Genomic DNA, 122,156 nt, shown 5'->3' on the forward strand with positions numbered 1-122,156 from the left:
GGGGTCGGGGGGGGCTTTTGAGGGGGACAGGGGGTAGGGTTTTGAGTGGGACAGGACTGGCTTTTGAGGAGGACAGGGTTGACTTTTGAGAGGGACAGGGGTGGCTTTTGAGGGGCACAGGAGTGGCTTTTGAGGGGTCAGGGGTGGTTTTTGAGAGGGACAGAGGGGTTGCTTCAGAGGACAATGGGGGTGGCTTCTGAGGGACGTTGGGTGGTTTTTGAGAATGGGGTCTTTTGAGGGACACTGGGTGGTTTTTGAGGAGAATGGGGTGGCTTTTGAGGGACACTGGGTGGTTTTTGAGGAGAATGGGGTGGCTTGGGGGAGTTGGTGACTTTTGATGGCGACAGTGGTGGCTTTTGAGGGGGACAGAAATGTGAGGGGTTGGGGAGGTGGCTTGTGAGGGACACGGTGTGTGGCATTAGGTACGGTGCTTCTTCACAGATCACACCGGGCCTTTACCCCTACACTTAAAAAAAAAAACCACGACATAAAATAAATAATAATAACAATCACCGCAACAAAAACTCACGACGAAACCATTACAGATCCCGCACACTAACGCTGCACGCGGGTTTCCCCCCACACCCGCAGCACACAGGCCCGGGCAGGGGAGGGCGGTGGGTGCGGGTTACCACAGCGGCCCCTCCCGAACCAGCGGCGGGGACACACGACACGGACCCGTCCCTCCGCGTGTGTCCCCCCCTGTGCCGGGCCGCCCCCCACACGCGCGGCTCTGCCTCAGTTTCCCTGCGGCGGGGCGGGCTGAGGGCGGCGGCCGGGGCGCTGCGGGCGGCGCTGCCCGCGCTGGAAGGCGGTCGGTCTGTCGGTCGGTCGCTGTCGGTCGGTCGGGCGGGGATCCCCGCTCCCGTCCCCGCTCCCCCCGCCGTGCCCCCCCCGCCGCGCCGCCTCCTCGCCCCCCGCTCCCCCCGGCCCGGCCAATCGCGGCGCCGCGCACGTGACGAGCGCTCCCCGCGATGACCTCATCCCTCGGTTGTGGGATGACGTCAAATTCAAGATGGATGGAATCACGGCGGCGGCGGCGGCAGCGCGGGCTGAGCCCTGAGCGGAGGCGCCGAGGGGGGCGAGCAGGGGGGGGCGGCGGACAGGGTGAGTAGCGCCCGCGTGTCGCGCCCGTCCCGGGGGCTGCCCGCGCCGCGCGGGTCTCCCCGCGCACAAATCCGTCTTTTCCTGACGTAACTCTGAGGTGGTTTTTTTTTTTTCTCTTCTTTTTTTTTTTTTTCTCTTTCCTCCTTCTCCCCCCCCCCCTTCCTCTACCGAGCGGGGATGCGGCTGCCCCGCGCATGCGCCGGTTACGAAACTCTTCCCCCCCTCGCTGGCGGGGCGCGGCGCAGGCGCCCGGAGCGGGCGGGAGGCGCCCGCGGCCGCCGCCACATCGCCCGAGCCCCGAGGGGGAGGCGCGGGGGAAGCGCTCAGGGCGCATGAGCGCGGCCGGCAGCGATGGATGGATGGATGGATGGAAGGAAGGAAGGATGAATGGATGGAAGGAAGGAAGGCGGGGAGAGGCGGAGCGGGGGGAGCGGGAAGCGGCGCGCCGACCTCCGGCTTCCCCGGGCTGCGGCGCGTCAGGAGCCCGTTACCCGCTGCAACGGGCGTGAGGGCCGCGAGGGTCCGGCCGCCCCAGGGCGTGAGGGACCGGTGGTGCGAGGGACGCTGGGGATCGGTGTGAGAGATCCCAGGCACCGGTGGCGAGAAGGACCGGCCGCCCGAGGGGTGTGAGGGACCGGCGGCTCCAGGCGCTTCCCCCCGCTCCGATCCGAGCTGTAGAGCCCGAGGGAGGCGCCGGGAGGGCCGTGGCTCGGTGACACGGCTGCTCCGCGGTGTGTCTGGAAGGGAGAGCGCGGTTCATCTCCCCCCAGCGAGGTCCGCGCGTGTAAGTGCAGGCAGGTACCAAACCTCATCAGGGTCTGTCAGTACAGAAAGGGGACGTGTCAGAGGATGGACCGGGCTGTGCTCGGTGCTGCCCGGCAGTGGGCAGAACCTGACGCACAGAAATCCCACCTGAACATGAGAACTTTTTTGTGCAGTGACCGATCTTTGGACAGATCGTCCAGACAGGCTGTGGAGTCTCCCTCACTGGAGATATTCCAGAACCATCTGGACACAACCCTGTGCCGTGTGCTCTGGGATGACTCTGCTGGAGCAGGGAGGTGGGAGCAGATGACCCGCTGTGGTCCCTTCCAGCCTGACCCATTCCGTGGTTCTGCAAACAAAGTGTGACTTTGCTGGTCCGAGCGCTCTTGGGCTGGATTATTCATCGGCAGGATGAAGCACATTTTACAGGCAGGTGGGGAAATCCTCGGTGCTGGGCTGTGCCTGTGCAGAAAGCTGTGGAAGGTGTTTTACGTCGTCATGGCTGTCAGAGAGAACTTCACTATAATCCTCTGTAAAGTGCAAGCTGATGTTATGTTCAGATTGGATGAGGCTCGTGTAAATAAACAGGAGAAAAAGGAGTTACTATTAGACAGGAAACAATTGTGGAATGTGTGTGTGCTGAGTAAGCCCATCTGAATAATTAAATAGCAATTGCTTTAGTAGCTCTTCCTTTTTTTTGTAGTTGGACTCCCAGTGGAAGTAAGAGGTAGGTAGGCTGTACATACAAGAAGAGATTGCAATGAATTATACAATCACAGAGTTTTTTGCCAATACACTGAATATCTTGTAGTTAAATTAAAATTAATATTTTGTCCTTAGATAAATTAATGGGAAACTAGATTTTTTTAAAATGTATTTTTGTGCAGGAAGTCCTTTGATATTAAATCAGGAGTAGTAAATGCACACTACAGGTAAATCTAGTACTGTTTCATGTGTAGGTTTAGTGTTTTGTTCTGACTTTACTCAAACTGACAAAGAGCTCTGACTAAAATTTTCCACCAGCGTTATGCTGATCCTCTGGAGGGGAAGTTTGGGGCAAATTTAAGCAATTGTTTTTATAAAATTTGCTAGCAAAAACCCCAAATGATGTGGCCATCTCTTGGGTGAAAGGGGATCCAACACCCTTTCTGTCGAGTGTGTGTTTCACCCATAGGCTGTAGAGTTGCAATTTCTTAAGAATATTTTGTTTACCTGTGGAAAGTCCACCCATCCTGAGTGGATTGGGACCATTTCAAGAGCTGTCATTTACATGTTCTCAGCAGGGGCTTGCAGGGAGATGTCACAGATTAGAACCTCAGGATTCCTTGGATTCCAGGATTTCACCACTTGTGAACTTAATGTTCAAGGTGACTTATCCTTCAGCACATACTGGCATTCTTACTGGATATAAACGAGGCAGCAGTTTTTAAGTTCCCAAAGTCCTTTTTGTGCTGTTCATGCAGTGATAAATGTGAACTTTTGTGCCTCCTGTTCCTGCTGTGTAGGTTCCAAGGGCCAGAGTGATGCTCTGCCACAGCCCTCTCACACTGAGAACCCTCTGGATCACCAGAGGCTGGATGTTACTAAGAAATTTGGTTTTCTGAGCTCATGGGGGGGTTTTTTGTGTGTGATGCTAGAGGCTACTTGCACACAGAGAATTAACTGCTCTGATCATCTTCGTAGTGTTGGCTGATCACACTCTGCTCAAAATTAGTTAGGGGCAGGTCAACATTTGGATTTAAAAGGACAACTTTGCAGAAAGCCTTGAGCTTTCTCACTGTATTGAAGTTCTGTTTTGAACTTCAGCATCTGTGAAGCAGTTACTGTTAAAAACCGACCCTCTGTAGCTTTCAGGGTTTTGAAATTCTCTTCATCTGCAGAATGGTGATAACTTGAGTGTGTGACCGAGTGTGGAGTCAGAGGGGAGAGGAAGTTGGGCAGTGATCAGCACAGGGTTTGTTCTGCTCTGGGAGGGGCTGTGCTCTGAGTCACAGGCTGCAGCTGCAAGGATTTCAGCTCTCATTAAACTTTTGAGCAACTGAGCGCCTTCATTTTGAAATCTGTTTCATGGAATGAGCTGAGATCCTCAGAAAACAGCAAAAGTCATTTGCTGCAAGTGGAAAGACAGCAATATGCCCTGCATTAAAATAGGTGTTCTGTGCAGGGGGTTTTCCTTCCCAATTGTGATTTAATATTAGTCTTTGTACTGTAGTGTTTCCATTTTTTTCCCCTACTGATAATATCAAAGACATCAGTTTTCTTATTGTTTCTTTCAATCAGCAGCAAAATAAAAAGAAATTTGTTGTCTTTTCTTATTGACTACTTTATGTATTTTGCTGTTCTGCAGCAGCTCAGGCGTATTTTATGAGCAAGGAAAGAAAGTGTTGAGCAAGGCATCAATCTTCCTAAGCTCCTTCCATCTCCACCCCCATCAGTTCACCAGTCTTGCTGCCCATCACAAATAAAAGTTTTTAAATCTCCTGGTCCTGATTTGTTGAGGGGTTTTCCCTCTGAGGCGTAGTGAAACACCACATCTTTCTCATGCAAACTCTTTCCATGCAGTCTGTGATGAAAAGACATGAAAAATCCCTTGGCCAAATATATATATATATATTTAAAGTGCTGCAAAACTTTTCCTTTCATAGTAATTTGTATACAATTAAATTGCATTCTTTGGGAAAGGAAGAAAGCTCTTTTTGTCTGAGAGCATTAATCTCTTTATCCAACATTTATCCTACCTCAGTACTGAACAGTGTGAGCAACATTTAGGTTGCAATTCATTCTTATCATTCTCATCAAGTTGTGGTTACTGCAGGGACAGTTCTCACACAGAGCACAGTGAGTGTCCCCTCCACCCCCTCACAGTCTGCTCTGGACACATTTGTGAGTATCTTCAGAGTACTTCAAAAAACAGAATACTTGGGACAGTAAACATGCCTCACAAAGCCCCTTTTAGTCTACATTTAGAGCCATGGAAGGAAAAGCTGCAGAATTACAGCGATTTCTAATCACTGCCACACTCTGTCATAACCAAAAGGAATTTTTTAATTCTGTACCAAGACATAACTCTGAGTACTGTCCTTCAGCTGTTGAGGTTAAGGACCAAATTTCCTGGAATTCCAGTAAAAATATTACCATCTCCATTCTCATAAATACTTTTGGTGATGAAAGAAAAACAGTGTTCATGGAGCTGGATTTTTAAATTATTTTTTTTAACCATGTAAGACATAGCTTACCTTCAATTGCTTGTGGACTTGGAGTAAACTGAAAATCTTCCACATGCTGTACATGAGCTTGTAAATCTCTTAAGGTAAAACTCAGATAAAATTGCTGTTGTCTTTTCTCTTTCCTGTATCATCTACCCAGTTTCTTGGCTGAATGCCATTTTCTTTGGATCCCTTCAGTGGGAGGAAGATACCTGCATTCCCTGAACCATGACTTTCTTACTCAGCAATTTTTTTGGCTCTGCTCTTATATTCTGCATTTTTCAGATTAAATGTATGACCTTTCCCCCCTCATATCTCATTTTCTTAAATGTAAACACTATTCTGTTGATAGAAAAATACCTTACATGGACACGTGGCTTCTCTTTCTATCCAAAATCAACTGCTTGTAAAAAGCACCATTATAGTAATAAAAATACAGCCACAATTAGGGCTTGTCGTTTTTATTACACCAGCAAAATTAAAAGCTGTATATAGATAAGTTTTTATTGTGAATTAGGCAGGTTAATGTGTCTCATGTAGTAAAGCAGATGACTGAATATTATTCCATTTAATAAGTATATCTCAGCGTTGCCAATAAAACAAAGTCAACCTGTAGAAATAGTACAAGTGTGCACATTTGGTCAACAATTCTTCAAATTTCATGCATCTCTTACCAAAAAAATGACAAGAAATATTTCGAGGGGTGAGATTTCTGTAGGTCTTTAAATTTGATGGCTGTCAAGCCTTTCAGACTTGTCGCATCAGAGAGTTTATGTGCAGCACTACAAAGCACGTTGCTTTGTATTTTGCACATTACAAAACAAACATTTCAAGGGAATGAAAGATAGGAACACCTAGGGAAAGGTGGTTTTAAACTTCTTAATATTTCAATTTATTTTGCAGCAATTAGGCTGAGTTAGGCACCTTTTAGTCGAGGCATGGAGGCCAGGACAAATAACTTATCCCACTGTGTTTGATGTGATTTAATCGTCACTGAATGTTTCAGGAAGAACTTTGAGAGCTCCCAGGCAGGATTTCCCTGCCCTGTCCCTTCCATCCTGTCGCTGGATCTGCTCCCTGAGATCAAGATGGAATTGCACCCTGAGCTGCTGCTGGTTGTGAACCAGAATGGGAGTGACAAGAGGAGCTTTGTACTCTGATATTCTGTAGTTTGCTGCACGTCAGGGGGAGCTGTTTTAAGTCAGAACATGAACTGAGGGTATGATCTGAATGTGAAAAGTAGCCTCTAATTTCTAAGTGAATTTCATGTCTGTGTCAGGGTAACTGCTCATTATTTGCCTAGAGCATAGGGCAAAATAGACTGCAGAGTATTCTGAGAGTAGGTTTAGATTAGATATTAGAAAACTGTTCTTTACTGTGAGGGTGGTGAGGCACTGGCACAGGTTGCTCCATCTCTGGAAGCGTTCAAGGCCAGGTTGGGAGCTCTGAGCAGTCTGGTATAGTGGGAAATGTCCCTGCCCATGGCAGGGGTGTTAGGACTGGAAGATCTTTAAGGTCCCTTCCCAAACCATTCTGTGATTCCATGATTATCAAATTTCTTCTTTTTCTCTCCCTAAATTTCTGCTTTTATATATGTGAAGGATGAATAGGTAGAAATTAGTCCATCAATTTCACAGACTAGCAAGCATGTTATTTATCTGATTTTATGCCTGGCTTCATACCAGTGAGTGTCTCTGTGCTGCTGACCTATTGGAAATGAGAAACGTTTGTCTTCATGGAGAATGTTCACAGTGCTGTCTGCAGTGGGAAACAGCAGAGCAGTGAGATCTCATTTCATTAAATCCAGGAAGACAGAATCCCCAGATCTGCAGCAAGAGATTAAGTATTTAGATAGAAAAAGATTATAGAAATGCAAACAATATTCCTATATGGGTTTGCAGCTTTTATCTGCAGGTTTGGGGTGTATATAGGGGGATGTGCAAATCTGTATGTGCTATGGGAGAGTATATGTGTTGCAAAGGCTGTTGATGGGAGAAGAGACATTTTATAAACTGTTATCAAATCATAAAATCCAGCATAGGGTGCTTAAGTAGAAGCTTAAGCAGTGTAGATTCCTTTTTCATCTGGACTTGTGACAAGTAAGGGAACTTTCTACTCTTCTGGTGGCTGAAACAGCCCCAGAATTGTCAGAGCCATCAGATCCTCAGGAAAGCACTCAAATGAATGCAACACTCCTGCATTTTCCAGGGGATGCTCCAGGAAGTCACTTGTATTTTTTGGCTGAGTCTTACAATCCACATTTCTTTGCTTTCTTTAGTGGATTTGTTCCTGCCATGCTTCTTGTGTTTTCCCTGTTTAAACCCCTGTTCAGTCACTGCCTTTTCTGCGTGTTTCCTCCTCCATCCTCGTGTTTTCTACTTCCACCTGCACTTCCTCACAGCCCTGCACCTCCTTGCTGCAATATTGCATCTCATTGAGGTTTCAGAGCATCATCTTCCCACTGCCCCCAGCATGCTGTTCATGGAGCTTTAGCTGACAGTGATTTCCTTATCATAAAAATCACAAGGCAACATCAACATTTCTTAGTTGCTCTTGTGTTTGAGAGTGTAGCTGTTACACTGAAACCACACATAAATATCTGCCTGATTCTGTCTGTAAAGTTTCAGCTGTAAAGTTGGTGGCTCCGTTGTTTCTAAAGGTGAAATTTCAGATGGAGGAAGCTGATGGAAGAATTTCCTGACAAAGAATGGGCAGGTGCATGGCTTCTCTTGCTGGAACCCTGATGGCCATTTGACCTCTCAGTGACCTGATTAAGCTCCCTATCCTAGAAAATAGCGAACAGATCTAGAAGTCTGGAATTATTTTGTTTATTCATTTGTTTCCTGCTTAATTTTAAGGATCAACACACTGGGAAATCAAATGAGCAGCAGAGCTGGTAAAAGGAAGGGGAGAATATCAGGGATGGGGGAAGGAGATGTGAGAGTAAGGAAGAGAGGAGAGGAAGGGGAACTACCACTTCAAAGGGAGGTTGCTGCTGAAGATCAACAAAATGTTTGGCCTGAGATTGAGCTTTTTCACCCTTCCCTTGTGAAGAGCTTTCATGGAATTTCTTTTATTTTATAGAAGTTGTTTTGAAATAGTAGAGGCATCTTTTTCTGTCCTTGTCCAAAATATAAAATAAAAGCAATCTTATACCAAATATGGTACTTAGGCTTTTGAAATTTAGTTTTCTGAGATCAGTGGAGGGCTGTTGAAGGAGGGGATTAGAGGATTGGAACATCTCTCTTAGAAGGGAAGGCTCAGGGACCTGGGCCTGTTCAACCTGGAGAAGGCATGGCTGAGAGGGGCCCTCATAAATGTGTGTAAATATCTAAAGGAGGAGTGTCAAGAGGATGGACCAGGCTCTGTTCCATGGTGCCCAGAAATGGGACAAGAGGCGACAGGCAGAAATGATGCCCAGGAAGTTCCACCTGAACATGAGGAAGAGCTTCTTCCCTGTTCAGTGACTGAGAACTGGGACAGATTGCCCAGAGAGGGTGTGGGGTCTCCTCACTGGAGATATTCCAGCTCCATCTGGACACAGTCCTGTCCCTTGTGCTCTGGGGTGACCCTGCTTGAGCAGGGAGATTGGACCAGATGACCAAGGTGGTCCCCTCCAGCCTGACCCATTCCGTGATTCTGTGAAGTCTGACACTAAAATCTCTTCTTGGCCTCCCAAAAGTTGCTGCTGCACTGGCCCTTTCTGGCTCTGGAGTCTAAATTTAGTCACTGTTCCTCCTGAGGACCAGCAGGTGCTGTGCATGAGCACCTGCATACAGACAGTGGGAGATTTTTCTGATGTGCTCCTGCTGTTTCCATGATGTCACCTAAACATCATGGAAAAAAAAGAAGAAAACTTTGTTTCCAGTTCAGTAGTGAAGGTGGCTGGAAAAAAAAATGGTTAGAGAGAATAAAAGTATATTATCTGGAGGAAAGATCTTAGGTAACCAATCGCAAAACAATCTCCAGCTGAGAAGTAGGAGTACTCAAACACCTGGAACCAAAGCTGGTATTACAGGAGACTGCCAGAGTTGTGTCTGTACACACAGTGCCAGGGAAGGGTTTGTGTGGGGCTTTGGGGAACCAGTTCTTGTCCTCTCATGGCTGTTCCTATTGCTGCCTCTTCAGTTATGCCAATGCAATAGCTCACTATAAAAACTGACCAGCATTTGAAAAGAAATCATGTTGGAGGTTTATTTATTGTCTGTTCCGCTACGTCACGCAGGCCTGCAAATATTTGTACTGGCACGGCTGAAGGAGGAGTGACCTGCAGTGTGCAGGTAAGATGAACACAAAAGAGCAGGGATGACTTGGATCAACTTTGGTACTGAAAAGTGTTCATGTGGTGAAATTTTAACACATTGACTCTGGTATTCTTTGGGTTGATTTTTTTTTCTACTTAAGTATTTCAGGCTTTCACATGATCTGGGTAAGTGTCTTAAAACGGTTCTGGAAAACAGTTCTGGTGTGTTTCTTGCTATTGTTTGTTTAATTTCTGCTTGTTGTGTCTAAAGGCTATTAAGCTGAAAGTCAAGGGCTTGAATTAGGAAATACCAGGATTAGAGCTGCCTTTGGAGGATTGATTTGGTCCTTTGCCATTTGTGTACGTTGCAGCCTTGGTCACTGTTAAAGTGATAGAGTTACAATGCACCAGAGCTCCTGCACTGTGCTCTGAGCGTGACAGGGAGGGATGTTAATGTCTGCAGTGTTCAGTGGGATGAATTGAAGCTGTTGTAGGAATGAAGAAGGAAACTGTGGCCAGAAGGATGGGTGCCTGTTGGATTCTGCTTAGTCCTGCAGATTTTACACCACTCTCTACTGGTTATATTGCACTGCTGTGTGGGCAGAGGGACACAGGAATTACATGGCGTTTATTCTCCCAGTATTAAAAAAATAAGGGCAAAGCAGATTAAAATGAAAGATTTTAAAATATTTCAAAATATTTGACTAAAACACTCTGTGGGTTATGCAGCAGCTTCTATTGGGTGTCTCTACCCCACAGTTAAAGTTTCCTAAGCTCTGTTGATCTCCTACCTCCATTTACCTTCTGCAACTTGCATCCCAGAGGAATCACTTGAGTTTGCAAACTCACTTTCTTCCAGGTGAAGGGAAAGTGGCCCTCCTGGAGCACTTATAACTCTGTAAATGTTAATGGCTGCTCAGACCATGAAACTGGATTAGTGCCAGTCACACTCTGCCACTTCAATTGGCAAAGGAGGAGGGTAATGAACCACCAGCCTCACACCCCCACCTCCATCCTCCCAGTATTCTTAAGTAAAACACAGAAAGCAAAACAAACCAGATTGCTTTCTCAAATTAAGATTGACTGCACTGCTTTTTATAGATGGAGGTGTGGGGGAATTATGCATTATAGTTATCTAAGGTGAATTAAGGATAAATTAGTGTTTATGAAATGACACTGCTAGGCACTGAAATACTCAGTAGAGACTGATCTGGTGAGGAAACAGCATTCTGGTTTTGCTGTTGCCATGTCACTATGAACTCATTTGGTATTTTTAGGTGTAGAAATGGTACCTCACTCCTTTATGTTATCAGTGCCCTGAGACACTGCATGCAGCATCCTTTAAATCATTTCTCAATAATAGCAATTTAGACTTGGATCACTTATTTATATCCATTATTTTTAAGATTTACCATCCTCGTTTATTAACCATGGGGTTATAGCTTCACAGTATTGTTTTTTTTTTCTTTTGATAAACTTTACAGTTTTGCTTGTAAGCTGATGAACAGTGGAACCTTTTTGTTGTAATTGCATACATCATGTACAAATGAAACTAAAAAGTAGTGTCTCAAATGAGCTGTAAAAATAAGAGAGTTGCTTTTCACAGATACCTCATTGACTTGTTTACAACCACCATGGAGGTACTGTGGAGAATGTCCATGAAAAAAGTAAGATAACTGATAATGCTGATTTCTCTGTGTTCCTGTGCACAGAAATATAAATTGCAACTCCTGCCATAGAAGTTATTTGTTTAACTTAAAACCTGGTTATCTTCTTTTGTTAAGCTCTCATCAGGAGCAGTATATTGAGTTATCACGACATCCTGCAGTATGGAGTGGGCTGAGTTTTGAAGCATATGTATCATGGAGATTTCTGCACTGCAGCTTAACTTGTGCTTATTGTACTCTTGGATGCAGCCAAGGGTAACTGTTCCTCAGGTGTATGGGTTGTGGGCATAAAGTGCTCTAATGCTAAGGAATGAAATGGGGATTTCAGTTCTCTGATTGCTTTTCATCCTGAGCAAAGCAATGCAGGGATACTTCAGTGAAAACTGACATTTCCCACAAACCAGATCCTGCCAGTGCAGTTTTAAGTGACACTTACAGTTAGAAGTAGATATTAACAGCACTTATTAAGCATAAGTAAACATGATGAATTTAGATTACAGACAATAATCCTGTTTCCTTTTCCCTTCCCAGTATTAATGCCCTTTCCATCATCCTATTAAAAGTGATAACGGAACCCCCTTAATTTGTGTAGTCAGCAGGAGACTGTCACAGTTGCTTAGCCTCAGAAAGGTGAGTTGCTATAACTAAGCTTTAGATGCCTGATCCAAGAGTTTATCAATCCAGTTGTCAAGATAGATCTTCATAAAGCTGAAGCAGAAAAAGAGATGATCGAGAGTGAAATGATTGAACTGTTCCTCCCCATGGAGAGGTATATTACAGGAAGAGAACATAGCCCATCCATCTGTCCATCCATCCATCCCCCAGTTAGTTAGGTGTAATATTCTTGGTGTAAGATTAACAATTAAAATGATATTTGAAAGTGGGCAGATGAGCTAGTGTCTGTGCTGTTTTGGAGCTACCAAGTGGTGTTTTCATTGCCAAACCTTTCCTCCACACAAGCTGTTTCTTTAATTGCTGTTTGATGGTGGCTTAGCCAGTTTAAAAAGTACAGGAGACGTGTTTACTTTGTCTCTGGTAGTTCATATAAGGCAACCTACAGCTTTGTTGTTCTTTTTCAGGCACATCAGAATCATGGAGGGGCTCTTGCATTACATAAATCCAGCACATGCCATCTCCCTCCTGAGCACCCTGAACGAGGAGCGTCTCAAGGGACAGCTGTGTGACGTTGTGCTGATTGTAGGAGACCAGAAATTCCGAGCTCACAAGAATGTTCTGGCTGCCAGCAGTGAATACTTCCAGACTCTGTTCACAAATAAGGAGAATGAGTCTCAGTCAGTGTTTCAGCTCGACTTCTGTGAACCAGATGCTTTTGATAATGTGTTGAACTACATTTATTCCTCATCCTTGTTCATTGAGAAAGGCAGCCTCGCAGCTGTGCAAGAGCTGGGCTACAGTCTTGGAATATCTTTTCTTACAAACATTGTTTCCAAGAGTCCTCAAGCTCCTTTTCCTTCTTGTCCTATTAAAAAAGTACTCTATCAAGATGAAGATGAAAGTAGTTCTCAGAAGAGAAGCGTAATTGTCTGTCAGAACAGAATTGAAGCACAAGCGAAAAGCGTAAATCAAACACAACATGACTTAAGCCATACTCCTAAACCTTCACCCTCTGTGGCTGTCAAAGCCAGCAGCAGACCACAGGTAACAAAATCAACTGAAACCCTTCACAACTTATCACTGACTGAAAGGAGATGGCTGAAAGAAGGCCCTGTGAGCTATACGAAGGTTCATGAAACTTCTGGAACTGTGGAGGATCAGAGCAGAGGTGCTTTAGTGAAAAGGAACATGGTGCTGCCTCAGATGTCTTTAGTAGAGAAAGAAATGGCAAGCGGCGACCCAGGAAGCAGCGCTCAGCTTCTGAGAGGAAAAGTTGCAGAGATGTCCTTGAAAAGACCACGTCCACCAGTCTTGTCTCTGCGTGGGGCAGGGGAACCCACGTTTTTGTTGAGAGAGGCAGGAAAAGGAAGCGGTCAAGGGGAAGACAGGAATTTGCTGTACTACTCCAAGTTAGGGCTGGTAATCCCATCTAGTGGGTCTGGCCCAGAAAACCAAAGTATTGACAGAAGTGGGCCCCTTGTAAAAAGTCTCCTTCGAAGGTCACTGTCCATGGACAGCCAGGTTCCTATCTACTCACCTTCTGTTGACCTAAAACCTGCACAGGTATCCTCGTGCTCCTCACCAGGAACCAACGATTCCCAGAAGACTTTTAATGTTGCATCCCAAAAGTCGTCCTCGAAGGAGTCGTTGGAGAAGTCAGCCTTGGATGAGAAGCCGCAGGTGATACACCCACACCGCCTTAGGTCTTTCAGTGCCTCTCAGTCGCTGGATCGGGAGGTCGCTTCCCCTCTGTCGGAGGTGCGGATCAAAACTGAGCCCAGCAGTCCCCTCTCGGATCCTGCTGACATCATTCGAGTTACAGTGGGGGATGCCTCAGCATCGGCAAACAAAGACTTTGCTTTCAAAACTGAGGATGACCGTAAGGAACCAAGCAGACTTCCCGTGAAAAGGAGGTTCCAGGATGACAGGAGGCTGCCGTTCAAGAAGCTGAAGGCGGATGAGCAGGGTTCTCCTGGCTCAGAAGAGAACTTTGAGGAAGGCTTGAGCCCCACTCACCTTGATGCTGATTTCCCCGATTCTGATGTCAGTAAAGATGAATACAGCGAGATGGAAGAAGCAAGACCAAATAAAAAATTTAAATGTAAACACTGCCTTAAAATTTTCAGATCAACAGCAGGTCTTCATCGACATGTTAACATGTATCACAATCCAGAGAAGCCCTATGCTTGTGACATATGCCACAAGAGATTCCACACCAATTTCAAAGTGTGGACGCACTGCCAGACACAACATGGAATCGTGAAGAATCCCTCACCGGCTTCCAGTTCACACGCCCTTTTGGATGAAAAATTCCAAAGAAAACTGATCGATATAGTGAGGGAGAGAGAAATCAAAAAAGCTCTGATCGTGAAACTAAGACGTGGCAAGCAGAGCTTTCAGGGCCAGTCTGCTTCACAAGCACAACAAGTCATCAAAAGGAATTTAAGGTCAAGAACCAAAGGAGCCTATATTTGTACCTACTGTGGGAAAGCTTATCGTTTCCTCTCCCAGTTCAAACAGCACATAAAAATGCACCCTGGGGAGAAACCCCTTGGAGGGAACAAGGCTCCTAAGCAGAAAGATCACATTCATATTGAAAACCCAGTGGAAAACAAGGAGGTTTATCAGTGCCGTCTCTGCAACGCCAAGCTCTCCTCGCTTATTGAACAGGGAAACCACGAGCGACTCTGCAGAAACGCCACTGTCTGTCCTTACTGCAGCCTTAGGTTTTCTTCTCCAGAGCTGAAGCACGAGCATGAAAGCAAGTGTGAGTACAAGAAGCTGACTTGCCTTGAGTGTATGCGCACCTTCAAATCATCCTTCAGCATCTGGCGTCATCAGGTTGAAGTTCACAATCAGAACACAATGGCTCCATCAGAGAACTTTTCTTTGCCTCTCATGGATCACAATGGAGAAATCACCAGTTCGTCACGGCTGCCTGCGCAGTCGGAATCCAATAAAATGAACAATTTTGTTGCTGCAAAGGAGGACGGTGTGTTCAGTGATTCGTCAGAACAAATCAATTTTGATTCTGAAGACTCTTCGTGCCTGCCTGAAGACTTGAGTGTTTCCAAGCAGTTTAAAATCCAGATCAAAGAGGAGCCCGCAGATGATATAGAGGACGAGGTCACCGAAACAAGCAGGGAACCTAAGGATGTAGTCTCCAAGAAAGATCCCAGCTTGTGGCCCTGTGAAAAGTGTGGGAAGATTTTCACCTTACGCAAACAGCTGGAGCGTCACCAGGAGCTCCTGTGCTCCGTGAAGCCGTTCATTTGCCACGTGTGCAACAAGGCCTTCCGAACGAATTTCCGCCTCTGGAGCCACTTCCAGTCTCACATGTCCCAGGCCGCAGAGGAGTCCACAAACAAGGAGCCTGAGATATGTCCACCAGCTAATTCCCCATCACCCCCACCCTTACCCCCACCCCCGCCACTCCCCAAAATCCAGCCTTTGGAGCCCGACAGCCCCACGGGCTTGCCGGAGAGCTCCAGCACTACTGAGAAGCTGTTCGTGCCGCAGGAGTCGGACACGCTCTTCTACCACGCCCCGCCGCTCTCGGCAATCACCTTCAAGAGACAGTACATGTGCAAACTCTGCCACAGGACTTTCAAGACAGCGTTCAGCCTCTGGAGCCATGAACAGACACACAATTAGCTTTAACAGAACCTTTCAGAGCTGGTTTGGGAGGGGGCTGTGTTCAGGATCTCAGAGGTTTGCCACATAGACTAGAAATTTAAGAGGATCGAAATGATGATGGTGGAAAATCTGGAATTTGTGATGCTGCTTGGATTTGGAGATTAGGGAAAACTAGAACTCGGTTAGTAGGTAGAAAGCAGAGTAATTTAAAATACTGTGGTCTGGGATCTAATAGTAACAGAATAAATTTTATTTTATTTCATTTGACACTGAAATACAATTGCATCTGGATTGTATGCATGGATCTTCATCCCGTGATGTTGGTGTGTGCGTGTGTATTATATATAAAGTTATATATTAAACGAAAGAGAAACAACAATTTGGATTCTAACTGTGAGCTTATAGTAGTGAAATACTGTAACCAACGTCGTAATTTGTTTTTCAAAAAGAAACCAACACACACAAGCTCCATGTAAGGCAGTTTGGGAGGAAGTGGATGGAGTGTCTTGCTGTATTGACTTAGGTCTTAGAAACCTTTAGCAATAACAAAGAAACCTCAAGTCTGAGTAATCCTGATATTATTGGATACAAATGTTTGCTATTTTAAGGGAACATAGAATTGTTTTGTTGTTGTATGGAACTTGTGCAAATTAAAATAGAATCTAAAGTCAGCAATATTATTACTAAGATTTTATATAAGAAGTAGCAGCAAGCCTGCTTTCAGCCATTTAATTATAACTTTCTAAGGAAAATTGAGAGAGGGGGGTACTTTGCTTTATATAATGTCCCAAAGACTAATTTCCTATGGATACTTGGGTAGCTGAAGTCATTGTGTAACAGCCATCATAATGCAAATGGTACTGTTTATAACATGAACTGAGGTTGAATGGATGTCAGACAAGTTTCATAGTTTTGTTTCCACTATTTGTACAACTGTTTGTAATTTTAACTACAAAGGAATGTATAACTATTAAATCAACAAGAGAGAGCTCGTTAAGGGACAGAAGATGAGTTGTGTTTCTAAACACAAGTAATAAGCTCGGCCGTGAGTACAAAGAGATGTTTTAACAAAACCTAAAAATGTAAATATTTATATAGACACCTGTATAAATGAAGAAGTATGTATTTGAAATTTGTATTAAGCGTACATATCCAGCTCAAAGCAGAGGAGAAAATCACACTACAATCACTACATTTTATGGATACAATGCATATAGAGTAGTTCTTTCTGCCGCTTTCATATGTGACTGTGTTGCAATTTTCCAATTTGTTGAAAATTGTGGTAATAATGGGCTGCAGATATTCTGTGTGGTTCCATTACTTTACCTCAAATGGCAACTGGAGCATTTAGTGTAAGTAGGATCACACATATTTACCAGGAGCTATAGGAAGGGTCCAATTTTTTTCTTGTAAGTCAAGGAAATATTTACCCAGAAGTAGGAGGTGAACCAACAGTGAGAAATTCTTCTGCTAGAATTTAAACTTGGTGGAAGGGTGGTGGGTTAGAGTGAACATAAGTGATGCAAAGAGTGTTTATGATCCTGACCAACAACCCTGCAGGGTTGGGAGAAGGGGGTTGAAATTCCACACTGCTGAGTCAGAGCCCAGTCTGTGTCCACTGAAACCAGCACGAGTTTGGTCACCAGTTTCAGGGGCAGCAGGAGCGAGGCTTGAATTCCCTGTGTAACCATGTAACTGTTTTCTCAGTATCCCAAGTTCAAAAGGTAGAATTGCAAGCTGATGCTGAGATTCAGCAAAATCAAGCACAAGTGTAACTCCTAAGAATCTGAGGATGGGCACCCTTAGGCACACACCAGATTTTTCTCAGTGAAAGCCAAGTGTGCCACCTTTTTTTTTTCAACAGATATTTAATTATTTTTCCTCTAAGTGAAGTTTGAAAGAATTAACTCAGGATGGACCCCTGATTTTTTTTCAGCTACCAAAAAATTTGCAATGTTAATTTCAAGCCTCTTCTGCTTTGTTTTTACTACAATCTAAAATTGCTACTAGACACCTCTGAAAGTAACATGTTCTTTTTTGTCCTCTTTCAGGCAAACTGGCTGAGTGTGATTAGGCTAATTTGCTTGAGTATCAGTTAAACTCTTTCAGTGGCATTGCAGTTAAACCAAGGAACTTGCTTAATAGTGTCATTTCCAGTTACTGACTTTTTTATTCCACCTACTAAAAATTTCTTTCTTGCCAGAAACGATTTCAGAGTAAAATGGTTATTGCACTTAAACCTGGTTTTAAAAATCAGAGAAACATAAAGCCTTGCTAAGTACCCTTTATATATGTTTAAGAAATGTGTGTGTATAAAATACGAACGTGTTTTTGTAGAACGGTTCCTAAGATTTTCCCCAGTGATTCCTCTGCACAACAGCCTGAAAATTTAGCTACAGCCTTTTAAAATTCAGTGTGCTTTCTGAAGGAAGGTGGCAACCAGCTCAGCTGGGTCACAGCCATCTCCCTTCCAGCTGGGATTCTGCTCTGTGCTATGGTGAGAAATTCTACACACTTTAAATCAAAACCTTGTGCAACATCTTTGAAGAAACCCTGACCTTTTTCCTAGTGTACTAGGTATTATAAAGAATCCATAAAATATTTTTTGGTCTAAGTAGCCTCCTAAGTTTTTCTTCAGTTGCTTTGGTTTTGTGGGGGGGGGGTTAAAGTTTTGTTTTCCACTTTGAGCGTGTTCTGTGTGATTTTTTTCTTTTTTTACATTTGGTTCCTGTTATTTAGTAAAGGAATTCAGGATCTCTAAAATTTAAATATGAGATGTTTATATAGCAGTTCTGGTTTTCTATTAGCTTTTATACAGTATCTTAAAAAGCCCTTGATAGAAGTGTTTATTTTGGAGGATACGGAATAAATATGCTTCCACTTATATAACTTTAATATATGTCTTAAAATTTAAATTATGGAAAAAAATGTTAGTTGCTTGTTTATAAATAAAGGTCTTTTGAAGAGTGTCTAGTTTGGCCACAGCCAAAATAAAAGGCAAATTTATTGATACAAAAGCCTGTCTTCATCATATTTTGTTTAATTTTATAGCTGTGTATTGAAGTGACACAAAGTTAGAGGTCTTGTTAAATATGAGAAAGTGTTTTGCTTTTTTTTCTAAAATTTGTGACAGGAATGTGCAGATGTTTTAATATATAGATTAGAATCTATAATTCTGTCCTTTTTTTGCTATTTTTATAACCTATCAGATAAATCTCAGAGAACTATCCTGCTTCAGTGGGAGTGGAAACTAGTGTTGCATTTCAGGGGAGCAGTGTTGAGCCATGAAATGTATTTTGGTTTGGGACTTTTTTTCCTTTCAGGCACTGTGTTGGCAAAGCCTCTAAGCCTACTTTAAGTCCATTAAGATCAGTCTTAATATTTTTTTTGAAATTGTTCTGTCCAAGTTTATTGCTGAATTGGGACCATGACCAGCCTGGAAAGGGAGCAGTGGCAGCAGAACACGAAGCAGTAACAAAACTGTCTCCAGTTTTGGGTTATTTGGTGAGGCACAGCGAAACACCCCTGGCAGGTGATGGAGGAGATAACCTGGTGACCCCAGAGTTTGTCTGGGGTCTTTCAGAAATGAGATCTTGTGTTATCTGTCACCCCAAACAGCTGTAGGAGGCTTGGCCTGTGTTTCCTGTGTGGGCAGGAACATCCAGGAGGGGTTTTTGCCTGATGTTGTTTGTTTTCCCCCAAATTGGACGTGCGGGTTTGCTCCAGAGCTCTGCATGTTCTCTGTTGCTGTTCCAAGCTTCCAGTGTTCAAATGAGTTCCTCCCATGGGATAAGGACAGACTATGCCTAATTTCTTGGCTCTGATAGTGAGGGTGCAAATATCTGGCATGAGCCTGTGACCTGGCATGTGCCTATACTGTTCGATAAAATTGTTTACATTTTCCTACCAGAAGATTTAGATAAAATCAAAACAAGCTTAGGGGGTTGTTTTTTGTTGGAGTTTTGTTTGTTTTGGTTGGGGTTTTTTTAGTGTTGCTGTTGTTGAATCAGTGTTAAAATCTTTTTATTTTCTGTTGTTGCTGAACACGGCCTGATAGTATTTTTAATGTTATTGATTTTTGTTTATTTAAAATGACTTGTGAAAAACTGTACTGTAACTGCTCTATGAAAAGGGACACTATCAAGAGAAAGGCTGGACATATCTATATTAGAAATACTTTATAGTAATTAATATTGAAAAATTTAAAAACAAATTGAGTCATAACACTTGAGCTACTTGGGCATGAAGATCCTATTATGGGCAGCCTCAGTTGTTGTGAGGATGTCTGAAAAATGAATTCTGTGGATTGAGCTGATTTTTCACGTTGCTTTTTCTCTCACTATTCCAGAATAAAGGACTCAATCCTCTTTTTCCTTTTCCAGTCTCCCAGTGGTACACATTACCTTTTAAAACGACACAAGCTTCCCACTGTTGCAGCAGCAGCTTTACTTCAAATATGTACAGAAAACCAGAACAAACCCTTTTTGCAGTGTTAAGTGCAAAATACACATAAAGTACATCTTTTAAGGCTTATTCTTGACAGTGTCCCTTTTTAAAAAGCAGGAAAATGGGATCACTTTAAGTGCTTGGGTACAGGGGAATAGTTTCCTATAGAAATTGGAATTATCCAATATATTTTCTAGAGAGTTTTCTGGTTAGTTACACCAAATCACTTGTCATTTTAAAGGATTATAGAGGTAAAACAAGCAACTCTGGGTTTATAATCCTGTATACCTTATACATTCTATATCTGTTCAATACACCAGGATGGGTTTTTACTTTTTTTAGGACTGAGACTTAATAGCTTAAGGCAACTTTTTCTTTAATGTAATGTAAATCCATTGCTGCTTTGTACAACTTTTTCTACTGTGTGTTTTCTTTACTTAGATCTTGACTAAGAAATGTTGACGTCCAATAAACTTACACTTTGTTTCTTTTGAGTGTGCTGTGTCTTGTCCTGGAATCTCTTGGCAGAGGGTGGTGTTATTGTACAAAGCATTGTGTCTGCGGAGTAGGAAGTGATTTTGTAAGAGCATCCTATGTTCCATTTGTTGGATGTAAGTGCTAATTGTACATTACTAAAATAACGGCGGGTTGTTTGTTTTAGTAAATGCCTCACTGAACCTTTTACTGGAAAATACAGGAAAACCAACTGCTCCAGACAAGCTCTTAAAAGCTTGAACACAGCCCAAATCCTGCAATCAGTGATTTGTGGAAGGAAGTGTCTCCATCTCAGACTGGACTGAGCCAGATGTTTGAACAGGCACAGCAATGTTCTGGTGCTTTGCAGCACTCTCATCTAAAGCAGTTTTGCTGCATGAATTTCCCTCTTCAAAACCCCCTCTGTGGGAATTTGGTGCGTGGATTCCCATAAAGCAGAGAATGATTTTTTTTATTGTTTGGGAGTGGGGTTTACTCACTTGCTGTCTTCACACTGGGTGTGACCTGAATTTGAGAACACTTAGGCCAATTTTCTCAACTTCTTGGACTCCACATTTGCTGTCTTTTGCCATTTTTGCCTTGTGCAAAAACCAGTGGGTTGGTCCCACTGACCAGTTTCACCCACATTTAACAGGGTCTCAAGAGTTAATGTCCCACAGGTTTCATGCAAATCCTGCCTGGGTGTCAAAGAATGGTGTCAGTGGGACACCCCACATCCAGTGGGAGGGATAGGATTTGCACAGAGGATGTGCTGAGCACTCACCTGCACTTGTCTGAAGGACCAGCTCTGCCCACTGGATTGGATCAGGGGTTAAAAGGGCTCTCTGAGCTGGGAGGATTTGGGCCTCTCCTTGAAAACAGGGACAAAGGGCTGGTGGCCTGTCCCTCTGTGGGGTATTCCTGCCCCTCACAGGTTAGGGGAGCTGTGGGAAAGGCACAGAGAGGGTGGAGAGCTGCTCTCTGATCCATTCACAATCACAAATCCCCAAAGATTTGGCTCTCTCTTTCTCCTTTCAGATAGGAACTCCTCCAGCTCTTCCCGCATCCAGGTAATATTGACACAGTCCTCTCTCCATCACTGTTTCAGCACAGACTGACCTCTGCTAGAATGGTTCACAAAAAAATGCTCCAGAGAACAAAAAGCCTGTGTTTGACATAAAACTCAAGGAATAAAATTACTGAAAGTTACTGATAATGCCATGAGCATTGCACCTGTTTTTGTGGTTATTTTTGTTCTAATTCCAGCTGTCCCTTCTAAGACAGTTGGTCTGCAAACAAATCCAGTAATGTTTACTTTTCTGTTCATAGGATATTTCCATCTATCATGCAATATACAAACACAAGAGCATCCTTACTATTAGACCAACAGGGATAATATTTCTGTTTCCAGTCCTGAAATACTCTGGCAATAAAAATTTTCAAGGTGTTGGCTGCAATGAAGCAACACACACAATTTTTACTTCCCTTTCAATTTGCATATGTTGAAGGAATGTATTGAAAGTCGGTTTCTGCTGACAAAGAATTTGTTTTAAATTGCCTCTGCAGTTTTGAGAAACCCTTAAGAATTTATCAATGTCTTGTCAGTCCAGGATCTGGGGTGGATTCAGCTCTTCAGTGCCGTGGAGCCCTGGCTGTAGTCATCAGCTTGAGCTGACAGATGAGGGCTCAGGCTCTCACCCAGCCACTGCATCTCTCCAGTGAAGTCCACTGAGGTTAAAAACCTGCTGGGACTGCTGACATCCAGGGATGCTTCTGCTGGAAGAAGAGACCATGCCAGGGTTTGCAGGCTCTGCAGGCAGGTGGCTGAGGGAACAAAGGGCAACGAGCCAGAAGAGGTCAGGGAAAGAACGATGACAACAGCAGAAGAATGTAAGATACAGAAGAGAGCATGCTGCGACCCTGCCAAAAACAATAGCAAGAAAAATCCAGCCTCTATTTTAAGGTGACATTTGTGATTAATGTGGCTCTTTTTGGTTCCCACTTAGTCCTTTCTTCCCTAATGAATGAGGAGTTCCTGGGGTGTGACACCTCTAACCCTTTTTGGCTCACAGAAACTGCATCCATTGCTCTTGTCATCCATTAATTAATGCTATAAAGTTTATGAAACAGTTTAAAGGAAAAGAAAACCTACCCAAAAGATATTTAATAATAGTTCCTCTACAGTCTTGCACTGTGGGAAGTTTTAGTGCTCCTGGAACAGGCTTTAAAGACTGCACATCCTGAGGGCTTTCCCAGGTGTGACAACTACAGCTGTGCAATATTTGCTGCTGCTGCTTCTTTACTCATCAGTCATCTGAGCAGCCAAATGCCACAAGAAGAAAACTTTGCTTCCTTAGCTCACATTCAGGTTATTTGTTTCAGGAGAAATTTGGCAGAGGTCTGTAAAGGCATGCAAATGCATTTTTTAAAAGCATGAGCAAAAAAACCCCTGTAAAAATACCAAATTCTAAGTCTGGAGGGAATTCATAGATATTGAAATGAGATTTGAAATTGGGTATTTTTTACCATGAATTTACTACAAGGCTTAAGAGAGGGAGAATCACATAGAATCTTTGTTTTATGGAGATGATCCTATAATCTATTTTGTGCCTCTAATGCTGTGTACAGGCCTCAAGGAGGAGACAGAAACAAAAACTGCACCATCACACTCGAAGGCATCACACTGAAGGTGAAGTTCTCTCTCCATATATGCACAAGTCCTTGGATTTTCTCATCTGTCCAGCTGAACTGGAGCATTTTCGCTGTTCCTCTGGAGGAAGGCATTTTTCAAAGCCTGGTGGTTTCCTACAAAATTCCTTGGAGTGCTGCTGCTCTCAGTAAAATGAAGATGTCTTTTTCGACTAACCAAGTCCTTTCTTCTTTCTGATGTCCCACATTCCCAAAGCCTGCTTGGGAACGGTCTGAGTGTCCTCAAGCATTTGTCTGAGGGGCACACGCGTGTTTGTAGTGCCCGGGAGAAGCGCACATCCCTGAAGTTCCAGCATCAGCTCCTCTGGGGATCCTGGCGCTCTCTGGTGGAGAGAGAAGAACCGGATCCAACAGTGAAAATAAAGAAGAAGGAAAGGAAAGGAAAGGAAAGGAAAGGAAAGGAAAGGAAAGGAAAGGAAAGGAAAGGAAAGGAAAGGAAAGGAAAGGAAAGGAAAGGAAAGGAAAGGAAAGGAAAGGAAAGGAAAGGAAAGGAAAGGAAAGGAAAGGAAAGGAAAGGAAAGGAAAGGAAAGGAAAGGAAAGGAAAGGAAAGGAAAGGAAAGGAAAGGAAAGGAAAGGAAAGGAAAGGGAAAGGAAAGGAAAGGAAAGGAAAGGAAAGGAAAGGGAAAGGCAGCTTGGCGCGTTCCAAGGTATTTCACTGGAGTTTTGGTCAATATATTTTCGAAGAGTCATTATCATAGAAAAAAATAATAACCTCAAAATAATTTTCCTTTTTTTTCCCATTGCAGTGCCAAGTACATTCCAAGCAAAATGTCTGTTGTTAGCCTTTGTCTCTTTTGTGAAATTGTGACCACTCAGGAATAGATTAATTAATTACCAGATATGGAATCACTGGTTTGGGTTGGAAGGAACCTTAAAAATCATCCAGTGCCAGCCCTGCCATGGCAGGGACACCTCCCACTGTCCCAGGCTGCTCCAGCCCCAGTGTCCACCCTGGCCTTGGGCACTGCCAGGGATGCAGGGGCAGCCACAGCTGCTCTGGGCACCCTGTGCCAGGGCCTGGCTGCTCTCACAGGGAACAATTCCTTCCTAAAATCTAATCTAAACCTGCTGTCTTTCACTTTGAAGCCAGATTTGGAGAAAGAGAAAAGTGTGATCGTACAGGGAAAAGCAAAATTGTTATAATAATGATACTTATAAATTATGACATTTATAAAATTAGCGAGTGGTATATAGGTGGGCCATGGTTAATACAAACACCATGGTGCCATTATTTGTCTGTTTTCACATGTAGTTCTTTTTCTCTGTGTTCTGGTTTTGGTTTAATGCATGACCCCATGATAAGCTGCATTATTGGTGCATGAGGGGCTTCAAAAGCAAGTACAAGTATTCAGGGTGAACCAGCTTGGATCAATTCAAATAGAATTGAAACACAGCTCTGCAGCTTTGCTTTATGTCTAAAGACATAATTCAAAATTACGATTGGTCAAAATGAAACATTGTGACCCATCTGCTCTGAAATTTAGCCAATTTGTCAACAATTACATTTATAGGGCATGGTGGTTTTTTCAAGACATTTTTTGGACCGGACCTGTATTTTAATAACAAAGCTAATTTTTGATCTAATGAAACACTCAGCTCCTGGCAGCGCGTCCTCTTAAGCAATTAAGAGATGTAGGCATTTGGGCAAAGAACAACTAAATCACCTTAAATGAATTGCAGTTTTTCTACTATGAGGTCATGGTGGACACGTTACTTTTCTCCTACAGGGATTGGTGTTTGGATAGATCAGACGTCTCCTGATTTTGCAAATGAACTGAAAATAAGAACAGTTAGGTGGAGGTCTAATGATGTCATCACCTCTGAGCTTTTTTTGTATGGAGCAAGACTCCTTCATTAAGAAGAGGATGTTCTGTGGAAGACTCAAGTTTGGAGGGTTATTTCTGATCAAAAGCCAGACGTGTGCCCCACACCAGCTCCAAGTTATGGAAACTTGCTTGGTGGCACATCCCTGGTGCCAGCCAGCTCCCAAAAAGGCTTCTGGACATCCCACCTGGCCCTTGCCCCACGTCCTTGCACCCTCACACAGCTGTCACAAGGACTCACAAGTGTTAATCAGATGGGATGGGACGTGTCACATGTGCTCAGTCACACCTAGAAAGAGTCTGACCTAGAAAGAGGCTACAGAAAACAGACTGGAGAGTGCAGATGAGGGCAGGACAACATGGGGGACCAGTGTTCTGGCTTTGGCTTTGTGCCTCTCCCAGCCCCACAACTGCTGAGCAAACCCACCACAGGCAGCAGGCAGAAGGACAGGGCTGTTACCTGTCACAGTGGGAGAAAGGTTGAAATGTTGCATGTGAAAGGGGAAGTGGTCCCCTCTTCCATAAGGAATAACATGCTGAGGGATCACATTTCAGGAATGAAGATTTCCACATCTGCTTCTGCCAGCAGGGCTGTCAGTGAGGAGCGTGCAGTGCTTCCACCACCACAGGCTGAGGTTATAAAATCTCAATAAAGACGTGGTTCTGGCCACCTCACAGGTAAAGATGGCATCACACAGAGTCTTGGAATGCTGCAAAAAGCTCTGCTGGCCAAAGTGTAGTTTTGACAAACTAAGCATGTTTGACACACTGTCCTGACAAAGCACTTGTTTTCAAACCTCATGTTAGACTGCATCTGTGGCCTCTCATGAACCTTCTCTTCCTTTCATGTGTAGAAAACAGACTCTGGAGCACAGCGGCAGACAATCAGTGGGAAGAATTAGTATTGATTTTATCTCTTTGCAATGTATTTGGTTTTGTATTTTTATTTTAATTGCAGTGACTAAACATACTCTTTTTTTTAAATTGTGTTAACAGCTTTAAAAATGAAATTTATTAAATAACTATGATAAAATTAATTAACTATGAATAACTATAAGCTGTGGTGCTTATTTCTGTAACATGGGACTTGGGGTAATCACGGATCCAACACTTTCAGTGCTGGGAGTGGCGGGGGTGGCAGTGCTAATCTGAGGCGTTTGAAGGTCTCTTCCAACCTCAATGATTCTGGGACCCGGGGATTGCAGCACCTGGGCCCTTGGCCTTGCTGAACCTCATGAGGCTCTTGTGGTCCCACTTGTCAAGCTTGTCCAGGTCCCTGTGCACGGCCCCCTCCTTCTGTGGTATCCCTGCCCTGCTCAGCTTCCCATCCCCTGTAAACGTGCTGAGGGTGAGCTGGATTCACTGTCTGTGTCATTTTGGAAGCCATGCAAGAGCCCCGGGGCCAAGGACACCCCTCATCCCAGCCCCTTGCCCAGCTGGCCAAACCCCAGGTCCTCAGCGGGCATTTGGTGGCTCAGTCCTGCCCTGTCACAGACTGAGGAGGAGGGGGCCTTTGTCAGTGTGGAGGAAGAGTGGGAATCTGATGTGGATCAGGAGCTTTCCCAATGGGGAGATGTTGGGAGGTACCAAGAGGTCTCTGATGGGAAGAATCTCTTGAGCAAGAGCTCTCCCAAGGAGATGTCAGTAGCTGTGGAGAACTCTCCAGCTGGGATGAGGAGAGCAGCAGCTGTCCCAGGGAGAAGCCCTTGGCTACCAAGAATTTTCTGACTGGGAAGAACGCATGGAGCAAGGGCTGTGCCAAGGAGAAGTTGGTAACTCCCCAGAACTGTCTGACGGGGAGGACTCTGTTGGCCAAGAGCTTTCCAAAGAGGAAGACTCCGTTGGCCAAGAGTTGTCCCAAGGCAATGGTAGCAGACCCTCCGTGCAGTCCGGTCAGGAAGATGATGGTGACAAAGAGCTTGCTCAGGACAATTGGGAACACGAGAGCATTCACAGCATCCGGGTCAACGCCTTGCAGGAGAAGGATGTGGGACAAACTGAGCTTCTCAGAGCTGAGTGAAGAAGAAGAAGACAGGGAGCAAAGACGGGGAGTTTTTGCAGAAGACGGCTCCCAGTGCCTGTCCCTCAGGAGGCCTGGGTTGAGCAGGGGCAGCTGAGCCGTGCTGCCAAGTGCCGCTCTGGGCCTCGCCTCCTCCCAGGGCAGCCCAGGGGCTCTTCAGGGACTGCGGCTTCTCCCGCCTCCGAGGAGCAGCTGCCTGGGCAGGGACACAGAGCCCAGTGCCTGCCCTGCTCAGCTGCTTGTTGTGCTTTTCCCAGCAGGAGCCCAGGCCCGCGGGGAGCAGCCGGCTCCCCTCAGGAAACGCCCGCCCTGCTTCAGGCGGGCGCTGCGGGGGCTGCTCCGCGGCTCCTTCCTGAGGCCACAGCCGGACAGTGACAATGACAATGACAATGGCAATGACAATGACCATGACAATGACAATGACCATCAGTGCCCGCTGCCAGCGCCAGGCCAGGCCCTGTGGGTGGCAGCTGGCCCGGAGCCTGCCCAGAGCCTGCCCGGTGTCCTGAGGATGCCACACGGAGTTGCCTTTGCCTGGACATTCCCATCCAGGATCAGCAATCCCCGGCTGCTTTGTGTCCTCCCAAGGGCATCTCCCCAAGGCCAAAAGTCCCCGCTGTGGCCAGCCCCAAAGCAGCACCTGTGGGGGACACTTGGTGCTGAGTGGTTCAGGGGTGAATCCCAGAGAATCATCACAGTGGGAAGAGACCTTGACGGTCATGCAGTCCCACCGGCACCGCCATCGTCACCCCAAAAACCACATCCCCATGTGCCACTTCTGGATGACTCCTCAAACTTCCAGAGACAGCGACTCCAACATCGCCTCAGGCAACTTCTTCCAACACCTGATTGCTGTGTCAGGAAAAATTTGTTTTAATATTTAATCTGAACCTCCCCTGGTGGGATGCAAGGCCATTTTCTCTCATCCTGAAAGGATTACATGCTGGTCCTTTGGGATTTTGCCCATGAGGAATGGGCACACATGGGAGATGTTTCTCCAGAGACGTCACTGCAGGACTGTGATGATGATTCTTCCAAAACAGTGAACGTTGAATTAAAGAAACAGTGTAAGAAAAAAGTAAGAAAAGACCACAAATTAACAAAGAGTAAAAGTAAAGATCGCAAAGTAAGAAAAAAATACCACAAATTCCCCACTCACAAAAACCAACCCCCCCTAAAAAAAAAAAGAAAAAAAAATAGGAATAAGAGTAAGAATAAGAAGAGGATGAAGAAATAATTGTAGTAAATAAGAACAAGAAAAGGAATAAGAATAGTAAGTTGAACGAGAATTAGGAGAAGAGAGAGAAATAGTAGTAGTAATAAGAAAAACAATACTAGTAAGAACAAGAATAAAAAAAATAGTAGTAATATTAAATAAGAAGAAGATGATGCAACAGCTGTAGAAGTAAATAGTAGTATCAAATTAAAATAAAAAAAATTCACACATCTTCTAGAACCACAGAATGAAGGATAGGACCTTAAGGCCCTCTAGCTCCAAGTAATCTTCTGCTCTCTCTCTGAGACATCTTTCCTACTTCTCCACCTTTCTCCTATTGCTCCACCTCCCCTTTCTTGGTAAATAAAATCCATGTTAAATAAAATCTGTATGTTGTTATCCCATGGTCTCCTTTGCACCTTCATTCGAGCAGAGGCATCTCTTCCTCATGGGCTCATAACTCCTGCACAAGGTCCCTTCCAGCCACAAGAATTCTGGGATTCTGTCAGCTCCTCGCTTCCCTTTTCTTCTTGCCTCTGCTTTGAGCTGGAAATGTGATTGAAAATGTCCAGCAAAGAAACCTTTGTTGTCTGCTCTGGGAGCCCACACGGCTTTGGGACCTTGTCACCTGCACAGCTCCCTCGAGAGGTACGGCAGAACCAGCACCCCCAGAGCCTCGGGAATTCCCCTCTGTGTCCATGGCACACACTGCAGTGGTCTGGAATTCCAGCTTCCAGCAAGGAAAAGATGTTCCTGCCCTTTGAGGCAAAGCTCTGAAGGGGCTGAAAGCCAAGTGGATCAGGAACTTACCATGACATTGCATGACCAGCTTTTGTAACTTAATCAAGGGTTGTTTTAGCATGTGGATTCGGCAAATAAATCAGGGAAGGGTCTTTCACTGGGAGTTGCCAAGAGAGACACTGGGACACCTGCCCCATACACACTCAGAACCCCTCTACCCCCGGGAAGCTGGGTGTCCCCTCCGTGTCCCCCCTGCCCTCCGAGGTGCCGCACAGCCACTCCGAGCCCTTCTACCCCCAGCACCGGGCACCCCGAGTCCTTTTACCCTGGGCGCCCACCCTGAGCTCCTCTACCCTCGGGGGCACAGGGAGCTCACCCTGGGCCCCTTGGTACCAGGTGCCCATCCCCAGCCTCTCTATCCCCTTTCCTCCAGGGTACCCAGAGCACTTGTCATTCCCCCAGGGGCACCAGACGCTCATCCCAAGCCCCTCTTACTCCCGGGATGCCCACCCCAATCCCGTCTACCTCCTTCTGCCCCCGGGCCACCGGGGGACAAGACACGGCGGGCCGACCAACCCCCGCCAGCCCCATTCTCCGCCCGGCCACCGCCCCCACGCCGCCAGCGCTGGCCTGGAGCCCCAGCGCCGGGGCCGTGCCCGCGGCCGGGGCCGGGCCCCCTCTCCGCCGCCCCGGGGCGGGGACTGCGCCGTGGGCGGGCGGGGCAGCGCGGCGCGTCCCAGGGCAGCGGCCGTGCCTGCGCGGCGCCCGCGGCTGGAGCGAGCGCAGCGCGGGGCTGCGGCCGCCGCTCGCCGCCGGCCGCGCCTTGGAGGGCTCGGGAGCCGCGGCCCCATTATGGTCAGCCATGGCGTGGCTGCCGGGCGGGCTGGCCGAGCTGCGCTGGGGCGCGCTGGTCGCCCTCTTCGTGGTGGCGCTGGCCACGCTGGCCGTGTACCTGGTGCAGTACGCGCTGCTGGCGCTGCGGAGGGGCCGCCCGGCGCCGGCCGCCGCTGCCCCGGTGCCTCGGCGGGACGAGCTGCTGGAGGAGGGCGGCTCGGTGCTGGCCTGGGCGCTGTCGCGGGGCAGCTGGAGGCGGCAGTGGCGGCGGGCCTGGGTGGCGGCGCTCCGAGCCGAGGCGGCGGAACGGGCGGTGAGTGCCGGGATGCAGGTGATGGATGGATGGGAGGGAGGGAAGGGACGGGGAATGCCCGGCGGCGGCTCCCCCGCGACCGCCGGGATGGGGCCGGCGCCTCACGGCCGTGGAGCAGCGCGCTCCGGGCGCTCCCCGCTGCGAGGAGCGGCTGTAGGGACGGCCGGGACTTGCCGCAGGGATGTACGGGTGTGTTGGTGACCCTCGGTGTGTGTGTTTTGTGTATTTACATTTGTGTTTGGTGGCTGCTTGGCAGGGATTCCGTGAGGGAGCTGGCCAGGGGCGCGGAGTGCGAGCGGGGAAGGATGGAGAGGAAGGAAAGCCCCGACCCCCACAGCCCCTGGCAGGGGTTCTCTCCTCCGATAACATTGTTCGGGCGTGGGGAGGAGGAAACAATGGAAACTTCCTGGCCTGGGCCTGCGGCCCGTCCTTCGGCAAATAATTCCCAGAGCTGGGCTTCCCTCAGGCCCTCACACCGCGTGTGTGTGCTGGAGCTCCCGGGGCTGGCGGCCTCCCAGCCCGCCGGATGGTGGATGGCATGCTCGGGGTTTGGGCCCCCTGCCTGTCCCCCGGGTCAGGGAGGATGCACAGAACGTGGGGATTCCATCCCAGCCTGTCCTTCCTGAGAAAGGCGCAGTGTGGCATCCTGTGCGCTGGTGTGTGATGGTATGCCCGGGGAGGCGAGGAGGTGAGGTGAGGCTGTGGCAAGCTGATTTCCTTGTCCTGAGGACTGAACTCTTGTCGTGTCAGTGCAAAATGCTGAGGATAAACTCTAGGAAGTGGCATGTCCCCAGGTCTCTGAATTTGTCTGGGTATTAGACCTAAGAGGTTCCTTCTTGCTGGGGAAGAAGGAAGAGTGGGGCAACATGTGTGCGTCAAAGATAAGGAATTAAAATTAACACTTTCCAAATATCATTGTAAGTTGGGCAGCAGAAAGAAAATACTTCATCCGCCCTTTCGAATTGTACAGTGTAGTTGAGCAAAGAGTGAGTTGTGTTGAGAACTGAAGGTTGGTTTGCCCTGCACTTGGGGAAGAGAAGGGCACAGTGAGCACAGGTGCTGAAAAGAACCAGACACGAGTGGCAGCTTCCCACCCCCGAGCAGAGGGGACAGGGACATTCGCACCCTCCTGGCCAGGTGAGCCCGGCACTGCAGCGTGGCGCCGCTCCCGCTGTCAGCCTCCCAAAACAATGTCAGCAGCACCAAGCTGATGAAATCCCTGTGTGCAAAACAACCTGGGGTGATGAGGGAAGCGGGGCTGAGTGCGCCGTGTGGGTAGCAGGTGAAGAATGCAGTGCTGGTGCTTCTGAAGGTATGACCTCAGTGCCCAGAGGCTGCCTCTGCCTTGCTGTCTGTGTGAAGATGGAGTGGTTGTCATCACTGTCTGCCTCCACTGATGAGGAGGGCTGGGCAGGGGAAGGCTTCTTTCCTCACCTCTACAAGATGATATTTGGGGTTTCTTAGTTTTGGCAGAGCCCACTGCAGCCGTATTAGTGGGGCCAAACCAAACACGCTTTTTCAAACCACAGCACTGATAAATCTTTGCTGAAGAACAGCAGTTTTGCTGAACCCTCTTGCTGTTCATGGACTTGGCTCTGCACTGTGTACCTTGATATTCTACTACAGGGAAAGATGAGTTATGATTAGGCCCGTAGTTATGTCCTAAGTATATGTTTTCAGGCTCTACCCTATATTATGTAGTGAGGTGTCATGCAATTAATACATGGAAGTTGTGATGTACATTTGCAATTCCAGGAACTGGACTGGCAGTGCATTTTTATCACTTGTTTTCAAGTGATGGGTTCATCTCCTAACAATGCTTTTTTTTCTTTTTTTCCTTAGGATTCTCAGTTGCTCACGTTTGAGGAAGATGACCCAGCAGAACCACTGGAGCTAGCAGTTAAAGAAGTTACCAGCGTTGTAAAGTCAGCTGGAGAGAAGGTAAACTTTGGATTTGTTGCCTTTCAGTGTACTTTGGGTCAGGATATATTTTATTAGTGTCAGTGGAAGGTTTATTTGTCAGTAGATCTGTACCCTTGACCTGTGTTTGTCAAGGCAGGTAAGAGGCTGCCTCTCTAAAACCCTGTGCAGACTCCCTGCATTAATTCTCTTCTCTGGCACCTTGTGAGCAGAAGGTGCTCCAGGGCTTCCCCAAAATGCACAATAAAACCAGAGTTATGCCAAGTTTATAGCTACGCCCTCAATGAGCTCATGGAGCAGCCCTCTCCCCCACCTCCACAGTCCTGATGATGATGGTTTACCATCCTGTTGCTGAAGTGTGCAGTGGAAACTTCGTTGAGAAGAAAGAAATTTCTCTCCTGGGACAGGCAAATGCCTTTGTCTGCCTCTTGCTGTTTGTGTGGCTGATGACAGCTTTGCTTCCTAAGAGGGAGCTGAGTAAGGATCTGTGGAGCAGGTGCAGAGTCCTGAGGGTAAAGTCTTGACTCTGCTGGACCCTGGATTCAGTGAGGAGCAAGTGATTTCTTTCCTCCTCTACCGCAGCAGATACTGGGAAGGTGGTTCAGCGCCTGTGAAATGAAAATAAGGCAGAATGTGGCTCTTGGAACAGTAAAAATGCTTTAAAAGGGGAAAAAAAATCTGTATGTGTTTACTAGCAATGCTAGCTCCTGCATTTTTGTCCTAGTGACTGTAAGTACTGCTTACATTAGGCACCTGCATCAAATTAGCCTAATGCATTTCTTTTAGTTTTGCTTGTAATTTTGCTTTGCTCATCTGATTTAGATGCTAAGCAGCTCTACTATGATTCCTTTGAAAACTATGCATACTTATCTGCTTGATACACAACTTGGAGGCACACCCTGACTGGTGGCAGCTGGGGATTGTTAACATGTAAAAAGCTGCTTGTGTACTTATTTTCTCCCTTTAAAAAAACACAATATTTCAGTCCCTTTGGTCCCTGCCCCAGCAGTGGGGCTGGAGAGACTGGCCTTGGTAGGGCAGTGGGGTTGGCACAAGTGTTGCTCTGTGCCACTGGGAGATGCCACGATGGGAAATTGTAAGGAGAGGGCAGTGCTAGGTGTGAAAGTGATGTGCTGTGTCATGTGTGAAACCAGGACCCCAGGGAGAGCTGCTGCAAATAAAAGCTGGCAAATAACAGCACAGAAAACTGGAGTCTTGCATGCAGTGCCTGAAATGTTGCTGGAAGGGACAGGCAGGGTTGGGTTGAGCCATTCCAGCTTCTTAATCAAGTGTTGCACTGCAGACAGAAATCTGGTGTGGTTTCAAAACAGCTTAGACCAAGAGAAGCACATTTTAAAATTTATTGGAATAAAACAGGTTTACTTTCAAACATTGGGTTCTTCTGAACTGTGTCAAAACCCATTTCAATAGTCTTGTGCACAGCTGCTGGAAAAAGTTCTCTGAGTCATTCTTACTCCTTCAGTTAAGGTACAACCTGAATATTTATTTGAATTATAGGGTATAATAACCTTAGAGTGACAGTCTGGTAGCTACTTTTCCTTCTTTAAATGCAAACCTTTCTCAAAACACCTCAGGAGTTCTCTCATATGATAATTGTGTCTGATATTTCCTGAGGTAATACCAAGGCTGTTTGGTTTTATGGTTTTTTTTTTTGGTGCTTTCTTTTTTTCCCTGTCCTCTTCAAACTCTTAATGTTTGCCCGTGAAATCGAAATCTCTCTCTGCAGCTTGCCCAAACTCAAAAGTTCTGACAGAAATTGGTGTGTGCTGCAGCCATGGTTGGAATGCTGCTGATTCTCAGCTTGGCCCAGGCTGTGGTGACAGGAACAGAGCTGCTCTGTGGCTGAAGGTTACACCACACTGCCCCTTGATAAAGCCCCTATTTATGTGTTGTCTTCACTCCAATTTTGGGCCAGAGCCTAAATATATAGAATGAAGTGGCCTGTTTTCATTGTGTGGCATTGGTTGTTTTGTTTTAATAAAGTAAACGTCAGAAATGTTTTTGGTCTTAGCTTTTTCTGCCAGCCTTTCCATTAGTGCAGTCTATTTCCAGAGGACTTGAACTTGACAACAGAAACAGCAACAAAAAAGGCAATAAAAAAAGAGGATTCTCTTGCTGGGGACTTGGCAGAAAGGGATTGGATGGAGCAGGCTGTGACAGAAGTCTCCCTTCTTTTTCTGCTTCATGCCCCAAGGGAAAGGGGTAAAATTCCTCCAGAGTGCCATTCCTTTAATCTCACTGCTGCACTCCTAACTGGGACCATTCCTAGTTACATACATGTGTTTATTTCTGGTTATTTTTGGTGGGGTGAACTACCCTGACTGTGATGTACAGTTCTGTTGTCTTTTAACTCCCCATTTTGCTTCAAAAGCCATCCCAGATCTTTGCTGCTTTAATGACTGGGGTTTTTTTTACAAGCCTAGGTGGAATTATGGCCCGTGGAGATTTCTCCTTGGCTTTTTTTAGTTTTTGCACTAATATAATCCCTTCTTCTTAAAGTGTTTACTCTTCTTTCGTGGTGCTTGCTGTCAGTAGATGTATTATGAAAGGATTATATTTCCTTCCAGCTTTTGTTTAGCTTGCCTACATAAGTTGCTCCTTAAATCTCCTTTTACAATGCTGTCCTGGCTCCTGAGTCTCTCCTATGCCCCCGTTCTCAGCAGCAGCTCCAATTAAACCCATTATTTTAGAACTTGATGGCTGAAGGGCCACACAGCCCTACAGGTAAAGTCTCACAGTGCAAGGAGGCAGCTTCATTTTGTCTCTGGAATTACTCTCCTGAGGGTTTTTGGGCTCAAATCTGCCTCTCCTGTGGCTGCTTCATGCATCAAGGTCTCTGTCCCTGTGGTGCTGTCCTTTGTGTGAGCAGTAGTTGTTAATTCTTACACGCACACACAAAGTATTTTGTATTGCATTCCTCTCCTACCTTTCAAGGTGTTAAAGCTTTCCTGTGTGATGAGCTTATCTTCCTTCATGTTGCTGCTTCCCAGCTTGCTTTCCTGAGCATCCCATTTTCTTTCAGGTTTCTCCTGAGGTATTTTAGACTTTAACAGTGCGATGGGTTTGGTGCTTGAAAGAATCTTTGGTAACTTGTTTCCAGCTTTCACCTCCCTTTCAAACATCCCAGTCCACCTTAGTGGGAGAATGATGGGGTACAGGCTTAATTGTTAGTGGGGCCAGCCTACAGAAGTAAACAAGACCAGGTTATGATCTAAGCTTCAGAACTGAGTGCCTTGTCAAGGGAAGACTTCAGGGTGGAGCTTTGTTTGCTTCCCTGGAGGTGATCCTGGCTTTGGCACTGGCTCCAGCTGCTGCTGCAGATGTGTGGGGGGCTCCTCTAGGCTTGTGCCACATCTGCCAGCTTGGCACAGGGACAGGGGAGCTGTCCCTGCGAGTGAATTACTCTCCAAGCTAGTACAGCACAAACTGGCAAACCTCTCCCAGGGTTTTCTGTCCCCTCTTGGTCTCTGTGCCTTCAGCTGTGCTGTGTCTCAGGTGGTTTGGAAAGGCTTGCATGACAGTGAGGCCAAACTGGCAATTCTATTTCTATTTCTATTTTATTTCTATTTGTATTCCTCTTTTTGAAATGTAAGTACTGCTTCCTGTCTTTGCACCATTTGATGTTCATTTGAACTTCGTAGGTGGATTGAGAATTCTTCCTGTCCTGTCTCCTTGTACTCCCTGCTTGTTTATTTTATTCCCTCACTCCCCTTTTTTTCCACCTATTTGAATTTGAATGTGTTGGTCTCAAAGGAGTGGATAAATTCACATGTTCCATCAACTTCTGCTTTGTTTCTGTTGCTGACATGGAAACTCTCTCTCCTGCACTGAGTGCATCCCTAACCCTGCCTTTTCCCTGTGGTGTTTACCACCATTGGCAAAACTGAGCTTTTCACTGTATTTACAGGCAAATTCAGTTTGATCCTGGCTCCTAAAAGTCCACCCCTGCCTGTGCCTGGGTCAGCCACTGCATTTGTCATCTCCCCTTCATTTGCTCTGATCACTTGGCCAATTGTTTGGGTAAAAAGCAGCAGGGAAGAAGCTGGAGAAACCCCCTCAAGAAATGAAGGAATTGGCTCTGGTAAACAAGAGGATCATGTAATTCTTCTGAACAGCTGAGTGCTAAAGACTGTCAAAAGGCAGAAGTTTTGAGCTTGAAAAATTTTCTTGTGGTGAGGTTTTAAGCTGAGCACACAAACTGTCTGTGTGGCCTTTGACAAGATGAGTTTTCCATGCCAAAAATAAGAACCTGCTCAAAGTAGTGACACAGTGCTCCCTGTAAGACACATGGCAAATTGTGAGGGTCCTAAATCTTTTTGTGAGATTGAGGCAACTTTCACTGTGTGGCTGCCTCATGGTTAATTCTGATTTTCTTCTGAAAATGCTAAATATTTGTGTTACTTACATACTACTGAGTAACCTCAAGTAACCTGCTCTTTCTGGAAGTAAATACCAAGTGCAGTAAAACTAATTTCCTTCTAGAAAACAAAAAAAAAGGCAATCAAGGCCCTTACTGCTGGGAGTTTTACAAACATGTGGTGTGGTCAGGGCGTGGGGAAGGTGGGGGAAATGTTCCCCATCAGGGCTGTCAGAACTTCCCTCTAAAGTGGGAAGGGAAGCTCAGGGAGGGAACCTGCTGCTTCACTTGGGGAGGGGAGGGAAGAGCAAGGAAAAGGGAATGTGTAATTCACAAATTAATGGGGTGCCAGTGCCAAAACTGAAACCTCAAGGCAAGAGGACACAGTGTGTGAGGAGCCAGGGGCACCGTGGTGCTTCTTGAGGTGAAGCAGCTCCTGCTGCTGCTTCAGGAAGGAAAAAAAAAGAGATTTTGAAGCCTGTCCAGAGAAACCGTAAAGGGAAAAAGTCTGGATGTAGAGGGGGATGGCAAATCAGGGGAAGGGTTTAAATAACTCTGAGTACACAAGTTTGGATACTTGACTTTCTCAGAAGAATAGTCTTGCTCAAACCGCGGTGCTTTTTCAGTCCCCTTTGTTCCTATGGCTGTTTCTCTGGAAGAGAATTGTTTATAGGATAATTGTACTCAGAGTTTTAGATACATGTGAACAAACTGTGTCACAGCATCTGCAGCTCAGCAGAGCTGAGTGCCAGCGTTCTGCACGTGGGGAGCTGAGCCCAGGCAGGTCTGGGAGTTTTGGCCACTGCAGCTCATCCCATCGTGAGGGTGTCAGGTCAGGGGTGAAGAGGAGAGGCTGGGAACAGCAGGAATAACCCTGGCAGCAGGGGGAATAACTGTCAGCTCTGTGTGAGGAGGGATGGCAGAGCACTGAGGAGGGCCAGGGACACAAAGGTACCTGAGGAAGGGCTGGGAGCTCCTTCCATGGGAGATCCCCAGAGCACATGGAGAGGAGGGTGCCAAGGGAGATGCTGGAGGGAGAAAATACCTTGGTCTTGGTTTCTTTGTGCTGCTGCTTCACCCCACCCTATTTCTGCTAATTGAGGAGATGTGTCTTGTCCACATGCAGGATCACAAGAGAGAGCTGGGGATGGCCCCTCTGGGAGCTCAGAATCAGCTGGTCCCAGCTGCTGTGCAGGGTTTGATGTTTAAAGAGCAGTTTGTTATAAAAGTGACAGGTTTTCTAGGCTCTAAAACACAAAGGGTTGATGACAGAGGATGTCTCTGGTAAGGGGAGCAGGAGAGAGAACGAGGAATAGAAATGAAATTGGAGGAGAACTCTCTCCCTATCGGTGCAGGTTCCTCTGTTTTCTTGTGGACATCTACCCTTCCTCTTTCTCCCCTGCCAACCAGAAAGGGGTGCTTTGCCTGGCCCTCCCTCCTCCAGCTCTTTGTCTGTGAAGAGAAAATGAATTTGGGGAAGCAGGCTGGAATGAGGCAGGGGAAAAGAAGCGGAGCACGGGAAGCTTCAGTGTTTTTCTTTGTGTGCCTGCCATGGGGGAAGTGGCCTACATATTTCTGCTCATGTCTGTCAAAATCACCTGCTACACTTCTAAAGGAATGTCACTCAGCAAGGGAAGCTGCAGTTGCAATCTCTTTAATCACCTTTTCACCACTTGTGGCAGCATCGTAGATGAAAACAAAGCCGCTTTCTCTTCAAATTCTAGCCCAGAATTCTGCTTCTCTCAGTATTCTGACTCCATCATCCATCCTGCTCCCAGAACAAAGGGATTCACCTGATATAAATAAATATTTTCCATTTATAAACATGGAACCACTCCTTTTGATGATTGGATTAAAAATTCACAGGTGGCTGTACATGAATACCACTGTTTTTTTAGTAAAGGTGAGGGCAGATGAGTATAGGCCTTAGTAGATGTCATTGGCAGAATAAATTAATCAAGGAGACTAAAACTCCAAACTCCACTGGTCTGGGCTTTGAAATGAATGGTAAAAATATATATAAAAAACTGATTTAACATCTCTTGACAAAATGCAGAAAGAAAAATGAAAGTTCCACCACCTGCAGTGTCTGTTCCCATCCTTTATTTGGAATTAAACATGATTAAGAAACATTTGGCACATGAAGCTCATCTACCAACTCTCTGGCCACACTTTTATTTCTTTTAAAAACATTAACCAGCCACGTAGCTGGCAACCTTGGCTCTTGGACATCCAGAAATTCCAGATGAATGGCTGTGCATTGCATGTACAGCAAGTCCAGCTTGTTCTGAATGCATTGAACTTCCTATGGGTGTGTGGAAAAAAAACATGTGTGGATGAGAAAACACTGCATTTAGGATATGGAAGTGTCAGCAGTTTTTGCATCAGACCTGTCCTTTTTCTTTCTCTTCCCTCAAAAAAGAGGGAAGAACCTTTTCCTTTTCAAAGTCTTTAAAAGTCATCGTATCAATCCATTATTTTGAATGAAAGGAGTGATTCTGTGTTTTATCTCAGCTACAAGTAAAACAAGCAGCTGGAAGCAGCTGGGCTCTTTGCTCTTGTCAGCTATTAAAAATTCTTCATATTTTACCACAATACTGGCTGTTGGTGTTGTTTGTGTGGGATTAAGGTCAGAAATCAGTTCTGAAAGAATCTGGACCTTGGAAAGGGGGAGAGGTGAGGAAAATTCATTTGTCCACTTCTAAATTACAATTTGCAAAGACATAACCTGAAAAGGCAAATCTTACTGCTTGTGGGTGTGGTTGGGATTTTTATTTGTCATATCCACCTCCCCACCCCCCCTGCTCCTTTGTAATTAAGTCTTTCCCTTAATGGATGTACTCAGGCCCTTGATAATGCCCTGGCCATCTTTAAAATGTACCCCAGAGAGCCCAGGGAGATAAAATGTATTTAAGGAGAGACTGATAAGGATCTTCTAGGAGGTTCATGATTCCTTTGAAAGCTTTCAGCTTCAATTCCAGTGCCTCTAAGTGGAGCAGTAAGTGCACAAACACAATTTAATAGCACCATGCAGAGTTTTTGTCAGACAAACCTTGCAGGGAATTCTTTGCAGTGACCTGGTTCCCTGAGCCTGAGTCAGTGCAAGGAGCTGTGGGGACAGTAACCACAGAGGGACAGCGACAAGCAGCTCTCCTCTCCCAGCACAGCTGTTTGCAAAACAAACATGCCTCTGTGGTGTGATGAATAATTTCTGACTTCCACCCCACGGGCTTTCCTGTGCCGCCAGGAACCCGCCAGGAATTTCTGCACACTCCAGGAATTTTGCATGGCAGCTCAGTCAGTCTGCAGAGGGGAGGGAGCAAAAACCCTCCACTGTTTACAAACTCAGCATGATAACAAGTGAAATTACTGCTCGTAAAAGTGTATTGCAGTCAAGTGGCACTCAGACTTTTCTCAGACATTTGGCTTTCTCACCACAGTTCATGGCCTTTTTTTATTTGGTCAAAGGCTTGGAGAAATTCTTAAAGTCTCCTGCTCCTTCTTATCCCACTGAGAACTGGAATTACTCAGAATCCTCTGCTGTAGCAGCAAGTTTATACCGAAGTTTCACATTTGTAGGATGCCACCAAACTAACGATTGTGTGGTAAATCAGCTGTCCTGTTGTAGGCTGCTTAGCTCAGAGCAGAAGAACAAGAACAAACATCTTTGCCCTCTTGGAGCTTTTAATACATAGATCTGTGAAATGGAAAGGAGTCCTTGTCAGGCAAGGAGTTACTTCTCAATTAAGTAACAATAGAAAAGAAATTTGGGGAAATGCCATAATTTGCAGGTATTAAATTTCATGTACAGATTTGAACACCTGAACTGTGTGATTTTAGAAGAATGTGCAGGAGGTGGGAACATGAATGAAATTGCTTAGAACTTTCCCACCTGTGCAACTTAGCAAGCTTAAATTCCTTTCTTACTTTCTTTCTTGCCTTCACCAAACCTTCTGAAGACTTAATTTATTTTTCCCTTCGTTTCCCCTCATCCTTTTCCTTTCTCCAGGTGGTTTCTTGCAATGTTGTGGGAGATGCTGTTAAATTCCTCGTTGCTGTCTCAGCCCCTCCGCCCGCGGCTGCCGAAGCTCAGAAGTATTTTGTGAAGCTGTCCCCAGTCCACCTGCAGGTAAAGTCTTGAGTGCTGTTCTCTCTTCCCTTCCTTTCTTTTCCCCTCTGGGGCAAGTGGTAAATACAGAAATTAAGCTGCCTCTTCAGGAGACTGGGGATAAATAGCATGTTGGGTAGACTGCTTGAATATCTAGAACAATTCCCTTTTTTAATTGGCATGCACTCTCAAAGCTTAAGCAACTTCTGCCTCCTTAGAGTGTCACTTTGAAGTTACCTACTCAGAAACTGGTATCATTCTTCCTGTGCAGAGCCTTAGTGTGGAGATTGACCTACAATTTCCATACAGAACACCACAACACTCTACAATAACTTTTTCCTGTCCACAGCTTCAGCTCTATGTGAAAGACAAAGGAGAAGATGTCAAAGTTGAGTGGATCCTCATTAACATCAATGAAATCAACTTTGAAATCCAGCCAGCAGTGCAGGAGGTCAGTCAGTAAGTTTTGTTTGTGGTAGAGGAGATGGGTCTCCACCCCCTTGGTCCAAAATGTGGTGTAAAACATCTGCCATGCATCATCTGTCAAGCCCCTACATCTCTGAAATGCAGCAGCACCTCTCAAGATTACTGAAACAAGTCTGTATTTGACAGACAAATAACTTTGCAAACATCTTTCATCCAGATTCAAGGGGTGAAAAATGTCTGGTCCTCAGTATCTTCTCTCAGAACACTTCTAAAACAATAAAAAATACCCCAGCTGTAATGGTATTTCCATCAAAGCAATTAAAACGTTGCTCCTTTGCTAATTGAAATCAGTTTTGAAATCTGGCAACAATAGATCAGAAACAGCTGTGAAAAGTACAGTTATTTAAGGCAACGACGGAGGAACTAAAAATATTTTGATGCTTTTGGAATTGCACCTGATCTTTGTATATGAGCACTGATTCATTAGGACATCCCCTGCAAGAGTTTAATCTTGACTGGGATTCTCTTCTGCCTTTGACCCTTCACAGTTTTTTATTTTTGGCATAAATGTGGTGATTTAACTGTTTTTTACAAGTGTGGGGGAAGATTTGTTTTTGTTTTGGGAAGTTGTTTTCTTGACTGAAGTTAAAAAATAAGTTATTGTAAGCTTCTTCTAAAGACCTGTACTGAGAGAGCTCCAATCATAATTTATTACCACAGCTTGTGTCCATAAAAATGTGAAACTCATTACTAAAGACAGACAAGCCTTTTTGAAGTGTGTTTAATGTAGCTTTTACCATGCACACGTAGCATGAAAATGACCTTCATACGCTGGGGTGGCATGCTGATTATCCCCATTTGAACAGTCATTAAGTGTTAAATCCTTCCTGACAAACACAGATGACTCTGCTGCACTCACTGGACTTCACAATCAGCTTTTTGAGAGGTGCCCAAGTCCAGCTTTGCAGAGTTGCACCTGTTCTGCTTTGCCTGCATTTTTAGAGTGAACCTGTTTAGTTCTTTAATCATTAGAGGGCTTTGGTTTCACTTTGAAGTTTGTATTAGCACTTATGGAAGAGGAGAGGCAATAAACAGAGGGTTAAAAACTGTGAGCAAGCTACAGCTTAGAAATTGCTTCAGCTCCTAAACTTCAGTGTCAGCTTTTGTGTCTTGTTCTTTTCCCCTTTGGGAAGCCATGCTGTGTGTACAAATAAACACCTTTAATTACTTGTGGTTATCTCCACAGTGGCTTTGACATCACACGAGCTGGGTGTAAATAACCCATTTTCTCTTGGTGATGGCTGGGTGAACCTGAGTTGTGTTGGGCAGCCTGGCTGCCTGCCAGGGCTTGGATTTACACGAGGTGACTCCGTGTGCTGATGTGCCCCACTCAAACCCAAACCTCCTGTCTTGATCTTTTTGGGGAGGCATTTAAGCCATTATGGCTTGACTTGTGCAGGGAGTTGTGGTGGAGAGTTCTTACAAATAAAAGGATGGCTAAAAATGAGGCAGAGCTGACAGGAGGCTCTTTAATCAATCTCCTTTCCAAATAACTACGGAAACAACAGCAAATACCCATGGACAGAAGTCCAGTGACTGAGGTTGCTGTTGTTACTGTAAAATAACACATGTCACAGCACGAGAGCCAACTGGGATTTTACAATTTAAGTAAGAGCAGGGGAGGGAAATTACTTCCAAAACAATAGAAACTAACCACAATTTATCTGCTTCTTTAAGTAACTTAAGTAATGAAATTGCTGTTACGGAGGCTTTAAAAAGCCTAATTTACTGTGATCTTTATTAAAGTGAATGAGTATTGTGTGTTTCCTTAGTGCTTATTTGAGGGTGATGTAAATGCAGCAGATTTTTGTGGGACTGGCCAGTGCTGTTGTATGTTTTGAACTTGTCATCAAAGGCCAGTTAGGTAAGAAGGCAGAAAGGCAGGATTTCTGTGCACAGCATTCCTGGGTTTTTTTGTGAAACACCCTAAATGTTTCTGTAACTCTGGGTAGCTGGGAAAGGGCTGTTCCTCCCAGTCTGTCTGACCTGCTGTGCAAGGTGCACATCAGTGGAGTCTCTCAGTGTGGTATCTATCAGATGAGAAAATATGGATGGGTCCTCTGTTTTTAGGTCAGATCTTTGTCTCCTATTTCAGTCTTTCCTTTAGAAAAGAAACCTCACTGAGATTTCAGAGCTGTTGGGTTTCAGACTGTCCTTTCTGGGACAGCTTCATTTAAAAATCTGTGTCCTGTAGGTAACCAAGCAGAAGAAAATTCCTGAGGAGCATGCTGTGGGAAGCAGGCATTCCCCAGGGGCACAGGGAAGGCAGGGACAGTTCACTCCCTTCATACACCTTAGAATTAACCCTGTGAAGCCACATGTGTGTACACAAAATCTGTGAGGTGCTCTCACCCCTCAGAGGTTGTGATTCCAAGCACAGATGGCCGTGAGATTTTTTATGGGCAAACTACAGCTCAGTGCCCCAGAGCAGCACAGCTCTGTCCATACCCTGCACGTTTCAGCAAGGTAGAAGACCTCCAGGAGATGCTGTAATATTTGTTTTCAGTGCAGCACAGGATTAGCTGCTTCTCAGCTGTTGCAAGCTGGCATAACTCCCATTAAATCAGTAGAGTGGTGCCGATCTGCTTATCTGGTGACCTGATCTGCTCTCTCGGGGGACTACAGAGCAGAGCAGAATCTTTAAAGCACCATCATAAGATAAAAACTGTTCAAGAAACTTCTCGTTTTTTGGATAACAGCTGTGCCTTCCTAACTGTCAGAACAGCATGAGTTTTTCAGTGTTTAATTCTAGCTTTCTTTCAATGCATAATGGAGAAATTTAAGTAATTCTTTGCATGATCTGTTGCTAAATTGTTGTTGGCAATAGAAACTCTCTCTGACAAAGGTAATGTTTGATGCCTTTGGTGGTTTAGATATTTATCAGTTTAATTTTAGCCTCAACTTCTTCTGAGTTTGGAGAAGCCTGATTGTTTGTTTCCTCCTAGGGACAGACAGCAGGGACATGTGCAATATCTGAAACGCTCAGAGATGAATTGAAGAACCTCTTCAGCTCAGCTTCTCCCTCTGTAGTGTTGAGTGTGAGGCCTGCAGATGCAAAGGAGGTTCAGGTAAGGCTCATTCCTTCCAGAATCTTTTGAGAAGCGTCCCCTCTGCTTAGTGCTTTTATTACACATTCACAGCTCACAAATGAGTAAGTTTGACAGTGTTCAGTGCCAAGAACCAGGTGGGGACACACATTTAGCACAGCAGAGCCCTGGCAGTGGAGGCTTTGTGGTCACACCTCCTCTGTGGCTCCTTGTTGGTGTTCCAGCCCGGCTGTGCTGCCCTGTGTGACAGAAGGGTTTGGTGTTGTCCTGGTTGCCTTTTGCAGAATGTACAGAACACGAGCCTTCTCCCTCAGGGCACGAGTCCTCCCAAACCTCCCAGGGCTCACGACCTCAGGCTGCTGGTGAGGAACATCTCCGTGGAGCTGAGCGATCTCCGTGCTGCAGGTGAGGCAGCCCAGGGGCTGCTGCTCCCCTTTGGGCACGCCTGGGCTTGGGGTTTTGTACTTCCCTTTCAGGTGAGATAATGTGGAAGTTCTGGGTTACTGCCTGCTCTCAAAAGAAGGTTTAAGAAATAGCTGTATTCTGAGAATTTGACTTTGTGGAATCCCAGAATGATTTACGTTGGAAGGGGCTTTAAAGCTCATCTCATTCCACCCCCTGCCATGGGCAGGGACACCTTCCACTATCCCAGGCTGCTCAAAGCCCCATCCAGCCTGGCCTTGGACATTCCCAGGGATGGAGAAGCCACAGCTTCTCTGGACAACCTGTACCAGTGCTGACTTAATGTATATTTTAGTTCATTTGAGTATTTAAACATCTTGTTCTTCTTGTACAGAAATCCATCATTGCTAAAAACAGATTGAAATAACCATGTGTATAAAGCTGGCTGATGATTTTCTGGCTTTCATTTTTAATTTCTAAAAGTTCTCACTTTGGCTGTACCCAAGGTGAGGGGCTCAAATCCAACTCTCCATTAGCTGCTGGCAGTGACATTGGCTTGATTCAATGTTACTTTATTTTTCTTTACTTCTGAGTGATTTGCAGATGTACCTCAAGCTCTCCCCCTGTATTAGAAACTCCTGAAAGATGTGGTTTTTTGTTGTCAGGGACATTTTCCCCTGATGAAGTACCTCTGCAGGAAAGGAAGAAGGTGCCTCTTGGAAGTGGAGAATGAAAGCAAAAAAGAGGTCACTGCCTCGTGAAGTTGGTTTTGGGTTTGGAGAGCAGCACCAGGCCTGTCTTGCAAGTACTCAGACTCAGCTCAGATTCTGTCAGCAGAAATTCAGACTGGAGGCTCTGTTATTTATGGCCACTACACCATTCTGTAACAGTATTTTTAATGGAAGCTTGTGGCTGCTAATTTAGGCAAGGCAGTAGTTTTAGATAAATATATCCTACTTGCTGCTCTCTTTTTTTTCCAATTAGATGTACTAGGTTTCTGCCCTTGAGTCTTGCATAATGCTGCTTCACTCATCCTGGTTGGAAGTGATCCCCCTAAAAATCTCTGCAGAGCTTTTTTTCTTAAAAAAACATAAAATTTAAAGCAGTTCTGGAACTCTTGGCTGTGAAATGTCCTACAGCAATAAAATTACGCTGGCAATTGCAGCCTGGTCCAGTGGAAGGTGTCCCTGGCTGTGGCAGGGGGTTTGGAATAAAATGATCTTTAAGGTCCCTTCCAACCCAAACCATTCTGTGATTTGTTACTACTCTACAATTTCATAGTGCAAACTAAATTTTAAGAAGATTGGGTCATTTTGCCTCTCTTTAAAAGTCATGAGATGAGATGAGATACCATTGTGTGCATAGAACAGAAGATTCACCTTCTGAGAACTGCTGCACCTTCCCTAAAAATGAGAGGAAAAAGAGACAATTCAAGTGCTCTGCTCTGAGAACACAGACACTGGGAGGGAAAATCCCCATTTGCCATTCTAACAGGAGATGGAGGGAATTTTGCTGGTTCCCCAACAGCTCCTGGAGTGTAAATATTTGGAACTGGGTATGAGAAGTAAAGCTCCATAATGGGGTTTGACTGGTACACTTGAAATCCAGTGGGAATCCTGCACAGCTGGAAAGGTGCTGGTTTCTGGAAGTAACTTGCTGACTTTTAATTAATATTCCCTTCCCTTTTCCTGGCCTTCCCTTGCAATAATGAATTACCCTCTTGGAACTCAGGCCCCATGGGACTGTGCAGTGTTTCAGGCTAACCTGCACAGGTACACAGGGGCTAGGGAGGGGTGTGCTCATGAAACCATGGATGACTGATGGATGCTGGCAGGGTTTATAGGAGCTCTGGCTCTCCTGTAGGTATTTTAGTACTCAGTAGCAGAACTGGTCTCTGCCTATGGGCTGTGTCTCGTTTTATCTCCTTAGTTTGTGTATGCAAACAAAGATCACCCTAGAATTTGGTGATCATTTAGAGCAAAAGTGTTTTCTGCTGGTAAAGAAAAAGCAGTTAATTGTTTGCAGCAGGGTTTCCAGGGCAGAAAAGCTGCAATACCCAGTTGGGTACAGTTGGTTTGTGGCTCAGGTGCAGTTCCAGGCAGGGCTGTGCAGGTCCCTGCCCTGAGCTGGGGCCGTGGCAGCAGGACCAGGCTGCAGGGACACAGGGCTGGGTGAGCAGAAACCAGCCCAGGCCCAGCAGCTCAGGCTCAGCCCCTGGGAAAGCAGCTCAGCTGCTTCCTCTGGGCTCAGCTTGGATCCCAAATAAGCTGTGTGTACACAGTGCCTTGTCTCTTTAATCACCTTGCCAGGCCTGGACTGCCTCTGCCTGAGACAGGGCTGATCCCCAGAGCATCCCCAGGGAACAGCTGAGAGCTGCTCATGGCAAGCACAAACCCAGATTCTTCTGGAGAACTATGGGCAGCATCTTTTGTTTGCTTTGCACACAGTCAGTCCTGAGCTTTTTGTTGCTTTCCTTGATGTGTTGGAAGTCTGGGATTAAATTATTTCTGATGCTGTGAGAGCCATATTAAAGAAACTGTTTTGAGAGGAACAGATCTGGCAAACTGTTTCTCTTTGGAGCAGCAGTATAAATACTCTTAATATGCCAATTTGCAGCACTACCAGATTCCAAGATCAAGGCAAAGATAAGTCTGCAGCAGTGCTTTAAAACCTGTTAAAAACCACAGTGCACAAACCACTGTGAATTAGCACTGTTGTCATCAGTCACTTGCCAGCAGAAAAAGCTTATTTTCATGTCCAAATAAACCACTGTGCCTGTGGCCAGGAGGAACTTAGAAAACTTCTGGGTTTTTTAAAGCAGCTGGAAGCAACTTCTCTCCTTCCTCGCCTCACCCACATCATCACCTGCTCACTTTTTTTGTCTCCCCTTCTCTTGGATGTTTTCTGCCTGCACTGTGTTGCTTCATGGCAGGATTTAAATTGGGCTGTCATGTTGTAGGGTAGTTCAGATGACAGCAGTGATGCAACAGCGACCTTTGCCATGAATGTCCTTGGTGTGCAAACCAAGGGAAGGCATTTTTTCTTTGGGAGGGTGAGAAAGTGTCTGCAAAAGTCTGTTCAGAAGTGAAGTGTGCAGGGAATGGGGGTTTCTTTGCAGTGAGTGGCCTCTGGGTGACAGAGCATTGATAACTGGCTTAATTAATTGATTTTTCTTCCCTTACAGGCAGCACAGACCTTGTGTGTATAGTTCAGTTGAATGAGCCTATGCAGAAGTTTTCCAGCTCTGTAGCCAAAAATGCTGCACATCCCTTTTGGAAGGAAGAGTTTATCTTGTAAGTAACTTATCTACCAAGAATAGTTTTGCACTAAAGCAACTTTTTTTTTTTTTTTCCTGAACTGTGTGAGAGAAGAATGGCATTTTGAAATAGGTCCATTCTTGGCCTTCTCTGTGTGGCCTCAGAGAAATCTGGAGCTGGTAGGGATAGGTAATTAATATATCTAATTGGCCTCTGCATGGACATGAGAGGCAGGTCTCTAGGTGTTCAGTGGTAGATACATGATTCTAGTAGGTGACAGCAGTCACATACATAATAAATCACTTTATGCTTTCCTACAGTGCCAGAAAAGAAGTATTAGCAAGGTTTTGAAGTCACTTTACTGTGAAAACTGCATTTGAGGGTATCTAGTGTCTCTCCATTCTCTCCCCTGAGTGGGAAAAGCAAATATGCAAAAACATTACTTGACCATCTAAAAGAATGGTGGCCATGACTAAAAAGAGAATGTAAAACTTGAATAAATTTTCTTTCTCCTGTAGAACAAAAAAAGGGACTTTCAGGCAGCCTGCACAGTAATCTGTGATTCACACAGCTGCTGTAAATAAGGTCAAAAGTGAGCAGTTCTAAACCCACTTTTATTTTCACTTTCTACCAGCAGAGCAGAGCTTCTGAGGTGCATGAGTGTAGGAAAAGGGGAGTCACTGCTAAACTTTGTTTTCTGAATTACACAAATTACACTGCTTCAGCCAGTGGGGCTGTGATCCCCCTCAGCCATCTGTTGGTGGAACAGTACTGTTCCCAGCAGTTTGGGACAGGAAGTTTGGAAGAATAGCACCCTTTTCCAACTGAAAGGGCTGAGAGAGGGCAGGCAGGATGTGATTAACTTGACTGGAATTTGGCCTTGACACTTGGAATAATGCTGGGGTTTCCACACTTCTTTTCAGAAGTGCATGAGGTAAGCTTGGGGGCTTTTACAGATAAATGAGTAGGATTTTGGCAGGGGTTTTTGAACTTCTTTCAAATTCCCACACACAAACCTCTGCTGTTTTCTGCCTTCAGAGCCAAAAATATCCACCACTGTGAACACCACTGCACTGAGCACCATGTCAGGCTCTGCTTTAGCTTCATGGCAAAGCAGCACTAGTGCCATCAAGGGGCTCCTTTCCAAGTTTTGGGGTGCAGGAAGGGTGGGAGTGGCAGGGAAAAACTTAAAATCTGCTGAATAGATGATGTGTCACAACATCTAATGGAGGTGGGGTGTCTGCAGCCAGGATCACACCATCCTGCAAAATAAAATACATGTTTGCATGCCCTCAGGATTTTTGGCAGAAGGTCTGCTGAAAAGGTTATAAAATAAAGTTTTACTGGAGGGTTCCTCAGTAGGTGCCCAGTTTGCTTCACTAAGTCAGAGGAGAGGTTTTGTATTATTGTCTAGTCCATCTTAGGAAGTACCACATGTATAATTCTGAGAGTAGTTCACCTGGGTTTTGTCACACTGAAACTCCTTCCTGTTGGCTTGCAGCATCCTTGAGTCTTGTTTTGGAAAAGTGACACTGACTCTCCTCATTTAAAGCTGTAACTGCTTTTGTTTTCTTGCATCTGTCCTGTTTTTGCAGGACACTTTCCTGCTTTGACAGGGATGTTGATTGAGCCTGTTCCAACATCTTGGCTTACAAGTTTGATCCTGCCAGGAGAAACAAAACTTTTTGGTGTTGTGGTGCAGCAGTCAGGCTAGGAACCATCTTCAGCTTGGAGGGCAGCGTTTGTCAGCTCCTGGGGAGAAAAAAAGCCTCTGAAATTCAACAAATTGAACCTGTGCAAAAATGGGGGAGGGATTCAGGCCATGGTTTTCTGTGATCCTTTAGTCACTCTTACCCACCTGCAAGGTGCAGTGTTTGGTGTGGAGAGGGCTGAGAAAAGCTGGAGAAAGGGGAAAATCTACATGGGAAGGAAAATCTGTTTGGCCTGCAAAGACCTAACATGGTTTTGTTTCCTTCACAGTGAACTAAGTGCCAAATCCAAAGCATTGCAACTGCAAATAGTGGAAGATGGAAAGTTGGATAGTAAGTATTGAGACTGAGTTATTTTGCATGATCAGCGTGTGAGCTTTGCTGAGTGTGGACAGAAGTCCCCTTTTATTTCTGGATGGCCACAGAAGCTGTGAGATCCATCAGGAATCTGGGTGGAAGGGGAATGCACTGACCAGATGCCTCTCTTGTGGTCTGGGTTAAGGTTACAGGGAATCTTGGAGTTTCTTTCTAGATTTAGAATATACTGAGACTTCCAGGTGCTGATATCCTGCATTTTTCCATCCTCTATAAACATCTAACAGATCCACTGTGAACATTTTTGGTTTCAAGTTAAGCTTTTGAGTTCTTTTTCTGGCTGAAGGGGAATCTTGGGGGTTAATTGTAAATCCTTCCTTTTCAAGTCCCAGACACTGCATAATAATTCAGGTATGAAAATCACAATCAGGTGTAAAACACTCCAATTCTGATTATATTGGATTAAATATAAAACATGGGGCCTCAAACATGTTTATAACTCGATTCTGTTGTTTCAGAATTCTTTTTAATAATCTAGATATACAAAGTTTTGCAATACCTTGCTTATGATACGTGATTATTGGAGGGATTGGAGAGTCAAAAGCTTTAAAATATTTCTCTGATAGAGATACTATTTTTTATTTTCTTAAAAAAAATATTTATGTGGAGTTTTCCTTGGACAGAATGTAGTCTTGACTGTACCTAAGCATCTTTAGTCTTTCAGACAACACCAGGAATGTTCTACATCCTAACTTTCAGCCTGGTTTCCTGAAGAAAAGGGTCCCAGTGGATTTCACTGACAATTCTCTGCCTCCCCCTCTGCCCCTCCATACCTGCTGAGCTGCCCTTCTCCAAAAACCTCAATAGAAGACTCCAAGCAGAATCATATTAATGAGCAGAGAGCTGAATTATGTGAACATAATGTAGATCTCTGCTTGTATAATACAGGTATAGACAAGGGTTTAATATACCTGTTATGCCTGTTCAAATTGTAAGTGTTTGAGAAAATAATTGAATACAAATTCTCAGCTCATGTTCTGTGGTAACCTGACCCCAAAAGGCCAGTGAAGCATAGGAATTTATTGTTTTTAAACATTCTACTTTGCACAGAAAACTAAGATTTCATCTCTGAAATCATGCAGTGCCTTTGCTAATAATTTGTTCTGGTCTAGTGGAGCTGATAAAATCAGGGGAGCAACAAGAGAATTGCTGAAGTTTTACTAAAGTTCAAATTAAGAAACAGTATTGTTGTGATGCACCAGTTAAGCAGGAATCCAGATTGTCCTCTGAAATGAAAGATGCAAAAACTGGTTATGGAGATTGTCCAAGAACCTCATAGTTGTTTCCTTTTTTCCCTAGACATTCTGCATATAAAGGGAAAAATAATGGCCAGAAACAACAGTAAATAAGTAATATTTCATGGTTCCATTCTTTCCTGTTGCACAGTGTTAGGCCAGGCTGAGGAATGGTCATAAAATGGAAAAAAAAGCTGTAAAATGCCACTTTTCTGCCCCATGGTGTAGAACCAGCTCTTGCAGTTTTTCTCCTGAATTTTTCTCCTCCCTCACCGTATTCTCTCCTTCACACATCCTGGCAGCTTAGATCTGGGGTGACCTTGCTGATTTTCTTCCTCCAGGTCCTTTCTGTGGGAAGGTGACTGTACCTCTGGACCTGTTCAGGAAACAGCCCTGTGGCCAGCACAGCTTTGCCCTCAGCAGCGGGGCCAGGGAGAGCAGCTCGGAGCCAGGGCTGGGATCCATCAGTGCAGAGGTACTGCAGCCCCTGGGGGCTTTGGGCTGGGGCTTTCCTTCAGGAAGAGCTTGGGAGTGCTCACCTCATGCCTGGGCTTGTGGCTGAGTCAGAGCAGCCTGTTCTGATTGCAGGGAATTTGTGTCTTACCGAAAGAATTAACTCCTTAGTTTGGCTCAGCAAAAACTCAGGGAGTTTTTACAGAGAGCACCAGCTAGAAATAATGTCCTTCTTGCCTGACTGTGCTCCTGAGGTGGTGTTTGTCTGTTTTCTCCTCAGTTCTCTTTCATAGAGCCCAGTGAACTGAAGGCAAGGCCGGTCTCCTCCCCAGTGCTGGCTACCAAGATCGAGAAGGATCGCACGGTGATGCCCTGCGGGACCGTGGTCACCACTGTCACTGCTGTGAGAACCAAACCTCGCCTGGAAGGGAGATCCTCCCCCCTGAGCACAGGTCAGCACGTCCAGCTCCTGCTGGGTTCCCTCCCTGGGTGCCAGGAGAACCCTGGGGACTGGGGTGTCAGGGAGGTGCTGCTTTCCAGGCCTCTCGGATGTGTTGGAGTGGGGTTGTTTGAATTCTCCAGTGTCAGGGTTTGAATTTCCATGAAAACTTGTTTTCTTGCAAGAGGAACAGTTCATGTTTCTCTTAATACACGCTCTAAATCTTCACCATGCTGTGATGATGTAGAAGGGCTGCGTTTTGGATGGTTTTTCACATGACAAATACATCAGACTCTCAGAGGCGTTTGCTGATAACAAACCACCCTGTGCCTTCTAACCCTGATCTGTATTATCATCTCTGATGAAGGGTGGTGTTACCTGGTGACAAAAGACTTTCCAGCATGTCCTCCAGGAGCAGATTTTCCAATTTTTCTTGGGAAAATTATAAAAGTAAGACCTGTGAACAGTCTTGGTGTGAAGCATCACAAAGATCTGTGTTCTTTAAAGTTGTCAAAACAAATCATTTATTTAAGTGGGTGTTATCTAATTATTACAGTAGAATGTTTTAAAACATTCTTTAATGTTTTAAACATTTTAAATTTTTTAAAAAAGATCTCATGCTTCACTAGTAATGTTTTAAACATTTTAAAATGTTTTAAAAAGATCTGGCCTTTTGGGGTCAGGTTTATGACAGAACATGTGTTGAGAATTTCTGTTGAACAATTTGCTCAAACACTTATGATTTGGACAGCCATAATTGGTATAATAAATTCTTACTAATGTAATAAAAATGTTTTGACCAGTTCAAATAACCAAAAAACTTGGTCCTCAGATTCTCCTGTGAAAACGCCAGTTAAAGTCAAGGTGACTGAAAAGGATTTCACTGTTGAAGCCCTCCATTCTCATGGTGCACCAGTCAGCAAAACTTTGTCCTCTTCAGATACAGGTAATAGAAATGTTTGAAGCTGCTAAGGGAACATTTGTCTGTTCTGCACGTGGGATTAAAGTGATCCTGTTAAAATGACAGCCAGCCCCTGTGGCTGCTGCCTGTCAGCAGCACTGGGGTGTTTATGTTACAATGCACTGTGGTTTGGGCTGTGGCAGCCTTGCAGTAAAAGTCTGGTTTTAATTGGCAATTTAAATTACTGGTTTTGAATAAATAACAATGAGCTGTGGTTTGGAGAGGGGAGGAGACTGCAGAAAAGCCAAAAGTAAGGCTTTTCTCTTACTTTGGAGTGGAAGATGCCTCCTGTCATGAAGGCACAGGGGATGCTGCTCTGAATCAAACCCTGTGACATGCACCTCTAAGTGCCCTGTGTCTGAAGAGAAGGCACAGGCTGGGCTGATGTCAGGAAGACTCAATTCTCTTCCTAGCCCGGTTTTTGGGCTTGCTGTGCCCATTTGTCCACCTTCCTAATTCACCTGGATACAGCTGAAGTTCCTTCAGAGTGTCAGGTGACATTGGCAATAAGTATAAACTCACTTTGCATTGTGTATAAACCTGATTTTGTCTCTGGGGACTTTACCTTTTCAAGCTGCAGCTCGAAACCTTCAGCACATTTTCAGTCCTGTGTGTGGTCACCACTGACCCTTGGCTCTGTGACAGATGTGACCCAGTGTGGCTGCCAGTGGCACCTCCTGTGCAGTCCAGTTGCCTTTGTACAGGTCTGAGTGGGGAATGGGCACTCTGGAGATGATCTGGGCTGCTCCTGGCACAGTCAGGAGGTTCCTGAGAGACAGAAATGTGTTGGCCTGCAAATACAGGGAAAGGCAAGAAGCAATAACCATGAAAAGCTGTAACAGCTCTTGGGTCTTTTACTATCTCTAGGATAAGAAATACTCCGATGCCGTGAAGCAGTGTGGCATCAATTCGGGAAATGTTAGGATAGTGCAAGACTTCTGAGGTGATTCTCTGAAGTGTTTATGATATTAAAGACACAAAACAATTACTGGAAAATTCACCTGGAGACAGCTTATTCCGTATTGTTGTGGACAATGTTTTTATTGGGAGTGCAAAGGGTGTTCTGCGAAGTGTTTATACAGTATTGCAGGAAGAATTACTCATTAGAACAAAAGCCAAATGAAAGAAATACAAAGAAGCTTTTGGTATGGCAGTAACTTAGGTAAAAGTTATTCCAAACATCATGGCAAAACAGCAGTAAGCACTGTGGAAAAGAAGCTGTGTCTGTGCCACAGTTCTGAGTGATGACAACAGTAAGAATTAATGCAGGGCTGTGGAGATGGAAAAAGTCAAGGCTGGAGATGAGTGTGCAGACATTCACACATATTCTTAATTCTGGGCCTCATCTTTTGTTACATTACTGCCACAGTAACCACAGGCACTGTTCAATTCAGTTAACACTGGTGCTATTCCTGCCTCTGTTCTTTTTATTGTTGTTAAAATTCTTGCCAGAAAAGTCCACCTCAGGCAATTAAACATGGGGATTTTTGTCTTGTTGACTTCCTTAGCCTTGTTTGTTCCTGAGCTTGATGAATTTGATTGATGTGTATTTGTGTCCAGATGCCAGAAGGGGCCATGCTTAAAAATAAACTTGTGTTTGTCACTAAAGAGCATTTGATACAGAAGATTTTATATTCCTGTGCAGTGGCTGGAAGGGAAAAGGGGTGGACTTTACAGGATTTGGAGGCAGCTACTTTGCCTTCCCCACCCTATCACAGGAAATGCTGAGCAGGGAGGTCTGGAAAAGGAGCAAAATAACAAAAAAGTACCTGAGGAAATAGCATCATGTGCCAGCCTTGTACCGTGTTAGAACTATCATGAAGAACTGTGGTAAATGAGAATGTCCCCACTGTCACCACAGGGTAGCAAAACATTGGAATAATGGGGTGTTTTGTCCTCCTTTGTCCTCCTGGAAAGGGTTTGTAAGTGGCATTTTGGTACCTTTTCTCCAAAAATGGGTGACAGGAGGGAAAGACAGGACCTGATCGCTGGGTGGTGAATTGGAAAGTTGATGGTATTTATGCCATCTCTGTGAATTTTAAGGACAAACCCTGCCTGTCTCTGCTCTGTTTTTTCCTGTTTTGCCTTCTCCCCTCTGAAATGATCCTTTCTTTTCAGAGCTGCTGGTACTGAATGGCACTGACCCTGTGGCAGAAGCAGCCATTCGGCAGCTGAGCGAGTCTGCAAAGCAGAAGCTGAAGTCTCCTCGGAAGAAAAGCACCATTATCATATCAGGGGTGTCCAAGGTAGAGCAGAAAACAGCACTAGAGTCACTGCTTAGTCCTGTAAAGCCTTTTCTGCACTGACTGCAACGGTAACATGGCTTCTGCTGTCTCTGCAGAGTCCAGCTTTGTGTGCCAGGTTATTTTTCTGTGACTTGAGTTAAGCCAAATCAGGGTGTTGGGTTCTGATTTGACAGCCTGACTAAAATGCACGGTGTCCTTGCATAGGAGTGGTGTTAGGGATTTGGCAAAATCAGTTTAGGTGAGAGGATAATCCTCCTCTGTGTTTCACCCATGTAGGGAAGATGCACTGCAAAAAGCATTAAAGATTTTCCTACTTTTTTTCAAAGCTGGTAAAACCCTGTGAAAACCTCTGGTTCTCTTGTCTCTGTTCCAGAGGGAGGGCAAACAATGAGACAAGATGAAATGCTTTGATGTTAATTTTCTTAGAGAGACCAAAAGATTCTCTGAGTGTGCTGACACTTCCTTATAGCAGCACATATAGGGGAGTCCTGGTATTTGTAGTGAGGCCAGGGATAGGTAGGAGGCATTTACTTAATTGATTTTTTCACTCATTTGGCCTCTGCAACATGATAAAAACTTTGCTAAGTGCTCCTCTCCTTTAGTAGAGCTAAGGAAGCTTCAGATGGCTTGCTGGTGGTCCTGAGGGACTTTATACAAGTCCAAGTATAAAGAGTTAAAATAACTCTTGCAGGGAGGTTTGTTTCTCTCCAGCAGGATGACTTGTGTCAGTGTTGTCTCTTATTTCCACTGAAATATCTCATATTTCATATATAAATATTTCCACCTCTTTATCTCAGGACAGTGAAGCTTCACTGATGATGGACTATGCTGCAGCCATGGACAGCTCCTGCAGGGAGGCAGATCCACCCCGTGTGGAGGAGGCTGTTGGAAAAACCACCTCTGAGGAAAAGCAGTCCTTGGGTGCTTCAGAAAGAGTCCCTGAGCCCGACCCACAGCCAGGCACCCCCAAGGCCTGGGCTTTGGAGAACGGCAGCCAGCAGTGGGACACCAGCACACTCTTAGACCAGACCTCTGAAGAAATATCTGGGAGCTCACTGAGTGTTTCAGAAACTGGGAGCATGAAAAAATCTAAAGGTACGTGATCCTCCACTTCAGCAACTGCTTTCTGTACATAATTGGCTGCAGTAGTTCATCCTTTCTTATTGATTTTTTTGTCCTTTGAGCTCTCTGGGATTGTGGTGTTGGTTGAAGCTGTTTTCCTTGCAGCTCTCTGAGCCAGCTCAGGCTTCCTTACCCTCCCTGCTCTCCATGAGGAAACAGCTCACCCTTAGAAGCTGCAGCTCATTACACCCAGCTCAGTTATTTGGGAGAGGAATCACAGTCACATTATCAATTCCTCAAGGAAATCTGTGTCCTTGGAACCCAGGACTTGCCCTGTATTTGGCAGCCCCATTACCAAGGTGAAGATGGCATAGGATCCACAGTTGCTTTCCAATACATTCCTCTTCCTCATTCACATCTCTGAGCACTCACTAAAGTTCACATCTGCCCTCACTAAAGTTCAGGGAAGCACAAGAGCTGAAGCAGAAACTGCCTGCTGAACAGATTCCCCCTTCTCACTCATTTCATTAAGGCATAATTTCCTAAAGAAAATGGAATAGAGGTTAATTTAATAAGTAAATAAGGCATCAGATCATTTTTCTTAGGTAGTTACCCACCTGAATAGCTGCAGTTTGAAAATGTCTTAGGGTTCTTTGTGTTTCCTTGGTAAATCCAGTAACCTGAGCACTGGTTTGTGGTAAACACAGGGGCTGTAAGAAACTCTTACAAAAGGCTCAGTGCAGTGGACTGTGCCCCAAACAGGCACACACAGGTTGCACCTTAAAGCTGCAAAAAACACTGTGCTTTTCACCCCTATCCATCCCTCTCTGCTTTATTATTTTCTGTCCTCTCCTCTCCAGAGATGCTGGGGAATAGCTCACTACAAACCCGCCCTATTTGAGTGGATTGTCACCCCCCTCACCCCCAAGGCACACACTGGAGCTCTTTGTCAGGACCCTCCCTGGGAGCACGGGGTTCTCTGCCCTTCCCACAGCTGGATGCTCCACATGAGGGATCAGGAGGGTGCAGCAGCAATCCCTTCACACACTCAGGCACTGCAGAGTCCTGGCTGTGTTTGGGGTCACTTGTCAAGGGATTTGGCTGGTTTTGGAGCCTGGAAAAGTTTAGGAAGCTGCAAAACCTCTGGACTCTTCTTCAGCATGTTTTTCTAAAACAAGCAAGTGGAAGTTTGTATGTGAGTTTTTGTCTGGTTTTGAGTTTCTCTGTGCAAAGAGATGAGGCTTCTAGAGATCCTTTTCACACGGTTCAGTGTGAAACCACAGTTTCCCTACAGTTCAGTGTGAGATTGCTAAAAACTGCAAAATCTCTCTGAGAGAGTTGTGTCATCTTGAAAAAATACTTGAGAAAAACTGGCTCAAATCCCTTTCATTTTACACAGATGTCTTTGTGGAAGTCTTGAATCTCTGCTTTGTCACAGCTGAGTAGCTTTTATGGAGTAAGACAGAAAACATTTCAACCCCCCCTGCCTTCAGTGAGCTGTGAATAGTTCAAGGCTTCTGTTTGTCAAATGCTTCCCCTTAAAAAAAAAACAAACAACAAAAAAACCCAGCACAAATAAAACCGAAAATGCAACAACAAAAAAACCCAAACACAGCAAAAAATCCAAACAAAACCTCTTCTGCTTTGAAAAGCCTTTTGTGTGTGATGTCTTAAAAATTAGCACATATTTTTTTACTCTTGCATATTTTTGTTTGTTTGTTTTTTTACCTTTCTGACTTCCTCTTTCTTACCCATTCCCTTTTATAAACTTAAGATGACTACTATGCCAGCCAGAATTAATTACATACACAGTAAGTTATCTCTCTTTTTTTTTTTAATCCCTAAGAAAACGTAGCTTTACAATGAGACACTCATTGTAAAAACTGAAGCAAAAATTAGTTTGACACCCATTTTCTTCTTCCCCTATCCATTCCTTTTCTCCTTCCAAAATTACCTTCTGTGCTCAAGTGTCTCAGCAGAGCAGTCTGCTGTGACAAATCATCCTTCTGGTGGTTGTGCTGTCCAGGAGGGTCACACACAGAGGGCAGCAAGGAAGGCTTGGAGGGAGGCTCTGCATTCCTAATTTCTCTCCTAATTTTTATCTGGTAATCAATCAAAATCTGCTCATGCAAACCATGTGTGACCCCATAACTGGAGATATGTACAAACAAAACCTACTTTAAAACCTGCTGCTTAGAGATTTTTAGATGAAGCTTTTTTAGCCTAACTTACAGAGCTACCACAATCTCAGCAGCTTTTTACAAAACCACCTGTATGAAAACTGTTTTGGAAGTTGGGAAGGAATGGAAAGCGATCTTTATTCCTATCCTTGTAGACATGGAAGGAAATCTTCCTCCATTAGCACAAATCAGAGTCAGAAGTGATCCCACCCCATGTTCAGAACACCCTACATTAGTGCAGTGAGTTCCTGCAGTGCTCCCTGCTCATCTCCTGGTGCTGGGGGCAGGGCTGGCACACAAATCCTGATGAACTGGAGGCAAAAGCATGCAACCAGCACATGAACCAGCAATGAAGCAGCACATAAATCAGCATGAGCAGTGCCAGGTTGCTGCCCTGCCCTGCCCTGCCTCCTCCCAGGGCTGCATGTCTCCACAGCAGCCAGAGCCACTGCCAGCACGCTCCAAACTGCCTGCACACTGCTGGGCATGTGGCAAGCTTCCAGGCAGCACAGACTGAACACCAGGGAGCTCAGGGGGCTGCTGCTTCTGCTGAGCCTGTGCTGCTCTCAGGGAAGTGCTGCTCTCAGGGAAGGTTTTTCAGCTGCAGGGAGTTGTCGCAGGCCACCAGCACGATTTTTGGAGCATTCTTACTCAGATGCTGTTTCCTGGTGTAGAAAATCAGTCTGAATGGCAGAATGGATGGGACTAAAGATGTGCTTAGGGGGTGTCCTAGAACAGCTGCCTGCTCGAGCAGGAGCTGCACGGCAGCCAGGCCTCTGCACATCAACAACTGGCAGCGTCCTGGGGTGGGACACTGCTGCTTTTGTGCTGCTGAATACAGCTTGAAGTGGTGCTGCCTTGCCAAAAAGATCAGTCAGAGCTGATGGGAGCACAGTCAACATTCAAATCCACGAGTTCTGGTTGCTCTCAGCTGGCTGATTTCTGCCTCCCATCCTGTTGTGCCCTGTGAGGGGAGTCTCAGCAGCTGCCAGAAAGAATGTGCTTGAATATCCTCCCAGGTGCTGAGGGCTTAACCCTGAAAGTACACACAAACCCAGTTTGTGACTGCTTTGGTGTGCACAAAGCAGCATCTGGCTGCCATCAAATACCTGTTCTGCAGCTGTCACTGCGTGTAAAGTGATACACAGGCCCTGTCACATCCTCAGGAGACAAATATTTAATTCTAGCTGTGGCAGTGTCCCATGAAAGAACTGCACTGGGTGTTGCTTTTTGTGTCCATTTGCAGTGGGAGGAAAGGCAGAATCAAGACCATGCCGTGACAGGAATTAATAGCTGAACTGAGAAAGGATCAGGAAACCTGACAGTGGGGCAGGGAGGAGGTGTGGAAGCTCTGCCAGGGAGGTGACTGTCCCCACATCCAAGTCTGACTGCCAGAAGCTCTTGTGCTGGCTTGTCACCTGGGTCCTCCTCTGTTCAAACGGGCTCCTGCCACCTGGGACAGCAGCCCTTCCAGTTCCACACAAAACTGATGCTATTTTAGCACAGAGCTGATGTCCCAAGCAGGCTGAGTGTTGCTGGTGGCCTGGAGCAGTGTCCCTGCCAGCTGCACACCGGGAACACACGGAGAGGAGGGGTGGAATTTGGCAGAATGGCTGCAAAAACAACCCCAGCTTGCAAAGAGAGTAGTAGAGATAGCTGCTGTTGGCAGCATGAGTCCCTGGTGAGATGACAGCTGCGCTGCCTTGGCTGCATGCTGGGTTTGACACGGGGTCAAGGGAAGGAACACGGCAAAATAAAGCAACTTAATTTACCACAGGAGGGATTTGGGCAGACTTCTGAACCTGTTGGAAGCAGATGTAATGTTATTTTTAATCTGCTTGAAGTGCATTGCTATCCCTAACGGGGTTTTAGAATAGCAAATGCTTTGTGAGTGTCACTCTGGGTGGTGCTGCTGAATTTGTACAGAATGACTGCACACATGTTCACTGCTGTCCTGCACCTCAAATTAAAATTTGCTTCACGTGGTGCCTCACAGGTTGGTCTTCACCTCCTTTGAAACAGCAAAGAGTAACATTATTTCCTCTCTTTCATTCTTTTTATACAATCCTTTCTACTTTGCTGGCTGGAAAGATTGGATGTGCCTCTTTGGCACCTGAGAGCCCAGGGTACAACCCACGCCAGTCGCTGTGCATGTGTGTATGAGCGCTGGCGTGGCCTCCAGAAGAGCATTTGGAACTGAGTGTAAGGAAGGAGACTGAAATCAGAGGATCAGCTTTTCTCCCTCGTGCTGCAGTTAAAGCTGAGTTTCCAGAGGACAGCAGCCTGTTCTGTCTAAAGCATCCTGCACCTTTTTCCCTCCGCAGGTGGGATTTTGAAGAAAAGCGCGAAGCTGTTTTTCCGCCGGCAGCATCACCAGAAGGACCCGGGAATGAGCCAGTCCCACAACGACCTGGTGTTCCTGCAGCAGCCTCTGGCAGAGCAGAGCCACAAGAAGGGAGGGACACTCTCTCGAATTCTGAGCAAGAAGCTCCTTTCCAGGAACAAGAGCAAGAGCAAACTGAACGGTGCTTCGGGAGAGCCGTACCTATAAACCCGCTCCGATGGGATGGATACCTGCTCACCAGCTGAGCACTTGTTTACAGAGCAGCACTAGAGAATACAAATATGGCTGATGACTTGCATAAAAGGATGTTCACTATTAACAGTGGTCTTTTTGGTTTATTTCTCCAAAATGCTTTTTCTCTCTGATGAGGAAGTCGCTCCTCCAAATACGAGCAGTGCTGAATGTGTCCTGACAGCTTTTGGAGGAGCGTGTGGAAGAGGAGGGAGGATGGGGAATGGTGCAGGTGGGGACCAGGAAGGCACCTGATGTCCTGGGGTGCACGGGAAGAGCATTTCCAGCAGGTCATGCCCCTGTGCCCAGCCCTGAGGCACCTCTGTGTGCTGTGCCCAGCCCTGGCTCCTCAGCACAGCAGGGCCGGGAGCTCCTGGAGCTGAGGAAGGGCCTGGAGCATCTCCGTGCCCAGGAGAGGCTGAGGGAGCTGGGGCTGCTCAGCCTGGAGAGGAGCCCCAGGGAGAGGGGCCTCAGCCCTGGGGGTCCCTGGGTGTCCCTGTCTGTCTGTCCCTATGTCTGTCCCTGTGTGTGTCCCTGTGTGCAGGGAGGGCAGAGCAGCCCCAGGCTCTGCTCCAGGCCCAGCAATGGCCCCAGAGCCACGGGCAGGGGCTGAGCCCAGCAATTCCCCTGCACAGGGGCGCAGCTTCTGCCCTGGGCAGTGCCAGCCCTGAGCAGAACCCAGAGGGGCTGGGCACTCCTCCCTGGGGACATTCCAGAGCCCTCTGGACACAGCCCTGTGCCCTGGGATGGCCCTGCTGGAGCAGGGAGGTGGCACCAGATGAGCCCACTGTGATTTCCAGCCTGACTGATCCTGTAGGGAGGACCCAAACGTGACCTGATTTCCATCAACGGGGAGCTCAGAGCTGAAACATCACACCCCGTTCTTGTGACTGAACCTCTACAGAGAGAGAAGACACCACTGTGCTCCCTCACTGCAGCCTGCAGCAGTGGCAACTGAATTTTCTAGTCAGACTGAACGGGGGAAATAGAAGAGGCCCAGATCCAGTTTGTGCTCTGATTTGGAAGCGGGTGAGTGCTCAGAAGCAGAAGGAAAACGCTGACTCAGACATCCTACTGTAACAACTGCAGCCTGCTATAATCCCTGCTCAGCCCCTGTAGGTGGAGAGATGCCTTTGACATTAGCCATAAATCAATAAATGATGCAAATACTAGCATATTGTTGAATGTTCTGCTTAAAAAAAGTTGGGCTTAAAAAACCAGAACTCGGGGTTTTTTTTAGATCTACTTGAAGCTACTCACAAAGTATTTGCAAAATCTTACATGTAGCTTTTCTTCCCTGTGTGAGAAGCTGTATTGCTGATGCAAAAACTCATCTTAGAGGCTCTAATTCCTTCTCCCAGGTGCTTGTTAGACAAGTGCATAAACCATCATATCAAATGCAGAGCTAGGAGCAGTAAATGGTGAGTAGAGCATAGCTAACCCTACAGTGCTTTTCATTGGAAAGCTTGTCTTGTCCAGCACTTAATGAGATCTTAAAATACACAGTTATGAGGAAAGCTTTGGAAAAAATATTAATTCCCTTAGTTCAGTTTCTGGATCTACCAGCGTTGTCATGTGCTGAGTGGTTGGTCAGATGAGTTTTTTAACCTTTTTTCCTTGCTAAATACTGCAGCTGGTTCCTTTGCTCTAAAATGAAAACCTGATGTGAGTAATTCTCATTTTGGCTGTGAAGAGCAGTAAAATGTCAGTATTTCACAGGTACCATCTTTCATGCTTTACCTGTACTTTTCCATCATCTACATTCCTGCTGAGGACAAAGGACCAAGCTTGTTCTCTTCAGCCAAGAAAAATATTCATCCATTCCAACTAAATTACTGACGTGAATGGATGATAGACCTTGTGCCTACTTTGCCAACAGTGATTTTTCCCCTGGCCCCTTTCCTCCCTTTAAGCTATCCAACACTTTGGCAGATATTTAGGCTTTCAACTTAAAGCATTCATCAAAAATAGAAAGTTACTGAAGAACAGAAACACATTTCAAATTTCTGAAAGACTCGAAGTTCCCTGATAATTCAGTATCAAATTAGAGGGAGGTTGGTTTCTTTTTTTACCAAGAAAATATTGGAACTGAACTGTCAAAACCTTTTAATTGTTTAAAAATACTGTTTATGTGTAACCTCCCAAGATCACTGTGGTAGTAGAGTAGGCCAGACTATCAAATAGTTGTATGTTTAAGCATGCTGCTTGTTATGAAAACACTTGAAGGCATTTTAATGTTCTGTATTTTGAAAATTGGGTACAAATGAATTCTCTGGAGCCGTACTGTGCTTGGAAATCCCAGTTCAGTAATACAGGTTTTTCCAGCCCGAATGTGCCTGAACAGTTTTGTTTATTTCTAATTTAATACAAAGTAGAAGTTTTGTTTCTTCATTTGTTCTACCGGGCTTCATGATGAGAGCATTAAGACCCCTGAAAAACTTTTACTCTTGATTTTACCGGGAACTCTCTGTGTTATGGGACAGGGTGGGGGTCAAGTCCCTGCCATTTTTAAATGCTCAGTCTTTGTTGCTGAAGGATAAAACCACAGCTGGTCCCTAAATTCAAGGAATCCAAATGAAACTGAGCTCCACGGGTAGCACTTCCATACACTAAAACCAGAGAACTGTGGAATTGGGAATGTAGAGGCAGCACATAACATTACTTGAAGTCTTGTTAAATTACTGAGCTGGGATTTTAATTTACAGAAGCTTTAGCACGCACTGTAGAACAGAGTGAAATAACACTGAGTAACTTGCAGGATACAGCACTAGGATTTGCTGTAACTTACTCCAGAGAATGGATACACATGAAAGGTTCATCTTAAGGTCCTGATGATCATTTGAATGCTTGTCTGGATGGGGGAATGGAGAACATTCTTTACTGCAAACTCTGTGAAGGTTTGGGCTCACATGTGTTAAGAGAGAATGAATTCTTCAGAGGCAGAGAGCAAGGCATTTAGTGTAAAAAGGGGATCTGGTTTTTTATTTGCCTTCACTCCTCAGGAAAATAAACACTGCTTGGTTTGATGTTGGATCTCTGAATCTGGCAGGTGTGTTCCTCACCTCTTTGTACTCCTCTGCAAATAATTCATGTCCTGCTGTAAAAACAAGCTGAGGCACTAAACACTCGGGGACAATTGAGTTGCTCAGTTGTGACAACCCCAAAGACCCAAAACAATGGATCCATGGCCTCCTTAGGTTGTCATTTAAGATCAGGAGGTCTGAGGATGTACATTTTGAATGTATTTGGGTCAGTGAGAGCTGGATCCTCACAACCTGCGGGATCCACACTGCAGTTTTGGGTCAGAAAGACTGGATTTGTCAGCTGGCACAAACACCGTGATGTGTCCTGTGCAGTTTTGTGAAGGATGCCAGAGGGAATCATCTTCTGTGTTTTGTAATTTGATCCATTGTTCAGATGTCTAGTTATTAAAATTACAGAGAATTTTAATAACAACTTGAACAGTAGATAAAATCTTTATATGATACTAGTACACTGAAAACTTCTTGTTTACTGCCTTGCAATTTAATGATGTCAGAACAGTAGATTGGAAACGACCTGTGAAATACTCACTCCTTTTGTCCCTTTTCTCACACTTTTGTGTTTCTGGGTGTTCTGTACAGCAAAGAAAGCATGGTATTTATTTCATGAGGACTGAGAGATGAAGGCTTGCTTTTACTTTCTAAAGAATTTTTCTGCCCATACCTGCAACTTCTTAATTTGTGTTTGTAGTTTGTTTTGCTTTATGGTGTTTAAATTTGCCTCGATGGAGACAAACCCTATCTTCACCAAGATTCGTCTTAGCTTTAGTGTGAATTTTGACTCAGTAAATAGTACAAGAATTAAATTGCTCTTTGTAGATGAAAGCAATAAAATTATCTAGGATCTCCAATGAGATCCTTACAAGCTAAGTAACTTTCTTAAAGTGATTGAGATCCCTTTCAAAGTCACTTCACAGAGGAGGAGAAACACTTTATGCCTAGGTCATTGGTATTTCATATCCTACTTGTCCTAGGAAGAAATTAGAGTCATTTCACTCCTAACAATATATGAAACCTGGGAATCTGAGGCACAAGGAATGCCAGGGTGAAAAAAAGTTCCTTTTGAAAGCAAAATACCTTTGCCAAACTTCTTCAACTTAGTGGACAGGTCATACAATGTGCAGGCATGAATACTGGGGTTGGTTCTTCTGCTTTGTGACAGGTTTTCTTTTTCCCTGCTCTTTCTTTGGGGACAGGTTGGGGCTCCAGGCCATGCAGACCTTGTACTCTCTTGCTCTTGAGAGGACTGGATTTACAGTGCTGCTTTTTTGATGAAATTGGCTGGCAATTACGACAGTTTTGGGGATCAGTGGATTTTTACAGCATTTCCTGGTACTGCATTTCCTTGCTGGTTCTAGGTGTTTTTCCAGTGAAAACCTTCTGCTGTGTATTTCTTGCAGAGTTCTGTTGTTCTTAATGTGCAAAACATCATAGGAAAAAACAAAGGTGAAAGCATAAAACGCTACCAAATGTGTGTGGGGAAGCAAAATAAGAATCTTGCTCTTTTTTTAACACCTTTTTTAGGCCTAGGAGCTCTGAGTGTTACCCAGAGCAAGGTGAGAGCTGCCTGGATTTTTCAGTTGAGTTCATTGCAGGCTTTGATTTGGAGAGCTGAGCTTTGATGAGACAAGTGCTTTTAGAATGAACTGTGCCATAGCTGCGGGCTAAGACATTCCTGTTGTGAGTGGGAACAGCTGACCTCATGCTCTGACCTCCACAGGGCCTAAGTGGATTTATTCATGTGTTTAAAGTCAGCATATGCTTCTGCACATTGCTAAGCCTCAGCCTCGGTGACAAACAACTCCAGATTAATTATATAACGAGGGTGATTACTTTAAGTTAAGGGTGAATAATACCACTTCACTCAGGATATCCAAACTGCTACTATGCAAGGTGCTGGCATGGTGTGAAAATAGCTGGGAAGGGTGAGCTGAGGTCTTCCCAGTACTATAAATCTGTATTTCCCAATGATGTATTATGCTCTGTATTATTCCAGGTGGAGTAAAACATTTTTTTTTCTAGCATCAACTGTCATAGTCACTTCTTCTGTGGAGTATTTTTCTTTCTGTGCATACATAAACTCAAGTTGGTGCGATTCTGAAATCTATGATGTACAGATTTATTATATCACTACAAAAACCTAAGAGGATTTTTTTTAAAGAAGTAACTCCTGCTGTACATACAATAAAAGCCAATTGTCTCTGTGTGCTGTGCTGTCCTACATACCCAGGTGCAACAGATGGTTTTCCACTCTCCTTCACTAATTTGACCTGTTGCTTAACACAGACCATTTACCTGTTTGCTCAGGAGCAGAGTTCTTTCCTGACAGCCCCAGCCTATCAGGCAGCCCCTTGTTGCTTGAGAAATCACCTGAAACACGGATTGGGTGAGGAATCTAATGGCAGAAGGAATTGTGGAGCTCGTTGTGGTTATTCAGGTTTGTTGTGTTTTTTTTTTTTTCTCTCAGTTATATCATAATATCCTGAATTAGGGAGCAGAGGGGGAGGAGTGTTTAGGGCCTGGATCCTATGGGGAAGACACCACTACTAGAATGAGAACAGCCTGGGAATTAATTTATTGAAATTGAAAAGGTTATGTTATAAATCAGTGCTGCCACAAAGCCCTACCAGACTGAGGGGGAAAAACCCAAGCCCAACATTTAAACCATCACAACAACAACAACAAAAAAAAAAAACCAACAAAACAAAGGCATTCATGTGAAAATAGCCACACTAATGTTTCTATTTCCCTTCCAAAGCTGAGGGCTGTGCTCTCTTGTACAAATGTTACATTCCCTTACTGGGAGTTACTGGCCACATTTACATGCCTGTTCATTTTATATTATTTGAGTGCTTAGCTCAAATTTCCTGATAGTCTCCTCTTAACAAACCTTCATTCTTTTCCTCCCTGCTCTAATCTGGTTTTTTTTTACCTAATCTGAGGGTTTTTTACCTTGTGTGATGCCATTCCTGTACGTTAGCAAAAGTGCCAAGACCTGTCAGAGGGAGAGCAGGAATGGATGTAGCTCCAAGTGTGGCACCATGCTCTTCCCTCCAGTTCATCATTCTTAAACAATAAAGGATCTCCAATTTTTCACCTCTCTACCCAGGTAAGCCTGGCATAAGATGCAATTTCACAATGAGGTTAATGCAGAAAAAAGAAATTTGGAGCTGCAGGATCCAGACTGACATGCATTGTAAACATACAGATAACTATACTGAATTAATTTATACTTATTTTGACAAAGTGAATGCAAGTAGGATGAGCCACTCTGGTGTGCTGGATGCTGGAGAAAATCAGGCAGAAATCCATGTACTGAGATATACAGGGAAAATCAGTAAAAGCAGACTATACAAAAACTACCAGTCAATTTCAGTCCTTGAAAAAGCAAATTATTGCAGTTAAGTTCCTTTAAAAAACCTCCCCTTACTACTCCTGTAGTAATTTAAAACTGCTGGTGAGTCATTTTGAAAGAAGAAATGGTTCCCCATCCTGAAATTAACACTGTTTTGCCACGTACAATATTATGAAATTCCAAATGCTGCTTGTTTTAGTTTCCCCAAGCACTTGACACGACAGTCACAGCATGGCCCTGGTGCCTGGGGGACCTCGGGATGAGCATTCCCAGCAGGTCAGGGCTGATCCTGTCCCTGTGCCCAGCCCTGGGGGCACCTCTGGGTGCTGTGCCCAGCCCTGGGGGCACCTCTGGGTGCTGTGTCCAGCCCTGGGGGCACCTCTGGGTGCTGTGCCCAGCCCCGGGGGCACCTCTGGGTGCTGTGCCCAGCCCTGGGGGCACCTCTGGGTGCTGTGCCCAGCCCCGGGGGCACCTCTGGGTGCTGTGCCCAGCCCTGGGGACACCTCTGGGTGCTGTGCCCAGCCCTGAGGCACCTCTGGGTGCTGTGCCCAGCCCCGGGGGCACCTCTGGGTGCTGTGTCCAGCCCTGGATCCTCAGCACAGCAGGGACAGGAGCTCCTGGAGAGGGGGTGACAAAATAAGGGACTGGAGCATCTCTGCTGGGAGGAAAGGCTGAGGGAGCTGGGGCTGTGCAGTCTGAAGAGACACCTGCGAGGGAACATCATTGATGTGTATAAATATTGTATAAATGTGTATAAACAGATGTATAAATAGCCAAAGGGGGGATGCCCAGAGGATGGATCTGCCGCAGGATGAGAGGCACGGGCAGAAACTGGTGCACAGAGGTTCCACCTGAACATGAGGCAGAACTTCCCTGTGCAGTGACCCAGCCCTGAACAGATTGTCCAGAGAGGATGTGGAGTCTCCCTGGCTGGAGATATTCCAGAACCATCTGGACACAGCCCTGTGCCCTGTGCTCTGGGATGGCCCTGCCGCAGCAGGGAGATGTGACCTGGTGACCCCTGTGGTCCCTTCCAGCCTGGCCCATTCTCACAATACTCTCTACACCTCTCTTTTGGAACTGGTCCTTGGTTTTAGGGGATGGATGGCAATGGAGAAAGGCCCTGGGTGTTGCCAGCTGTTAAAGATGGAGCCAGCTGTGAGAAGAGCACATTCCCTGGAGCAAGCAGAGCTGGTGCCAGCTCCCCACCACCTTTTGATGTCCAGTGGTGTTCTGACAGTGGAGGCTGCCCAGCCACACCATGGTGGCAGGGAGCACTGTATGAGACTCCACTGCAGGCAACACTTCTCAGCAGAGCAAAAACACTGGGGCATCTCGCTTGAACACGAAAAGCCTGCATGCTCCTTGCCCTGGCTGCTGCCTGGGGTGGAGGAATAACCTGGAGGTTTAAACCCCCCTAAAGGATTTGTGCTGGCAGGCAGGGCTGGGCACTGATGATCCTGGTACTGCCAGAAAGTGAGATTTAGGAATCACAGAATCACAGAGGAATCATGGAATAATTTAGGTTTGGAAAGACCTCCAAGGTGATTGAGTCCAACTCTTGACTGACCTCCACCTTGTCCCCAGCCCAGAGCTCTGAGTGCCACGTCCAGGCATTCCTTGGACACCTCCAGGGATGGGGACTCCAAGCTTCCCCGGCCAGTGTCTAATCCTGCTTTATGTGAAGAAATTCCTCCTCATGGCCGACCTGAACCTTCCCTGGTGCAAGTTGAGACCACGTCCTCTCAGGTGAGGCTTGGCCAAGGCGGCCCAGGCGCTCCTGTACATGGCCAGGGCTCGGCTGACAGCCCCTGAGCAGCTTCTGTGCAGAGAAAGGCAGCAAAGTCTGGAGCAGAAGCCTCTGAGGAGTGGCTGAGGGAGCTGCTCAGCAGAAAAGGAGGCTCGGGGGTGATGTTGGTGCTCCCTGCAATGCCCTGACAGGAGGGTGCAGCCAGGTGGGAATCGGGCTCTCTGCCCAGCGACAGGGCGAGGGGAAATGACCTAGGCTGAGCCAGGGGAGGGTCAGGTCGGACATCAGAAAGGATTTCTCCACTGATGTGATTAAACATTGGATCGGGCTCCTCAGGACGTGGTGATGCCCCACGCCTGGATGCGTTTGAAGAAACGCTGGATGTGGCACTCAGTGCCGCGGTCTGATGGACAGGGCGGTGCTGGGTCACAGCTTGGCCTGGATCATCCTGGAGGTCTTTTCCAACCTAACCTGTGATTGTATTTCTGCCAAGCTCTCCGCCAGCCCGCTCCGGGAGGTGCGGGAAACCCGGCGAGAGCCACCCGGGCGCTCCGGCGCGGCCGCCGCCCGCCTCAGCCCGGCCCGGGGCGCCGCCGCCAAGCGCTCCGTGGGCTGAGGCGTGGGACCCGCCCGGGAGGGGCCCCGAGCGGCGGCCGCCCGGGCGGCGAGGCCGGGGACACGCCGGGGACACGCCGGGGACCGCCGGGCTGAGGGCCGGCCCCGCCGCACTACACTTCCCGCCCTGCTCCGCGCCCGCCCGCGCCGGCTTCCGCTGGCGCGTGGTTTCCGGAGCGGATCGGAACCCGGAGCGCGGATCCGATCCGGGTCTGGCCATTCCCGGGGCAGGTAACGCCGGCTCCCCGCGCTCCTCCCGCCGCACCCCGCGCCTTCCCCGCCGCCCCCGCCCGGGACCCCCCGCGCCCGCCCCGCCGCCGCTCCTCCCGCCGCTCCCCGGGACGCGCGGCGGGGCCGGGGCGGGCGCGGCGGCCGCTCCGAGCGCTCCCGGGGCGGCGGCGGCGGCTGCGGCCCCGCCGCCTCCTCCTCCGCCGCCGCCGCCTCCTCCAGGCCGCCTGTTCTTTGTTACAGCGGCCGGGAGGGCGGTAGCGAAGGGGGCGAGGCGGGTCCGAGGCAAAACCCGGCGGAGCCGCTCCCGGATCCCCGGCCCCGGCGGGCGGCGGCGGCGGCGGCGCGGTCCCTGAGGGGCGGGCGCGGGACCGTCCCCGCGGGCTCGGCCGGGCAGGGCACGGGGAGCCGGGAGCGCCTGGGCTTGGCCGCAGGGGGCTGGGGATGGAGGGAGGAGTGGGAGCCCCCAGGTGCGGGCGCGATGCGGAGGGAAGAGGCTGCGAGGAGGAGGACGAGGACGAGGAGGGCGGTGTGGGGATGCTGCCCTGCCCCGGCCGGTGCCCCGGGGGAGGGAGCGGTGCGCGCCCGAGGGAACAAAAGGAGCGGAGCCGCGGTGTGCGGGGCTCCTCCGCACTCGGGAAATTTCCTGCAGGACGCTCGTTTTCTGCTCAGGGCCATTAAACTTTGCGTGTAGTTTATTCAGGCTGGGAAGGGCAGGTGGCACAGAGCTGCTGTGTTACTCCATGCCCCCCTGGCTGGCCTAGAAATCGTCTGCCTCCTCGACAATAATTGATCGAATGGCCCTAATTTTTTTTTAAGAAATACAAGGCCTCACTATAGTTTGTTCTGCAATTCCTTTGAGCGGTAGCATGAACAAGTTTTACTACACCACGAGGAAAACTGCGTTTTTAAGTACATCCCTCCACATGGGTATGTGCAGCACCCATCTGCTTGTGTTCTCAAGTTATTCACACTCAGGGAAGCCCATTCTCAGACTGAAGAAAGGGTAACTTTAATTCTACCTTGTTGATCATTAAGTTCAAACACAGATTTTCAGGCATTCTGTTAATTTTTCCGACCTACTTTTTTTAAAAAAATATATCCATCAGCAAGATCAAAATGGCTCAGCTTAGCACTTGAGCCTGATTTCTTTCTTTTTTAGGGGAAAGTGTGATTTTACACCCGTTCTTAAATTTTTACAGCTCAGGTGGTTCCCTGACAGTGTCTTTGCACATCATGGGCTGCAAGCAGGTAGCTGTGATGCTGCAGCCCCTCAGTGTCTTCATTTGGGTTCCCTCAGGTTCCAGATACGCTCAGAGGCCTGTGTTGCAGCTGGAATTTTTTATGCATAGCTGTGTGGCTCTACTGTCGGGCATAGAATCACTCATCTAATTATACAAGCCAAAAATTTGGTTTTCTGCTCTTTTACTGCCATCAGAATTAGGCTCTGTACCTGGTCTAATTTCCTTTCTGTGGCTTTTCTCCTGATTATTGACTGCTAATGATTCCTCTGTTTTATGTCAAAAATACCTGAAACACCCAGAAGCTTTGATTATCCCTGTGAGACAAGAACAGAATTAGGAGCAGTGGGATGAGCAACTTCGTGGAGTATTTTTCTGTTACAAATATTTGAAAAGAAGAAAAAAAATCAGCCGTGGCCCATAGCAACAGCAGATGAGGGCAAAAAACAATTCTGAAGCCTGTCTTCAGTGCCACCGTGTGAGTGGCACATGGTGGCTCTGTTTACCAGCTGCAGCGGGTGGCATCGTGTGGTTCATTTCCAAAAACTCCTGGGAAATACAGCTGAGATCAGGGAGGGGGAGCGTGTAAATCCGAATTGTGAAGCAGGAGGCAGGGTTTGTTTGGGAGCCAGAGGTGACAATGGGTGCAGAGCACAAGTCCCTGCTGCAGAGACGGGAGCTGCGCTAATGCAGAGCGCTGAGGCTGCCTGGGAGGGCTCTTCCTCCCCGTCACCTTGAGGGACGCTGATGAATTCCCCGCCCCTCTGTTGTTATCCTCATCTGGTGGCCTCTGGAACACGACTGAGCTGCTGCTCCTGTAGTGTCACTTGTCCCCACTCTGCTGTTTGCCAAGAGTGCCACACAGCAGCGTGGATGCCTTTGGTGGAGTGCTCTGCACTCCTGAACCATTGGCCAAGGCCTTTATTTGTTAATTCAGCCACATTTAGGATTAAAGTCTTGTCAGAAAACAGTCAAGCATATCTCTCTTGAAATAGTGCAAAGCATCCCCAAAAAAAAAAGTGTTGTTTAGAAAGCAAACCAAACCATTTTTGACATCAGCACCACTTGTTTTGCAGCGTTGTGCCTGGACTCTCCTAAATACCTGTTGCATCGTTCACCTTGCTTTCAGGATAAGAGCTTTTGGGGAAATTCTCTGAATTGCTGTTCAGCATTTTATATAAATGTTTGTTCTATTATTTGAGCTTAGTCCCCAAAAGCTGCAGCCAAGAAAGGCCCACCTTGTGCCACAGATGGGGCAGAGTTTGCCCCTTACAGCAGTGAGTGTTGGGAGGGATCCTGCTGCTGACAGGAGCTGGGGAGGGCAGTGCTTGGACAGTCCTGATCCTGAGCAGTGGCTGTGCTCCCACATTTCTGGCTTGGCTTTTGTTGCTGTAGTAGCAAGTGCTTTATCTATTTTCAAACAGGGCTCTGTGAGTTTGGTGTGTCATGTTTCCCTCTCACAGATTCAGGCTCTTACTCTATCCTCTCCTCTTCTTGGCCACTCGCTATTTTGGAGCCTTACCTCTCTCAGACTTAGGTCATGATCTTCGTGCTGCTTTGCCTCTCAGCTGGGGCATTGGAAAAATTGCTTATTTGAGGAGGAGAGTGGTTTTTTGGGTAGAAAAGGGAAAAACTCTCTTCTAGGTCCTGCTTGTGTTGTGGGTTTAGTCATACATAATCAGACTTTTTGCCAACCATAATTTAATTGTTTAGGGGCACTAGTGTTCATGCAAGTTTTTAATGTAGACTGACACTAATGAAGTGAATGTAGATTAACCTTATTTCACTGTGAAATCAAATTGGTCAGTTACCATTTCATGGAAGGCCAGTGACAGAGGCAGGATTTTATTTCCCCAGGTTTTTTGGTGCTCAGTACCACAATATACCTTTGCCTCTGGAAGAGATCTGTGACTGTATCTGCAGGTTTTAGGTTTTTAAGATTACTGTGTTTACAAAAATAAGTAATCTGCCTTTCAGAGATTTAATAAAATGTTGCACTGGGCCTTGTTCCTGCAGTGGTTGCTGCTGACCTGGGTTGTCCTCTGGCCCTGAGGCTCCACAGGAGTGGCTGGAAGTTTGTCAGAGATGGGGAACAGCAGGAGACAGCATTTCCTCACAGAGAAATGCCTGAGAGCCCACAGACATTGAGGCTCCCTTGGCAGTGATGCCTGCAACACATGTAATGATACAGCAGTCTGTAGGGCTTTTTAATGACCTTAATTCCTTTAATTTTCCATTGATAGTCCTGCAGGAACATTAATGTGTTTGGGTGCACTCAGGGTCAGTCAGTATCATTACTTCACAGAGGAATGTTTATGTGATACAGAAAGGAAAAGTCAACTCACAACTAACTTTGTCTTTTGTATTTTGGCAGGTTTAAAAAAATGGCTGAAGATGGCAATGAGGAGATCATGTTTATTTGTAAGTATTAGGAAAAGAATCTCACTCTCACCCACCATGTGTGACTTGTCTACGACTAAACCAGACTTAAGATTTTATTTAGAAAAACTGCTTTATGTTGAGTAGGCTCAAACAGCTAATGGAAGAATAGAGAGGAGGCTGTGTAATTTAAGCACACACATTCTGACGCTGTTGGCAAACACACAATGAAACCTCTGAATGTGAGTTAGCAGCTTGTTCATGGCTGAAGTGAGTGAGATTGAAGGTCTAACACTCGTGTAAGCCCTTTGTTTGTACAAGCAGCTCTAGCAGCCAGGGGTGTCTGGGGATAACTCTGACCTTTGGCCTGACTTGGGGACCTGCACCTCCACAGCAGGGGCAGGCACACTCATAATTCTGTCAGAATAAACCCAGTTTAAGATGCACCAACTGTCCTGTCAGCTGTCACTCGTGGCAGTCACTGCCTGTGCTTCTTGCTGTGCCCTCTGTACCCCTGAGTGCCAGGCTGGCTCTCTGAGTGGGGTCTGGGCTCCTGGGGTGGTGGTGGGTCAGGAGCTTGGCTGGCAGGCTTGGGTCTCACATGAATCCTCTCCTTTGTCACCAGCCTGGACCTGCAGGACCTGGTGTCACTTTAGGGATGTGGAGTCCTGGTGTGAGCAGAGAGGGCCTAGATATTGTGGATCCAGTCAGAATGGTGCACATGGTTTTTGGATCCCCAATATTTTATCTCTGGTGGCTCCACAGCTGCATTTATGGCAACTATCAGTTCAATTTTCTCCCTCTGCCAGATTCTTTCAAAAACAGTGCTGACTGTTTGCATTTTTACTGAGATACCAGTGGTGGTTACCTTATCTTCCCCTTCATAAAAAGCTTCTGGTGGACAGCAGAAAGAATAGAGATGTGATGCCATTGCTGATTAGGCAGAAGGTGTCACACAACATGATTTCCTCCCTTCCAGTGGGGGCTGTGCTCACGGAGTCTCTTGAGCTTTTTCTTATGCTCTCTGCAATTAGTTTTTCCCATGGGATATGGGGACTGCTTATGAAACTCTGAAAAAGTGAGTTGCTATAAATGGCTCTGAGCACTCCCAGTAATAAACATCCCTGAATATGTATTTCAGAGGCAAGAGAATTTTGGAAATTTTTTTTATTACTTGTGTGAATATAGTCTCCCTGGGGTATTTTATGATTATTCCCATGCTTGTTTTAGAGTTTCTCCTGTGGCTGTAATCTCTTGGAAGTGTCGAGTATATATGAGGAGTGTAACATCTTGGGGGAATGGCTGCTGTAGGGCATCCCCTGGATATCGAGCTATGCCACACAATGTCATTGTCACCCCCCTGGCTTTGGTCATTCCTCTGCAAAGGAGTGAGTGGAATCTGTGGCTTATTCCTGCCTGGAGTTGTGGGCAGTGCTGTCTGCACCTTTCAGAGCCTTATCTTTGCAGAAGTGAGGAGTGCCCTGATGCAGTCAGGAGATAAGGAAAATTACAAAGTGCTTTTTTCTTTGGACAGCAAAGCCTGTTGGAGAAGCTGTTACTCAGCCTATTCCTTCCTGTCCCCTTGGTTATGACAACCCTCTGTGGATGACAGTCCATTTCTTTTCAGCAGTCAGGTTTACACGTTCCTCTGTGGCTCCTCCACCTTCTCTGCTTTGGGAAATCTGCTTTTAGCCCAAATTATTTCAGTAATATTAAAGGCAGCCTGGGCTACAGGCACACCTAGAGCAGGGGGATGGTGGAACAGTGAACAGGACAGCTGTAGGCTGAGTGTTGGTGCTGGTGCTCTGTGAGTAGCATTTACCCATGGACCCTTTCCTGAGGTACAATAACTCTGTGATGCTGTACAGCAAACCAGGCTGGGAAATTCCCTCTGCTGAAAAATGATGTGAAGGGCTGGTTGTTTCATTCCTTGGCTCGGCAGAAGGAATCACTAACAGCTCCACAGGAGGCAGTGCCCAGGCTTAGGGTTGCACCAGCCAGAAATGCTGTTTGTCAGATATATGTGTTTGGTTTTGTTGCTTATGTGAAGAAGAAATGTGAAGCAGTTTGGAATCCCTTGTTTTAGAAGTTCTTTGGTTCACTGGGACAAATACCTGGGAGGGGAGAAGCTTCCAGTTAGGAGCACAGAGTAGCTTTGCCAGAGGGGATCTACCTTGGAATGATTGGCTTTTGTCATGTCTTCCCAAAAAAACGTGTAATGACCCTCTACTTCACACCTCCTCTGGGCTTTCCTGGCTTGCCCTCTAAGCCTGGAGCTCAGATGCAAAAGGCACCACAGCAATATAACCCGTGGGTGATGATCTCTCCTGAAGCTGTGTCAGCAGCTGACCAGGCAGGGCAGTTTGACAGCTATTTTTTTCACGGTGAAGCAGTGTATAAGCGTTTGCAATCCTGTTAAGTTAGCTTATTTTAGAAAGCCTCAAATTATCCTCGTCTGAAAGTTGTTTCTTAGGAACCACTCAGTCCCGGGTAATTTACAGCCACTTAAACTAAAAGTTAATTTAGCTAAGCTGGCAGTGAGTGAGGTGGCCAGGGTGTGTTGTGCAGCCAGCTGCCTGGTCTGGAAAGGCACCAGGAGGTCCCTTGGAGGTGTCTGTCCTGCCCTGTGGGTGAGAAGTGTGTGTGGCCAGGCAGAGCTGGGCTCCCAGGACGTGCTGGTGCCTGCTGAGCCCTGTGCCAGTTCTGCTGCTGGTTCTGGGTTTGTGCCTCCTGTCCCTGGAAGCACCACACTACCCAAGCTGTTCCTGACAGCCCAGCTCCTGGGGAAGGCAGGGATGTGGTTCTCTTTAGCTGCTGTGTGTTGCAGCACTTTATCTGAAGAATAATGCCATCTTTAAGCAGAATATTTACTCTGGGTGTAAGGCATTTATTTTCCTTTGAGAGAGAATTTAAACAGTTGTCTGCTGATAGTACTGATCACAGTGTGTGTTATCTCACCTATGCAGGTGCCAGCTGTCAACTCAGTGTTCAATTATTCATGTTCTTTTAGGCAATATAAATAAACACCTGCCTCCCTACAAATGTATTTTTCCTGGTTTCTCTTGAAAGAGGGAGGAAATCGTCTTACAAAAGTGTTTTCCACCAACCTTTCCTGGCTGGTTCCTTGCAGGGTGCGAGGACTGTGGGCAGTACCACGATTCAGAGTGTCCTGAGCTGGGCCCAGTGGTGACAGTCAAAGACTCCTTTGTACTGAGCAGGGCAAGGTAAGAAATGTTTGTGTTAATCCTGACTAACCCAACGCCCATGTTAGTCCTTTAAAGCATATTTGCTGATCAGTGCATGTCATGCTGACAGCTGCAAACTGAAGTCCCAGAGGATGACAGAAATCCATGGAAAGCACATGGCCTTGATTAAATAGAAAAATTGATGCACACACTTAAGTGCTGCACTGAACTGAAGCCAAAAAAAATAACTTGCTGCTCATCAGGACTGGGTTTCTTTGCTGAGGTTTCTGGCAAGAAGTCAGGTGGTGCCAGATGGGGTGATGGCTTCTGCTGTGGTCGAGTACCTGCCACTTTCATCCCCCTTGGATACCCCAGATTCATTTCAGAGAAGCCTGTGAGGATTTCTCATTCATGTGTATGAACTCTGTCATTCCTCCACTTAGAAGCAAAACAAGTTGTTCTCATTATTGTGGGTCTTTGCAAACGATTAGGGGTAATAGTTCTGTCAGCAAATCTGTGACAGCGCAGCAGAAACACTCGTGTTTGCCAAAAGAAACAAATAGACTCAATCTAGCTGGGAGAAAACAACACTGAGTAGTGATTTTTACAGGGAAAGAGTCAGGCACTGTCAGCAAAATTCATACTAATGTGTAGAATGTAAGGCTAAGGAAAAGAATCACCCATTGTGAAGGTGTAGATCCAGAAAGGGAAGTGTTCAGATGGCTTTGTGTGTTATATAATGCGTGCAGGGCTTCCATATTTCTTCTTGGGAAGTCACAGGCACAAAACAGGCACGTGGGCAGCAAGTCTGGCACATCCTGGCTGTGGAGGCCCTGCTGTGTATTCCCAGCATCATTTTGTGACATCATTTTGTGACCAATCCTGATGTGCTGCGTTTGCCACGTGGGTGCCACGACCCCTTGGCCAGGGCAGGATGCTCTTGGTGTCTCACTGAGTACACAAGAGCTGTCCCTGCTTTTCTGAGCCTTCCCAGAAGAGGAATTTCCCTGCAGTTCCTGCCAGGCACTGCCTTCCTGTGCCTGGAAACTGCCCTGGATGATCCCCTCCAGCAGCTGTTAATGAGTAACAGCCCTGACACTACAGGTGCTGCAGGGTAATTTAAAAATACCCCTTGGAATAATAGAAGCTGGTGAGGGAAGTGTTTTTACTATATATAAAAAATGGGCAGTGCAGTAAGTCTCCAGCCTGTACTACACACATTCAATGACAAACTAGTATTTCCTACCTTTTTTCTATTTTTTAACTTGCACTTTAATGTCCAGATGTTCCAGCTGGGAATGTTTGCACATATTGTGCATGGACTGGTTTTCAATCTCCTTTTGACATGCAAATGCTGACTTTTCCCTAGTGTAAGTGTGGGCTGCAGGACTGTAGTTTTGAAAGCAGAATTTAAAATGGACTTTTTTATAGATAAACGTATTTCTTTTCCTGAAGAGTTTTCAGCTGAAATCAGGTAAGATAAGAAAAGGAAAGAAGAAATTTAATTGCAGCCTTTACATCTGGGGAACAGTAGCTGAAAGTGAGTTATCTGAGGTTGAGGGCAAGTTTAACCACAAACTGGATATGAGTCTTTTAACAACAGTCTATTTGCTCAACCATGTGAAGTTGTTCCCTCTGTCTTACTGAAAAGATAAAATGGATGCTTTATGGTTCAAAAGAAGTGTTGAGAAACATCTGAACTTCTCTGTCTCTAACGCTGCCTATTGTATGTTTCAAACTAAAAGTATTTTTCTTCCATTTATTTTCTAATCACTATGATTGGAATCTTTTTGTATTTCTCTTGGTGATCTCAGAAGTCTTTTCCAACCTAATCAATTCTGTGATTTTTTTTTTTTTCAAAATTCTCTCTTGAACTTATAGATCATCTCTGCCCTCTAATTTGGAGATAAGACAACTGGAGGATGGGACTGAGGGAGTGTTTGCTCTGACTCAGCTGGTGAAACGTACCCAGTTTGGCCCCTTTGAATCCAAGAGAGTTCTCAAGCTGGAGAAAGAATCAGTTTTTCCCCTGAAGGTAAGACACAGAATTAGTAAAGCAATAAATAGCAAGGAGTCAGTTTTACCTGTGATGAATTAATGCTGTCTAACACCATGGAAACAAAGATATGTACAGGGGGATTTTGTGGAACATCTTTTAGGTGTGCCCTGTAAGAGATGGGCTAAACAAACATTCTCTGGGCAAGGAACAGAAGAACCAAACTAGAAGCTCAGTTCTTTTAATGAGTCCCTTCAATTTGATTGAATTTACCTAATGAGCCACATATGCATTAGGCTTATGGAACATGTAGAATAAGTGGGATTTTTTTCTGTCTTACATTTGTTTTATTCCTCTCTTGACAAGTTTTGGTAGGAAAAATGCTGCAGTAAGAATGGAATTCATCTTAGTTTCCTCTAATACCTGACTCAGAAATAAAGATTGAGAAATGTGCCTTGGGCTGATGGCTGTTTGGATACCCTTCCCCTCATGTATGCAGTAATGTTTTTGGGAACCTGGTGGCTGTAGCAAGAATTCTTGGGATGATTTTATTCAGTTTGTTCCCAGCTTGCTCCTGGTTGTCTGTCTCATCTGAAGGTGTAACTAAATGAAAGATGCCTGATGCAAGACTTGAGGCTTGCTTCATCCCTGATGTCCATTGAAAAGAAACCACTGCATTAACTCCTTAATTTGGTATCACTTCTCAGGGTTTTTACTCTTTTTTTGCACATTTTGCTTGGCAGGTGTTCCAGAAAGAAGGGCCCCTGGTGTATTTTGACACCACAAACGAAGATGATTGCAACTGGATGATGATGGTGCGCCCAGCCACCGAGTATGAGCACCAAAACCTCACTGCCTTCCAGCATGACAATGACATTTACTTCACCACCTGCCAGGACATCCCCCCGGGAACTGAGCTGCGAGTGTGGTATGCAGCTTTTTACGCCAAAAAAATGGAAAAGCCAGTGCTGAAGCAGGTCACTAGTGTTGCCAATGGTATGTGTGGGGGCCTTTCTTCCTTCCTAAGGGCCCAGTGCTGGCAGGGACTGATAGTCCCTGCCTGGTGGAGTTGACAGTGCTGTTTATCCAGTGGGCTCTTATCCTGCAGAGTCAGGCCAGCCTGCACACGTGGGGGCCCTGCAGGAGGAAAGTGGAGGTTCTTCACCGTGATACGGCCAGGTTTTTTTTAAACAGGTGGCCTAGTTCATGGTTCAGCCTCTTCAGAGTGGACAGACTGGATAAATAGTCCTTAAGTGAAGATTTGGTGGTTGTATCAAAAGCATTTCTGGGTAGAACAGCAAAGGAGCTCGGTTGTCAGAGAAATCTGTATGCAGATTTGCTAAAGAAGCCATTCTTCAGTTGCAGTGCAAATGGTTTGGTTTTGCACAGAACTGTTACGTAGTTCTAAAAAACGAGATTTATCTTAAGCAGCCTCACAGGGGACCCACTAGAGTAAGATCCACATGGCTGTGCATTGGAAAGAAAGGCAGCTGGTATTTTAGAATCTGAATTAGAATTGCCACAAGTTCCAGTGTTTTCCCCTTTGTTTTCTCCTATTTTTCCATTTCTACAGCTGAAAGGCAAAATCCTTTAGCACTGCAAGGGTGTTTTCTTCCTGCTCTTGAGCTGGGAGTACTCCCTGGATGTTATTACTGCTCTGCTGGGTGTAATTTGGGGTGACAAATTTGGGGAGAGGCCATTGCCACCAGTGTCAGCTTTATGGCTGCCCTTGATCCTAAGTAGAATCTCAAGTGCTGCAGTTGAATCAATGCAGTTGACATGCTCCTGAACTCTGAGATGTTTCCAGTTGGTATTAACTGAGAGGTTTCATCTTTTCCCTCTTTAGTTTAACCTGTTCATGTGTTTTTGTGGGGTTTATGGGTATTTAAAAATGACTGTTGAAGTCTGCCCTGCTCTCTGTTCAGCACTTCACAGTGCACTCCAGAATATTCAAGGCACAGATTCAGGTATAACAATGCCCTGGTTAAAATTTTGCATGAGAATGTTATTTGCAGGCCTTTTACAGAATAAAACTCTGTGATTGTGGTTACTCCTCTCAGCACAGAGCAAGAGTCAAAGGGTCTGGGCAGTTAAGAAGATGAACTCTTCTTCCTCTTCACAGATACATCCTTGGCAGCAATGGAATCTGATAAAGAGGGGAATAATAAGGTCTCTTCAAAACCTTCATCTGCTGTCTTACCCCATAAAAAATCCAAGAAATCCAGCATGCTAGCAGCTGATCCAGCAGGTATGCAAAATCACACTGCTCTTAAGGGAGATAGAGGACAGATACAGGTCTGCAGAGCTGTTAGGTGTAACATTCCCACACTTGTTTTATGGATATATAACTTCTGGCAAATACAAAATTAGAGAGGATTTGAAAGCCTGAATTTTTCATTTTCATGGGCACAGTGCTTAAAGTACATACACAGGTTAAAAAGTGACAAGAGGGGCCAATCAACTTTTAGGTAGATTATTTTCATGAAAAACACAAATGCTCCTGACTTTGGAGGTGGTGAATGGTGAGGTGGGGGCAATCCCCAAGAAAATCTTCATTCTGCCTGTGCAAAGTGTAATAATTCAATGATCAGGCCAAGTTCTAGAAGAAAACATTTCAAATGTTTGGAAATGACAAGAACACTAACCATCCCCAAATAACAATAATACCACAGTATATGTCACTATTAGAGTTCAGACTGTTCTAAATTACAGAATATCAAATGTAAATAAACTTACAAGCAATACATATCCTCTTGGCAAAGAACATATGGCTGAGGAAATTGCTGGTACTGTCAAAGGAACTCTGTCCCAAGGGTTCCTTACAAAGCAGTGTTCCCCCCACCCAGTCTCTGCTAAGTGGAACAGGGAAATTAAGGACCCACTTAACACAAATTCCAAAAAGTATACTCAGAGTACAGAAGATCAAAAGAAAACCATTCTAGGTCTGCTCTTTGAGAGGTTATTTTCCTAAACTTTGCTTAGTAAAAGTAGCCAGGGGAAAGGAGGGGAGTTGTTGCAGATGTGTACAGAGCAGTTGATCAGAGGATCCATTTGTCACAGCTATATTGTGAAGTTGACTGAGGAGCTGTCTCTCAGTTTGGCATTATTGATTTTTCCAGAAGTAAAAGGAAGAATTGAAACAGCCCCTCCTACATCCTTCACCCTACTGTCTAAAAGTCCAGCTTCAGTAGAAACAAAATGCTGCCTTGTTGTATTTTGGGAGCCCTGAGGTGTTCCCACTGATGTGGTGTTTTGGTGCTTCCAAACCAAAATTCTCTTCTCTTGATTCTGTTTGCCTCAAGTCATACCAAGCAGTTGCCAGCTGTCAGATCCTTGGTTTCAAGGTTGCCCTGCAGCTCTCCTGGAAGACTGAGGAAGTGGGAACTTAAAAAGGACCTGGTTCTTCCTGACAAACCAGTGCAAGGAGCAGCTGAGGAGCAGGGAAAATGCAGAGTCAGGCACAGTTAACTTACACAGAATCTTGGTTTGCTGCTTTTGTCCTCCTGGACAGAGCCCTCAAGAAGTTCTTTATGTAGCCTGTGAAGAAGGAATTTTTGTTGCTTTATTGCCAAGTCATTTCTTATTAATGTATTTATTGCAGCATGGATGAGATCACACCTCTGTAGTGCAGAGTGTTGAGTGTCTCTTGTGGTGGGGAACAGGCTCTGCCTCAGAGAATCCTTTAAGAGACAACACTGAAAAGAAGGAGGAACTTTACTGTCCCTTCTCTGTCCTCAGACAGAGAGAGATGAGCTGACATGTAATGACCATCCAGGAAATCTGTGACAGAAACTGAGGCACAATTTGAATTCCCTGTGCTGCCATTCACTTACCCTGACTTCAGTGTCATCCTCCTCCTCCTCTGCAGGAGAGTCTTGTACACTGTGGGATATTCAGCTTTTCGTGTGCCAGAAAAATCTCTGAATCAGTCCAGATTTATCAGATCCTCCTGACAAATTCAAATACATCATCTAAGGACTGAAATACAAAGGACTGTGAACAGAGTAACTCATCTTATTTAATTTTTTTTGAATTCCAGTTTCATTTTTGTGCTAAGTTCTTCATTTTCTTTGCCTTTCTTGAGCTGATGTGTTAATTAAAGTATTAGTATGGTGATTTCATAGCACATCTAATCAGTGAAACTGCTCAAACCCAGGTTTTCCTTGCCCTCACCCTTACTTCTATTAATCCAAATGTTCTTACTCTGCAATGCCCTTCACAGAGAGCAAGGAGGTTTCTCCTGCCTCTGTCCTCAGCTGATGCAGAAGAAGACTGGTAACTCTGGTTTTAAAGGTGCTAAAAATTGCTTTATGTCATGCCTTTTATGAACACAGTTCTTTAGAAAGTGCTAAAGGAGCCCTCAGGATTTTACAAGGGCACTGATATTCTCTCCTGGCATCATTTATATCTTCTGCTAGTTGAGCTCTTCACATTTGGAGAATCCTGAAATCGTCCCCCAGGGGCTTCTTGCTGCTTCAATTGTACCTTGTGTTACTCAGGGAGTTACTGCAGGATAAACAGAGCTGCAGGGCTTTACCACCTTCCCATTTTCAAAGCTTTTCAGTATTTCTTGTTGTGATTTAGTGAACACTCCAGAAGGCAGTGGGACAGCAGAAGCAAAACCCAACCAATGGACGTGTAAAGTGTGTTCATCTGCTTTCCAAGAGCCCCAGCTGCTGACAGGTAGGAAGTGCTAGAAATTCATGGGAGAGCCCTGAGAATCATCAGCAGAATTCTGCTCTTCCAGGGCTGTAAAGCCACGCACCATCCATGGGGCAGTGAGATAAAAGTTTTCAATTTTGTGTTCCTTGAAGGAAAGGAGCAGTAGGAAAGGTAGAACAGGGATATTTTGGATGTTTTGACCATGGCAGTGTTCAGTCTCTGGACAAACAACTGCAGTGTTGAATCTAGAAGAAATAAAACTGGGATGCAGAAGGTGATGTGACTGTCAGGAAAATCAAGATAGGGAGCTGAATGAGCAGTGTCAAGGTCACTGGTTATATTAGGTTATACTTTGTGATGTTGTCCATCTGGTATTTATGGCAGATTTAGTAAGGGTAATGAAATACATTTTTTTTTCCTGCATTTCATTTGCAGCTATTTTATGCAGTTTTCAGAAGAACTTAAAATTATTTAGAAGCTTTGGTCATTTGATGAATCATTTTTGAAAAGGGCACTTAGATCAGGAAATAACTTGGGCATTTGGAAAAACGTACCCATTATTAGAACCACAAACTTTTTACTGTGATATCAGCAAATCTCCTTAAAAATTCAGTTCTTGTGACTGTTTAATAAACTGTTGGCTTTGATTTATGAAGGTATTGTGACTGCTTTTGAAATAATTTGAAGTAAGTCTCTGCAAAGTGAAATGTACCTGATAGATGGGCTTCAGCTAGTTCCATTTGAGTATTTTAAGGATAATTTCTTCTTTACTCTCCTGTTTTTTCCCTGTCCACCCAGAGCACTTGCTGAGTCACCTGGAACAAGCCAAAGGTGCCCCCCCAAGCAGCCAAAACGATGCTGAGAAAGCAGAGAAAGCAGCAGAGGCTGTGCCAGCAGATCAGCCAGTGGCAAGTGATGCAGCCAGTGCCAGCACAGACTCGAGGAGAAAGGCCAGGAGGGGAAGAAAAGCCAAAACAGCAAAAGTAGAAACACCTCTTGTCATTGATGAAGAGAAAGATTCTGCAGGTAAAACAGAAATCTAGAAAATGCTGAGGAATAGATCGATGTGATGATGCCTTGACAGAAAGGCCTAAAAAGCAGCAAAGACAAGATGGAGTTTTTTAGTTAGATCACTAAAGCTGCCAATTTAGCAGTTTTGTTAGTTATTTCTGAGGGCCTTGAAGGCAGCAGTGACACTCAGTCACCTGCATTCTTCTGTGATGGTTTGTAGAGAGCTCCAGAGAAACACAGGGTAGGGGTTATGAGAACTGCAAGAAGGAACAGCAGAGGAGGCGTGCTTCCTTTCAAGAGGACAAATCTTTCTGTCTCTGCCTCAAGTTTAGTTTAGAAAGGGCTTTACCTTCCTTGAAGGGATGTTCTTAGAGGAAATTTAATGATGCTGGGTCAACTGACCCTTCAGTTATAGGTTGGAAAGGTAAGAAGTTACAAAAAGGTGAGATGTCCCTGCCTGTGACTGGGGGTTGGATTAGATTTAATTTTAAGAGCCCCTTCCAGCCCACACTCTATGATTCTTTGTATGTGTTTGTGGACAATTGATTCGTCCAGGGCCACATCTTATTACAAATTCTGCATTTGAGTTTTCACTTCCAGCTGTCCACATTACTGCTGTGTTTATTTCTTTGGTGTGTGTGCAGTGGAGCGTGTGGCTGACGCTGTCACCGAGGTCCCTCCAGAGGAGGTGGCCCTGCCTCCAGCTCCAGAAGAGAGGATTATGGATCTGGTTTTAGGAAAGATGCCCAGCACCACAAACAGCATCAGCTCAGTGACAAAGTAAGTGTTCTGGGATGCAGAATTTCCTCTTAATTGTAGCTGAGATGATGTAGCATGCAACAGTTCTGCTCAACTTCTGGGCCCCCACAGATGCTCTTTTTATCAGCATAAAATTGTGGGATGCTGCTGCTGCTTCAGGAGGTGATTTTGAGTGCCACTTGTACACTGCTAGGATTTTGGAACATAACATAAATGAAAATTTCTTTTTTCATCGTGTTACTGCTTTTATTCAGCGTGTTTCCAAAAGCCTCCTGCAGCTGCAAGGTGAAATTTATTCCCATTGAATGTCAGTGACAGGACAGGCAAAGAGATTTTTTTCTTTCAGAATGTGTTAATCATTATTATTCACTCTTGCTTGTCATCTTAGCTCATGAATGACTTCATGTTGATTTTGCATGTGATACTCCAGATTTGGATCAGTAGGAGGGTAAAAATTCAATATAACAGAACCTCAGGGAGACTCTTAAGTATCACAAGATTAATTCAGATTATTTTATGTCTTTTTGTCTTGGTAAAATTGGCCTTTTGATTTTTTTTTTTTGGTATAATAGAGCACTCAGTTTTTATGAATTAGCTAGTAATTGTATATATTGAAGTCCTCAGCAGACACAGAGCCATCAAAAAGGCTTTTCAGCAGGTGGTTGTGCTGGAAAGGGCACAGTGCTGCTTGGCACCCTGCTGCCCTCTGCCCAAATTCACTTTTTACGTGGGGGCTGCCAAGCTTCCTAATTTGAGGTAGTGCTGATGTTTTCAGAGCAGAACAGATCATTTCTGTTCCTCTGAGGGGCCTGCAGAGAGAATCTCTGCTGCTGCTTTTTGCCTCATTGGTTCTGGGTGAAGAAAATGTGGAGTGAGTGATATCTGCAGCTTCCAGGGGGTGGCCAGGGTGGCACCTTGGAGCTGGGGAAGCTCCATCCAGGCCCCCTCCCTCCTGCCAGGAGCTGAGTTTAACACTCCTCTAGCTTTTACCAGCTGCTGGAACTCTGTTGCAACCTGTGGGATAGCTTTCAGTCCCTGCCTTTCTCTCTGATCCAGTAGGTTTGCTCATCACCAAAACACCATGTCCCTCAAAAGGAGTTTAATTCTCTCCAGTAGACACGGGATTCGGCGGAAGCTGATAAAGCAGCTGGGGGAGCACAAGAGGGTCTATCAGTGCAGCATCTGCAGTAAGATCTTCCAGAACAGCAGCAACCTCAGCAGGCACATCCGTTCTCACGGTGGGTTGGCTTTTCCCTTGCCTGGGCATTGATTTTGTGTCTTGGTTCCACCTTTAAATTAAACACCAGGGCTCGTTTTAGTTATGGGGATGTGTATTTATAAGACAGCTGGCTTTACTTTTTTCTTTCTTTTAACTCTCTGTAGGAAAATATTTTAATTTTTCAGACCAAAGCATTAATAAAAAAGTGCAAAATTGAAGTTGAAAGTATTTAAAATTTGAATTAGGTACATCTTTTAAATGAGGGCAAGGATGTGATGTTTTTTCCAAAGCTCTTATTGCCTTTAAATATATACATAAATACCACCCCCACCTTCACAGGCACATGGGTGACCCAGCTGTGTAAATGTCAGGTGAGTGTTTTTCCACATGTGATCTGCAGTTCCAAGGGTCTGTGTCCTATTCTAAGGGTTCCATGAAAAAACCATCACTGAAAAAGGAGGGAGGAACTAAACCAAAATTGTTGGAAATTGTTAAAATCCCCTGGTTAGGTCTTCTGAATTACTAAATTTTTCATCACTAGCCTGTTTGTTTGCAGTTGCATGTGCTTTGGTTTCCCCTGCCTTGCCTGGAGTTGGTTATTATCAATCACTGACTACTTCCCTTTCATCTTGATTGATCCCCTCAGGTGACAAACTGTTTAAATGTGAGGAATGTGCAAAGCTGTTCAGCAGGAAGGAGAGCTTGAAGCAGCACGTTTCATACAAGCACAGCAGGAATGAAGTGAGTGGAAGGGGCTCCTGCAGGGTTTATGTGGAAAGGCACAGGGAGATTCCAGGTGTGAGCAGGGATCCCATGTGAGTGAGGAAGGACACAGAGAGGGTGCTGACATCTTACCTTACAATAATTGATGAATTTGAAAAGTGCTTTTGAGCATGTGCAAACCCTTTTCCTATAGAAAATTGCTTTCAGGCATCACTTCCAGCAAGACAAGCTGGAATTAGCTGGACCTGCATGATACAGAAGTGAGATATGACTTGAGTTATGCTGCTAAATAGGGTTGTTCCATTCTTGTTTGCTTGTCCTGTTTCATTTCTCCCCACTTACCATTCTCTTAATGCTGCCTTTGAATGCATTTGCTGCCATAGAAATATTAAACACATCTGTAGTGACACCTTATTTTTGGAGATTTCCATTGTTGCTTGGCACCAGGGTCCTCAGCTCTCAGATTGCTGCCACCTCTTGTGGAAGATGAGTCAGATCACATCTCGCTTCTCAAATATTCTGTGTCTGTGTTGGACATGGGGAATATCAGGAGACTGCTACATCCACACAGTCTTGGGGGTTTTTTTATAGCTCAGATGCAGGAACATGGCAGGATGACACAGCATCAGTATTTTGCACCACTGTGTAGTTAAATGCCCTCTTGAAGGAATAAAAATTGGAGACGACAGAAAACAGAAAGGGGTATTTGAGGTTTAAAATTTCTCTGTCTGATGTGAGTTGGCCTTTCCTGTTTGTGATCCTCAGGTGGACAGTGAGTACAGGTACAAGTGCACCACATGTGAAAAGGCCTTTCGGATAGAGAGCGCCCTGGAATTCCACAACTGCAGGACAGGTGAGAATGGAGAACTGTTCCCCTGGCACCTCTGCTCTGTGCTGGAAAGGTGTCCCCAAAGCCATCTCAGCAGAGAAACTACAAAAGGGCAGTAGAGATTCAGGTTTTTGTCATCATCACAAAAAGCAACCTGGGTTGTTTTTTTTTGATAAGAAAAGTGCAACCAATAATCTGTAGAGCAACACATCCACTTAGGAATTGGGTTTTTTTACTATCTCCTGCTCACCTGTGTGATATCCTCACTGGGGTTTCCTTTGTTCACAGATAATCTGTCATCATCTCTATTTAATTTTTTCCCCTGAAACTAAGTTCCACCTCAGTCCTCTGAAACAGAGGAACTGGAAACAGGACCAGTATTAGGGATAATTTGCAGTTTTCTGGGATAATAAAAGTTTTCTTCAGCTTTATACTTGCAGTAGACTCTAAATGTTTTTTTCTTAGTATCACTCCAAGCTATCCTTCTCTCCCACAGCCATCCCATGTGGTTGCTCATATTATTTATGCTGTGATCTTATGCTATTTTATGGTCCCACAATAATGTTCAGTCCAGAATCACCCAGGTAATTGCCCCCAGAGCACAGTGATGGATTACATGTTTAAAACCCAGGTCTAACAGAAGACCCACGTGTCTCACAAACATACAAAAGCTGTTTTGAGCTGTGAAGAGCTGCATGGTTTCTCTTGCTTACAGATGACAAGACATTCCAGTGTGAGATGTGTTTCAGATTCTTCTCTACAAACAGCAACCTATCAAAACACAAGAAAAAGCACGGGGATAAGAAGTTTGCGTGTGAGATCTGCAATAAGATGTTCTACAGGAAGGATGTCATGCTGGACCATCAAAGGAGGCACTTGGAAGGTAAATTTACTGCAGATCAACCTAATTATTTCTCTTGAAACAGCAGTGGAGGTGGGCAGGTTAAGGAAATGATAGTGTACATTAGATTCTTCTGGATGGTAGCTGTCTTTTATTATCAGTTAACTCTGGTCCAGAGTTTCAAATTTCAGCAAAATGTGACATTTATGAAAAATAACAGTAATGGGTCCCTGTCAACCATCATGTGGAAGCTGCATGGCTTATATGCAGCAGTTTATAGACTGGCTGATTTTAATTATATATTTTTCTTTCTTTGCATCCTGTTCTTCCTTTTTTAAAATTTGTGTGGTAATTTGAAAATCTGAAGGCAGAGAGTTAATTTGCCATATACAGCCAAGTGTGACTACTATATAAATACAGTGTTAGTGGCGTGTTTTCTTTGAAACACTTTGAAACACATATTTGAAAAATATGTGAAAATGAGATTATGAGAGTTTATTGTTCAAAATCTCAAGCATCTAAGGATATTACAAGTACTCAAAGGCTGGAAAAAGTTGGTACATTGCTCCACATGTATTCAAATGTGGTTAGTGACTTAGATGATAAAAGCAAAAGTAATTTTTTAAAAAAGCAGCCAGATTGTCTATTTTGTGTCATGAGCTAGAGGACAAGGGGCTGTATGACACTGGCAGTGTCTCATTTTTAGCTGTCACAGAATAGCAGGAGCCCTCTGCCCTCCTGAAAGTAGCAGAGGAAGAGGTCTGAGATCTTCTCTGAGCATGACAGCTGATGCTGGATGGTTGCATCTCTCCTTAGAGACTTCCCCTCCTCTCTTTCTTAGTGAGGGTGAATTTCTGGGCCAGTTACCAGACTGAAGTACCCAGGCCTTCTAGATCTGCCTGTTTCCTGGTGTTGACAAAAATGTTTTTGACAGAAGTGTTTTCAGACACGTTTCAGTTGGTTTAATAACCAATAAGCCATAAAGCATCACTTTGCCAGACTGCTTCTATATTCTTAAAACACACTTTTAATTTAGAGATTACCCTATTGTTAGCAATTAAACCCTGCATTGAGGCCCTTCCCAGTGTTTCACTCTTCTTCCCAGCCTCCTTCTGGAAAGGCCTGGAGTGGAAAGCCATGGTTTATTTCTTGTTTTGTTTTTTTGATGGGGACTGTTGTGTTAAGGGGTGAGGCGTGTGAAGAGAGAAGACTTTGAGCACAGCACGGAGAACATGGTGCGCTACAAGAAGGAGCCCTCGGGGTGCCCCGTGTGTGGGAAGGTAAGAAGAGCTTGTGCCAGAGGCTCTGCACTGTAGCTCCAGGGGTGCTGCAGCTCTGTCTGGAGAGGAGAAAACTGAGGGGATTTGTGTATACATTGAAATATCTCCAGGGGGTGTCACAGGATGGTGCCAGACTCTCTGCGTGCTTAGCAGCGGCACGAGGAGCAGTGGCCATAAATAAAACGCAAGAAGTTCCACCTCAAGTGATTTTTTAAAAAAGCAGCCAGATTGTCTATTTTGTGTCATGAACTTGAGGACAAGGGGCTGTATGACACTGGCAGTGTCTCATTTTTAGCTGTCACAGAACAGCAGGAGCCCTCTGCCCTCCTGAAAGTAGCAGAGGAAGAGATCTGAGATCCTCTCTGAGCATGACAGCTGATGCTGGATGGTTGCATCTCTCCCCCATCATCTGGGGGAGAAATTCCTCACCTTGAGGGTGGCAGAGCTTTGGGAGGGTGTGGGTCCAGGCAGGACATTCCTCTTCAAACACCTGTAGCTCTGTTATTTATCCAAGCCCACTGTGGCTGTGGATGGTTGGAGCTGTTAGCACAATGATAAGAACAAAAGTGCATTTCAGGCCTGAACTTTCCTCAGGACATGCAGCACAATGGAGAGTGTCACATGGCCACTGTGTGTGTCAGTGAACCTCATGGCTTATGTTATTTAAAATGCAGTTTTTCTGGCTGGTTGTCAACAGCTGGAGTTCACTGTGTGCATTGGGAATCCTCTTCCATGGGGAATAAAATTGAAATCATGGCGTAGTCATGGCACGGTTGCATTTGAATGCTCAACACTCATGATCTGATGTCACTGTTGTCACAAGGAGCGTGGGTTTAACTTGTGATTTTATAAATATTTAATGATTCATGGTGCAAAAGGTACTCAAGAACTCTTAAGCTGCTGTTTAGACCTCTGGTTTCGGATATGTTTCATATCAGTCAAGGTAGATTTTGTGGCTGTATATTTTTAGAGATAGATGGAACATTTATGATTCAAAAGACACTTGTCTAAATATTTCAAATTCTGCTCTGTGTAATTCTGCTGCAGCTTTCTGGGGGAAGTCCACCCCTGATGAATGGCTGGTTTCAGTCAGTTCCTTGGAACTGTGCCATACCATTGGATTTTGCCATGCCAGCAGTTTCAAGGCAGACTGCTGGCTGGCTAACAGGAGCCCCTGCATATTTCTGGCCAGAATGAATAAAAAAAGACAGTAAATATGTTCTGTGCTCTCATTAGATAGGTTACAAAGAACTGTAGCCCTGCTGGACATGATCCAAAAATCTTTCCTTCCTTCTCTTTTCCTTTTAGGTATTTTCATGTAGGAGCAATATGAACAAACACCTTCTGACACATGGAGACAAGAAATACACGTGTGAGATCTGTGGACGTAAATTTTTCAGGGTGGATGTGTTGAGGGATCATATTCATGTCCATTTTAAGGTATTGTGTTAGTAATCAATTAGAGAAGGCAGATTGTTTTGCCAACACTGAATTATAAGGAATTAAATGACATTAAAAGGGAATTGCATCACTCAGTGGTGCTCATAAAGATGCTTTTATTGATGTAATATTGTAGCAGCTGAGTCTCTTTACATTAAAAGTCATTTTATATGCAGAAAAAATATGTTTGAGTAAGACATTCCTTATGTGGTCCTGGACAGAGAAACTCTGGATTGAATAAAGCAGGAGGATATTTTAAATAAATAATGTTACAGCAATTAATGCAAAGCAGTCTGCATGGCAGCAAAAGGTGACCAGGCCTTACTTTTGGAAGTTTAATCTATTAAAACAAAATATTCTTTCCCACTCCCCACAGGACATAGCCCTAATGGATGATCACCAGAGGGAAGAGTTCATTGGTAAAATTGGAATCTCATCAGAGGAAAATGACGACAACTCTGATGAAAGTGCAGATTCAGAGCCTCACAAGTATAGCTGCAAAAGGTGCCAGGTAGCTTTAAATACTTTCAAATTAACTTGTTTTGGGATGGGGGAGGGAGTGGAGGTGTGTATAAATCATTCAGAATTTTAAATACCATTAAGGGCTCTCAAAAAGAAGGGCAGTTCTCAGGTCTGTCTTCTGCAGTGCTGTTACCTCTAAACTGTGAACTGAGGCTATTCCATAAGCATTGAGGTGGTGTCCAGTAAGGGGGATGATGAACATTTAAAAAAAGGAAAGACAGATAGATACATTCACTTCTTCCTGTGAGGAAGAAAACAAGCAAAACTGGAGGAAGGATCAATAAAGGAACACATCTCGAGCTACCTTTTAATTATGTGCAACTTCAAATGGTTACAGCATTCCTGAGTGATAGAGTCCACAAATTGATTAATTTTTATGATGTCAGAAGATTCTTTAGTGGATGCCCAGTCTGGAGGAGTAAGACTGCTGCTTATGTTCAGGGTGACTACTTCTTCTTAAACCTCTCACTGTGTGGCTTTTGCCATTTTCTAAAGAAATCAGGGGTCCTTAAGGACTCTGTGTCCTTCTTGGGTGAGCACACTGTGCCTGGGGCAGGTGTGGTGCAAAAGCAGTCAGTGAGAACAGCAAAACCGACACAGGGATAGGGGAGTTTTGGTCATTCAGACACTGAATTGACTCCTGGAAATCAGAGCTTATTTCACAGCCCACACTTAATGTGGCACAAGTTTTTTATCTTCATTTTAAGACCTGAAGATAATAATAATAATACTCAGTTTTCTTATCTGGGAGCTGGTTTTAAGTGCAAACTGATTTTAAGTTTGTGTCAGTGAACATGTGAAGGTGTGGTGTCACAGCAGTTCATCATGTGCTTGCTTTCACTGTGCTGATTTTCCTGCCTGACACTTCATGGGTTCATAAACTATGTAAAATTGTGTGCTTCCAAGTGAGGGCAGTTGGGCCATTCAGATCAGAAAGATCTTTTTGGAAGATGGGGTTTTTTTAGTGCTTTTGCAGGTGTTTGTGAAGTAAACAGTTGTGTAAGGGCACAGCTGTTGGAAATGGGATTTGATGTGAGGAGATTTGGACGCTGAACAGCCAAAGGGAGAACAAATACAGATAATTCTTGGAGAAATCTCTCTTCTGAGCTCTTAAATAATCTGGTTGTTCTGGTCTCAAAGTACATCTTCATCAAGCTGTGCAGTGCTGTTAGAAATGCACTGACCAGTTCCAGAATTGGGAGCAAGAGACAATGTCATTATAGCACTTCACCCTGGCATGCTGGAGCACATCTGGATATGCTGGAGCACATCTGGATGTGCACACCTGGAGCTCAGTAGTGCAGCACCTGCCTGTGGTAGCTGCAGCATTTCCAGGAGCTGCTGCCAGAGCTGGCAGTGCAGGCAGGAGCTCACTGCCCCTGGAGCCCAGCAGACATTTTCTCCATCTGTGATGTCCTCACTCCTAGAGAATCACAGAATAAGCTGAGTTGGAAGGGACCCTCAGGGCTCACTGAGTCCATCTCCTGTGTCTGTGCAGCCCCAAGAATCCCACCAAGTGCCTGAGAGCATTGTCCAAAAGCTCCTTGAGCTCTGTTGCTGCAGTGACCAAAACCTGGGAGCCTGTTCAGTGCCCAGCCACCCTCTGGGGGAAGGACATCTTCCTGATATCCTAAAGCTGCCCTGACCTAATCTAAACCTGCCCTGACACAGCTTCAGGCCATTCCCTGGGTCCTGTCAGTGTCACCACAGAGCAGAGATCAGTGCCTGCCCTTCCTCTGCCCCTACAAAGAACTTGTACCTGCAGTGAGGTCTCCCCTCACTCTCCTCCAGGCTGAACAGACCAAATGCCCTCAGTGGCTCCTCACAAGGCTTCCCTCCAGACCCTTCACCGTCTTTGTAGCCTCCTTTGGACATTGTCCAAAGTAGTTTAATATCATCCCTGTCCTGTGATGGCCAAAACTGCTCACAGTGCTCAAGGTGAGCTGGTGGAGATTAAACATGGCTGTTCCTCAGTGCATGAACAATTTGAGGTCCTCTTGTACAGAAGTGGAGACACCATCTCCAGCTAGAGAAAAGAGTGCATTGATGTCCTGTAGCAGTGTGCTTGTGATGTCTAAAGAGTTTCAGGCCTAAATCCAGCTGTCACAGGTTTTTCATGCAGTGGCACACAGGATTTTAGTGCTACACGGGATATTTATGTCTGCTCGACATTACCCAGTATTTGCAGTGCCTGAAGACTTTTTTTCCCCCTTCCATTCACTATTGCTGCATTCCCCAGCTGACCTTTGGCAGAGGGAAGGAGTACCTGAAGCACATCATGGACGTGCACAAGGAGAAGGGCTACGGCTGCAGCATCTGCAACCGGCGCTTCGCCCTGAAGGCCACGTACCACGCGCACATGGTCATCCACAGGGAGAACCTGCCCGACCCCAACGTGCAGAAGTAAGGCTTGTTCAGGCTGTCTGCCTGCAGTTCTGATGGCTCTGCCACCGGGGGTGCTCTTAGGGAATTTGACTGTGCAAAAAGAACCGTGAGATGGGGGTTAAAATGTTCGTGACGAGCTTGAAATGTGTGGCGCCGGTGGTTGGCTTCACACAGATGGGTGAGTCAGCAGCCCCCCAGTTTGGGCTTTGCAAAGGATAAATCAATGATTTTATTGATAATATTATTTTTATTATAAATCAGTGGTTTTAATAAATTATCCAATCAATGATTTTTTGAAAAAAATAGAGTGTCTAGCAACGCCAGACTTTTTTTTGAAAAAATCAAGTGTCTAGCAACGCCAAGTTGACTGCAAGCTCCAAGCTTGCAGTCAACTTGAATTTCTTAAGGCTCATCTAGAAAAACTTGTGCTTCAAGGAACTTTTAGAGTAATTAGTCTTAGCAAATGAAATGCACTTAATGACAGAGATGCCTGAGAATCACCTGTGCCTCGGCAGAAGAATCACAGGTTTTGGTCTCTTTGGTTTCAGATACATCCATCCATGTGAAATCTGTGGGAGGATTTTTAACAGTATAGGAAATCTGGAAAGACATAAGCTTATACATACAGGTAAAAATGTTGTGTTTCTTTATAATTATCAAATACTAAAAAGAAATTTCTGGCAGGTTGCCAGTGCCTGCCTTTTGGGTTTTGTTGTTGTTTTTGGTGATTTTTTTGAGGATTTTTAATCTACGTTACAACAAGACAAACATAATATTTATTGTTTTAGAGTAAACCAGTTTCCTAAAGCAGGTAACATTAATAAAGAGATTTGATCTGGACACACAATCCAAATCCCTAGTTAATATGTTTGTAGGATTCACCTAATTCTGTATTCTGTTCTTCCTCAATTCTTTTCCATGCCACCTTCTTGCCATTACACAGGCTGAAACCTGCTACTGCAAAATCATTTTTAACAGCTCATTACTATTTCATGCTATTCAGTCTTCTCCTACCTCAGGCTTTATCTCTTTTTTCTCACACAGAAAGCCATGTTTTCTCTCTCTTCAAAGTCTTCTAATTTAATTTGGGCTACAATATCCATACAAGGTGTGGTTGTCAGCATAGGTGGGCTGTTGCCCTCTAATTCACCCCTTTAATCAATTTTTAGGAGATGCACATTACTCATTAACATTTTTTTTTTGTGTTTACGTTGTCTTTTAAATTTATTTTCAAGGTGTAAAAAGTCATGCTTGTGAGCAATGTGGCAAATCATTTGCTAGAAAAGACATGTTAAAAGAACATATGCGAGTCCATGATAATATCCGAGAATACTTGTGTGCAGAGTGTGGCAAAGGTATGTCTGATGCCTTGTTTTCCATTCATTGTGATACTGAGTAGCAGGTGAATTTCTGAGTTAACACAACTTCCATGCTGAGAATAGTGGCAGTGCTGTAAATCCTGCTTTTTTTGAGAGGTAGAAAATGTATTAATCAGGAGCATTATGGTTTCGTGAGCTGCCCTGGTTTTGGTTTCATGGCTGTAAGACAACACTGATTTTATTAGGGTTGAGGGATGCCTGATTTGCAGCACAAAAGTGTATGCAAGTTAATTTTTTCATTCTGGGCTGTTTACAGGCTTAAAAAAAAAGAGTAATTTCTCTCTGTAAGAGCCTTAAGAGTCAAGGTCCCTTTGACTTTTTTAATTTCTCGTGGTATAGCTTGAACAAATCTGAGCTGGTATTTTAGTGAAAGGCAGTAGTAAGTCTGACACCTCTAGGGATGTTTTATCTTTGCTTGTCCCTGCTGTTTTGTTTCTCTATCAGTGATTACTCAATTTTCCAGATCTTTTTGTCTGGAATTGAAATAATAATGATGAATTGCACTGCTACATGAACAATTAAAATTATACAACTGTGGACTCGCAGCAGATATAAAATGAAGCTGTTAGTTAACAGCATGAGCCTGAGTTCTCCCACTCAGGTGAGTGCTGGCCTGAGTGTCCTGTGCCTTCTGTCTCACAGGGATGAAGACAAAACACGCCCTCCGTCACCACATGAAGCTTCACAAAGGGATCAAGGAATACGAGTGCAAGGAATGCCACCGAAAATTTGCACAGAAAGTCAACATGCTGAAACACTACAAGAGACACACAGGTGAGGACTCCAAAGGTGGACAAGAATTGCACTGAATCAGTCAAATGTTTCACTGAGAGAGCTCTTACCCAGCACAGTCAGACAGTATGACAAAAACTACTAAAATGTGCATGTTCTGCTCTTTGAAAAGTGAGATTTTGTCCTGTCCTCAGCCAGGACTGCTTGTTCTGCAGATAAATGCAGTTTAGTTGGTTTCAAGTTTTGCTTTTTTTTAGTTCGTGGTCAAGGGTAGCTCTGCAGTGTTGGGTTTGTTTTAAGTTAGTGTTCACGTTGTGAATTCCCAAAACAAAATTTTACTTCCCACATCAGTTTCTCTGGGATTCATTTTCTGCTGAATATAGTGGAATGGTTTAGATAAAAATAGCTGGTGAAGCTGGGCTTCTGCCTTTATTTGTCTGTGATTTTTATTTTTTTTAATGTTACTAATACAAAACTCAGAATCATCCCAGATACCTTTAGGCTGTGCTTTCACAAGTGCCAAATGTGCTTTTTCCTGCAGGAATCAAAGATTTCATGTGTGAGCTCTGTGGCAAGACGTTCAGCGAGAGGAATACGATGGAGACTCACAAGTTGATTCATACAGGTAAACCCTCTAAAAAACAGTATCCAGCCAAAATACCTTAATTTTGCTCCTTAATTTCGCTTTAGCCTGGCCAGTCTTGGAACAACATTGCACATCCTGTTACCAAACATAAATTGTTGCTCTCCTTGAGGTGTTGGCAATCCGATGCTCATCCATTGGCTTTCCTTCCTTTCCTCTGCCACCAGTAGGAAAACAGTGGACGTGTTCAGTGTGTGATAAGAAGTATGTGACTGATTACATGCTGCAGAAGCACATCCAGCTCACCCACGACAAGGTGGAAGCCCAGAGCTGTCAGCTGTGTGGGACAAAGGTTTCTACCAGGGCGTCCATGAGTCGACACATGAGGCGTAAACATCCAGAGGTGAGAGAGTTGGAGTGGTGGATTGTGGAATTTTTTAAAATTTTTGTTTCAAAAGAATGTTTGTGGCCTTTGGTGACTTGAAAGGAATTACTTTCTCTTTTCTTTCTTTTTTTGGGGCCCAATTTGAAGTAGTATCTGTGAAACATGGACTTAACTGAATTAGTCATTTTACTATCTGATTCTCAGTCCCTAAAAATGAAGATGTGATTACTTAAATCTCTTTTCTTTTTCCACCCCAGCTTAAATACATGTTTTTTCATGTTTTGTCTCCACCCATTAGTGAGTTTAATGGATACTTTTTTCCTCATTGTGTTCTCTGTATTCAGAAGTGATCTGAAAGAAGTGATGAATAGAGAGGTGATGGCAGCATCTACTGATGATACAAAATTATTCTCAGTATTAAAGATGAATGCTGACTGGAAAGAATCTGGATTAGAGGGAGGATGTTTTGTCTGACCCCAATGGGTTTTTTTCTATGTTCTAAATATTATGTTTCTCCTCAGCATTTCTTGTTTAGGTTTGACTGAGGCTTGTCTGTTCCCTTCGAGGCTTTTCCAATTTTTTTTAACTACCAGTTTTTCATAAGCATTGCTTTGCTGTTTTGTCATGATGACTGTGAAGGAATTCAACCAAATGCTTTGTTTATTGATTTGGGGATTTAAAATGCAGCTTCATAGCTGAAATCCAGAGGGCAATTTGTCTCTATTCTTTGATGAGCTATGTAGATTCATCTGAAAATAATGAAGTAGGACACAGTTGATAGGTTTATAAATTGAAATGCTAACATAATACCTTTTTTCCCCCAAACACATTGTTTTCTGTAGAATCCATCACTCCCCAGAGGGTTATGTTCTGTCTAGAATATGAAAACAGACGTGTTCTTTTACTGTGCTTAAATTTTACTGGATTTCAGCAAGAGGGGAAAGATGATATGCCAAAAGGTTATTTTAAAAAGCCACAGTTAACTCCCTGTATTAAATACTGTGTGTAAAGTATTAGATTCCATCACTCTTGCTTGGTGATGGGTATTTATTAGGGAAGTGCTGTGCTGTTTGAGGGGTTTGCACAGTTCTGCAGCTGACACCTCTTTGTGTTCAGATCCTTTCAGTGAGGATTGATGATTTGGAGCCTCTGCCAGAGACCACGACCATTGATGCCTCTTCCATTGGGATTGTCCAGGTGAGTTCCAGGCCTGCTGCAGGCTGAGGTGGGACATCACTTTTTGGGTACATAACATAGCTGGGTGTGGGCTGGTGGGTGAGGAATGTGCTTTTTTTAGAGAGTCAGCCCCAGCGGAGCATGTCCAAGCAGCCACAAGCTGCTGATCTGCCTGGCTGTATAACAGGCAGAATGTAATTACAGGGTGAGGTCCCAATCCCTGGAGTCAGGATTTTGCTGAAGTTTGTTTCTTCACTTGGGAACTGACAGTAAACCAGCTTCAGGTGCTTGTGTCTTACTTGGAACCTCACTAAGCAAAAGGACTTGCTGTTTTGTTTGGAAATGTGTTACTCCAGCCGGAATTAGCCTTGGAACAGGGTGAACTGCCAGAAGGGAAACAGCACATAAAAACTCCTAAACGTGGCCAGAAACGAAAACAGAAGTCAGGTGAGGAGGAGGAAGCTCAAGTGCCTGAGGACCCTGCCTTCAGTGAATACACAGAGAAGGAAGGTGAATTCACAGGGAACGTTGGAGATGAGACTAATTCAGCTGTACAGAGCATCCAACAGGTGAGCTGCAGGAGGAGGGTGATGGGTGGCATTGCTGAGAGGGATAACCCTTCTTTTGGTTAAAAAACATTACAAAAGAGTGGTTGGAACATTTGGGGCTGATTGGATAAATTGTGGCCATACAAAGATGGGTTTAAAAACCCAAGCAATAAGCTAATTGGACCAATAAGCTCCTCATGTTTGTTTTCATTTGCTGTTAGCATCAGCTTGTTTGCTAGGTGTCACTAACTGCCTGAAGCTGTGATTTAAAAGAGTGAAAGTTAATTTGACTGTTTGTTCTGAATGTTCCATATCCCTCTCTCCCATCACCATCTTATTTCTACATGTGGAAGCTGCTGAGTCCCAAGTTTGTGTCCAGAGGAGGCAGCAAGGCTGGTGAGGGGTTTGAACACAATCCCTGTGAGGAACAGAGGGAGCTGGGATTGTTTAGCCTGGAGAAAGGAGACTCAGGGGTGATCTTATGCCTCTCTACAACTCCCTGAAAGGTGGCTGTGCTCAGGTGGGGTTGGTCTCTTTCTCCAGGCAGCAACAGAACAAGAGGACACAACATTAAGGAAATTAGGGATATTAGGTTGGATATCAGGAGAAAGATTTTCATGGAAAGAATAATAAAGTACTGGAATGATCTGCCCGGGGAGGTGGTGGAGTCCCCATCCCTGGATGTGTTTAAAAAAGGACTGGATGTGGCACTGGTGCCATGGTTTTGTTGAGGTGTTGGGGCTGGGCTGGACTCCTTGATCTTGGAGATCTCTTCCAACCTCGACATTCTGTGAATTCTGATTCTGTGAATTGTGATTCTGTGATTCTGTGTGTGCCTTCTCTTGCTGGCCACACGTGAGCCCACCAGCACTGCCCTGCTGTTTGGTGGCCGGCTGGAAGCCACGAGGCCGAGCTCACCTTTGTGTCTCCCTCAGGTGGTGGTGACCCTCAGCGACCCGACCGTCACGGCGCCCTCCAGCTCGGTGGGGCTCCCCAACATCACGGTGACTCCCATCACCACGGCGGCGGGCACGCAGTTCACCAGCCTGCAGCCCGTGGCCGTGGGCCAGCTGGGCGCCCCGGAGCGCCAGCTGCAGCTGGACAGCTCCATCCTCACCGTCACCTTCGACACGGTCAGCGGCTCGGCCGTGCTGCACAACCGCCAGCCCGAGGCGCCGCTGCCGCCGCAGCCCGAGGCGCCCAGCCCGCAGTCCGTGGCGCATTTCATCAACCTCACCACGCTGGTGAACTCCATCGCTCCCCTGGGCAGCCAGATCACGGAGCAGCACCCCCTGAGCTGGAGGTCGGTGCCTCAGACTGACGTCCTGCAGCCCCCGGCGCCGGCCGCGCCGCCGCAGCCGGGCCAGCCGCCGGTGCAGACAGAGCAGCAGCAGCAGCAGATGTACAGCTACTGATTTGTACTTGGGGAAACGCTGGACAGAACTCAGAAACACACACAAACAAACCACACAGACCTTTGGAGAATTTGTAATTTTGCTGGATACCAAACAGAGGTGGGAAGATGTTTATGCGGTGAAATTTGAGCTGAAATTGGCAGATCGCCCTGCAACGCCCCGGTCTGAGAGTCTCACGCTGTCTCGAGACCTTGCACTGTCTTAAAAAATAACAGAAAGGAAAAGAAAAAAAAAAGAAATCTCACCACAAATTTAGCAGCCCCGTGCCGTTGTGCAGTAAGATTGAGATTGGACAGGTGCATCATCACACACCTTAACCAAAGCAGGGAAATCCTAAATTTTGTGACGTACAAAAACCCTTTCAGCCATACCGTGTCACTTCTTTCCAAATCTGGAAATGGCATCTGAAGACCTTGTTCACAGCGGGTGGAATGTCCTTGTGGTCAGCTGGTAGAGACTGAAATGTGTGAAGACACAAAGGGGCAGAACAAGAATTGTCTTTGTTTCTTATCTTCTTTAGGTCTTGTATCTAACAACATCGGTAAAGTAGGTGGAATTTGGGGTTTTGGGGTGGGCATGAGTGTGGTGTGGAAGAAAATATTACCAGTTATTTCCATTTTAGTCATGGGAAAATCCCTGTACCCATCAGACAGTGTTTGTGCTACTTGAGCCAGAGAGCTGGTCTAATGCTGAAGCAAACTTTTGTGGTCTTCTAATGAAGTTTCAATCAAACCAATTACAAACTGAAAGAAGAATGTGACACAGTTTTATGTAATTTTTCAAACCTGCTCTTTCAATCTTGCTTTTAGCTAATAGGCCTGAAGAGCAATCAGTCCCCTTTGATGAAGTTCAGGATGTGAATTTTTTTCACTTAGACTTCTTTCATCGTGTAATAAACATTTGAGAAAGCATTCTTTTTATATATATATACATATACATATATATATGTATAGCCTTTGTATTTTACTGTGTGTTCCTGGTGAGTATTTGTGTGAAAAACACTATTACCAACACGATTCATTAATTTTTTCATCCCCATGTTGCCTCTTCTCACGGAAAAAAAACATGGATTCTGTTCCTTCTGTTTCCAAAATCTATTTCCAAAATTCACAGCCACACAGAAGGTTGTGTGAAGTGCAAGAGAAAGAAAAAGGAATGTCTGAAGCTTATTCTGTGTCCTGCCACACGGAGTCAGTGTGCCCCAGTGGATAAAGGGTGAGGTTTGCATGAATGCTGGGGATGCAAATCATGGGTTGGGTCCAAGTTTGCTGGCAGTAGCACTCATTTCATCCTCCATCCATGGATGTGCAGTCTGGACTTTTGCATGACAAGAAGATAGTATTATTCCCACAGGGAAAACGAGCTGGGTAGCAAAAAGGAATGAACTAAATATATATATGTATATATGCATATATATATATATATAAAAAAATAATGTTGGTGCTTGAAATCCTGAAGGGCAAACCCCTCTGTGGCTGAAGGATGAGGTCCTTTTGGGCTGCAGATTGGGCCACAGAACTGTGCTGAAGGGTTTTTGTTCCCTGAGGATAAAGCAGCTGCTGTGTCTGACAGGATGGATTGGTGGTTGTAAAAATCCTGTCTGTGCCTATGGTATTTATGAAAAAGTTGTATGTTTTAGCAAAAATATGAGTAGGAACGACTTCAGCTTTGAAAGTCTCTATTAACACGGACTACTTGACCCCTAAAGGTTGCCTTATAATCTCTACAACAAATCCTCTCAAAGTATAAAGGTCTGGATTTTAAAATGAACCTCCAGTGGTTTTCTTGGTGCCATGGCTGTGTCCAGAAGCTTGGTGTACCAGGCTTTGTGTAAGACTGCTGGACAGGGGTAAGAAAGGGGTTTGTGGTGACAGATTTGTGTGTCAGAGGAGCAGAACTACTTTTATTTAAATATCAACAGGTCTGTGAAATACCTGCATGGGAGGGACCAGCATTTGATGGGACAAGGATGCATATCAGAAATATGCAGTGTGGGAAAGAGAATTTTTCATTCCCTGCTCACTTCTGCCTTCCTTAGGTACTTCTCACAAAATACTGTGAGATCCTGTAATTTTTCAGCCTCCCAATATCCTGAGTACAGTTCTTGGATTATTTCACCACTGGCTTGAGCTAGTTCAGTTTCTCCTCTGCTGTCCTGTCCACAGATGCTTCTGTTTCACACCAAACCCACTGGGCAAGAGGAAGCCAGGTTTTATTTATGAAATATATTGTTTATGTACTTGAAACTTTCTTTTCCCCCTGTGTTTGGTGCCTGATTGGTAAAGGCACATTGTGTTTGGGCAGGGCACTGTGGAAAAAGGGGCAAAAAGGGAAGAAAAGCAAATGGAGAGCTCCCAGGTCAGGTTATTATGGTAAATACAGAATTTTTACACAATCAAAATTGTGTTGAGACACATTTAAATGGTGATTGGGTTTTTAACTGGGAAGAGGTTTTTAGCCTTAGCAGAGCAGATAGACTCTTCTGTTGATGCTACTGCCAGGGGTGTTTGTGCTGCATTGAATCAACCTGCATCATTTTAACACATCATTTCCTGTTTGATAAGAGTTGCACTCAGAGGAAATCAACCTTTAGAGACCTCTCTGGCTTCACAAAATCTCTCTCTTAATGTAATGCCCTGGTTTTCTGTACTCTTACGGGGTTTGGCATCCCTCTTGTGCTACCTGGCCTCAATAACCTCACCCAGGCAATAGGATCTTGCCTTTCTGCCAGTGCTTGATTCCAGGTGATTTTAGGAGTGATTCTGCAGTAAGTGCTTACATGCTGGTTTTCATGTAGAAATGTCCCTCTTCAGTCTCTCAGCATCCCCAAAATCACAGAACAGGCCAGGCTGGAAGGCACCTCCAAATATGACTGAGCTGGTCCAGCCTTTTTTGGAAAGGAAGCATAGGTGAGGTGATAGAATCATAAAATCATCATTATTCATCATCCTGTCTAATTGCATCTCTCAAACCTCCAGTGACACAACTCTGGGAAGGTTCTTCCAGTGGCTGATGGTTTGTAGTGTAAAAATGACCTTTAATGTTCAGGAGAGGAAAATACAGCCACTGGAAAGGCTTTGTAGGCTAGGCAATAGAAAACTCTCTAAAAGCTGATCTTCCCAGAGCACTCCTTTGAGACAGGATTGTGACTTTCTCCACAACCTTTGGTGCCTCATCATCTCCCAGCCTGATTTTATTATTCCTCCTGTTATTAACATCCCTATGAGAAAACAACTGTATCTTGGGTGTGCTGCACCGTGGAAAAAAAAATCCAGAACAAATTATTCTGTTTGCTTTTCTGTTTCAAATTGTTTTGTTTGGAGATGTTGGAAATTGCTGCCTTTTCAGACAGAGCAAGCAGCAACTGCTCTCCCAACTAAGCCTTTTCCAGGTGAATACCAAAGTTGTACTGATGCTGTTTGCAAAGTGCACAAGAAATAAAACCACTCCATAAGGGATGTGCAATCTAAATTTCCTCTGCCAATTTGTTCCCTGCCTTTTCAGCTGTAGGATGTGAAGGCTTTATTGTTTTCAGCCACGTGTTGGAGGTTTTTGCATAACAACTGTTCAGTCACAAGCTGGAATTACTTTGAGCCAAAGGAGTGATGTTGTGTGGTGTTCTGTGTATTGTCATTGTTTACTGCTAAGATTATTATTTAATTGAATGCTGTCTGTGGCACACTGGGCTCTGAAGTAAAGGAGCATCGAGGTACAGAACCCTTTCTCTGCCAGTGTTATTCTTTGCTGTTCCTTAATTAAGATATCAAACTTTTTTTTCCTTCAAATCTCTCAGATTTGCCCCAAAAGCCGTAAGATTAACTCTCATCCCATGGAACTTCATACATCCCAAATTATAGAAACACGGGGTGGCATTCTGAAATATTTATTCTGTAGCTTGTCATGGGTAATAACAGAAAGCAGAAGAGATTGGATCTTTCATAGTTTCTGTGCTGAGTTCTCTCAGGAGAATCAACTACATCAAGTGTTACTACACTTTCTAAAACTTTTTGGTTTTAACTGTGTTATTGTCAAAAGTATTTTTGCAGAAACCCACCTGCCAGTCTCCTGCCAGTCTAACCAGCCACATTTCTGTACTTTCATTGTTCCAGAGATTATCTGAAGTTAACATCCAGGTAACAGTTGGATTTATTTCAAGAGCTGAATTCCCTGCCAGTTTGTCAGTGATTTGTTCTGCATACACAAAGCTGTCTCAATTTCTCATCTGGAAAACCAGGAATGGATTAAATACCACACATCCAAGTGACAATCATATCCAAATTACAGGTACCCCAGGCAAGTGCATGGGGTAAATACCTTTGTGAATTCTTGGCCAGTGATGAGATTTCCTTGCTGCTGTTAACAGTAATAATTTTGTCACCCCTCATTCCTGCTGGCCTGACATTTGTGATTGATTTGGGTGTACCTGTTGGGAATTCTTTAACCCTTGTATTCTTGGCCCTCTCGTGGTTGGCCTCATCTGTAAAAGATGAACGTGGGAGGAGGATCTGCTCATCCACACCATGATGCACAGCAAAGCTCTGCTTGAAAAGCAGTTTTGGAGACAGACATGCAGTCAAGTGACTTGAATCTCAAAAAAACCCCAATTCTGTCATGTTTCTCATCAACTTATCTTGATTGTGTTGAGTATTGTTTTTGCACTGTTCATGGCAGGAAGCTGTTAAAGAAACAGTGCAGCCATGGTTGGAAAGGATGTTCCTTGCCCTAAGATGCTTTGAGAAAGCTCTCCTGGATTTATTTGCCCTCCTGGGTGCTGTTCTGCATCTGTCCTGTCCCATCTCAGTTCAAACAGGATTCTGCAGTGAAATCTTAAATCACAGAATGTCTCTGTTTGGAAAGGACCTTAAAAATCATCCAGTGCCACCCCCTGCCACGGGCAGGGACACCTTCCACCATCCCAGGCTGCTCAGAGCCCCATCCAGCCTGGCCTTGGACACTTCCAGGGATCCAGGGGCAGCCACAGCTTCTCTGGGAACCTGCTCCAGAGAAGAATTTCTTCTTAATACCAAACCTAACCCTACTTTCTTCCAGTTTAGAGCCATTCCCCCTTGTCCTGTCACTACAAACCCTTATAAAAAGTCCCTTTCCAGCTCTCCTGCACAGCTCATGATGGCTGAAACATTGAATTACTCAGCCAAAATTTGGCTCACTATTGCCAAATTCCCACTATCTGAGCAGAAAGTGTCCTGGAGAATTCCGTGTCACCCCCAAAGTAAGAACTCCATCAACATTTGGGGTGTAATGGCCTTGTATTCCTGTTTTATCCAAGCTGTGTGGGCCAGTTACAGTGCCTGGTTAGTTGCTGACACTTCTGAAAAGCTGATTATTGGGTGCAAAGTAGAGCAGCTGCTATGAAAAGCAAGAAAAACTACTGGGTTTGGAGGTTTGTTTCACTTAAAGCCAAGTTTTTCTACTCTAATATCTTTGCTGTCACTTGCGTGCTTTCCTGTGGTTTTTTTTCTCTTTACTTGCAGGTTTTGATTCTAGGAGGTGTTTAAGGTGTCCCAGAAATGTAGCAAAAAAAAAAAAAGAAAAGAAAGAAAAAGAAAAAAAAAAAGTAGTAATGGGAGAATGAGGAGTTAAAAATGAGGAGAAACAAGTGATGCTCATTTTCTGCAGATTCCCACCCTTGTCCTGCCCACCCTCCTTGGCTCCCTGCCGGGATGGGTGCTGGAAGCTCGGGGAAGGAGGCGGCACAAGCTCTGGCTCGTTTGCCGGGCTGTGGCGTGGGGATTGATGTGCAGGGTGGGTGTTGCTGAGGAGGGCAGCCAGCAGCCAGCTCTGCCAGCCTTCCCCTCCAGCCTCGTGCTCACCTCAGTGCCTCTCCCAGCACAGCTTTGCACCGAGCTCGGGGGGACCTTGGAGTCTCCAGGACTCGAATTCTTTGTGTTTAGTGTAAAATCACAGAATCCTTCTAGGCTGGAAGAGACCTCTGGGATCATCCAGTCCAAAGTGCCTGACCCCCACCTTGTCCCCAGAGCTCTGAGTGCCACCTCCAGCCCTTCCTAGGACACCTCCAGGGATGGGCACTCCAAAGCTCCCTGGGCAGCCCCTGCCAAGTCCTGAGCGCCCTTTCTGTGAAGGAATTTTTCCTGATGTGCAACCTGAACCTCCCTTGGCACAGCTTGAGGCTTCTTGTCCTGTTCCTGGTTATCACAGAGTGGTTGGAGTTGAAAGGGACCTTAAAAATCACCCAGTGCCACCCCTGCCATGGCAGGGACACCTCCCACTGTCCCAGGCTGCTCCAGCCCCAGTGTCCAACCTGGCCTTGGGCACTGCCAGGGATCCAGGGGCAGCCACAGCTGCTCTGGGCACCCTGTGCCAGGGCCTGCCCACTCTCAAAGGGAAGAATTCCTTCCTAATAACTAAACTAAACCTACTCAGATTGTTCCCATTCCCCTTTCTCCTGTCACTCCAGTTCCTCATGAATTGTCCCTCTCTGCCTTCCCTGTAGCCCCTTCAGGCACTGGAAGCTGCTCTGAGGTTCCACACAACCTTCTCCTCCCCAGGCTGAACAGCCCCAACATCCTCAGCATCAACAGAGGGACTCAAAACTGGGGGAAAGAGGAGTCCCAACATCCTCAGCATCAAGAGAGGGACTCAAAACTGGAGGAAAGAGAAGTCCCAACATTCTCAGCATCAAGTAAGGGATTTAAAACTGGGGGAAAGAGGGGCCTGAGGGGCAATGAGGCCCACTGGAAGCACAGCTAAAAACTACAGGAGACAATGCAAGCTCTGTGCTGTGTTGAGCTGATGGCAGGCTGTGGCTGGCTGCAGGGCTGGTCACCAATTAGTGAATTATTTTGTTCTGTTCCCTGCCCAGGGAAGAGTGTTGCTGTGTGCTCAGTGTGCACGCTGAGCTTCTCAGAAATGAGAACTCCAAGGTTTGGTTTTGGTGTGCTGTTATGTGCAGCAACACGCAGGAAGCAAGCAGGGAGATGCCCAGTGATAAGGGAATGAAGAAGGCCCACGTTTGGTGGCTTTTGGGAATTGTGGAAGTGAGGTGGTGAGCTGAGTTTTCTCAAGGGTGGTTGTCCTTTCTCACACACAGAATAAACCTCTGTGATGCCTGCACAACAGGAGAGCTGTCAAGGGGGTGACACTGGGGTGGCTTTACAATAAAAAAAAACCCTTTTAAAAAATCAAATCAGCTCATTACAGGAAAGGGTGGTGGAAGTACTAACCCATGGTCCTTGCTCTGCCAAGGGAGATACAGAAGAATGGCTCTCAGTCTGTTATACTGGCTGGTAGATAAAAAATAATAAATAAAATCATGCCCATGCTCCTTTTCCCTTCTCTCCACACCAATGCCCTGACCCTAAGCAGAGCTTTCAAAGGAATAAATATCCTTTTCTGACTGACATACAGATGGCTCTTGTGCCCTTGTTATGGAGTAAAATTCAGAATTGCTGAACTGCAAATATGGAAGAATAAGTTGGGGTTGTTTGGGCAGGAGTGGGTTATTTTTGGGGCTGTGTGTCTTTAAAAATAAAGAATAGCTGCTTTATTGCCCTCCTGTGAAGCCCACGCTGATGCAAATAGATTTTTAATGAAGAGACTGGAATCAGTGACAAAGCACCATTAAAGAAAAAGAAAAAGAAAAAGAAAAAGAAAAAGAAAAAGAAAAAGAAAAAGAAAAAGAAAAAGAAAAAGAAAAAGAAAAAGAAAAAGAAAAAGAAAAAGAAAAAGAAAAAGAAAAAGAAAAAGAAGAACTTCTATTGCATAACCAAAAAGAAAAATTGGAAACTTTGTCCTGAAGGCAAATGCACCTATTTCTCATTCACTCTCCTCCCTTTTTCACTACTTTTTTTCCCATGAAATAGATGCAAATCCCAACATGCACTAAGTTTTCCTCCAGGCATGATATAGTTGTGTGGTTATTTAAGAAGTGGGTTGAACAGAGATACGAGGTGTTCCCAGCTTGGAGAAGAGTGCTCTGTTTCCTGCTGTTGTTTTAAAGCCATGCACTCACCCCTGAGAGCATTTGCAGGCAGTAAAGGGGAGAGCTGTCATTCTAATTACACAAAACACACATTTCCTCCTTAATTTACTTTGTCTTCTCACAGTGCAGCCACTGTTTCTGAGTCTGCCTACTTGGGAAGGTGTCTAGAAATTAAGTTGTAAGCGTTCTATCAAAATGAAGAGTGGTTTAAGGAGTAATTCAAGTAGAGCAAGAACTTGCTGTTATCAATTAATGCTTGAAAGAAATCGCAGATTCTGGTTGCACAGGACACTTATCAGTGTGGAAGCAGCAAATGGATGTGTGTGGTCTGTGCTTGGCTGCAAATCCTTCCAGAATCTCTCCACTGCCTTCAGAGGAGCCTGTGTTTGGGGTGAAGGATACTGAAAACAGCAGGGCTGAGCCTAAACTAACAGAAGGATTAGAGAGTGCGTGGGGTGTGGAGAGAAATGGGGGAGAGTTGTGGGAGCTTCAGGTGGGATGTGGAGACAAGGAAAGGGCAAAGAGGGAGGTTCAAATAAAATCTCAGAAGCAGGAAAGAGGATGTGAGAGCTCCAGGTGGGATGCAGGGAGAGGGAAGTGGGATGTGAGTGTTCAGGTGGCGTGTCCAGACAAGGGGAGGCTGTGCCATTATGGACAGGAGGATTTCAAAGCCTCTCCCACAGTTTTCCCTCTGGTGGTTTTTGCCTCAGGTCGTTGGGATATTGTGGATACTGGCGTTGGTCAATTAGAATAATTACAACTGGAGATATTTTGTTCCACTGGTATTAATACCGTGGCTGGAATAACTTTAATAAAGTTACTCCACCATGGATTATTTAACGTGCAGCATAAACACCACTCTTCCTGCCTTTCCCCCTGTCTTTAGGGATGCCAGGATTTCCTGTTTCAGGGAAAAGGGTGGTTGTAGAAGTTTAGATGGAACTTTTCCCCTGTCTTTAGGGATGCCAGGATTTCCTGTTTCAGGGAAAAGGGTGGTTGTAGAAGTTTAGCTGGAACTTTTCCCCTGTCTTTAGGGATGCCAGGATTTCCTGTTTCAGGGAAAAGGGTGGTTGTAGAAGTTTAGATGGAACTTTTCCCCTCTCTTTAGGGATGCCAGGATTTCCTGTTTCAGGGAAAAGGGTGGTTGTAGAAGTTTGGATGGAGCTGTTGCAACATGAGGAGAGTCCCACTCAGAATGCCAGACCATCATTTCTCTGGGAAGCTCCACAGCATTTCACTTTCTGGTGGGGGAACATTTCCAGAGGGGTATTTTTAGTAGCTGGAAGCACAGAGAGCACAAAGCCTTTAACACCATGGAGCTGGCACAGAGATTCCTGCACCTTTTCCCACTTTCCCACCTGGAATTCTGTCAGCACCCACGGTTTCTAATCTGTGGGATCAGCACGAGCAGCAGGGAAGACTCAGCCAGGCTTTCACGCTGCTGCTTGAGGCTACTGGGCAGAGTTTGTCTTCCAGATCTGTATGAGAAAGTGAATTTCCTCCTCCCAGGTTCTTGTTGCCATCCTCCTGCCCAAGTCTGCCGCTGGGATCCGCCAGCTGATCTGCTCAGAGGCTGCTGCAACCCTGAAAACCAACCCAGAGCTGGGAATAAAGCAGGGAGTGGTGCTCAGAGCAGCTGATCTGGCAGATCTTTGGAGCTACTAACACAGGGAAGAGCAGGGAGGGGGAAAACCACGGAGAATGGGTCAGAAGGATTTTTTTTAATGAAGTTTGCTGCTGTTGTATCTGTTCAGAGTAACAGAAAAACCCAGTGGAACTGTTTCTCATTGGTTTGCATTCCTGTGGCTTCCTTTATACAAACATGCATCCAGATGAGCAGAACACTCAATTTCTCTCTTTGTCATTCCCCCCAAAGAACCAACTTTCAGCTGCAAATCCCCCCCCTTTTTTTTTTCCCTTTCCATCAATTTTCTCATTAATTTAGCAACTGTGCCAATTCCAGAGCTGCATCCTGAGAAGAACCTGGAGCAGCCCTGTTCAGTGGGATCAGTGACTGGAATTGCACTCCTGGTGATGTTTGCTTTGTCTTTCTGTGTGGAAAGAACTTTTACAGCCCTGCCATGGAGCTAAATTATAAGAAAGGCACCCCCAGCAGATGTTTGGGATGGTGATCATAGGACTCTTACCCATGTGTGGTTGTCATGAAAATGTTACAACTTGTGGCTTCTGGCAAAGTGTAAATGTTTGCAAAATGTGGCCTTAGATACTTAAAATAATGTATCCAGTAATTGAAAAAAGAAAAGCAAACAAAAAACATCCATGTCATTGAGGATACCGTAATCTTGACTACTATTTTTACAAGAGAAACTCACAGAAATGTAATATAAGTGAAAGTTTTAGGCCATGGCCCCAGGAAGCAAATTCAAGAGCACTGGATTGATGCTGCCACGTGTGAATGCAGAGAAAGTGCATGGAGGAATTTTGCCATCACACTGGAGAAAACTTCCCACCTCCAGCTGGAAGAACAGCTCATTCCTACCTCACCTTTCCCACAGATTCTCTGGCAGAATATTCCAAGACTAGAAGGGAATTCTGACTTCAGCCTGGAAATAACACTGATTTCAGTTTACCTGCACCTGAGCTTTGATAAGCCCCACCTATACAAAGCCCTTCAAGGCTTTGTACCTGGTTTTATTCCTTCATCCCTGGTTATTATCTTGGATTTTTTGTTTGTATTGACAACTATTACTAATATGGAAAGAGAGGGAAGAGGTGATGTCATGAGAACTTCTACTGAGATTTTCTTTTCCAAGATCAGGGCCTCAGCAGGTGCAGATTTTAACAAATTGTTTTTAATGGCAGGGTTTTCTTCCCTTTCAGGGATAAGAAATTTAAGTTTAAATTAGGATTTGTATGAATCTTTACAGAAAAAGGGAAACTTTTACTGTTTCTATGGTGTTTTCCTTGATACACTGGTGTTATCATGATGGCTATTGTATTTTACAGTTTTTAAATAGTATTAAGTGTACTCAAAAAGAAAACAAAAAAAAATCCGATTCTGCAGAAAATTACAGGCAGACTGTGTGGATGTAATAGCAATAATATACCAGACTTTTTAATATAGCTGGTTTGGCTCTTGTGTATCCTGCTCTTTATTCTTAACACTGTAATCAAGTGTAATTACAGGTGTAGACATTTTAATTAAAGGTGAATGAGTTTTAATTAAAGGTGAAAAAAGTAGAATTGAACCAACATTAACAATGTCTCTGTGATCTAAGCCGAAGAGTGTCGTAGTATATACTTAAGAAAATACTGATTTTTACAAGATTTTCCTACTCAGTCTATGAAGTGCCTTTGTGCAGAAAATTGTGCTTTAAGGTACAAAGCACTGAGGTGCTGCTGCATTTGTGGGACAGAGGCAGATCTGTTTGATTTGATTTTGAAAAAAGATTTGCAGCTTTTATTTGGTGCATTATCAGTAGATAGCAATTATCAGCTTCTCTGCTCAGGCTGCTCACAGAGTATGGAGTTAGCACATTCAGAAGGAGTTTCTTGGCAGAACTGTGATGTGAAACACTCGATATTGGCATTTTCTTTTCCTTTCCCAGCTTCAGCATTCTTTGGGTTTTGCTCACAAGGGGGAGTTTTTGCTGTGTCCTACCCCTGAACAACAGGTCCCACAGTGTTTGTAACAGGAGAATATCACAGGAGCAAAGACAAAAATGAAAACCACTGGAACAGATCACCCAGAGGGGCTGGGGACTCTCCTCCCTGGGGATATTCCAGATGTGTCTGGACACAATCCTGTGCCCTGTGCTCTGGAATGGTCACTCTTCCCTTGGACACAGCACTGGTGAGGCCACACCTCGAGTGCTGTGTCCAGCTGTGTTCCCTCAGTTCAGGAAGGACATTGAGTGCTGTGTCCAGCTCTGCCCCTCAGTTTAGGAAGGACATTGAGTGCTGTGTCCAGCTGTGTCCCCTCAGTTTAGGAAGGACATTGAGGCACTTGAGCACATCCAGAGGAGGCAGTGGGGCTGGTGAGGGGCTGGGAACACAAACCCTGTGAGGAAGGGCTGAGGGAGCTGGGGTTGTTCAGCCTGGAGAAAAGGAGACTCAGAGGTGACCTTATCACTCTCTACAGCTCCCTGAAAGGTGGCTGTGGTCAGGTGGGGTTGGGCTCTTTCTCCAGGCAGCACTGACAGAAGGAGAGGACACAGCCTCAAGCTGTGCCAAGGGAAATATAAATTGGATATTAGGAAGTTTTTCATAGAGAGAGTGATAAAATACTGGAATGGCCTGCCCAGGGAGGTGGTGGAGTCCCCATCCCTGGATGTGTTTAAAGACTGGATGTGGCACTTGGTGCCATGGTTTAGTTGAGGTGTTAGGGCTGGGTTGGACTCGATGATCTTGAAGGTCTCTTCCAACCCTGTGATTCTGTGATTCTGTGACTCTGTGATTCTGTGACTTTGTGATTCTGTCATTCTGGCATTCTGTCATTCTGTGAGATGAGCCCACTGTGGTCCCTCCCAACCTGACCCACCCTTTGATATTTGCATAACATTTGTGACCTTGAATTCAAATTCTCTTTTTCGGGACTAAAATGATCTTTTTTGACAAAGATGCAACCTCTCCTGTGTTTTAAGGGCATATGTGAAAAACTTCAATACACCCAGTTCAATTTTAAACTTATAGTTTGTAGCCAGATTTAGAGTGTTTATTGTTGGTCTGGAAAAAGGGCAACAAAATCCGATGTTTCCTTGGTTAGCTGGGAAATGTTTGGGATTCTTTCTTTGCTCAAAGAGAAATCAGACATTTGCACCAAGCTGCTCATGTAAGTTTGATATTCAAACATTGCCAAGATTAGTTTCAACTAAGGATGGTTTGTACCTTGAGCACTTTTTAATGTCCTGTGTTAAATAAAATCATTCATCCATTCTATGCTGTTTCTGTACCAAGCAAACCCAGACAACAGCAAATATATTTTTATTAACAATGTTAACATAAATACTGATGCCTATGTGATTTTTTTCCTGCATCTTGAGGGTGTTCACTCCTGATCAAAGTGGCTCCACATTGATATCAGATTTTGGGGTAGCACCTTCTGTCCCTCCCCTGCTCAGAACCTCAGCTCTTATTTCTGGCCAGAGAGCATTGGCTTAGCACCCATGAGTGTGGTGACATTTCCTCACCATCCCCCTTGGTGTAACTCTTGACTAAAATAGTTCTTAGAGAAAAAAAAATACAGTGCAGGAAAATTGTTTATCTGGTCTACAAGATTTTTTTCATGTTTTATGAGTTTTGCTCTGTCCTTTAGGTGATATAACTGAAAAAATAATGGCAAAGAAGAAACAACTGAATTGAGTTACTGAAAAATTGTGAAACTGAACATTTTGCAAACCTCATGGACAAATCTGATGTTGGTTTTGAAACAGTGAACTACCAATCAATACAAAAAATTTGTTTTTTCAGAAGCATTAGATCGTTTTTTCAGAAGCATTAGATCATTTTTTCCTTATGCCTCTCTATGTCTTTCAAAGATTCATAGCTTATCACCCTTAAACCCCATTCTCTATTATCTGTGATTTTTTTCATATCAAAGTTTGTGATAATATTAATGACACAGGCGGTTTTTCTGAGGTTAAGAACAAACCCTAATGAGGATGGAAATATTTCCATGCAAGGCAGTGTCAGACCAAAGGGTGGTGCTTCACAAGGATATTTTATTTCTCATGTGCCTCATATTAGAATTAGAATGATATTGGAGTATTTATCATCAGTATTTATTAGAGCAATATTGGAGTCTTTATTATCAGTATTTATTGGAGCAGAGTCACTCCTGTTTTCTGATGGTGCCTACAGTCCACGCTTTGCTTTACTAAACTTTGCCTTCCTGGGTCTATAATCATTTCCAATTTCCTCTTAACATTTCACGTAGGATGCCTAAAAATATCCCTTTGACCCTACATTTAGAAAATCTTTATCCCCATAATGTTCTGATACCTCCCTTTACAATAATTTTTCCTTAAATGAAATAAGGAATGACATACAAATTTTGTTTATAGAGAGAGGTAGTTCTGTTGTTAAATCAATTTATGAGAACCTCTAGATAAAATTTTTTATTTACAATTGATTGCACATGTGGTATCCCATTGACACCTTTTTAAAGCTTTTTAAAGCCTAAGCATATAATACAGATAATTATTTATATTTTTATTTATTTTTTATTATATGTATTTATTATAATAACATATAATATATAACATATAACATATAATATATAATATATAATATATATTGTCTATTATATTACATATTACATATTACATACTATATATTATATATTTTATTATATATTATATATTAAATTTAATATATAATTATAAAATATAGTATTATAATATAAAATAATATAATAAATAAAAGTTATTTATTATAACTTTTGGATTTTCTGCCTAGTTTGCTTACAACCAAACCTTGTTGCTGTTATGTCTGATCTCTTTCAGGGATCACATTTCTTGCAGCAGTTATTTTTGATACTGATGCCCTTTAATGCACACCAGTCTTTACTCACACCCTGCCATGATTGCTCTGTTTATCTTAAAAATGAAGAAGGTTCAGAAAAACTTCAAAGCCCTCAGAATTCTGCTTTGCTGTCACTCTGTGACTAAGCACAGTCATTGCTTGAAAAACATCCTTAAACCCCAGCTAAATGATTTAATATTCCACTTTTTTGTATTTGTAAGTGGGAAGTTTGGGCTGGTGGAATCCTTGAGCCCACAGCATCCCTCAAAATCTTTTTTAGTGCGTGTTTTTTCAGGTTCCAGCTATGCAGTGAATTTTATTAATTAGAAGAATGCTTCTCAACTTAGCAGGCAGGCTCCAGCAGCCCCAGGAGGCGGGGTAGGGCACGCTGAAAAGAGGAGAACTTCCAGGGCAGGGAAAACTGCTCACCTTTCCCACCGGCCTGCAAACACATTCCCACAGCAAGGAAAATCATCCTCTTTAAAAAATCACCCGTGCAGCTTCCCCAGACACCTCTGGTACCTCTCACTGGGTCAGTGTTTCCCCACAGGTAAATGGGGAAGCAGCCCCAAAAACTTCCCTCCTCTCCTGTTCACACACAAAGGATATTTAGGCAAGTTCTGTAGAAGCACTCAGAGTTTTGGTGCCAAGGAATTAATGTGAGTTTAAGCCCTGTGTGGTTGCTCTGATGGAGAGGTGAGTTGGTTTTCCATCTGTCTGGCTCAGTATTTCAGTTTACTCACCTTTTTGTGCCTCTGTGTTTCCATAGACACAGGACCTTGGATTCTCAGATCCTGTTTCAAGCCCTTCCGAGGAAAGAAGGGCTTGTCTGCCTCCGGGAGCTGTTGTGAAATAAACTGGAGTGTGAATTTAAAGTGCAGCTCTTTGCCTGCATTAACTCCTTGTGGGAACGCTCTGTTCTGCACACAGAATGCCCAGCAGCCTGGTTTAACCCACTCTGTAAGATCAAAATGACTAAAACCAGGCAATCCTAAATAAAACTGTGTTTTTAAATGTATGCATTTCTCTTTAAACAGCCTGAGCTCTATTCACATTTTAATCAGCTGTTATCATCCTGAGGAGTTTCACCCATTTCCCCTTTCCTGTCCAAAGCTGCTCCTTGCCCCAAATTCAGTGTGCAGCCTTACAAATTGTTGGGCAGTGAGGGGAGCACTTTGAATTTGAATTTGGAACAGGCATAGCAGCCTGTTTCACACAGCAGAAAATGCAATATGCAGCCCCCTTGCACTGTCAAGTGTGGGGTTTTAGAAGCAGAGCCTAATTAAGGTTTAGTCCTCCTGTGTCCAATTAAGTCCTGACACCTCATTCAGATTAATCCCCGTGCACCCTTCCCATTTCTGCTGGAATTGCCTGCACTGCCCTGATAAACCTTGAGTAGGAGCAGGGAGAAGTGAAGGGAGGGGAGAAGGTAAAAATATGCAGAGAAATAATCCAACAGAAAGGCATGAACAGACACATCCCTGCTCAAAACAATGAGGAGCACTCACTCAATTAGTCTGGACAGACTTTTCAACTTCGAGGTGGTAGGTGAGAATTCAGGACCTGGTTTGTGTGGTGGATACTCCAGAATTTTCTGAATTTTTGTAGTTGATGTAATTGTCTCTTTGTTGGAGTGAGTTAATTAAATTTTACTGCAATATTTACTGGTGTCTGTTGGGTTTTTAAAAACACTTAATTCTATGTTCGTGACGGTTGATTTTCTGCCAAAACCATCTTGTCCTCTCCATGCTTCTATTTTGGTTTATGTTACCTTCAGTAACCCGGTGTGGTTTTATGAACATTTTGCTCTTCATGCCTCTGATAAGGAGGAAGAAATTGTTATAAATCAAAAGAAAAGGTTGTTTATTGTCACTTGAAAGGTAGTCCATAATAAAATCAAAACATATCTCAAAAAGTATTTCACACATAAATGTTTCATTAAAAAATTCACTTAATGCTCTAAGTGCATCAGAACTTGTGAGAGACCTTCAGATATTTTTTCAGCTTTCTATTTTATGGGCACCATGATTTAAGCAGGATAGTTCCTATCATCCATGGGCACTTCCCAGCTTGGAGGAACTGGGTTGGATTTCCTCATGATTCTGCTGGTGGGTGTCAGTGCACAAACCACTCATGCAGATTTTTGACTTATTTCTAAATATTTCTAAGGATCAGGGTTGTTTCCCTCATGATAATATTTCATGGTGACCTTACTCTTCCCTCTGTCCACCTGATCCTTTCAGATCAAGGGCAACACACCCACTGCTGCCCCAGTTTTCCTCAACTCTGTGGTAAGAAAGAGCATTTTTAATGCATTCTCTCTATTGCAAGCTACCCCTTGTGTTTAAAATGATTGTCGTGGCTTCAAAGGTGATGTCCTGCCCGTGGCTGTATTGGAGCCACATTCCATTGACAGCCTTTCATAGTGGATTGTTTGAGTAAGGGCTAAACTATGGGCTGGTTTGCAGTGCATGCCATCCACCCCAAACCCGGGGAGGACAGGGGCAGAGCCTCTCCAGATGAAAAGCTGGAGGATAAAAAGGCAATTTGTGGGGCTCTGCTGCTGGAACAGCTCCTTCTCTGCTTGCTTTAGAGCAATCAGTTTGGCTTTGTTCTGTAAAATGTGGCAGCAGAGCCCACATTTGATTGGAATCCTCTTGGTGAAGCCTCCAGATATGTATCTGTTCAATTTATGGGCTGGAGTTGCTTTTTGGGGTTGCTATTAATGACCAAATCCCATCAGTGGGTGCAAGGCAACATAAATGTGCTCATTTTCCCTCTGGGGGTTTGCTGACAGATGCATTATTTTTTATCTGGAGAACTCAACTCACTCCAGCGACCTGAGAGTGTAAAATTTCTCATCCTTGAGAGGAACAAAACCCACACATCACTGGGATCATAACTTTAGAAAATAAAGCCCATTGGGACAGATGAAGGGACTCCTCTGGCTGTATAGCCTAAATATGGGAGTGGGGAAAAGTCAGATGTGGAAGAAAAGGAATATGGTGTGTCTTCAAAGATGTTTAGGAACAGGGAAATCATTTGTTCTCCATGTAGGAAAAATGAGCATCAGTTACAGGAGAGGTGCAAGATCTATTGCAGGCAAGGTGAGATTTCAGGATTTCCTGTCTTTTAATAAAGATTTTAGGGGTTTAACCCTTCACTAAGTCCATGAATCTGTAGCTCAGAACCCTGTGCCAGGAAATTGCCTGTATTCCATGCACTGGAGGGGTGTGGGCTGTGATCAAGGTTTCACATTCTTGTTCTTCTTGAGAGAACATCCAGATGAGGAGCAGAAATGGACTCACTGTGCACCTGCTTGGTTACATGAGGCAAGTCCTTAATGGGGAAATGAATTTTATGGATTCATTTCTGGCACCTAAAGATATCCAAAGTGTCATTTAGTTTGATTCACCTGCTTATTCCTATCATCAAGAATATTTTCTTTCCCTGCCTCCTGTTCTTGAGTTTGCATTTAGTCCTCTTGATTCTGAAGTCTTTGATTTGGTGCAGGCTGTGATTTCCCCTTTCTAAAAAGGGAGATTTCTGCATGGCTGTCACCTTTGTAAGGTAGATGAGAGACACTTGTGGCTGCTCTTTGCATGAGATGATAGGATACTCCTTTACCTACGTCTGAAGTTTTCTTCTGAAAGTGGTTTTCCAGCTCTATTTACACCTAAGCATAAAACCACTTGAGATTTTCCCCTTGTCACGTCAACACACAGAGCTTTCTACTTCTGCTGTTAAAACTTGCACTGTGTATCAGAATATCCACAGCATCAGAGGGTTCCTGAGCTCCAGAGATCTCAGGACAGAGCTTTTTAAATGCAGAGATTGTTTGGTGGCTTGCTGATTGCTTGTGGTTAACCACTAGGTGAATTTAAATATCAAGAGAGAAAGTGCAAAGATTTAAAAAAGAAATGGTGAGTAAGTGGAGTTCTGGAGATGTACAGCTGCCATTTATTCTCTGCCTCATCATCCTGGTGCTCCAGAGATTATGAAGATATTCCAGATATTCCAGAAGTGTCTGGACACAACCCTGTGCCATGGACATTGGCAGGGTTAAATGTCCTGTGGTGTTGTGACACTGCTAACATGATTTTTATTTTTTAAAGAACTAGTTTGTGTATTTCTAAAAAAAGAACAGTCAGACCTAAGTATATCTTCTGCTTCTGCATAAAAAAGCCCAGTCCCCATGTGCAGCTTTTTATGTTTGGTTGGTTTAGGTTGTTTAGGAGTACTTAAAGGAAGGTGTAGGGTTAGCTGTAGGTGGAAGCACTTAAGAACCCCCACAAAACAAAAAGTTATAGCATGTCCTACTTGGGAGGGATGGTCAACAACACCAAGTATTTTTATCATGCACAGAATCAAGTTTCAGAAAACAGCGAGGGGTTGTGCTCTCATTTCTGTTTCTATTTTTAAGACTTCCATTTAATGTGCATTTAATTTTAATTAAATTCAAATTTTCAAATTTTCATTTAATATGTAATTTAATAAATATTTCTACTTGCATAGAAGTCAACTGCATGAGAGCAGTTTGCTCCAGGAAGGTTTTTGTGTCCATGAAGCACAGAAATTCTCTTGCTTTCATGTGTTTGCTGATTATTTTCTTCACCAGAACACTCCCTACCTCAGCCAACAGTGGTGTGCTTTCCTGCAAGCTGAAAAGGGAGGGACAGGTGGTGTTTTTGTTCTGGTTTGAAGTGCTTGGAATATATTTAGGATTTGTGGATGCTTTGGTGATGGAAAGTGGGTGCATTGACAGAAGATCTCGAATTTGAAACAGGTTATTGTTCTGTTTAGGATATTTACTTACTGATAAACCATCCTCTTCATTTAGCCTAAAATAAATTTGTAGTGAAAAAGAACATTGAAACTGTCTCAATGCTATATGGCTATATTAACAAAACTGGCAGCTGAATTAATAATAAGTTATTAATTAATAATTCTTTCAGAAGTAATTTGTATTGCCACTAAATAGTTCCGGTTTAAATTCAGAAAAAATATTTGCTTGACACAACGCTTGGAAACATTCTGCCAATGAAAGGCTGCTAGGAGATCACATGAGGAAACGTGGTGAGGTAGAGCTTCTTAAAATAAAACATACTTTTCTCAAGGTTAGATAAACTACAGGTCAGATAAACAACACGGCATTGTTACATCAGCTGGGAAAACTGATGTATGGACCTGGGTCAAGAGTGTCAATGCTGCAAAAGTAAGAGCTGCCTGTGCCTCTGAGGCGTGGAAATTCCATCCTCTGTGCCTTCAACCCAAAAATTCGAGGGGCTTTTCTGCCATGCAGATGTTTATTCTCCTCCTGCACCTCTGTTTATTTGCTTTCACCACGCAGGGCTGGGTGAGAGCCCGAGGTGTGTTCCAGCTGGGGTTCCTGCCCAGAACCAGCCTCACTCAGCCATCCCAGTCCTTCCTGACCTAACCACAGCCTCCCTCGGGTCCTGGACATCCCCACAGGCCAGGATGAGTTGCTGGGAAAGAATCCCAGTGCGTGCCAGGGGAGGAGAGCAGCGATGCTGCTGTGGGACACACAGGGAGCGCAGAGAGGAGGGTGGGTCTGTGCCTGGGAACGGGAATATTCCAGCCATGCAGCAGAGCTGGGAACATCCAGGCTGCACAAACACACCAATGGCTCTGTGCAGACTTGCTCAGCCGGGCTAGGTTCTGCTCTCAAGCTGCATTCTTGAGGAAATGTGATTTTGCACTGACTGCAACTCCAACTCGTTGATGCTTGGACACTGCGTTTCATCAGATAACACTCAGGGTGCTTTTGGAAAGAGATTGGAAATAAAACCAAATTGAGATTTTTGTTTTATTAACTAATGAAGCTGTTTAAATATGCTGTTGTTTCTTTTTTCTTTTCTTTTTTTTTTCTTTTTTTTTTTTTTTTTAATTAAAGCATAACACATTAAGATAGCTCTGATATATTAAATAAAGTACATGGCTAACTGAACTAGTTGTTGCTGGGTCCTCTGGCAGTGATTAAAACTTTGTGAATTGTACAGTGTGCCTGGCTGTCCTTGTCCCCTGATAATTCTGCCTTGCTCTGCTTGCACAGGCAGGGAAAATCTCAAGGTGGCTGGAGCAGGAACAAGGCTGATGTGAACCTGTGTCAAATCCCAGTAAGTGAACTGGGCTGAGGGGGCTGGGAGGCATCCCAGGGTCCCAGCTGCTGGGGCACAGTCTAAATCCATTCAGATATTGAAGCCAGTTACGTCCCTGGGTCATGATTCAGCTTTCTTTAGCAATTCTGGCAGCACACATGTCTGCATGTTGGTGCAGAGTGCCAGTGCAGACACGACATTCCCATATCCCTACCCGGTGTATTGCACAACAGCTTGCTGATAATATTGAAATTCTCTTTTAAAGGGCTTGCTATAAGAAATTATTCTGAAATAAGCCGTGATGTGAATGCAAATGCTGTAGATATTCTGAAATCCCTCCCTATGTGGACATATTTACATGGCAGACAACTAAATAAACTTGGATACTCCCATTCCAAGAGCCTGTTCATTTCACTACACGGTTTTTGCAGATGAAAATATTCCAGACGGGTTTTCCACATGAAGCTATTTATGCTGAGGAGAAAAGCAAAACAAAATTCGTGGTCTGAGACAAACTATGAGGAAAAATACCTGTGCAGGGAGTGATTCCGGAATATTGCAATGCATCATGATTACAGGTTTGGTTTTTGTTTTTTTTTGTTTTGAGACAACATGACTGCTTTTCTCTGGACATCTGTAAAGCAGTGGGCTGATTATAAAACCATGCATGGTTCCAAATCCCTGTAAAACCCAGCTTTTGTTTAAATTGAAGCATTCCTTACAGCGCTCACCACGTTGATTCACGCGCACAAAGCAGCGCTGGTTCAGGGTAAGTCCTTCCAGCCCTGCCCGCCCATCTGCCAGAGGCTGTCCCAAATCCAGAGGCAGAGCAATCCCAAATCTCAGCCTGCAGCAGAGCACGCCCTGAGCATGGCTGTGCCTCCAGGAAATAAATCCCACTGTGGAAGGGATGCTCGTCCTGCTGCCCTTCAGACAGCGGTAACACCTCCAACACTTAAAGCAGGTTTGGCAGTGCTTCTCCTTTAGAAGGCCTCCAGACAACATCCACCCTTTAAAAACCCTCCAAAAGTGCCAAGGGCAAAGCAATAATCATCCTTTTTGTGAGAGTCTAGAGGGTGAAATGTGATCTCACCATCTATTTTTTGGCAGTAACCTGAAACACTGTAAATCGACCATTATTTCACTGCTCTCCTTATTCGATCTGCATTTCATTTTGAGCTCATTCTTTCTCTGTATATTTTATTCCCAAGTGTATTTTAACATGCTAATTTTAAACTGGCTTTTTTTTTCTTTTTTTTCCTTTTT

The 122,156-nt window shown here is 44.8% G+C and overlaps 3 protein-coding genes across 16 annotated transcripts; all 3 read left to right on the forward strand.

Moving 5' to 3' along the window:
- The first annotated feature begins 901 nt into the window (after positions 1-901).
- Positions 902-20,179, forward strand: ZBTB21 (zinc finger and BTB domain containing 21). Of its 6 annotated transcripts, XM_063393144.1 has the most exons (4): positions 902-1,107; positions 9,304-9,358; positions 11,520-11,618; positions 12,068-20,179. In XM_063393144.1, the coding sequence occupies exon 4, from the start codon at positions 12,081-12,083 to the stop codon at positions 15,255-15,257; it is 3,177 nt and encodes a 1,058-aa protein (XP_063249214.1). In that variant the 5' UTR covers positions 902-1,107; positions 9,304-9,358; positions 11,520-11,618; positions 12,068-12,080; the 3' UTR covers positions 15,258-20,179. The 6 variants fall into 6 exon arrangements, with proteins under 6 accessions (XP_063249214.1, XP_063249213.1, XP_063249211.1 ...); XM_063393143.1 differs by lacking the exon at positions 11,520-11,618; XM_063393141.1 differs by lacking the exons at positions 9,304-9,358; positions 11,520-11,618 and having other exon boundaries at positions 902-1,204.
- A 9,190-nt stretch (positions 20,180-29,369) lies between these two features.
- Positions 29,370-60,737, forward strand: C2CD2 (C2 calcium dependent domain containing 2). Of its 3 annotated transcripts, none has more exons than XM_063393146.1 (14): positions 29,370-29,834; positions 31,659-31,757; positions 40,124-40,243; positions 40,572-40,673; positions 43,654-43,776; positions 44,040-44,160; positions 47,342-47,450; positions 49,395-49,456; positions 51,075-51,208; positions 51,467-51,638; positions 52,458-52,571; positions 54,705-54,832; positions 55,615-55,927; positions 60,399-60,737. In XM_063393146.1, the coding sequence occupies exons 1-14, from the start codon at positions 29,532-29,534 to the stop codon at positions 60,623-60,625; spliced, it is 2,127 nt and encodes a 708-aa protein (XP_063249216.1). In that variant the 5' UTR covers positions 29,370-29,531; the 3' UTR covers positions 60,626-60,737. The 3 variants fall into 3 exon arrangements, with proteins under 3 accessions (XP_063249216.1, XP_063249218.1, XP_063249217.1); XM_063393148.1 differs by having other exon boundaries at positions 44,070-44,160; XM_063393147.1 differs by having other exon boundaries at positions 29,371-29,816.
- An 8,624-nt stretch (positions 60,738-69,361) lies between these two features.
- On the forward strand, positions 69,362-104,045 carry PRDM15 (PR/SET domain 15). Of its 7 annotated transcripts, none has more exons than XM_063393152.1 (25): positions 69,362-69,641; positions 73,254-73,300; positions 76,389-76,482; positions 78,325-78,478; positions 79,183-79,435; positions 80,562-80,687; positions 83,024-83,122; positions 83,900-84,127; positions 84,757-84,892; positions 85,928-86,109; positions 86,737-86,831; positions 87,579-87,666; positions 88,358-88,525; positions 89,669-89,763; positions 91,072-91,203; positions 91,580-91,714; positions 93,965-94,128; positions 94,659-94,738; positions 95,346-95,465; positions 96,132-96,263; positions 96,763-96,846; positions 97,035-97,207; positions 98,306-98,386; positions 98,722-98,934; positions 99,849-104,045. In XM_063393152.1, the coding sequence occupies exons 2-25, from the start codon at positions 73,264-73,266 to the stop codon at positions 100,326-100,328; spliced, it is 3,549 nt and encodes a 1,182-aa protein (XP_063249222.1). In that variant the 5' UTR covers positions 69,362-69,641; positions 73,254-73,263; the 3' UTR covers positions 100,329-104,045. The 7 variants fall into 7 exon arrangements, with proteins under 7 accessions (XP_063249222.1, XP_063249223.1, XP_063249219.1 ...); XM_063393153.1 differs by having other exon boundaries at positions 85,985-86,109; positions 97,032-97,207; XM_063393149.1 differs by having other exon boundaries at positions 69,363-69,641; positions 97,032-97,207.
- Positions 104,046-122,156: the final 18,111 nt, after the last annotated feature.

The sequence above is a fragment of the Prinia subflava genome, chromosome 3 (assembly GCF_021018805.1).
Source record: "Prinia subflava isolate CZ2003 ecotype Zambia chromosome 3, Cam_Psub_1.2, whole genome shotgun sequence".
NCBI lineage: Eukaryota > Metazoa > Chordata > Aves > Passeriformes > Cisticolidae > Prinia > Prinia subflava.

Coding starts and splice junctions, on each gene's coding strand:
- ZBTB21 (XM_063393141.1), top strand. CDS start 12,081: ATGGAGGGGCTCTTGCATTACATAAATCCAGCACATGCCATCTCCCTC.
- C2CD2 (XM_063393146.1), top strand. CDS start 29,532: ATGGCGTGGCTGCCGGGCGGGCTGGCCGAGCTGCGCTGGGGCGCGCTG. Junction 51,209..51,466: donor TGGGATCCATCAGTGCAGAG/GTACTGCAGCCC, acceptor TTTTCTCCTCAG/TTCTCTTTCATAGAGCCCAG. Junction 54,833..55,614: donor TCATATCAGGGGTGTCCAAG/GTAGAGCAGAAA, acceptor ATAAATATTTCC/ACCTCTTTATCTCAGGACAG.
- PRDM15 (XM_063393149.1), top strand. CDS start 73,264: ATGGCTGAAGATGGCAATGAGGAGATCATGTTTATTT. Junction 78,479..79,182: donor AATCAGTTTTTCCCCTGAAG/GTAAGACACAGA, acceptor TTTGCTTGGCAG/GTGTTCCAGAAAGAAGGGCC. Junction 86,110..86,736: donor CAGGCACATCCGTTCTCACG/GTGGGTTGGCTT, acceptor TGATCCCCTCAG/GTGACAAACTGTTTAAATGT.